The sequence below is a fragment of the Athene noctua genome, chromosome 1 (assembly GCF_965140245.1).
Source record: "Athene noctua chromosome 1, bAthNoc1.hap1.1, whole genome shotgun sequence".
NCBI lineage: Eukaryota > Metazoa > Chordata > Aves > Strigiformes > Strigidae > Athene > Athene noctua.
Window position 1 is genome coordinate 148,374,644 of NC_134037.1, and position 142,957 is coordinate 148,517,600.

At 43.1% G+C, this 142,957-nt stretch overlaps 5 protein-coding genes across 6 annotated transcripts in view; 3 read left to right on the forward strand and 2 right to left on the reverse strand.

The window, feature by feature from the left end:
* Window positions 1–13,522: 13,522 nt before the first annotated feature.
* On the reverse strand, window positions 13,523–32,654 carry GJA5 (gap junction protein alpha 5). 2 transcript variants are annotated; one of them, XM_074900935.1, is made up of 2 exons: window positions 32,370–32,654; window positions 13,523–16,391 (listed from the first exon to the last, which is right to left on the reverse strand). In XM_074900935.1, exon 2 carries the CDS (start codon window positions 16,336–16,338, stop codon window positions 15,229–15,231), a length of 1,110 nt encoding a protein of 369 aa, XP_074757036.1. In that variant the 5' UTR covers window positions 16,339–16,391; window positions 32,370–32,654; the 3' UTR covers window positions 13,523–15,228. The 2 variants fall into 2 exon arrangements, with proteins under 2 accessions (XP_074757036.1, XP_074757026.1); XM_074900925.1 differs by lacking the exon at window positions 32,370–32,654 and adding an exon at window positions 27,130–27,487.
* Window positions 32,655–67,008: 34,354 nt separating this feature from the next.
* On the forward strand, window positions 67,009–71,388 carry GJA8 (gap junction protein alpha 8). Its single transcript, XM_074928629.1, has 2 exons — window positions 67,009–67,128; window positions 70,182–71,388. The coding sequence occupies exon 2, from the start codon at window positions 70,192–70,194 to the stop codon at window positions 71,386–71,388; it is 1,197 nt and encodes a 398-aa protein (XP_074784730.1). The 5' UTR covers window positions 67,009–67,128; window positions 70,182–70,191.
* An 8,791-nt stretch (window positions 71,389–80,179) lies between these two features.
* GPR89B (G protein-coupled receptor 89B) lies at window positions 80,180–101,069 on the forward strand. The gene is made up of 14 exons (XM_074900968.1): window positions 80,180–80,289; window positions 83,747–83,806; window positions 84,680–84,783; window positions 86,353–86,459; window positions 87,380–87,481; window positions 90,585–90,705; window positions 90,948–91,028; window positions 94,315–94,424; window positions 95,750–95,838; window positions 96,228–96,320; window positions 96,671–96,766; window positions 97,327–97,416; window positions 98,056–98,121; window positions 98,281–101,069. The coding sequence occupies exons 1-14, from the start codon at window positions 80,248–80,250 to the stop codon at window positions 98,485–98,487; spliced, it is 1,368 nt and encodes a 455-aa protein (XP_074757069.1). The 5' UTR covers window positions 80,180–80,247; the 3' UTR covers window positions 98,488–101,069.
* On the reverse strand, window positions 100,172–106,852 carry PDZK1 (PDZ domain containing 1). Its single transcript, XM_074900950.1, has 8 exons — window positions 106,643–106,852; window positions 106,083–106,335; window positions 104,982–105,118; window positions 103,490–103,685; window positions 103,058–103,254; window positions 102,341–102,535; window positions 101,247–101,546; window positions 100,172–100,253 (listed from the first exon to the last, which is right to left on the reverse strand). Exons 1-8 carry the CDS (start codon window positions 106,850–106,852, stop codon window positions 100,176–100,178), a joined length of 1,566 nt encoding a protein of 521 aa, XP_074757051.1. The 3' UTR covers window positions 100,172–100,175.
* Window positions 106,853–137,826: 30,974 nt separating this feature from the next.
* Window positions 137,827–142,957, forward strand: part of LOC141971344 (cell surface glycoprotein CD200 receptor 1-B-like) — a 7,251-nt gene continuing 2,120 nt past the window's right edge. Inside the window, exons 1-4 of the mRNA XM_074928644.1 lie at window positions 137,827–137,893; window positions 138,707–139,015; window positions 140,423–140,671; window positions 141,789–141,884. Of these exons, the coding sequence (XP_074784745.1) occupies window positions 137,827–137,893; window positions 138,707–139,015; window positions 140,423–140,671; window positions 141,789–141,884 (721 nt within the window). The remainder of the gene's footprint in view (window positions 137,894–138,706; window positions 139,016–140,422; window positions 140,672–141,788; window positions 141,885–142,957) is intronic.

The window sequence follows — 142,957 nt, forward strand, 5'->3', positions numbered from 1 at the left end:
TGCTTCCTGCTGCTTTTCCTTTGGTCTGCTGCCGATGGCGCGCCGTGAGTGATGCAGAGGGCAAATGTTAGAAAGCCACCCCTAAGGCTTAACACTAGGGCTGACATCATGGTTGCTGGCCTAGCATCAGCAGCCCTTTACATCAGCAGAGACCCTTTTCAGGGGGGCATTCAGACCCCCCTGAATTCAAAATCTTAGCACCGACAGCAAGTGCTGGCAACCCATGGGCTGCCTGTGCTGTCTGGGGCCAGGTGGGACAGTGAGGATGAGAAGACAATGTCCCCATCCCCAGCATACCCTCCTATCCCATCTACCTCCCTGTTTCCTAGCTTTCCATTATTTCCACTGGAGGCACTTAAAGAAGTCCTGAAGAGAGAGACAAGATTGTTTCCCATGAGCTTGCCCCTGAAAGAAATAGGAGCTCCATGTGGATACATTTGTTACAGGTGCCCAGCTGATACCTCGGCTGGGAAAAAAGCTCAAGGCAGGCTGAACGCAGTTGCCTGTAAATGTCCACTCGGCAGATCTGGGATCTTCCGCTCCCAGGGGGACCTGCTGGAAACTCATCTGTGACCCGTCACCAGAGTGCTTCAGTGCTTGCCAGACTTCAAAGTCAAGAATCATTAAACTGTTCTGCAGTACAAATACCATATTACAGATAGAAATCTGTGAGCAAAGACAACTGAATAATTTGTCTTGTGTTGGGAGGAAGACTTGGGCATAGAAGCCAAGTCCCTTGAGTGTCCATTCTGAGAATGCCTCTGTCTCTTAGGAGCAGTAGGCAGCATTGATTCAAGCAGAGCTCACAGGACCTCTGGTTGGAGGGGTAGTGGCAGGGGGCACCAGAAGAGGCAGAGGCAGCTGGTGTGTGCAGGGAGCCGACGAAGGGATAGGAAGGAGAGGATGGTGACCTGCACAAAGGCCAGAGGAAGGAGCTGCTGCAGGTGGTGAGAGGTTGGCACAGCCACCAGGATCTGCAGATAGGGAGATCTGGTGATCTTGTGTCTCTCAAAGCACTACCGTTCTGAAAGGGTTACCTCAGTTTCCTGAGCTTAAAGCATGTGAAACACAGAGACATGGCAAGAGCAGAGAGAGAAGGAAAGAATTTTTCAGAAGCTAAGAAAATAACAAATGAGGAATTAAGCCTAAATCTTGTGTTGTGGCAGGGTGAGGGGAGAGGGAATAGGAAAATGTAGTTAAGGGGGGGAGGGAGGGAGGGAGGGAGGGAGGGAGGGAGGAAGAGAGCGAGAGGTGATGTGCTAGGAATGAGCAGAGGTGGAACAAGAAAAGAGGCTCACAGTTAATTTATTTGAATTTCCATTCAAATGTTACCCTGGAAGAAAACCCCAGTTTCTGTGAAGCTGTGAAGACTGGGGCTGCAGGGTCCCTCCTGGGGGGACTCGGCTGCTGCCAAGCAGCATTACTGTTAAGATATATTTTAGAATATACCATGCCACAGCAGGTGCATGCAATTAGAGGAGAGCTCTCCAAAATAGCAAGCGGCTGTCAATTTTTTAGCAAATGGTGCTGCCCTTTTTTTTTCTTTGTCCAACTGTGTAGAAATTTATTCTAAGATGCATCATCTTTACAGAAACATTTTCAAAGGACCTGTTATTTTTACCCTTCTGTTGCTTTTTGTGACCAGATGAGGAGCAGAAGGCTAATCCAATGGCCACTGTGGGTGAGTTTTGTTCCGCTGAGGGAAGTTAATGAACTCTAACACACAAGCAAGTTTCAGAAAACCTTCCACGCTGAAAGCAGAGTGCAAATTTCCTCCTGGCTGGAATTTAACCAAACTACAAAGATTACTACCTTTGTGAAATATTACTATTACTATCATTTGCCTCTTTATAGTGCTTCACAAATGTATCACACCTCAGTACACTCCTGTATGATAAGCTTGCATTTGCATGCTCATTTTCCTGAAGAAGAAACTGAGTCATAGTGAATTTTGTAGTTTGACGAAGCCACAGTCATTGTGTGGTTGATACGTCGATAAGGTATGCAACCAACTATCATGATTAGATTTTTGTACCATGATGTGGATTGAAATTAAATAGTGTTTTAAAAATACCCACCAAAGAAACAATTTAGCCTGATGAGTTTCAGTGTTTTATTGTTTCTTGGATTAGGTGAACACCTTCTCCCTGAACAAAGGGCTAGAGCCCTTTGTGGCGGGTGTGTGTGTTTCTGCCTGAATGGTAGGGGTCAGAAAATAGACTTATATTGCCTTGGCTTCTTTGGATCCTTCCCAAGTGCTTTTTACTCAGCAAGGGGAGCAGGCTTCTCCCACAGCTCTACGCAACACAGGCTGCAGCTGCGCTGGGAACCTGGCAGTGATGCGGGCTGCTGGAGGAGGGTGGCATAACCAGGCTGGTGTGACTGCCCAAAGTAGCCACAAGCACCTCATGCCAAATGTGATGTCTCCCTGTCCTGGTCTTGTGGGGCACATGCCTGTTTTGGGGCAGCTCAGTGAACTGCATGGAGAGCATGGAATATGTCTCAATGGCCAGGTACTTTGCTTGCCAGAACCACTTCTGGGTAGAGTATCTGCTGCTCTGCTCTAGCACAAAGTATTTATCTACCTTTCCAGATACTCCTTCCACCCTAAAATGTCCCCATGACTGGCACTCTGAGTACAGTTAAAGTGTTTTCGCTCTGCTACCTTGAAGTGGCTATGGCTACTGAGATCTCAGGTGTTATAACTGGCAGGTGTCCACTCTTGCAACATGGGCAAGAATAGATGCCCTGTTCATGTTCAGAATCGCAGGCTGCTTTACCCTGTGGCCAAAAGACCTTTTGCCATTTCCGACTGTAGAGCTAATGATGGTGTCTCTGTGTCCTGCAAGGATCGGTGACCGCAGTGTGTACATAAGCTGTATTGCATTCACAAAGAGCAGAAATTTATTTATAAATTGTTCAAGTGTGCTTTATTGCTTCCTGTAGAGCTGCATCACTCTTGTCCACTCTGATCTGACAGACTGTCATTGTGAACCTTGTAGCCAGCTGCTTTGTGACCAAGGCACCTGGGGAAATGGAAGGAATGTTTCCTCTCCTAATTTCTGTGATCCTTTGGGGTGGAATCAGCAAAAATAAACTCCTAAATGCCACCGCAGACCAAGCCCTTCCTGTGAGGCACCATTCATGGTACAGTGTACAGATCTGTATATCTCATGTCCTTTTCTTCATGCTTTCACATCAGCAGTTTACCTCTCAGCAGTGAAATGGCATGTGTTGATATTTACAGTTCATAATTTTATTTCTGAATTCCTGCGAGTTATGTGGGATAGTCCTGGATGTCAGAGTTATGGCATTTAGTGTTGGTATCACGAGGACATTTTTGGAGATTTTCTTCTGTAGATTTTTAGAATATCAGGGTATCAGACAGTCAGTTGTTTCGTGTCCTCTTTGCCTGGGAGCACGTGATTTTTCCCTCTCTTTTCCTTTTAAATTACAGGCTTGGTTGTTGTTGGTGAGGCAGCGGGAGAGCTGGAAGCTGGCTGTGTGGTGGGCAACCTACCGATTGTCTGAAGGTTCATCCCCTGCCCTGTAACCCAGCACAGAAGATGCACTCCCTGCCTTCTGTTTTTCTTTTGTTCGAACTTTGTCATCCTAAACTGGATGATGCCTACAGCCATCTGCTGCATTTGGTAGTCTGCAGCATCATGCCGACTCAATTATGCGCCTCTCTGGGATAACAGCAGGCCAGTTTTCTCTTCAACTTGAAAGACTGTTTTTCCTGTGCAAATGAAGGCTGAGATAAGTAGGAGCCTCCAGAAGCAAGCTGGATAAGCTGTTTGCAGCCGTGTCAGGTGGACTCTCCATGTCTGCATGGTGGAGCTGTCCGGATGCGGTGGGAGAGCTGCCAGTCTTTCATTGTGGCTGAGATGCTCCATCCTGAGGCTCGGTAGTCTGACACGGTGGCAGATGTGCTCCCGTGTGGCAGCGTTTAACCCTTTGGCACTTATAATCTTTACCACCTCCTTTGCTTTTTGTGAATATATATTACACCAAGTGGTTTGGGATGATAGGAAATTAAAGGAGACGTTGCAAGTGTAAATTCCAGTTGCTTCTTTCGAAGTGCCCAGGGGAGAAAGGCTACAGAGAGATCATGCTGAGCCTTACAGTGGGTTCCTGGCACTTGTTATGTTTTCGTACTCACACAGAAGTGACCGAGCAGTAGGGTTCATGTGTGTGATACAACCTGTGACCTCAGGCTTCTTCCTGTGGTGTGCTGGGAAGACATAACTGGAATCTGGGATAAAATGTTATCCTTTTATTTTGCTGCAGTCTTAGGATAAATTCTGAGACTCCAGGACTGCTTCCATTTTTTTTCTTTGCCTTCCCTGCAGGTGGTAGAGATGGGTTTCAACACGCAATCATCCAGGCTTGCTGTTTGAGTCCTTCCGGGCTGTCCATAGTGCCCTGATCATTTTTCCCCTTCAAATAATATACTTCTCTTTGTTATATGAGGATAGGGGTTAGATCCAAGTGGTGGGGAGCTAGAAGAGAGGACATAAACCTTGTCTCAGGGACCTGTTCTATTTACATTCAAGACATTTCTGGTCCCACCAGCTGTTCCATGTGTGTTATTTTCAGAAGGGCAATCATCCGCAGGAGGTCAGGAGGGTGGAATTGTGTGAATATGTTGGGTGAAGGAGATCAAGACGCTTAGAAGTCCTCAGGCCTTGTCATGACAGAGAGTCAGGATCCCAGATGATTATGGCTTGCAGACTGGGAGAATTCAAGGAGAGCTCTGAGTGTGCTGCTTGTATGGCTAGGAAAGGCTGCTTAGCTGGGTGTTTGTTAGCTGTTTTCAAGAGTCATCTGTGTTTACACTGCTGGCAGGACCACCTGTTCTTTTTTGAACAATTATATATATGTGTGTGTGTGTGTGTGTGTGTGTATTGCTGCATTTCTGCATTTATTTTTAGCCCTTTCTAAAAACCCCCGACAGGTTTGAAAGATGCTGTGGATTGTGAATGGTGCCTGGCGGCATTGCTCACATTGACGGTTGTCAGAATTTCCATGATAAATCTCTGCTTTGAAAGGCTTATAACTCATCCTTCTATTCTTGGTCCTGCAACTCTCACATTCTGGTAAAAAACTCCCTTTTTTAAAAATTGCATTTTCCCCACAGGTTTGTGAAAATCAGTTTTGTTGGCCTAAACCAGAGCTTTTTCAAAGCAGACACCGAGTCTTGTCACTTAATTTTCAGTGCCTAATTGCCAATGTGCGGCAATGTCTCTTTAATATGTTTCATATGGTCAAATGGAAAAACTATTTTGCATATCAGACTGACACAGACACTGATGGTGTAAATCAGTAGGGAGCCAACAGCAGTTAGCTCCCCACCACCAGCTATGAGGAAGCACAAAACCAGCTGAATTATGGCAGAGGCTGGTCAGTCTCCAGATGTGGTGTGATATCAGTTGCAGAATTACAGGGTGAAAGCTCCTCATATTGAGAACTAGCAGAGAAATGAGACATACCATGTTTTTTTACATTCATAAACAAAGGGCATGCATGTTGCTATTACATGCAATCAGCCAGAGAAATCCAGTACAAATCATCAGCTGATAATTTTAATGAAGAAATACAGAGTTATCCCTTATTAGCTTTATGATTCATACATCCGTAGTGTCTTCCATCCATGTAGCGCAGAACAGCTCACAGTTGTTAGTCTGTACCGTTCCCCAGTGAAGTACACACATCATTGTGATTTCTAATGCACACCCAGGAGAGACATTGTTGTGAGGAGATTTAATGATGTGCCCTGGTGATGCCATGAATCTGTGGCAAAACAGGGAACAGCACACAGGAACCCGAGTTGTGCAACAGTGCTGGAAGGACTGAGCTGCATCTCTTCTGAGAGTTTTTACAGTTTTTGAAAGCTGTTGAAACGTTAGTTGCAAATAGTACATTTGTATGCAGATGGTAGGTGCTTATTCAAAACATGAAGGTAATGAACTTGAAACTGGGTCCTGACACACAGAGAACAGTGGAGGGAGCATTGGGAGCTTGAGCTGAATCAAAGTCAGTGTAATTTCACATGCAGCGTTCAGTAGGCCATTCAAACTCAGATTATCTTTTGGCAGATGGGAATAACACTTATTCCCTGCCTCACCAGGAAGGCTGTGAGGTAGCAAAGTACATGCAAAAGGCTTTGTATATGCAAGAGCTCAGCTGTTTTTCAAACCGTATTAGTAGCTGTTTGAATGACGGATATGACCTTTCCTTCAGGTCTTGCTTGACAGCTCTGGACCCTCACAGTTACAAAAGCACTGCTATTGCAAAATAGAAATAGTCCTGTGTTGCTTTTGTGCACGTTGCATGGGTACGCACACAGCTCCATACCTGTATTTTACTGTAGCTCCAAACACAGAGTTTAAACTTTTTTGTCCTGATTTGTCTTCCTCTGGAACTGATTTTCCTGTGGACACAGAGGGGTTTTTTTGTTCTGGCTCCCCTGTCCACCTCCTGCACTGCATTCCTGTAGGATCTCAGCACCTCCTTAGCAAGGGGCAAGGGCCGCTAATTTTCCAGATGGGAATTTCAGGCAAAGAAAGGCTTGGGTGACTTGCCTGTTGTCAGACACAAAACTTACTGGTGTAGGAACCTGAGGGCACTCTCCAGAGTTTCAGGCTGGTGCGTGAGCTGCTTGTCCAGACTCAGTGTTATCTTTTGTTGCCATTCTGATCCCATCTGGCTGTCAGCTGTACCAGCCAGCACTCCGTGGGTATTTACGCTGCTGCCAGTTCTCATGTCTCAATTGGGAGTCATTTAATGCGGGTGACTGAGATTCCTTGAGAGGAAGAATTTGAAGTATCCCAGACAATGGTATGGTTAACATTGGTTTTGTCGTAAGACTGTTTTTTAGTATTTATTTTAAGGACTGTTGAGACACATGAGTTTTTCTAGGGCTTTAGTATTTGTGGTTTCAGCCATGAAAAAGGGTCAGAGGCAAAACAGTCTTGGTATTGGAGTTTAATATCCTTCCCTTGTAAAATAATAGAATAAATGGGAAGATAAATGTATGATTTAAAATCTTCAGTGATTGTGAGATCGTAAGAAAGGGACAGCACAACAGTTCTGATGATACATTTGGCATTTCTGAAGAAAGATTCCTGGTACAAGATGACTGCAAGTCAACAAAGTCAACCATTGCATAGGGAAGAGAATGGGGCATGTCTCCCTTAGTAAAAAACTTTATTACATGTTCTCTTATTCTCAGTTACTCTAAATTGAAGTGAGGAGCTAATGAATATTGCTAAATGGATTGAAACAAACATCAGCACTGCAGACAAAAAATAGTCATTATGAACTGCAGTGTATCGACCACAGTGAATTTTTCACAGATTTGTAGGTTTTAATGCTGGGGTGACTGCTCTGACTGTCTGCTTAGTACAGGGGAGAGGAGCTTAACCAATAATTTCCGAAGGGATCAGTAACTTCTATTACTACCAGTGCATACCTTTTTAAACCCCATTGCAATAATTAGAAATTAACTCATCCCTAGACTGTGCTTTCCAATTGTTAATTAAAATAATAGTTCTCATTATAAGAGTGCTTCTGTTCGAAGATCATTTGGTTGTCAGAAATGTTGTCCCCATTGCAAGTACTTGTGTATCAGGATTAAAATGCTTCTCAACTTTGTCTTGGTAAGTGGAATAGAGCAAGCTGTAGACTCCCATTGCAGGCCAGTCTGTGGTGCAAAGGTGCTGGGGGTAATGTTGGAGCTGGCATTGTGCGCAACTACAGTGCAGCCAGGCTTGGCTGTATTTGTGCTTCTGGGTCTGCGATGGTACGGTGATGTGATGCTGTGATGTGATGTATGTCTGTGTGTGCACTGCAGCCTTGCTGCTTGCTTAGAAATACACATGGGGCAGTGGCAGCCCTGATTTGAGTTGTGGGGAGGAGCACTTGGGAAAGCTGTAGCCTATTTGCACCATAGGAAGCGGGCCCCCAGATATGCACTAGGAGAGGAAAAGGGCTAAAGTATCTCAGTGTTTTTTCCTTTGACGATCTCCTCAAGCTCTTGGGTACCTCACTGTGTTGGGAGCTGCGATATGCTTGTGTGGTCAGAGATACCCATCAGGAAACAGTGAGGATTATTCTGAGTTCTCTTTGATTTAATGAATGCTTTTATTGTTGATTTAGGACTGGGTACTTTAATGAAAGTTTCAGAAAGTCCTCAAATTTGGCATTTCTCTGGAAATGCCAGAGATGAAAGGAATCTGGAAGAACTAGAAGTATGGAAAGTGTAACTGTATCCTAAGAAAATACAAGACCACAGCAGGAAAAAATAATCCAAAGCGTAATTTCAGAGGAAAAAAGGTGAGAAAAGAGCTCTCATGATCTGTAAGGGGAAAATTAATTGAGAAAAAGCCCATTTTTCACTGAAATATCAGATGCCACGTATGCTTTTGGGTTGACAGTTCATGTTACACAGTGAAGGTGACGGTAGTATCAGTTATACACGTGTACCTAAGTGCTGTCTTGAATCTGTTCTGAAGTGGAAGAAAAGCAAGGTGGGAGCTGAACATGGCTTCATTTGACTACATGATTTAGCAATAGCTAATTTTAGACTTGTTTCTGAAACGTCATGCCTGTAGCCTGGCACCCATCAAACTGGTTCTGTCAGGAGCACTTTTCAACTTCAAACTTTGTTCCCAGGCTGAAGAGCTGGCACAGCATTTACTTAAAAAACAAACCCAAACAAATAGCAGCAAGTTTCTGACCTCAGACTTGCTTCTCCCTGCTAATCTGATTCCTTTTAAGGGTAGAAGCTGGTGGCTAACATGATTTCTAGTGAAACCCCGTGTGTAGTTGAATATGAGAGTGCTGAGTTTTGCTGGGGGTGCTGTTAAGAATGTCATGTCCTACCAGCCCATATCCAGTTTCTAGAAAAATCACTCAGTGTGTCTTTTGCTTTCTTTATATTGTCATATAGCTGACCATCGCCGACATGCCTTTTTAAGGTTAGGCTCCTGTCCAATGAGAACAAGAAAATTTAACTCTTAGGTCCCTAAACAGTTCATTTTGATCTTTTGCTTGGCCCCATCTGTCTTGCCCCTTCCCATTGAAATTAACCTTACAATAACAAGAAGCTCCTGCATATGAATAGTGAGTCACAAAACCCATCTCTGAGTAATCCCTGAGCACCTTCCTGCTGTGATCCAGCCCTGAGAGATGAAGATGTCCTCTTAAAAAATAGCACTGCTCTGCAGGGGGTTTGGTCTTGCTCCTGCAAACACTGCAGCGGGTCTCTTGCCTTACTGGAGCTTGTTATGGGCCAACCAAACAGAGTTTGTAATACATAAATGAAAAAAGAAAAAAAGTGCCTAATCCACTAATAAAATGTAGCCACCTCGAGGGAGGAAAGTGGATTAGCGTAGCAGTCTGACAGGCCTCAGTCCAGAAATAATTTTAAGGGAATATGTAAATATTGCAGGTTTTCTGAGTTTTGCTTCCTGACTTGCTCTGGGGGAATACTTTTTGCCAGCAAACGTGGTATGATTGCTTTATTCACCCAGAGACCGGTGGTTTTGCATTAATAGGTAGGCTGCGAAGCCTGGCATGGCAAACTGCATTAGAGGATGGGGGAGCATGTTTTCGGCTGGTGCTGTAGTGCCTTTATGGTGCTTTTGCTACATTTGTCCTTGGGAAGGGTACAGGCTTGTGAGGGGGTGATGAAACCCTCTGCGCGAGATCACAAAGTGGTGAAAAACGTTCATGTGTAGAAGCTGCTGAAGGACTTGAACCTTCCCATGGGAACTTTGTGAGCAGCTGAGAAAGCAGGGTCTTCTGCGCCCCTTATCCACATCCATCCTTCTGTGGGATTCCTGCGTGGGCACTGAGGACTCCCAGCCATGTCTTTCAGGCCGTGCTTAGGGACTAGTGGAAGGGACCTAAAAACGTGTTTGAAGTAACCACCATTTCTACCAGCCACCATCACGGTTCTCTCCGATATTTGCTATTACTGTTCTAATACATAATTGCCTTTAAAAGATCTTTTGGTGTGTTTATTGCGTATACTCTCCTGTGGCAGTGCATTGTTTTAGTTTGTGATTGGCAGGATTGGTCATGCAATATTGTTTGTGCTTCCTGATGGCTGGAGGATCAACGCAGCTGCCTCTGGGATGGATATTGGCCCATATGAATTGAAAATTTAGTTTCAGTGACTGACATTCACTCTGAGAACTCTGTTGCCTGTCAAACTCAATTGCTCAAATGTCTGTGGGAAACCAGTGGTGGTATGTGAACATGGTATCAGCAAATCCATTTTAAAAAATATAAACCAATGTTCACTGGAGGAAAAGTGAAGCATTTCTGCATTATTTGGCCTAGAGTGAATGTTATAAGCTCATTTGATCCTCTTTCTTTTTCTGTCATCACATTTTCATGATAATGTGCTTTTTATATATGTGTGTATATATATATATATATATGGTATTACAATTCGTCTGGTCCCTAGAAAGATCTTTAATCATCTAGACCATATATGCAATAACGACTTAAGGCAAAAGCAAAGCTATTAATTTTGCACTTCAAAGTCACAGTTTTTCTGCCTAAAAAGCGTATCTTAAAAAGCTGCCACTCTGCATCCTCATTCTCAGTCCATCCATACCTCTGCAGCTGGTAACCCAATCACCGAAATGTTGCGCTTTATTCACAAATGTGCGCAAAAACGGCACTCAGCCCTGTACAGGATCCCCTCCTGTACCCCCTGCTGCGAGGAGGTGCCTAAATCCCTTGGGGCAGTTAGACACTGCTGAGCCCAGGCTCATAAAGACCCCGGCCATCCTTTTAGCCAGACTGTTGCTGAGAGCCTGCCAAGGGAGCAGCGACAGAGGGGCTCCCTTGGGGCCGGCAGTTCCCCTCCTGCCTGTGTTAGTCCCAGGCTTCCCGGGAGAGCTGCTCCTCCATGGCTCCTGCCGATGCTGGCGGTCAGCAGTGTTTGCCATTGCTGCGGGTCGGCCTCTCTGCTACGCCACGCTGACTTTCTGAATTGTGAATTTCTGCATTCTTTGTACTTTGGCCATTTGCAGTCCTGTCAAGCATTCCTATGAACACACAGTGCTTTTATTCTTTGGGGTTTGGATCTTTCTAATTCCTCAGCCTTGGTGATATTTATTTTGTGGAAAAGTGTTTGAGGGGAGATTGTGTACCCTGGAATCTTTTCACCTGTTCTCTTTTGACAGTCTGAAATGTTACCAGCTTTGAGTTTGCTTCAGTGTTGCCTTGCTCATGTATTCTGGAAGAGGAAAAAACTTGCTTGGCCCACATGCTCTAGATCAGCCATTACTTTTAAGTATCTCTTTCAAATTCTCCCTCATTTGTCTCTTAGCCTGCTCAGCTGTCCCACTGTGCTGTTTGGGGAGAGGGATTTACAGGCATGACCTTGTCTTGATTCATTGCTTTGTTAGTTTTGGCATTCTATGTATTTTTAAATATAGCTCTTCCTTTTATAGGATTAAGTATTTCTGTTTTAAGATCTTGTTGAAACACACGTTTCCCTTCTCTCCTATCTTAGGCTCAGCAGCTGATCAGCACAAGGCTGTAGATCAGAACTGACTTCTACCTCCTTCAGACACTAGTTAGAGGAGGCGATGCTGAAATGGTTTGAGGTGTGCTGACCAAGGAGATGACTGGGGCTGGTATTTCTGTTAAATGTTGGTGCCAGCTGTCACTGGAGAATTCACATCTTTGGGAGAGTTAGCAGACCCAAGCAGGTAAGACTGGAGAAAAAAAAGGGACAAGAGTAGAATGAAAAGCTGTCACATTTTCTTTTCTCCCCCCTCATAACATTGTCTTTGTAATGCTGCCATTTAAAGACTGAGTGCCTATCCAAGGGCTGAATTTAATATATAATGTTGATTTAGGTCACAACTATAAGATTGCCCATCCATCCATCTGGTACAAAGCAATAAATACAAAATTTGTCTGAGATGACAGACCAGCCTCTCTGCTTGCTGGCTGAAGTAAATGTGCTCTTATCATGGTGTGATAGCCTGGCCAGCCCTGACAGTGGATACCTAGAATCACAAGTTTATGGTCTGTCAGCCAGTGCATACAGCCATCCATCAAATATTCCCCACTTGTTATACCTAGAAGTCAGAACCAGGGAGGCGTTAAGCAATGAGTGGCAGAGGGAGATTATCTGCTTTTATACATACATTCTCTAGGCTGGGAGGCAGAAAGCTGGGACAGTTGTACTCCTGTGGTCTCAAAGATCACCAGAACACCACCTGTGAACATGCTTGGATCAGAGAGGTCTGAAATGGCATAGAGGAGATCCTTATCCTAATTTTTTGGCTATACCTTGCTCTCCAGCAGAGACTGTAGCGCTGAGTTTTTAAAGTTTGGGCTGTTCCTTGTTGTAAACCAAGAACAGTTTATTAAACAAGGCCTGGGTTAGTGCTTGAGTGTCCCTGTGAAACAGTAATATCACTAAATAGCCAGGTTTTCCAAGGGGAGTGAGAGTGATCCTGACTTACTCATTGCGTATCTCTCCCAGCAACGTGGCACCCTAAGTGACAGGCATGCTCAGGGCTGTGCACGTGCCGGTTAAAAACCTTGGGCCTGCCGGACTAATCTTGGCTTCTTGCTGCATTGTGTGTCTGTGGGTGCTCAGGTGGAATCCTCCTTTCTGGGCTGAAAACCCCCAAAGCAAGGCTCCTTGAATCTTAAAGGGTCCCTGCAGTTTCTAACACAGTTAAAGGTCCTTGTCCCAGTGTCCTCACTGAATTCCGGTTTCATTCTTTATGCCCCCTCTCAGGCTCCTTTCTGGGACCCAGTACTTTACTGGTCTCCAGCTTCCCAGCCTGCAGAGTCCCATGGGATGGGAGGTTGTGTGGAGAAAGGAAGGAAGGGCACTTCCTTTGGGTGGACAGGGCGATCCAAGGTCAGAAGTAGGGAGCCTGTGAAAGTCAGAAAGTGGGAGCAAGGGATGAATTTCAGAGGAGAGGCATCAGCTGGGGGAAGAAAGGGTTTTCTTTGGGCTGGGCAACTGCATTTTAAGAGAGCTGAGTACCCACAGGAATTCTTTGCAGAAATGGCTAACTGTGGATTCTCAATGTCTCTCAAGACCTTGCTTCTTAAAAAGCCTTTCAGAGTACTGTTACTGCATGGACAAGCAATCAGATGCTTGGGAGACAGGTTTTGCTACCCTTTTCCTGCTGAGTTGGCCTCACATCTCAGGGTGCAGAGGTGTGCTAGGGGATGCAAGGAGGGAGCGTTTCCATGGCAAGAGGATGGAAGCTCTGCTCTCTGAACAGCTCTTCCCTGTCTTCCCTGGTAATGCAGAGGCAGGCAGGGAAGCTGGAGGGGGTTTCTGTTAGACAGTCAGTCAGTCATTTCTTGATGTTTATTATTTATCCTCCTGGCCAAGCCCTCCCCTCATCCCTGCCACTCTGGGCGATGGGGATTTTTGTGATCTCTGAGCAGCAGAGGCTGGCAGGCAGCCTGATCGATGCTAGCAGCTCATTCTCAGACACGTGAGAGGAGAAACATCAACAAGGAGAGTTAGAACTTTATTAGAAGAAACCTAGACACAATTGACTAAGATCTCATGTTAAGGAGAGCACATGGGTCTTTTCAGGATTAAAAAATACACATATATAAAACACCTTACAAACAAAAAAAATGGTTTCCCCCCCTTCTGTGTGTGAATGTTTATGTATGTGTACAGGGAACTGTACCAAAGCTAACTATGTATCAGAAGCAAGGATTCACAATCCCCTTCAGTGGCCCTAAGAGAGGGAATGGCTCAGTCTCCTCATAAGCTTGTCCCCAGCCATTCGCTTATGCAGTCCAAAGTTGGGAAGCTGTGGTCCATATCTGAAAGGGCAGAGTGAAAAACAGGGAGCACCTTAGCTCTGTTTAGCAAATCTTTTTAAAAGAGGGATGTCAGCTCTGCAAACATATCTAGAGTGGGAGCTGCCTACAGATTCACCCACCAGATTCACTGTGTGGTGTTGGCTGCTCTGAGACGTTACTACGGTGGAGAGCGCTGGTCCATGGGTGGTTTCTCACACCATATGTGCTAGGAGTGGAGATGAAGGTGACCTGATGGCAGAACAGGGGCTTGCTGCAAGGACAAATATCCTGGCTTGTACTGTCCAGCAGGCTTGAGAGAGCAGCCAAGAGCTGAAAGATGTGCAGGACCTGGAGAGGACTCTTGCTCCTTGCAAAAGATGCTGAAGTGTTTTGGTTGGTTAGGGAGAAGACATAGGCCGTACCTCTTCTGCAGATAAACAGAGGATTTTTTTCTCTCAAGTTGGCGGATGGCAGCACCCTTTCAGCAGCATTCAGGTTGCTTGAAAGATAAGGTTAAAAAGAAGAAAAAACACTTTGTTTCCAAATGATAATTCCTCTTTTTTACTAGTAAGATATATGTTCTCACAGGAGAGTGTCTTTCAGTTAATGGATGTCTTGCTTGGAACTGATGACATAAGTATCTTGGGAAAATTCCTTAGTCTTCATCAACTGGTCATCTAAGTGATATCTCCAGAGCCAGTCTGCTGTGCTGATTTAGCAATGAGGAAGGGATTCCGATGTTAGATATGAGGCAGCTGTGCGTGGGGGACCATGGACATCCTTATTTATGGGAAAGTTATATACACAGTGTCAAAAAATTCAAGTAGAATTTATTGTATGGGTAAACTGGTATAAAATATGTGGGCTCATGTAGAGAAAGGGAGGGTTAAAAAGAGCGAAAATAAAGCAGATGAGAAAGTCTTTCTTTCAGAATGCCTACTGGTGTGTTTCTGATCCCTGCAGGTGAGAGAAGCTTCAGCCTGGTATAATTGACAAGCTGATGTAGCAAATGTTGAATAGACACCAAAGAAGATGCAAGAAGGCTGAGGTCCAGTCAGTCTGTGGCATACAGTGTCACAGAGGTTACCTGCTGGGCAGTCTCAGGAGTCTGCTGGCCTGTGCTCTACCAGGCTAAGGACGGTGAGTCTCCAATCCCTGTGGGTCACGTGATGAAAATATGGCCGAGAGCTTCACCTCTTGAGACTGGTGCCTCTCTTCAGTGCGTGTCTCCCAGTGGCTGCCCCTGCCTTAAGCTGTGAGAGCTGCTGTCTGCAATGACGTTCACTGAAAAGGAGCAAGAGGGTGTTAAAACAGAGAGAGGTTAGTGGCAAGAGTCTGGAGTGCACTTTGCAGAAGTTTTACGAAGTGCTGAGACGGCTTCTTCTCCTCATCTCTCCTGGAGACCGGTCACACAGACAAATCATCTGACCTTGCCTTGCTGCTGGCACGGCTGGTCTTGCTGAACCGGCGCTTCTCATTGAAGTAGTTCTCGGGGAAGGCGGGTGCTGCACATTCATTGGCCACCTCCGGACTCTCCATGTAGCTGGACTTAATGAAGGGCCCTTCACCAGCAGCATCCTCCTGGCCCTGGACCCTCTCGGTGGCAAAGTTGGCGGTGTTCTGCTGGGAGGCCGTCTTGTTGCTGAAGGGAATGATGAACTTCCCATTGGGACTTGACAAGCACTGATTAAAATCTGGTGGAGGAGTATACATCTGGGCCCTTTCTACTTGTGGGGCGGACTCCAATCTGCCAGAGGCTGTGCTGGGGCTGGGTTTGTAAGACCGGGAGCACCTCTCTTTGGCTTTCTTCCAGCCCAAGTGGTACAACTCAGCCAGACTGAGGAACAGGGAGAGCACTGCCACAGCCAGCATGAAGACGATGAACACGTTCTTCTCTGTGGGACGGGAAACGTAGCAGTTGACAGGGTGGGGGCAAGGAGACCTCTGGCAAATATACAGGGTCTCCAGGAAGATCCCGTACAAGACGTACTGTCCCACAATGAAGGCCACTTCCATGGCAGTGCGAATCAAAATGCTGTAGACATAAGTGTTCAGCAGACTGCCCCTGAGTATTATTTTGCCTCCTGATTCATCCCAGCAAGACAGCTCAGCCTTCTCTGGCACGGGACACTTCTGCTGGTAGTAAGTGTCACCGCTGTTTTTCATCTCTCGGGCCTCTATTTCTGCTTCCTTCATCTTCCTCTTCTCCTCCATGCGCACTGTGTGCATCGCGTGGCCCATGTACACCAGAGATGGGGTGGAGACAAAGATGATCTGGAGGACCCAGAAACGGACGTGGGAGATGGGGAAAGCCTTGTCGTAGCACACGTTCTCACAGCCAGGCTGCTGGGTGTCGCACATGAAGTCAGACTGCTCGTCACCCCAGGAGGACTCAGCTGCTGTACCCAGCACCAGCATCCGGAAGATGAAGAGCACGGTCAGCCAGACTTTCCCTACCACTGTGGAGTGTTTGTGGACCTCCTCGAGGAACTCTCCCAGGAAACTCCAGTCCCCCATTTCTGCTCACCAGGAGGGGTGAGAAGTCTTGAAGGGAGAATTCGACACAACCTCTGTGGGAGAAAACAGAACAGAGTGGTTCTAAAGAGGGTTAGAAAATGCCCAACCAGGAATGCATGGAGTGGAACAGTTTGTTTTGTGTTGAAGTAAATGTTTTCATTTGAGCTGAAATGGATGAGGTCTAGCTTGTTGAAAACTTTGTTTCAGATCCACTGAAAACAATGTGCTGTGTTGTTTTGGTTTTCTTTAATTCAGCTACTGAAACAAAAAATGATCTTTTTTTGCATAATCCAACTACAACCTGTTAAACAGGCTGCCAAAACTTTGGGGGTGAGCCAGGTTTATTCTTGGTTCAGAAAGTCCTTTCACTGCGGTCTGCATATTGCATCCTCTGTGGACTGTGTAGTTAAAGCAGCATTCATCTGTCTACAGATTGTGCTCTGGGGAATCCTTAATGGGCTGATCCCTTGGGAGATAAGACTGGAGTGTACAGCTTGGTCTGAGCTGTGCTTTGGCACTTTCATATGTTGAAATGCCTGCGCTGACACATGGAACAGAGCTCACCGCTCTGGGCTTCATTTCTGAGCTCGATGCCACACTGAAAGAAATGCAAAGAAAACCTTCCTGACGCCCACCTGCCCCTTGCCCATAGGTTTGCTTTGGTTTTGCAGTGTTGCCAGTTGCAAGTGTTTCATTTATAAGTTGCAAATGTTTTGGGGAGTGTAAAGACTTTGGCAAGCTGTGCCAGTCCTGTAAACCTAATCTGTTGTCACCCTGTCACACCTCTCTGAGAGGGAGCTGCTGCAAAATCTAAATGGTGGATCTTGCTTCCTCCTTTTTTCTTAAACTCAGACAAAATTCACAGTTCAAAGGACACAGACAAAGAAAAATGCCTCCTGGGAAACACCTACCAAGAACCAGCAGCTCCTGGGAAGTGCCATTTGGTGGGTGGTCCGATGAGAGGAAAGGTTTGGTGGGCTGGTAGTAAAGTTGTAAAGTGAGGATGGAGGAGAGCCTGCTTCAGTTTTGTTTCTGACTGACAGACTGTTTCTGGCCAAGTCACTTAACCTCACATATAAAAAGAGAACGATGGATTTAATCCAGCTTTTGTGGGGCTCTGTGGGAGTGCTTGAGCACTCATTTGATCCAGTAATACTCACCATACTTACCTTCTCAGGGCACTGCAAGGCTGTCCCTTGTGCATGAGTTAAGGGCTAGGTGCTATAAAGTGTGCAGTATTACCCTGGAGATAATATTCTCCCACAGTCACTCTTTTTGAAAATACCCTTTTAATAAATGCATGAAAAAATAATCATCATAATGAAATATTAAAAACACTACACAAGACAAATCCCAAAGCTGTAGGGACCAAATTGTTAACTCTCCTTCTTTATCGTCCCTTGTCTTGTCTTTAAGAGCCAATTATTTTTAGTGTGCGAAGAACATCTGTGGAGAGTAGACACTATTAAAAGCCGAAAATTTACTGTAGCAGTACTGTGTAGATATCCTGTGAGAAAAGGCTGGAGAGCACAGAGATACGCTTGTTGGGGGAACACTATCCCCTCCTCTGGTTATGTGAATGATATCATTTAATGTAGCCATGCACACGATGATTTATGCCATCACTTGTTTATATGTGGTATCCATCTGCAAGGATGGATGGGACAAAGATCAAAAGCTGAATTCTTGAACCCCTGGTGCTGCTGAGGGCTGTGTGTGGAAGGGCGAGGGTTGCCCAGGTAGGGAGACAGGGAGGTGACCACTTGCTGCCCCATCGCCTGTCAGCAGCCATGTGAGAAGGGAGAAGGGGTGTACCAGGAAGCAAAGGATGGGCTTTGGCTCTTTCTTGCTTTGGCAGGCATGCTGCAGTCGTGCTGATGTAGATCCTGGTGACTGCTTGGCATATGCAGAAGCTTTCATCTGCTGCCAGCTCAGAACTGGAGGAGCAGTAACACAGAATCAGCTACTCTTTCTGACTCCTCTTGTCTGCACTGGTAAAAAGAAGCAAATGTGTGGGTCTGTCTTACCTCCTGAAATTTCTTTAGTGCACTTACTGCATTCTGGAGAAATTAGCATATGGATTCATTCTGTGAGCATCAGGGGATTAAATACAGGCAATAAATCAGTGATGGGAAATATTTACAGACTGTTGCACTGAAATCAGTGTTTCCAATTCATTTTTTTTTTCCCCAGAGTGCAGACAAGGCAACCAGCTATCTACAGTTCAGTGTACAGGTGCATCTGACATCAATATGCCGCACAACTGTACATGTGGAATATTCCTTCTCAGACAGCATGAACAATGGTGGGTGTCCTAATTTTTTCCAGGTGAGTTTATGTTGTTTGCAAGTGCTCCTATTGCTCCTGCTGTTGTTAGCTGACAGCTGCTTTTTCTTGATTCACCTTGCTTGTTAGGGTAAAAATGAACATGGTTCTCCCTGGCTGTGCCAAGGCTGAGTTTTCCTGCCTGCCATGGGCATGTGCAATCACAAACTGAGCACCTCTTCCCATCATTTCTACCATGTGCAGGTAGTTTGGGGTTTTTCCATGGCTTGTTTTCCCTAGGGAAAACCTAGTCACTTGCAAACTGTAAAAATCAATGTGTACAGAACACAAAGTGAAGCAAATGTAAGTGAAGAGGAGTCCAGAAGTAAAAAATGTTAATGGATTTGAGAATAACACTAATTCATCTGCCTCACACATGCATAAAATTTTCCAAGAGGATGTAAATCAGAAGGATGCGAGGCTGGCAGCCATGAGGTTTAGGCCACAGATGATAGGGCCATTTCGTCTGCTCTTCCCCGCTGGCTGTTCCCCTGCCCAAGCTGTTTAAAGGAGGGGCTGCCCAGAGATGCCTCATCATCATCCTGCTACAGCCCCATAGAGAGCTGAGGTGGCTGCTGCAAGGGGGTAGGTGGCCGCAGGAGAATGGATTTTGGAAACCAAAAGAAGGAGTTTCTCTCCTAGAGTGGTGTTTTTGGCTTAGATGTTTTTTATTTATTAGCGAGGGTTTTTTTGCAATGCCAGGCCAAGGGCCTTCTAGAGCAACAGAAGAGAGCATCTAGCTCTCTGCTGCCAACAAGCAAAGAAGGATTGTGTCACCTCCTGACAGCTTTTCCTGGCTATGCAGGACGGCGTCTGACCTAGCCTTTCTCCTCAGGGCTTTACTATTCTTGGGGATTTTCCATATAGTACCCTTTCCTCATTCCCAGACTACTGCTGTCCTTGCATGCTTTGACCTCTCAGTGTGTGAGCATCTGCAGCTTTTTATATTCCTAGTTTGGACTCAATTGGACAAGTCTTGTCTCACTCTGGTGTGACTCAGCGAAAAACACCTCTGGGTATCTTTGCAGGGTCTCAGCACCTGATAGAAGACTGTCTTGACAGCAGTCATGCATATTCATGCAGAGTCCTGGGCTGTGCCACTGTCTGGCTGTGCTTTTGGCTGACAACTTTCTGCTGGATCAACAAAGGAGCTGTGCGCAGTCATAGGATCTTGGCACTGGGAAACGTGTATGTGACAAAGACCAGCGCAGCCTGGCACACACCCAGCGATGTGGCCATCCCAGCTTAATCATCACCTAGAAGGCTCCTAAAGCTGGGGAAAACCGAGTATCACACTGCAGGCCAGGCGTGGAGACCACTCAGCTCTGGGCTGCCTTGTGACTGCCAAATTCCATGATAAAAATACCCCAGCGGGGATGGCACCTGCTAGTACATGAGGCTGGCTCGCCAGCCACGGGCTGCGCTCTGCCATTCCTCTTTTGTGCTACCTTTTTCTGAAGGAGGGGAAGTGTTGCTCTCAGAGCAGTTTAGCCCATCCCCTTGGTGATGCCGCATGCTCTGAAGGACAGGCAACTGTTTCGCATCGCTGCTGCTTGCTCTGGCACTCTCCTTCTGGTCGGCCTTGCCAGGGCTTTGAGGAACAGCTAGGAAATTCATACCAGAGCGCCAGCAGGGCTGTTCCTGCGCAATCATCTTCTTTATAGGAGTTTATTTCCCCAGGGGTTGTTAGGAAGAAAGTTTTCCCCTCTTTAGAAGGCAGACGAGACTATCAGCAGCGATATAAATAGCTGAGCTCGACACTTCACGCTAACTTTTCCCACAAGGAAGGTGACAGGAGGTCGCCATCTCTGCAGGATGTTTCTAAAATAAAGTGGAGAGCCTGATTATAACACTGTTTCTGCTCTCCCTTGCTGGGCTCACCTCTTCCCCTTGGCAGGTCCCAGGGGTGTGTGGAGAGGCTCTCTGCGCTTTGTGTGAGGGAAGCGCAGTTCCTGGGGTGGGAAGAAAGCAGCAAAGTCAAAGCTGTTGTATTTTTGCCCAATCTGCTGTGTGTGATTTGCTCAACTGAATACAAATCTGATAGTTAATCAGATGTCCCAATGAACTGTGAGGCTGAGATGTTTTGAAGAGGCTCACACCCCAGACTGTGTGTGGAGGCCACTCAACAAGTCCATCCCCTCTGAGCTACCAAATGGGGAGGGAGCCATCTCCTTTAGGTACTGGGCACATAAGAAGTGACAGCCCCATGCAGTGGAGCATCCAGGCTGGCTGTGGCATGGTCAGTGCCTAGGAATTGCTTGTGGCTTTCCTTCCTCCAGCTGTGTCACCTCATACCAGGTCCAGGCCAGAGTGTGGCACAACAGCTAGCTAACTCTGCAGGGGATGCAGGCAGAGAATTTTTTCCCCTGTGTTGACAACTGCCAGTCTGCAGCCAGACCTGAGTGCTCCCTGCACTGCAAAACTTGGCCCTCACACCTGTAGTCATTTAGGAAGGACACTTTCAGCTCTGCATTGGAGGTTAGTAAATGCTGCTTTGCTATACAGCTGTACCTTCATACTGTTAGCAGTAGTCCAGCCTCACAGTATCGATAGGTTGCAAATGCTGCTGCATCTTTATCTTGCAGCTGGTGATCACTGGGGTACAGAAGGAGCAAACTGCTTGTTCAAGGTCACTGTGTCAGTGGCAGTCTGGGGACAGAGCTCAGGGGTTGTGACTTGAAAACTTGTGTCCTTTTTTTCTGTCCACTTAGACTTGCTGAGAGTGATGCAACGCTGTTTCTACAGACCATAGCCCTTCTCTCCTGTGCCCCAGGACAGTACTGTCTTGGTCACCTGAAAGAAATCCCTCTCGTGCTACCCTTCTACAGCAGGTACACCTGGCAGAACCAGAGGTTCTCTTTTGGGTGTTTTTTTGTGCTTTGCTAAGATATGAACATCTTGTTATTTCTGGCAGAGCCTGCAGCTGCTGTCAGTGCCCAAAAGGGAGAAGCAGCCTTTTCAGTGTACATATGCAGTGGTCCTTTGTTGCCAGGACCTGGTCAGGAAGCATTTTGGGGGCGCATGGCTTACAACATTAAAACATGAATGAAGTTAGAAATGTACTGTCCAGCATGGGTGTTGATGCTTTGAATTCCAGAGGCTTTTCAGAGCTTTGTGACATAGATCAATGCTAAAGCCCACCTCAGCATATACCTTTTTGTTCACTGTTTACTGACGTTGGCTCCTTCAGATGTGTATACAATAGACAAGGAGTGACTCGTTAGGCATTGTTGTCCAAGCACCATCCCTCTGGCTTCATATGTGCATGCATATGCTTATAATTAATTTCTGCCTGAAATAGGCCAGTTCTTTAGTCAAATTTGTAATTCTGATCCACGCATGGATCTGGACTAGATAGGTTTGTACTTCTTTATGCTTTATAAAAAAAACCTCTCTGACATGTTTGCATAGGTTCCTTTCTAGTTCCTTGGGTTCAAAGTCTTGTGCTGAATGAGTATCAGGGAGAGTGAGTGACTTTGACCCAGCGCTTAAATCTCATAGGAGAGGCAGAGCTCCGTGTTAAAAGCTCCTGTCCTAGAGGACAGACATCCACTGTTTCTCATCTTTCTGCTCCTCCTGAGTTCACTGCAATTTCTGGAAGGGTCATGCTGGTATCCAGACCACTGGCCCTGCTTGCAGTTGCAAACAGCTTGTTATTCCTTCATGAGGTATGCTTTCCCCCTCCTTTCCAAATGTGGAAAATCTCAGAGTTCACAAAAAACAGAGTGGGTGAGAAGATAAGGGAGTTGAATGACCTGTCACCTCCTGAACACACACCCACCCTGACGCACACAGACACACAGACAGAGGGAAATCACTCAACACCTCCAAGTGTGTACATCAGGAATGTGTTACACACATAGATGACAGTATTATGTAGAATATTTTCATCTGATGGTGGAAGCTGTAGACTCCCAGTTAGGTGAATTTTTATTATTTGTCTATCCAGGCCATCTAATGCTAATTTTTCCCCTCCTTGGCAAGGGTCAAATTGTGCTTTCATATATCCAGATATTAGGGAAAAGCTCTGCCTGATGTACATGCGGGAGACCAAGAACAGAAAAGACCTTGATCTCAGATGAATCAAGCTAAGCAATGAATTTGTCCCACTGTGTTTGAAAAGCCTGCATCAAGTAATTATGTGATAGTGGTATCCAGGCTTACATTTTGCATGCAGGGAGCGCCCTCTAATTCTCTTGTGATTATCTCTGTGCCTTAAAGAAGCATGGGTCCTTAGAGACCCCAACAAATATAACAAGACTATGTTTGGGATAAATTAAATGAAGGCTCATGTGCTTTTTGCTAGAAAAAAAACATAAATTCTCGCTGTGATGTAAATATTGCAAAGAGGCTAATGGACAATACTCAGCTTACTCTTTAACTAACAAGATGATGAGCATCCAGTTCAGGATTACAGAGCTTGGTGCTCTTTACAGTTTCTTTATCTTTCCAGGGAGAAGCTAACCTGTATGAGTTTGCAGCTGATGCTAAACTGGGCAGTGCTGTATACAGGAGAGAGGACATCCAAAGAGAGCAGAGGGAGCTCTGGAAAACAGAAACATGCCGAGAAATTTGGGGACTGCAGCAGTATAGCAGTTCTTGATCTCTGCTGAGAGAAACTGATGTTAAGCACTGCTTAGCCAGTGTAGGAGGCTGGTATAAGGAGACATCGAGCTGATGGCAGGCATCACATTGGGCCCAATAGAGCAGAAAAAAACCTGTCCATGTCATATTAGGCTGGTTCATAGACTACATGAGTTGCAGTGTTACAGTGTTGAAATAAACTGGAGAGGTAGTGGGAAAAGGAGAGGACTCTCATTCAGACATTTCCTATCTTCCTGCCTCTTCCTCCTGTGTCTCCCTGCCTATCACTTTCCTGTTGCTCTCCTACAGTCAAGCTCTCCTCCCAGAGCCCTGTCTCAGCTTTTCGGCAATTTTGGCAACTTAACTCTCTACAGCATGCAGACTGCTAACACTTTCAGCTTTAAAACCAGCAATTTTCAGTAACTATCTACTCCCCACTTAGTGCTACCTTGTCAAATCTAATTTCTTATTTCTTTCCAAAAATCCATAGGATTCTCTTTGGTACAGCCTCATTGCTGTATCCTTGCCTCAAGTATTTAATTTCTCATTCAGGGCAAAGTCTGGCTATAACTTGTGAGTGGATTATTTTATATATTCAGTGTATGTACATATATGTGCACATTCCCCCCCCCCCCCAAAAAAAAAAAAAAAACAACCAAAAAACCCCCCAAAAACCCCAAAACCAAACCAACAACCCCAAACCAATATTAAATTTGCAAAACCCAGCAGTAGGGAGTTAGGAAATGCTGGAGTTACTGTTCTCAGTCATCTTAATTCAATCTCTTTGTGCCTGTGCCTCATAGCTATGAGTCTTTAACCACATCCTCACATTGTCACCTCATTCTTTGCACAGGATGCCTGCCTTGTTCTGTGCCAGCCTGGCTGGGGCTTTCTTGAACAGCAGCTATTCAATGTTTTGTTTTCTCCTCATTGTTCAGTGGGTGGCCTGTGCCTCATTTACTGTACATTATTCAAGTCCAGTTCTAAAGACAGAATTATTAGTTTCCTCATGGGTTTTCCTATGGCTTTCATCACAAGAGTATCTGATTGCTTCACAATTATTAATTTACTTATTATCATTACCACCCGGAGGTGAGGAGATGGTGTTAGATTAGCTTTACCACTGAAGAACTAAGGCAGTGAGAGATTAAGATAAAAAATGTTTATTAATTTTGGAAGCTGTTTGGAGGTGCTGCTAATCTGTTTTTTGTTTTTTGGGTTTTTTTTAGTGTACTTAGCACTATATAACGTATGTTCAAAGCAGAGCTTTATCTGGTTAATGCTGGAGTGGGAGAGTTTATCACTTCCACCAGCTGGACCACATCTAAAAGTCAGACATCCAGAAGATGAGAGACACCACTGAGGGGCCATTTGTGAAGAAATGTGGCTTAAGTAGTTTGCCCCATCATGACAGAGAAAATTGGAGTAAGAAGGAAGAATTAACCCCGGTCCTCTTGGATAGCTTTATCTGATTTTAAACTGGAGACGCTTTTTCTCCCATCCCACTATTCCCTCCCTCTTCACCAGACATCCAAATGCAGCTGAAGACCCTGGAGCTCTGCAGCAGTCACCCTCTCCGGACTGCTTTGCTTCCTGAGTGACCCTGTGCCCTGACCAAAGCATCTGTCAGCTTTTCTGCTTCTAAGGGAGAGGAGTTTCATATGGAAATTCTCAACCATTCTCAAGGCATGTGTGTAATGATAAAGATAATGAAGAAAGACAGAAATGTAAGTGTAACCCCCTTAGTTCTTACATTAAAAACCACTGACCCCTCTTTAAAGATACACTAGAGGGACATAGAAGCATGCACCTCTATGCTCATTACTTACTCTGTGGCATGAATATTTCTTTGTTTTAGGAAAGAGCAGGCATGCTAGAGTATTGTTCATAGAGATCTCTCTGTTGCTTATCAATAGCCATAAAATTTATTTTTTTCCCTCTCTTTATGCATTCTTAGCCCAAAGATTGAAGTTTCTCTGATGCCTCTGGGAACTATGTCTAATTTTAAGCCTCTGTCCTCATGCCTCATACAATAGCACCCGAGGTGTGGAGCAGTCTCTGAAATGTGCTCCCTAATGACTTGGTATAGTGCTGAATTACTCATTCCTTCTCGTTTATTTTCAATGCTGTGAGATAAGTTAGAAAACAAGGGCAAACGTGCAGAATGTGTGAAATCCGTCTGAAGGTCAGAAAGAGAGGCTAGGGTATGAAGCTCTGTATTTTCTGGCAAGGTTTAAGTTTTTCATGTGAGAGCCTGAAATACTAAAATATTGTGATAATATATACTGTTGAGTGGAAAAAAACAACAACCCCAAATAGTTATAGTAGCAGGAATACTTAACATAGTTCCCAAGCGACCAGATCCTGATGAGTATTTTAAACCCTGAAGCCTCAGGAATTCTCCTAAACTACTGTTCTGGTCCCAAGGAGGGGAGTAAGAAAGTTAGAAATCTTCTGCGCTCTTCTCAGAGTAGATTTTGAAAAGACCAGCAAGTGCAGAATTATTTGACTTCTGGTGCATACTGAATACTGTGAGGCTTTTGAATAACAGGGGTTTTTTTAACCTGCTCCTAGCTGCACACACATATGCACACATATATTACATGCATTAAGTTCTTTAGCCTTAAAGGGAGGATCACATAGGCAGCAGTAGGAAAAACTCTCGCACATACTGCTTCACCAAGGTATTTTGACAGGTTTATTAGCATGGAGGAAGAGTTCAGCAATTAAGGGTCATTCAGCCTGTGACTTTTTTAGCTGAGGTTTGTCCAGAAATTCAGAAATTACGTGATCCTCTGATGGTTCTTACGGCATCCCACATTCGGGGATAGAGGCACTGCCTCAGTTTACCTGAGTTATTAAAATCAGAGCGCCACAAAGCTCATTAGTCATGACAAATGGTGAGTAAAATGACCCTTTAGGAAATCAAAGGAGTCACCACATATCAGAGGTGGCAATTAGCAGGCAACCTTTACACTCATTGTCATTGCTTCTTTCCAGGTAGATGTGTAGTGGTACTGTGTTTTCAAGCTGAGCTATTCTTTGAAACATGTGGTGGCAATGCTAGAAGTATTAAATTATGGAAATGTAATTGAATAATTATTCCAAGTACAAAAAGGGAAAAAAAGAAAGGCAAATAAAAAGAAGCAGCAGCTGCTAGTGGGAGAGGGTGTTTGTCCCTCTAGGTCTGTGTGCCTCTCTGCTGAGGCTGCCCTGGGCAGTGTTGGGATGGAGAAGAAAGGCATTCCCCCAGCGGCACACGCAGTACGGGTGACTGGGAGATACGAGCAAGGCACTTCTCTACATTTGAGTTACGTTCCCAGGCTCCATGTCACACACCAGCCAGGACTCAAGAAAAAGAAACTGCAACGTTTTGAAACCATCCTGCGTGCTTTGGAATATAGGCGGTTCACGCAGACACTTGATGAAGTGTTTATACCCTGAGAGCCTCTCATAGGTAAGAGTTCCCTTCACCACCCTCCCCAGAGCAGCCTGACAGCATGCTGAAATGGGATCTAACAGAAACTGCAATTTGCACATTATACTGTCTGAGGATACTTGAGGCTCTTATCCTGCTTTCCTGTACATTGAAATCTATCGGTATCCATGTTCATTGCAGGGAGGTTTCCTTGGCATTTCTGTAGCTGCCTGTGGCAAAAAGTTTAATTTTTAAAATGTCCCAAGCCCATCTTGTTACTTGGGAATGTTTTGGAGAGACATTGAAAGAAAAAGTAAATTTTTAAAGTTATTTTTGGCCATCCATTTTTTTCCTGCTTCACCAAGCCCTTCTCTCCCCTCATGTTGCTTTCCCCTTGAGTATAACAGCTTGATCTGCCATCAGTGCTTCTGCAGTTTTGTTACTTCCCCCTCATGGTTACTTACCTGTTTTCCGGTATCTTGTCTTGTGTCTCCTTTCCTTGCTTTAGCGCTTTTCCTTTCTGTAGTTGAGTTGGAGTCCTTGTTCTTCTCAGTTGCTTGGTTTTATTCCTTTAATATGGTTCTCTCTCCCTTCCTCTCTTTTTCTCCACCCCCTTTCTATGTCACTTTCTGTCTTCCCCACTGCCTCTCTGCCTTTCCCCCTCTTCTTTCTTCACCTACTTTTCTTGTCTCTCCCACCCCCTCCAGCTTAATCTTTCTATTTTCAAGCCTAGTTTCCTGTTGTTTTTCCTTTAAAGACCATAGATCTCATTCCTCCCTCTCCATTCTCAGCCTCTCCCTGTGCCACCCTCCCCATGCCGACAGGATGCACTCGCTGCCGGCTTTGCGCTGTCCCTTCCACTTGCCACTACTGCTGTTCCTCACACCTCCTCCCCCAGATAACATGCCATGGTCTAAGCCTTCCTTAAACGAAAAGAGACAGGATTGTCCCACAGTTACACCAGCCAGACCCTGGGAAGCTTTTTCCATGCAAGACATCAACGAAGGACATTTTTCTGACTCATTCAAGCTTAATCTGGCAGAGCAGAGCTCATATGGAGCAGGGTCCTCCACCTCTTCAAATAACATAGGACATATCTGCTGGCTTGGACTTGGGGGCCCAGCACAGCTGCAGCTTTGTCCCAGAGGGCACCCAATGCTTCCCAGGAGGGTTTTACAGGTCTCCTTACCGATAAACAGAATAACCTGCCTGTCACGAGAGGTGTTTTTTGACACACCACCCCATCTCCACCCCTGCACATGGTCTGATGCACAAGCATTTGGGCCTTTCTAAAAAATGCTTTTGGCACATCAAATATCCGAAGTTCTTGTATTTCATGTACGTGTCAAGTCGAGCCTCTGAGTCCTGCACATCAGGCCCCAGAGAGGCGAGTGAATCAGAGAGGCTTTCTCAAAGAACCAGTGTCAGTGAGATTTGCACAGAAGACTCTGCTACCTGGAGAACTGCGTACAAGCTTTGGCGGGTGTCCCTCCAGCAATCCTTCCTGCACTACAGATGTCTCCCTTCCAGAAAATTGCCCAGTGGTCCCTATGCAGCAGCTAGAGCAGATCATGAAGCAAAAGCAGTCCAGAGACTAAGACACAGGGCTGGCAACTCTTCTAATCTGATCATTGTTCCCCCGCTATTTGAGCGTCCCTTTTAGTCACAAGATTGAAAGCCAGCCTACAGAGGGACAGGGCTGTGCAGAAGCTACCTCTGGTGGCATGTCCTGTGTGGACACTCTCACTCTGAGGTTAAGAGTACAACTCCTTTTCAAGAGGGCTGAATCCTCACTGATGGTTAGTGCACGACACAGAGTGCACAATAAATTCCCATAGCAGCTCAGTTAACTCCTGGTATGGAGAAACTCATAGTAATTTTCCACTTTACTTCTAACTTTATTGAAAGGCCTTCTGTGACTTTAAAGAAAATGGGAATGTTTCTGGAGTTGTTTCTCACTCTCCTGCCTAGCAGTTGTATACCTGTGATAGAATTTCATGGGAAGGAGAATATCACTGTGTCCTTTTGTCTTTCTGGAGTAATTTCCACGAAGCATTAATATATAAAGTCCTGTTGATTTTATGCCAGTGGAATTATCAAGGACTTCATCATAGAAGTGTCCAAAAAAAGGTGTTAATAATACAGATCTAGCTCACAGATGGCTTTGGGATAGGCTAACTAAGGCTTGTCAAGTGTTTCTCACGTGCTATAGAGAGGCAGGTCCTATGGGTGAGCTGTCAAATATAATCCCCTCCCTGCGTGGCTGACACTTTGCTGTACACTCAGGCTGATCAGGTCTGATTCTCCCTGCTCACTCCTTTGCGTTTCCTATCCCAGTACTGTTCCTGAGTGGCATACTCATTTTTCTACAGAGTTAATCTCTGATTCCAGCTGATACAGTCTAGTTCTGCTGAATGATGAAGGAGGGGAGAAGGTTTCTGTCCAATACGTGCACGTGAGGTAACTGTTACGAGCTCTTTTTTTTGGTGGTGGTAACTATGTGAATTTTCATACACAAAAAGGAAATAGGTGAAGGCAGACAGGGAGGCAAGAGACAGAAAGGTTAGTAGAGATGTTGTATGGATACCTCAGCCAACCCGTCAATGTCTCGTCCCTTCTTTTCCCTACTGCACCCTCTTCAAGGGAAAACAGAGGTGTCATGGCAGCTTCTTCAGCTCCACAGCTAGAGAAATAGCTGTTTTGCCCACTGGTAGGCTGGGAAGAAGGATTTTTTCTCCCCTCCCTAAGAGACTGCTATGCAAAACTTGTATGACTTGAGTGAGGATAGCAAGTGGAAGAGAATGCTCCCCCAGACAGTGGGAATGAGGGGAACAGCTGACAACTTGCCATGTGCAGCTTGCAGGTCTCAGCAGTTTATGATGCTGTGGAACGGATTTTGAAGGAAATCAGAACTAAAGCCAGGAGGTAAGGGGAAAATAGGACAACATGTACCATCTTTTGATCAAAGGTAAATAGCTTTCTTGGGCTAAGATTCCTGACCCTCTAGGTAAAGGAAACATAGCAGACCTTATCTACCTGGACTTCAGTAAGGCATATGATATGGTGTCCCTGAAGAAGCAAATTAGTGGAGAAGATTCAGCGGAAGAAGACAGAGATTATCAGAGAAACCCTCAAATAGGTAAGAGACTGACAGAATTGAGACACCAGCTCCCTAATAGGTTGAAGGGAAGTTACCTCGGAGGCTTCTCAAAGATTGCTTTTAGGACTGATCTTTTTAATATGTGTTAATTACCTTGGCACTGGAAGTAGAAATGCTAATGAAATCTGCTGAAGAAACAAAGCTGGGACGTATTGTCAGGGCAGAGGTGGATTCCAGTACTAGGAGACCTGAAGGCTCTTTGTGACTGGATTGATCGAGTTGAGGTTAACTGGGAAAGAGCAAAGTCATATACTAGGAACTTGTTGCTTAGAGAGTAACAGTAATCTCTCTTAGCAATTGGGAGTTCCTAGTTGGCAGGACCAACATGGGGAAAGTCCTGGGTGACGGTCACCAGAGGAGGAGGAACCAACGATGCTATGTGGTGGTGGAAAAGGCAAATGAGCTTTCAAGACACAGCAGTATTTCCAGTTGCAGTGAGTGAGCTTAATGTCACCAAGAGGATGTGAGGCCCCACCAGAATAGTGTGTGCAGTGCTGCTCACCCACATTCAGGAAAAATATTCAGCCTGGAACAGGTGCAAAGAAAGGCAACGGGGTGATCAGAGGGACAGAGGGTGTCTCTCGGCCAAGAGTATGTTTACTTATCAGTCACAGAAGTGACTGCAGAGAGATATTTGAGCTGATTTGAAAATAGATGCAGTGCCAGTTTGAGCTTTTTTGCGTTAATTATTTTGCATTGAACTTCATGCTAGTGCAGCTACCCAAAGTAATTAAAACACGGTGTGATGTGCCTGCAGGGTGAATACTGTAAGAGAGCTTAGTTACTTAGTGTGGCAGAACAAAGGTTAAGAGAGGAGAGATTTGCTGCCTGTAAATACTTTCAGAAATTGGGGGTTGGGAAAGTAAGTGCTAGGGAGAGAGGAGAGCTACATAAGCTAAAGGACAATGTGGCACAAGAATAAATAGATATAAATTGGCCATGAATGAATTTAGGTTGGAAATCAGAAGGTTTCTAAGCAACAGAGCAGGGAAGGAGGTGCTGGAACAGCATTCTAGTAGCACAAGTGAGGGCGGAAACCTAATGAGATTTAGGACAGAGCTTAGTAAGTTTAGAAAAGGCCATTTGTTTTGTACTTGCCTGTTATTCAAAGGGATTGAACCTGATAATCCAAGAGGTCTCTTTTTTATTCTATTTCCTGTACTTGCCTTACTGCCTTATCAGAGCGGCTCCCTTTCACACAGAAGCCAGGTAAATCCTGAATAGAATTTGTGTGATGAGTTTTTCGGCATTGATCCCATGGATATTTAATGGAGGATTCATTCTGTGTTAGGGATTTAAACAAACAAAAAGAGCAAGGCAAGACAATGCATAGAGAAGGTCTGCAAATGTGCAGTAGTATAGATGAGAGCTCACATATGAAGGAGCTTCTTCACATAAAACAGATGTTTTTGGAGCATCTGGCTTTGCTGGAAGGCTGTTTCAAATGTGGATAGATGCTCTCCTGAGATTGCAGAACTTCAGGAGACTGTCTGAAGGGAAAACATCTTCTACTTTCCTGCCACTACTGAGGACTTTTGTGCTTGAGGAGGATATCAGATTTACTGCTTTGGGAAATTTCAGAAAAAACCAAAATCCAACAGTGGTTGAGATAGAAATTTCTTGTATTTCATCTTGATGCCTGGCCACAGCACTGCACTTATTCTGATTCGTCATATTGTCTCATGCTGGACAGGCACCTCTAGTACCTTCTCTAAAGCACCAATGGATGCTACCTTCCTGGTGAAATATTTTATTTAAAATCCCCATGCGTGAATATGATGGAAAAAGAAGGACGGGGAGGGAAGTTCTCTGGTATATGTTAGACCTCTGGAGACAGCTTGGAGGCATCCTCTAGCAGGAGGCAAATTCTCAAGGACAGGCTGGGCCCAAGGGAACAGAAGTAGCATGTGACAATGGGCCTCTGAATGAGGGGAACAGTTTTATAGTCCCAGTTCCTTATTTAGTAAAAAATCACAACATTCCATTATAGATGGGTGTTTTCTCCTTCCCAGCCCAGAGTACCAAACCAACCCAGAGAAAAGAGGAAACAAGAAACAGCAAGGTGTGAAATGTCACTGTGTGTCAGTGCCAGTAAAGATTTCAGCAAGAGAAACTGGAAGAGGATTTCATCTCACTGAGCAGAAATGACTATCTATCCCAAAGCAAATGCTTAGTTGTCAGCTTTATGTTATTGGAAATAAAGTATGGCACTCTCTCAGCTACTGCTTCCACTTCTCAACTCTGCAGCATCTCTGAGTAGTTGAGAAGTGCTTTGCAAATGATAATGTAATTACAGCTCCTATAAATTCTCTCCTTGCTTTACAGGTGGAGGAACCAAACCACGGAGAGCATAAAGGATTTGTTCAAAGGATTAGCAAGTCATTTCCAAGCAAGGAGTCCTCATCTACTTAGCCACCAGACATTCATCTTGTCCTGTACACTTTCAGCTAGATGAATTGCTGCTTTACAAAAATATATGTGTGTATACATATATACATATATATGTTTCCCAAAGTGAGAAGAAAAGAAAGAACAGACCTTTACCTCTTTTTGCTGAGCCTGCACAGGTAGAGGGAGGAGCAGGTGAAGTTGACTGAAGGGTGAGCTTTAGCACAGCACCTTGGTCTTGCTGGAGCCCACCTCTCTGTCAGTGTTTGGCTCCCAGAGGAGATCCGTGTCGGAAGGAGGACACTCTGGACAGGGTAAGCAAACCCCAGTCAGCTCCCAGGAGCTCAGCCTCCTGCTATGATCTGACACTGGCTCACTGGCTGGAGATTCCCTCAAGCCTGGAGGACCGATGCTGAGGAAGAGTATCTCCCGAGCTGTTCCTGACATGCACTGGCAGCTGTCTGCCTGCTATTCTTTTAAAGAGTCTTCATGGATCAGGATAAAAATGTGATCTTACGCAGGCGGCATTGTAAGCACAACTTGGCTCAAGTTCAACTCTTCCTCTGGCTCCCTGCTACTCTATTTTTATTGAAGGAATTTGGGGCTATCAGAAAGGAAGTCAAATTGTTTTAGGAAAACAATAGAAAAGCAACTTGAAGTTTATTAGCTTCCTGCCCAGGGCCTGGGACCAACTTGTCAAACTTATTAGAGCGATGGCAGAGCTATTTATTTAAAAGGGCTAGCGACAAGACTCACAATTTCATTCCTGTTTAGGCCTCGGTGAAAACAAAGGAAAGCCATAAAATAATATCTGAAGGGAGCAGATTGCTAACTGTTAAATGGTGCAAGTAAGGTTGGCCTGTGAGCCGTTTGTAGTGTTCACCAGTGCAATGGCTTTCGTGGGATTTTGTTATCAAATGAATGTCTGGGCTTGCATTTGTAGGCTAGCCCCGTCACCCCAGATTTCTTATTGTGGTTCAGATTTTCAAATGGAAGCCTCGCACCTAAGATTACAAATTTGTTTGGAAAAGGTCTTCCTTTAGAGCTACTGAAAGTAGCAAAACAATACGGCAGGTCTGCAGAAGAGCCAGGAATAGAGCCCAGGTGTCCCTGATCCTGTTGGACTGCTAGAGCCCCCCGACTGTAAAAAATATTTATATCCTTCAGAAGCAGCTGCAGTCTGCTTCCCCATTCAGCTACCCCAAAGTAGCAGTGCCATTAAGTCACTGAAAACATGCTGGCATGCGGCTGGTGAGAAGAATGGACAGCCAAACTATTAGAATCACAAGCAGAAAGTGTCTGTGCCGTCTGAGCCTTTCTAAGGAGTTTCAACATTTTCAAGGAAACAAGAAGAGAATAAAACAAGTAACTGAGAAGCATTTACAAGCTGTGCTTAATGCAAAGCCATATCCCTTTTTCAGAGGGCTGTCTGCTAACTGAGTGTTTAACCTGCTTCCAGGGAGCATATAGGAAGAACTCACCTCTCCTTTCAACGGTGCAGTAGCAGTCTTTAGAAAGTCAGGCGCTGAGAGGTACTGAGCCCGCAGAGCTATGCACGCAAGCTTTGAACAACTCGGTAACCGCTTTTGAGATGAAAGGAAGAAGAGCCCACCTCAAAAATTCTCTTCCTTCTCCTCATTAGCTTAACTAAAAGCGTGAATGCAAAGCTACAGTTTTCTCTGAGGCCTAGGGCAATAATGCATCTTGTATTGGCAAGTGGTAGAAGATCTCGGTTTATATGTTCCTTTTAATTTATCCAGGTTAGATGCTTATAAGAGGGTCAAAGTGAGTGCATGATCTCTGGAAGGGCCTTAGAAACCGGGTCTTAGACTTGGTAGTTTTAATGTAAATACAATAATCTCGCATTGATTTAAGCTATTCCTACAGCTTTTAGGTTTCTCTGATTTCTGTCCCTCTATTTCCTTGGTAAACAAATCAGCTGAAGAACCACACAGAGCAGTGCAGCATCCTAGTTCATTACATCCGTAGGCGTTTACTTAATTTTAAGTACATTCTTGAGTTGCATTGATTTCAATGAGATTTAATAGCCTGGAAGTTAAGCACCCTACATTGCCAGCCAGGCTAGCTTTGCTGGGGGAATTCCGAGACAGCAGCTAGTCTCAATCTTCTCAATTGGGAAAGATATACTTCTCAGTCGCCTCTGCTCTAAGGGATGCCACATGTAAATCACATGATGGTGTTCTGGCAATGGAAAATATTTTATATGCACTTATTTGGAATCTGTGTCATCTGGACTGGTATCACTTAATTCACACTTTGTTCTAGTAAGTAGTGTTTCAAGCCCAAATGTATGCTGTGAGAGTCTTTGTCAGTTGCTCAGAACTGTTAGACTTTCAGTAGTGTCTGAGTCTGGGATCCTGCAAAGACTTGGTCATGTGAGTAACTTGATATAGTTATGGCTTGGGGCCATTCGTGTGGGTAAAGGTCCCTCTGTGTACAAATGTCATAGACTGGAAAACGTTGTAGATTGTGAAGCTCTTGTTTTTCCTAGAAGCAGGAGCAAATACGGTTGTTCAGAAATGAAGTCCAGAGGTTACTAGCCAGCTGGACTCATCGATGCTGCCTCTCACCCCAGAAATTTGTGACATGCTGCCATGTGGTGCCAGTGCCAGCATCCAGTTCCTGGGATGTGCTATCCTTCCCATGGTGGGGTTAGGTAGCGTGCTGCTGTGAGATCTCCCAGCTCTAAAGCTTGCAGCTTTAGAAAAAGGCTGCTTAAGAAACACTGCCAGTGTGGAAAGAATCACAGTCACACATCCCATCATAGAGCAGAGCAAGCTAGCTTTGCTGTGGGGTAGAAGGACCTCAGCCTACACTATACATTCTCTGCAGGGGGAAGAGAAATCAGGACTTGAATCTTCTCTGAAGGCCAAGATCTCTAGAGCTTTCCCTGGAAGTCAGCTTCAAAGGAAGAAGCAGTAAAAGGATTTGAGGAAAAAGAGACATGTGCTTGGACAGTGGTGAGTGAAACTGAAAAGTAAACAGCCTGAGTTATGAGAGGGTTCTCAGATGGTGCTTATTGCTCCCAGCCAGCTTGTTCTCTTTTGTGATGGTCTGAAAGCATTTCAAGACATGACCTCCTGGGTAAAATTAAGAACTTAATTAATTGCACAAATTTATGAGTAATAGTTCTTCCCACCAATTTTGTGATGTGTGTTGGCTGGATTCTGAAGCCTTCTGTGAACAATGCAAATTACAGCAAATGGAGGGGGCAGAAGGACACTGCTGGCCCAAGCAGATTAGAAGGGTACATTTATAGTAGAAGACCAGATATCCATACGCTAATCACGTGTGCGCGCACACACACACACACACACACGCATGCATGTAGAATAAAATTGTATTTCTTTTGTTGGCAAGAGCTTCCAAGCTAGACTAACTGCCAGCAATGTTGTGGTGCGCAGTGTGGAGGGAAGGTGCTTGGAAAGGGTAGGGGACTTCCCCTTCCAAAGTGTGCCATGAGGTTGACTCGAGCAGTGTGAGGGAAGCAGGCAGCCCTGCTCCTTCTTGCTGCACCTTCTTGTGTGGCTGCATAAAGGCACACAGGCTCACAGGGATGCATTAGGCACCTATACTTGTCAGCCTGGTGTCCTGGGTATTTATTAGAGGAAAGCTTGGAGAAGGTTTGTATCCAGTTTTGCTTTCTGGAAGGGTGAAGGATTTGGTCAATTCAAATCTCCTTAATTGTGTTTCTGGACACCTGGATTTCCTGGTAAAACGCCGGCTGCTTGACTTTTTCTAACAGCCCCCCTGCCCAGAAGAGGTGACAGCCTGCAGAGGAAGCAGGTGTGCGCCTTAGTCACCTGCAGCCTCAAATGCAAGGAAGTGAGTGCCCTGGCTTCTCTGCAGCAGCCAGCTGAGGCTATGCAGAGAGCCACGCTGGCTTGCCAGGTGGCCCCAAGCACAGCTCATGTTTAAAGCGATGAGGAGTGGGGAGGAGGCTAGGAAATTCTCTCAGCACTGAAGACCTGCCAAGGGCCTAACGTAGGGGTCTCCCCACTTAGCTTCCCATTAAATTTCATTTAAATTCTCTCCCCTTTCTCCTATACATAGCATGCACTCTGCTCCAATCTGGGTACTGCATTCTCACTAGATACTTTGCACACTGTATCTTCTTGTTTTTAACACTAGTGGTGGCCAAGATGGCATGTGATCATGGGACACCTAGCAGAAAACTATACACAAAATTGCTAGCCTGTACTGAGATGTTTCATTTGTGGGTTGCTGTTTTTTCATCTTTCTGATTTGGTGATAGATAGATGGTATCAAAGTGGGCTTGCACTGTGCTAAGACCCCTGTATGAGCTTGTGGAGAAACCTGGAGATGAAATATGACCAGTAAGTGATGTCAGACAGTATTGTGTTTGTTTGCTGATGTTTATTGCTTTCCTTAAGATGGTGGAAAAGGAAGAGATATTTAAACTTGATTGAAACAAGTTGAAGTAGCTATAAATTCATTAGTTTTGAGCTGAATCTTGCACTTCTATACTCAAATACCGAGTCTGGCTTCTTGTAGAGAAAACTGAGATTTATTTTCCTTAAAAACTACTCCCCACCCCCAATTGAGATATGACGAAAATAGCTATTAACATAATAAGCAATTTTTTTCCTGAGCAGAGATGATGGGTTTTGGGATTCTGTGTGTGTGAGAAACAGAGATGCCTAAGCAATGCATGTTAGTAGGATAGATGGTTTTTGCATGTGATACCCACATGGTATGATGTGGGGGCTTCCTATAATTATCCTATGCCTCCTGAAGAAGAAAAGTAAATTGGTTCTTTCAGACCAAGAGGAACCCGACTGACTTTTTGACAATGCACTCAGTATTTAGGAGTGTTGTCACCAAACCAGGGACACCACAGGATGTGCCCACTGAAAGAGCACTTCAGAATGTGAATGGCAGTGGTTAAAAGCCATGCAAGATTGCTCACAAGCAGCGGAGAATAGGGAAATGAGAAGCCTTGATGTTGTCTGCTGTTCCCACACTCTTTCCCCACTTTCCTCTCAGGCCAGCTTTGTGAAGAACCACATTTGTCTCTTAGGGAAAGTAACAATTTAACACAGCAGGGAAGAAAGAGGTTTTGCGATGTGCTGCATGAAATGATGCAGTATCACTCAACTAACATCTGGTAAAATGTTCTTAAATAGCCTCATCTTCCTGCATCAGCATTTCTAATGTCAATAATTTTATTGGTAATAATCAGTGAGGTCTGAGATTTGTTGGAGCAGGATGGATGGCTGCATTTGGGGAGAAAATCTGAAGGGCTTTGAAGTATGCTGATACAAAAATGCTGAGGCAACATCACAATTACCGAGCTGAGAAATCTGCACTGATTTGCAGTTCCCAAATTGTTTGGAAAACATGAGGAACAACTGCCTTGAGAGTAGTTGCTGGTGCTTTAATGCCATCAGATTCCTAAAAGCTGGTGAACTCCCCAAGTGCCACAATCCAGGGTAAATCTAAACCTGACTTAAACGTTTCTCCTGGAGCTCCCTTGGCTGTCCATACTGGTCACAGGAGGTGCTTTCTCTTGCACTCCCTACAGCCCCATCCCAAAACCTTTGAGAGGAGTTCTCCCATTCCCATCTGATAGGTTTGGGCAAATCAAAGCCAGTCTTTGAGACATATTCTTTCCAATCTAGGTCACACAACTTTCCTTCCACCTGAGCAATCCTTCTCATTTTTCCTCCTCTGCTCAGAACTATGTGATCATCCTGGCATTAAACAAGATACCTTGAGAAATGGCTTCATATAGTTAAAAAGAATTATTTTCCACTCTGGACCACATGGAAGCTCCAGCACAGGGATGACACAAGATTATCTTTCAGCTACCAGAGTGATGTGAAATAGTAGTCTGCAGCTGTGTAAGCAAATAGACCAGCATTACAGGAATCCATGCAGAGGCCAGTGGTGATCCGTGGAGTGGTATCTAGGCTGCTTTGTGCAGGCGGTCTGCTTGGTACTGAACTGGGTGGGAACTCACATTGTGTTTCAAAGCACAACAAAGCTGTGAGATGGTTCAGCTATGAAAAAAGAAGATGGAGCTGAAGAAACTTAATGTGATGCCAACATTAATATTGTCTGGCCTTGGTAATGGCCAGAAACCTGCAAAGATGGAAGTTTCTGGGCCTCCTGCTTCCTTTAGTTGTCTGCCATTACCTCCTGTTCTAGTTGATGAACCCAGCTGGTGGTGGTCAGAAATGCCCTGCAGCATTTCTAGTTGTTGGAACAGGTGGTGACACAGTAAGTGATATAAGTAATATGGAGAAATTCATTCTGGACAGGATTGTAGGCTGCAGTGAAGGAGAATGGGGACACAGCAGAGAAAACACACCACTTCTGTACCTTAAGCCACCTTAAAGCCCTCTGAGCTCTGAGACGCTTTGAGGCTTCTTGCGTTACATAGATCAACCCCTAAGGTGCTCTGTCTGATAATAGGCTGCCCTCTGAGCTATACCACTCCTCAGCTTTGCCACAATCTGGGATAGACACCTAGTCTGTCTAGTACTGGTAGTAAAGATGAACTGCTGGGGAAACTGGTATCAAAAAGGAAGGCTGGACTTGGCTGATGAAGTTAAAGAACAAGAAGTTCAAACCTTCTGATATCCCTTCCCTCCTGAATTATGCTACGATTGTAAGTTGCTGGGAGCAGATGGTCTGTAGCAGGTCAAGGTCAGTGCAACAGCTTCTATACAGGTAAATCATATCAGTGTTCAGGATTTCTTCAGCATATCAAGAAAAGTAGTAAAAGGAGAAGTTATTCATCTTACTTCTCAAAAATTCCTCAGATGAAGCCGTTTAGGAGGTGAAGTGGCCTTGTTTGAGGAGGAAGCTTTGTCATAGATCATGAGCAAGGAAAAAGAAGGAAAGTACTGAAGTAGTCTGCCAGTCTAACACAGAAAAAAATTAATAAAAGGATGTATCCCAAAGAATATTGTGGCACAGATGCTGTTTAAAATATATAGTAGTGACCAAGATAGGGACAAAACCACTACCAAATTCACAACTAGCACAAATGTATCTATTTACCTATGTATGTATCTGGTGAATAATATTATACATTGGCACATACGCCCCGTGGCATCAATAACATTCCTAATTTGGGGGGTCAGATTGCTCACTTCTTTGTTTAATAATACACGTTATTTGCTTTTCTAGGTGCAGATCTGTCAGAGTGGCTTTTTTGTTTTTGTTGCCTGCGTTTTCTTGGTTAGAAAAGAGTATCAACACTTATTTTTATGTCTGGCTTTTCTCAACAAGAAAGACTCCTAAAAAATGGCTATCTGCATTCTGGACTTGTTTGCTTCCTCTGGAAGATTGTGCCATGATTTGGACTCCCTTGACAGAAGATACTTTATCCCCAGGTTTCACATAGACTATCCTTGCCTCTGAGTTCTCGTTCCAGTCAGGAACAACTGTTGAAGTGCTTCATAGATGGACATCTTTCTTTTCATGTGCCAGGGGATTTCTGAGGCAGTCCTTAAGAGCCATCTCTCCTCTTGCCCCAGGTCCTGTGGCGGTTCTAGCCTGGACTCATGTGATGGAGTAAAATGGCCAGAAGACAAATCACTGTGGTAGCAGGTAAAATTCATGAGAGGAGTATGAGCTGCTGCATTGGCAGAGGAAGCGTATCAATCTTTAAGTACTCCAGGCTCCCAAGTAAACTGAACTCCTCATAGAAAAAAGTTGATAGGAAACATTCTTGTGACTACCTCCCCGATAAGAGAGACATGATCACCCAAATATGAGGCTTCTTCATGCAGGCAGAGGGTCTGGGGTTTGATCAATATGGGGCAAAAAGACAATGCCTTAATACTGATGAGAGACTGCTCTGCTAGTCTTGAGAGCAAATGACATGGCACAGCTTATGTCCATTTGGTTTTCCTCTCTACCCCTCAGATCCCAAACAGAGTGCTTTTGTCCATGCTGCATTGTGGGAGCCGTTATTCATCAGACCAGGACCTGAACCATCCTGGGAGTGCTTCATTGGCCTGGAGACAAATTGCCGGGGAGAATCCTGGCCACGCTGGTGATAGTGGGATCATGTTGTAACCTGTGCTTTTCCTATTAGTGTGCGTTATAGACAGACCTTCACTGTCTGAGAGCAAACTAGGTTTGGAAGAGGAAGAAGGTCGGAAAGTAAGCAGTGAAAATATAACCACGTCACTGAGCTCAAGGAGAGAGGAGCTATACCTTAAATTGCACGCTGCTGCATTTATTGGATTGCTTTTTGGACTCTGGAGTAATGGCCAAGATGATGGATTCCTCTACTATTGACTGCCCAAATGTGTGGATAAGGACATAATTGACATCTTTGCTAAGCTCGTGAGCTGATGCAATAGTTATTTGTTTATTGCTGGATTGATGTGCAGGTTAGTGCTAGAGTAGGGTTTATTTTTGCAGAGTCAAGTAGCTCCAGCCTGTTGTGTCTGTAGTGCCAGTATCGGCAGAGTGAGCCAGGCTCTGGGCCTCAGTTTCCCAGTCTGTTGTGTGGCTTGCTCTGTGCTGGCATAGAGGCAGTATAAACAACCAGTCCTGAGAAAAAATGTCCATCATCTTTGAAAAACAATATTTGTATGCTAACGTGGTTCTTGTAGCAGGGGGGCTATCACCTATTAAAAAACATCTAAGTTTAGCTTGGTTGTCCATTTGGCACAGACTGGAGGAGGAGAATCTTGGCTGAGTCCTGACTGCTTTTAAACTTTGGGAAGGTGAAAAATGCATGGAAAGAAATGAAACTGAAGCATTAAAGCTGCAGAAAAAGTGGGTGCAGTCACACTATTACCAAACCGTGTATTCTTACACAGACATGTGAAGCCATGTTGCAGAGTGTTTCTAGATGCTGGAAGAAATACCTTGCGTCTACAGAGAGCGTGCCCTATGTCTGGAGATTCACTCTCCAGTGCACTGTGCACTTTCATTTGGGATGTCTTTGAAGTGAACTCATATGTTAATGTTTTCCAGTCAGTGCCTGAAGAAGTCTCATTTTTTAATTTTATCTTAAAGGTAAGTGAAAACAAAGACCCCCATAGGTATATGTAAGGTGGTTGCATGTTAGATTCTGTTGCAAATGAACAACAAACCTACAGAGAATATAAAATCAGGAATCAGCAGCTGTTCAGCCCTGAGAAGAACCAGAAATATTTTGACTGGCTGAAAACCTGGTTGGTGGTCACTGTTTGTCCCCCACTCAGTCAAATCAGATACGTTCAAGTACGGAAGCATGTTGTTTTTTAATGCATTGAGAATTACCAGGAAACCGAAAATTTTGCTTTATTCCTGTCTAGAGCTACCAGGAAGCTGTGTAACTGTCAGTCAGTTAATTTGGCAGGGACTTGTGTTGGCTTGTTGGTAGGCTGCAGGCACCTCTATAGTCTAAGTGGCAACGATGCACACCACCCTACAGTTGTTTGGTTCGGTTGAATAAGGAGGGGATGCCCTCGCCTACTGACATTATTGTGGTAGGTATTGCAGGCTGGAGCCCAACCTGGCTCGCAAAACCTGCTCAGGAGGAGGGATAAGGACATGGGTTGTGAGCCTATTCTCTGTGCTGTCTGTGCCACACCATTTACAGAACCCGGTCTCACTTGTTTAAAACCAGAGTGGGTATGTCTATAGGAGCAGCCACTGGGGCTCAAGGAAAAATTTAAGGATTTTTAGCAGGCAGAGATGTTTTCTTTCTGCACCTCTCTGAACTCACTGGAGCCTGAATACAACTCAGAAGAAATACTGGACTGGGGATGTGCTGCATTGCCTTGGTGTGCTTCAGAGTTGTTAGCAGGGCCTCAGGGATCTCAGAATAAGGTTCTCTGTTTGAATGCATTTCCTTGCCTATCAGATACACCATCTCTGTTTCCCAGAGACCCCTCTACTCAGTTCAGTGATAAAAGCGCTTTTTAACACCAAATCTGCTGTGTTCCCACGCCTGTTGCTGTCATGAGGGAGGCCAGTCTTAAACAATAGCAGAGGAATAAAGAATAGCCTTGCTAATCGATATCCTGCCTAGACGCTGAGTCAGGTGGCAGCTTGGGCCTCTTTAAAATTCCTGCATTGTTCCTTATTTTTCATTTGACTGGGGTAAATTTTTATCTTTATGGAAAGAAAACACACGGGACCAACTGTCTCTGCCTCCTCTCCTGTTCCCTTCCCACCCACCCCCACTCAGTTTTGTCTCTTTGTCCTGTGGTAGCCTCCAGCAGTGAGGCATATAGATTTGATTTGCTAGTTTGGTGTTTGAGTTGGGTGTGATGTGCTGTGGTAGCAGGGCTCCCTAACTCACATACCTCTGCAGGGCTTTGGAGAACGCAGTTTTTCATGTCTGCATTTCCATGTGGGCTCATATTTATGTGATTGGCTTAAAATGGTCAGAAGGCAAGGCAAGGATGCAGACACAAGTTCCCAGAAAATTTCTCTATAGATGAATGTTTGGAGCTCTGGCAGGATGCTAGGACAGTCTGTATGTGAACAGACATTTGGAAAATTGACAGAAGTAATATTTCCTTAAACAGACTGCAAGATCCTGTAGCTCAAGCTCTTGAATCCACCTCAGCTGCACTAAAAACATTTCCAGAATGAGAGGAGGCCAGGGTGCCGTTCTGTAACCTCTGAACCTCACAGGGCCTGCACGGTCCTGTGTGTGGGCTCGATTCAGCTCCTGTTGTCGTTGAGCGTCACCCCAGGGCTGCTCTCACCAGTCTGGACCCGGGGGAGGCTGTGGCTCCGCTCCTTCCCCTAGCCATGAGCCCTTCAGAGGAGAAAGGTCAGAGATGCCCCCAGGATTTTCCTCAAGGCTGGGGGGTTCCTGGGAAATCTTTGTGGCTCTTTGGCACTGCTTGCCTCCTGCTAAAAGGCCTCAGCAGAGGGGAAAAGTGTGGTCCTCACTGTGCTGCTGGCCAGGAACTCTCAGAGCTGGAAAGGGAACTGGTAAGGGTTTACATCTGCATGTGTAGATACGAGATAAGAGCTGACCTACCCTTCACCCCAAGCTGAACTCCCTGAAGCTCAAACAAGGTAAGGTGACTACTTGAGAAAATGCTGGGGGGGAGCCTGCCAGACCGGCAGACTTGCTGCTCTTGCCCAGAGCTGGGAGTGGACATTGAACGACCATCCATGAGGTACTTGCTAGGTCCATGAGGTACTTGCTAGCTTGCTAGGCTAAAATGCTTGAGGACTGGTGACAAAAGGAATCAGGAGAAGAGGGTGCCCCTCAGGAGCCAGCCATGCCCCAGGGCGGTGGGTGCTGGGGGCTGTTAAACGTGGTTCTGTGGAGGGGACACCACACAAGGCCTTTAAACCCAGTGTGGGGACACCCAGCCCAGCCACAGGGCCCACTGTAACACAGGCTGTTGGTTAAAGGAAACTTCTCCAAATTTTTTTTTTCTTCCCCCTCAGATTTTTTTTTCTTTTCCAAAAATGCTGAAGTTCTGGAAGAATTCTGTGTTTCTAGTGGCAAAGGGAGGGAGAAGGTTTGCACAGCAAAGGCTTGTTTCTCAGGCTGCGGAGCACATCAGGCCAGGGTGGAAGCCCAGCTGGTGGCAGGATTGCAGGGGGAGGGATGCTCCACTCGCTCCCATGGGCCTGCTCGTGTTTGGAGACAGGGAGAACGCAGGGCCCAGCGTTCGTGTTCCCCAGGAAGAGGGCACCACGGGAACCTGGCAGCCACCCCTGCGGCCCTGGCTTGTAGGCTAGAGCAGCTGTGGCTGCTCAGAGCTGCCAAGGAGGTGCTGGCATGTAGGCCCCTGTCTGTCCCTCCCCACATATACCAGTACACTGTGGGCCCCTCCTGCTCGTTGTTCTCCAGCACCTTTTGGTTAAGGGATTACATTTCTTTCCCTGGTTGGGGGCAGGGATGTGTTTTAAAAATAATGTAAAAGAGAAGAATCCAAAGCCGGACAAACCCCTGAGGTTCCCAGCGTGGTACTTGGCAGAGGCACAATCCTTTCTTTAGACAAAGCCTTTGTCCTCTTTGTCCTGAGGGGTGGGGGTGGAGGGAGAAATAGAAATTACAGACAATGGAGAAATCATTTAAAATTAAGTTGAAATAGCATCTAAGTATTTGAGCAGGGCCTTTACTGCACATAGCCTGTGACTGTTGCTTTCAGATATCCCTACAGAGACACACACACAGATATTGTCACAGCCTCTTCTCCCCATGCAAATACAAGCAGGGCAACCTCCACAGCTAAGTGGCCTTAGATGGAGTTCCTGTACTGGAAATGTGGTTCTTCTGGGAAAGAAATATCTCCCTTTAAAGATATCCCTGCGTCTTTAAGTCTCCTGGGAGCCTCAGATCTGTTTTGCATAACATGGGAAGTGGTGCCTGCCAGTGCAAGCATGGTATGGCTGGTGAAGGCTGGCCTGGCCCAGACACCATGTTATCAGCTCTAAACCCTAGGTGCCTGCTCTCCTGGGAGTGAGCAGGGAGCTCTGCCTGTGCTTCCTACCGCCTGCAAGGTGCGTCAGTGGGATGTGTTTTTGTATTGAATCTCAAGGAGTAAGGAGAGACTCTTCCTGCCCCTGGTGTCTTTATGAAGACTAGGAAACAGAAAGCATGGGTGTCTCAGAAGGTGTTTTCCAGCAACAACACACCAAGAAGTCACTCTCTCTTCTCTCTTTATTTCAAGATTCAAGATGCAGTTTGCCTGGTTGAATGCTTGGTGCATCTGAACTTTGTACAGGAAGGGCCTCTCAGGAGGTGAACCGGGAATTTCCTTTAGACCTGGGCTTCTGTTGGCATGAGCTGGGAAAGAGAGCAAGTTCTGACAACCACACCTGCCCCATGGGAATATAATGGAGTGCTTTATCTCGTTGCAATGGTTGGGGGGTGGGGTGTTTGCTGTGTGTCAGGGCCTGTTAGGGGTGTTCTGGTGAGTTGGTTGCTTTCCAGAGAAGTGTTGCTTGAGCCACTGAATCTCAGCTGTGGTAGCTCAGGCAGTGGGAGTATCCTTGGTGTGGATCCTTGTTATGTAGGTTGTAGAGGAGATTCCTGAGTTTCAGGTTTTGAAACACTCTGATCAGTCTGTGGCCACTTAGGATCTCTCTGCTGTTGTTATGTGAAGTTAATGGTCGCCATGGCAAGGATGGTGCCAGGATGTTTTGGGTCTAACAGCATGTATTGCCCTGTGATGTGGTTAAGCCTACAGCTTGCTGGCTGCTTGTGTGGTTCCAGCTCAGGGAGTGAAGTTGCACAAAATAAATAAATTTCTTATGAGCTGCTTCACCTGCCCCTGAAAACTTGGTGGAAAAAGACTTAGGTCCTAATCGAGCTGTTAGTCACAGCAGGTTTCCCAAGCCTTGGGGCTTGCCTGCACATCTCTGTGGGTGTATGCCAGGCATGATGCTGGGAGCTGCTCTGCTCCAGGCAGCATGTGTGAACACTTGCCTGGGAGAGCAGTCACTTCAGAGAGCAGATCTTTCCTCTCTGGGAGGGAACAGTGGGGAGGAACTGAAGCAACCGGGCTACCCCTCCATCAGTGTGCCTGAGCAACAAAAAATCTCTTTAATGCTCACTAGGGAACCTGTGGGTGTTTCATAAGAAAAGATTTGTTTCCTGTGGGCCTGATGCTGTAACAGCTTCCAGGGAAGATGAGCTGGCTGGCTAGGCAGGAGGCTGAGTACCGAAAAGAGAGGGTGAAAGGTGCCGCCTGCCAAAGCAGCAGCTGGTGAGAAGGCGACTGGACTGCACAGCATCAGCACGCACATGATCGGTGGAGAAGTGTGAGCCCAGCTTCAATCCTTGTCAGTGGCACCTCGTTGACTTTTAGCGCTTCCTTATCGTGTCTGCGCTCACCTCGTAGCGGCACCGATAAAATGCCATCACTGGTGTAATCTCCTGAGCAGCTCTGCAGAAAACGCTGCAGAGCATGGGAGGCTGAATTGCCTGCAGCTAGCAACCAGCGTGGGACCCCAGTCCAGAGCAAGGTAACAAAGAAACGACCCTAACCTGAGACAAGGCAGGGGTAGAATAATCTCCTAGATACGTGGAGCACCAGGTGTGCTGATATGACTGGCATGGCAGCACATGAGTTTTGTGTTAGAATAGGGGTTTGCAGAAGTTGAGATAGCTGTTACTTTTCAGTACCTAGTAGAGTTGGAAATGTACGGCGTCTGAAGTGATTGCAGTGTGTTAGTACCCAGAGCTATAAACAATAGACTTATGATAATGGGAAGGAATGCACAAGGGCTGTTTGTTGCCTTTCTTTTTTTCCAGAAATAACTTATTTCTCTCTCTTGGGGTATTAAGCACCTAAGTAGTTCTTGTACAAATCTTAATTATCATTAAAAAAGAGTATTTTTTTCAACGTGCAACTTCTACCTGTAGGCCCATGGCAATTTTTTGACCTGTTTTTAATTTTTTTTTTTTTACAGGCAATCAACTTTCAGTGATACACTTGGGAGGGAGAGCCCTTTATGGGTTTGAACCAAGGGCTCCTGAATACAGAACAATAAGTAACTACTGAGCAGGTATGTATTTTTTGGAACCTGTAACTGGTGCCAAACTGGTGTACAGTATTTTGCCACTAGGGGAGAACAACGAAACCTGTCATAGAACTGGCTGGAAAGAAGAGTTTCCTTCTGAGTGAGAAATTTGGATGTTTAAGAATGCCTTTTTCCTAGACTTTATGTCCTTTGTGTCCTTCTTCCTGAACTGGAGAGAAAAGTCATGATGCAAAAATTGCTTGCTGGAGAAAATGTTCTAAAGATTTTATCAAAGAACTTGGGGGTGAAGGCCTTTACTTTTTTCATGGCTGAAGATTTGATTTCAGCTTCACTGCTCCAACTATTTAAAATGATTAAAGGTGAAACAAGGGACTTCTTCAGAGGAAGGAATTATCATTAACAACAGAAACTTCCAGGGAAGTCAATTAAATGTTTCAATTTGACGCTGTTTTACTTTTCCATCTTACTCAGAAAATAGGATTTTGCAGCTCTCAGCATATTTTTTGCTTCTTGGCCTATAGCTCTGCTCTGCACTATGTTATTCATTGAATGTTATTATCCTGTATGTCTTATATCGCACTAGTCTTGTAATCATCCCTGTAATCACTTCCACATGCTGCAAACTTGCAGAATGGAACAAGCTCCTTCCTCATTCCCTGTATTCACATTATCTTTGCCAAGTTCTTCCTCTCCATCCTTGGATATCTTCAAGGTATCCTTGGATACCTTCAAGTTTATTTTCAATATGATAATCCCAAAGTTGTTCTCACAGAAATATCTACTGTTGCTTCAGCCATCTTTAGCAGTCTTTTTTTTTTTTCCACTAGCTTTGATCTTTCCTGTCCTTCTGAACTGTTCTCCTGCTCTGCTCTCTTTCTCTTGTTTCTGTCCAGCATCTTGTACTACGATCTCTTTGTTCCAGCATCTCCCCATTTCTCCATTCTTCCATCAACCCCTACCAACACCTGAAACTGAGTGTGTGGGAAACCCAGGCCTTTTCCCAAGACCATCTCTCTTCATCACACCCAGCACTTCTGCTGTTCTCCCTGACAGTGACATCCAGATTACCACACATTTTACTGTATCCAAGTCTGTCTTGCATATGGACCTATCAAATCTCACCAGTTTTCCCTCTAAAAACTTGACTTTTTGTTTACACTGTCTTAGTGAAAAGCTCAGTTGTCCTCGGTTACTGCAGTGGTGCTTGCAGTCCCCAGCCTCCTGCCTCCCAGGTCCTGCTGCCTTACCCTTGGCATTCTTCAACATCATATTCCTTCTGTGCCTTCTCCGCCAGGTTTCAGCCTCTCGATGTGGACTCTGTATGTCCCCATTTCATAGCTGTCTTCTATGCCCTCACACTTGCCACTTTCCTGAGTGGTGTTTAATCACTTACTGACTCTTTCTGCATCTGCTTGCTCACCTTTATGCCCCTTTCCAAGCCTTAAAAATTTATTTTCCTGCACTGTAACTTTTTTTTTTTTTTTTTCTTGACTCATACCAGGCAGGATCAGGAGCAGAACACCTTGAAGACAGTAAACACCTAATTCCTCTTAAAATGAATACTGATTATCTGCCCACCTAAGAGTTAGGCGACTAAATATTATTAAGGTATTTGTATACTGGTGTGCCACCTGGCACCTGCTGTTAGCTCTTGAGACCAATACTTAGATTCCAAACACTGCTGATGCCACCTCACCCTGGAAGTCTGTGCTGTCTGTCAGTAATGTCCCCAAAGTGTGCATTTGTAACAGCCTGAGGAACTTGATATCTAGTTCTTGCTTTGGTCTACTGAGATCCATAAGCAAGGTGTCCGTCTTCCCATCTCTCTGTCGGGGCCTGAACTTGTACAGATTTTCAGAGAAGGCATACCAGATCAACTGGTGCGTAATGCAGGGCTAGTGCAGAAGGCAAGTGTTGTGGCCAGTGTCTAAGACAAGGAGGTGAATGATGAGATTTAACTTCTTGGAGGATGGAAAACAGCACCTAGCCCCCTCATCTCTGAAATCTACTCTTTGTAGAGAAGGAGGCAGCTCTAATGTTGAAGTTTACTCAGTGGATCAGCAGAGCATATGAAACGAAGTGTATGTAATATTAGGCTAAGCTGTCATGGTGGTAAAAAGGTAGGACTGGGCTTTCTTTATGTCTCTCTAATAATTTGCCCATGTAAGACTAAAACTTACATTTCCACTTTATCTAGCTGTCTGGTCACTGTTCCTTGCAATTTTAAGGAGCTTCCTTGTCAGATTTGAATGAATTTCACCCTACAATGTGCTCCAGCCTGAAGGACAGAGCCATTTGCCCAAGACACTTGAGGTCAAATGGAGAAAGTGTTGATCTTCACTTTCTTTTTTTCCCCCCACATTCTAGTAAAATGTCCTAATTATTGGCCTACTGTACCCCATCACCACTAGCCTGGCTTACTATCTTTTTCTTTCTGGAGTGCTTTTTGACAAAAAAAGCCTGCATTATGTGCTTAGACCAGGAAAGACAGCAAGGTGGTGAGTCTCATTGTGAGATGGATACTCCTGCTACAGATAGGTGTGACATACCCATGTCCTCCTGAAGCCATGCCCTCTGTCAGTGTTTTGCCATGGACATCGTATGCAGTGTCTCTTAAGGGAGCTGCTATTTGCTGGTGCTCTTCTGAGGCATCCAGTGCCAGCCACCTCTGCTATGTCCAGTGTGCAGCAACGGGGAGATGTGAGCCACTAGCTGAGCTGCTCCTGCACTCAGCACTAACCAGCTCACATTTGCTGCAGACCTAGTGTAGCAGTTCACCATACCAGCAAAAAAGAAAGGAGGAGAAGATAAAGGGAGGAGAGAAAATAAAAAGCAGGACATAGAGATAATGGAAGTGGGGGAATACTTCTGATATTATAGCTCTACCAGACTTAGTTTTCTTTAGCTCCTGCTGTGCTTTGCGAAAAATGAGGTTAGTTAGCAGCAGCAGATGTGAATGTAACAACTGACAGGGGAATGAGAGAAGCTATGAGAAATCCATGTACTAAGTAGATTGTCTTACAATTTTTTTTTTTTTTGTGGAGGGCTTATAAGTAGCAGTTTTCAAACTGTGGCTTACTGGTTGCTCATGTCAAGTGATTGGGATGGTGTGGAAGGTGAGAGAAGGGTTTGGCAAGCAAGATGCATGATATGTCTTCAATTAGGAGAAGGAGAGCACTTGGGGAATGGGTTACTGGAACTGCTGAGGGATGATGGTGTAGCTGGGAGGAAAGATGTAGCTTAGGAGTAGATGCTAATGTTGCAGAAATGGGGATGAGGATTCATGTAGCTAAGAATAAATGGGTTTATGGAAAGGATACTGGTGGTTATTTGGTAACCAGAAGCTTAAATGATCAAAGAGTTTAGTAAGCCCTTCTGACTTTGTCTTGCCCTTCCAAAAATATATCACGTCTGTGTGGAAGGTCACCTCCCATCCGTTCTTAGACATCAATCACTCCCTTCAATATAGGTGGCCTATCACATTGCATAGGCTGGATAAACACTGGGATATATGATAGCACATTTGCTGAGCTGCAGGATCTAAAGGTAAGGTCGATATCTGGAAGGCCAAGATATTTGTGAGGGGAGGCAGGATTCCTGGTCTCTTCAGCTGCTTGCCCTCAAAATGGAAGGAGAAAGCATTTCAAATTCCGAAAGTCTTTACAGGCTCCAGGCTATAAACAGGCTCTTCCTGTATAAAGCAGTAAGGATCTAACAGTAATCAGAAGATGTCTGTTTTTCTGTACAGGCCTAATACTACTGGGATATGTTTTTGTGAGGGGGATGAAGCCCATCCGTCTAGGGGGACAGAAGTGCCCAGTGCTGCGGATGTGGATCAGCCAATGAGATGATATTGAAGAGAGAGTCATGGGCTAAAGGAGGAATGAAAGCCCAGTCAAGCTGAAGCAGAGACACATGGAAAGGGGAAGGAGTCAAAAACAAAAAGAAAGATGGAAAGAGAAATAAAATAGTAAGAGAAAGGTGGGAGAGGAATAAAATAATAAGGGAAAGGTGGGAGAAGTATGGACAGTGTTTTATACAATGGAGAAGTGACCCAATCATTGAATACACTCCAAAATACTGTATTTTTTCAGCTAGCTAGCCTAAGGGCTTCTGTGGGGGAAAGTACACAAATGATGGGTCCCCAAGTCCTACTGCTCTCTCCAAATTCAATGAGTGCAGAATTTGCCCCCTAGAAAATTGTCCTGAATTTGTCTGGAGGGCCTGTGGCTCTACCATGGCCTGGATCCTCTGTATCAGATCTCTGAGTAGGTTTGTATTCCCAAAGGTAATGTGAAAGAAGATATGATGAAAGGAATGAATTAGCTGTTTTACTTTGTGGATTACAGGGGAAGTGCCACATGCAGCAGTTGTGGATGCTATTTATCCCCACCTCTTGCTAGCTTGGGTGTCTGGATCCATTCTTGGCATGTAGGCTCTTTGTGCTAAAAATCTTCATGGGTCTGTCACCACAGGCCACAGCTATACCTTGGGGTGCAGAGTAAGCAGTGTGCTTGGAAGTGATTGTAAGACTCTGCGCTGTATTTCCCGGTCCTAGTTGAGAGACTAAAGTGAAGGTTACTAAAAGTTTAATATCTAGTAGCACATTGCAAGGGTCGGTGTTTCCTGACAGCAGTGACTACTGTTTCACCCTCTAACCACATCTCTGCTCCCAATCAGAAACACCAAACCTGAGAACCCTGGAGTGTGCCAGCTTCCTCTCTGGTGTGTGGTCTGACAGGAATGGGCAAACCACTTGGATGATGCAGGAAACCAAAGTGTCCCTCACAGCTAAAGTGAAATCTTCTAGGAGGTAGGGTGTTATCACATGAGTCAGCTGTGACAGCGGGGGAAAGTGCCTCTCCAGAAAGGATCTGTGCCACTCGGACCCTTTGTTTACACTGAGCAAAGCCACTGGATTTCATACCTTCTCTTACAGTGATCCTACAATAAAATGGGGAAGATGAGACATTCCTGTAGGTACAGACTCTATCCCAGATGGGAAATCTGCACAGTGAGATGCCAGACCCATGAGCCCTTCTCTTCCCTTGGTATGGAATAACCCACCTTTTTTCATCATGAATCTTACCAACCAAGGGTGTTGCCTCACCTCACTTCATTAGCCAGCCAGTGTCGGTATAATTAGGGGTTATGTAGTTAATCTTCAAAAATCCCTTGGAAGTCAGGGAATCCATATATTTGCTTATTTGTAATTTGTGTACGGCCCCTGAGGCAACCAGGCATGGGAATGCAATCCCAAATTTGTGTATTTAACAACTGAAAAGAAGATGTGAGAAGAGGTTTGTATTTGCAGCGGTATAAAGAAAAGCTTTGACTGTCTAACCTCCTGTTTTACCTTCCCTGTTGCATGCTATGCATCTTCCTGGTGCCTAGTCCTGCAAAAACAGAAAGCCTGTATTTTAGTGTGCGTTGAGACTAGCTCCTCTGGCACAGGATGAAGTTAAGCATGTGCATAAGCTTGCTTTTATCCCAGCCAGAGAGGAAGACTACCATTTTTTAATTAGGGGCTTATTTGTGGTAGGCCCTTACAGAAACATGTATCAAATGGTAATTTTCCCTTAAAGCACTTACAATCAAATTACACAAGGTAGACTGAGTCAGGAATAGGTAGTGCTAGTATAGTGCTTTTAGAGATTTTTGTTGATGCTTTTTCTTGCAACACGGACGTTAGAACTTTACAGGAAACATGTCGGTCCTCCAAATGGATGGAGATGTGTAATTGTAAGGGGGAATAAGTACTGTAAAGCTGGTCATTTGTGGCTGTATACTGTTGAACTCTACTATCAATGACCTGAAAGACAGCAAAATAGTAATTGATCAGTAGGAATGACTCAAAAATCAGTAAGCTAGCAAAAAAATACATTACTGCAACAGTCTGGATGACTCAGAAAGATGGGGCCAAGCGTAACATTAGCTGCTGTAAGTCACATGTCAAAGAATAAGGAACACAGGCTATGCTTATCAGCTGGCAAGTTTGTCTTGGAAAGCAGTGACAGGGAAGAAGTGGGGGCTGGTGCAGCTCACTGGCTGATGACAAAATTCCGGGATGATGCTGTAGCTGGGGGAACTCATGCAGCTTTCGGTAAATAAGTTCAAGATGAATAGCTCTAGGAGAGGCCGAGCATGTGTGTCATTTAGCACTAACATGGTCACTTCCCATGTACTCTATTTAGTGCTTTTGTTGGTGGTTCCTGGATGGGAGAGGCTTCAGGGACAATGCCTAAGGGTGTTGAAGAATTGGAATCCTGCCTTCCAGTGAAACAGGTTGGATAGTTGAAGGGAAATGGAAAGCTGAAGGTTAACTTTTTTCAGTGTCTGTATATACTTACATGGGGAACAAACTTTCTATGTCTAGCAGACTGAAGTGTAATGAAATCCAAAAAACAGAATTTGAAATGGGGGGGGGGAAATGTCATATGAGAAAAAGCACTTTTTTTTTTAAACATTGTTTGTAATTAACCACTAGAAAAACTCTCTGAGTGTTGTGGAGGATCCTCCACAGGAGGCTTTTAAATTGTGACTGGGTTCTTGTTAGAAAGTAGACCTTTGCAGAGATGGAGAGGATTTCTGCCAAGTCTTCTGACCCAAGTTTTCAAAGGTGTGCGTCTAGATGATCACAGCAGTTCTTTCTGTCATTACAGTCAGAGGTTGGCTCACTGTTGGCAGCTGTGGGGTTGAGAACTGGAACCTCAGGGCAGGGGCAGAAGGCATCCCCTCTGAAACCAAGGCATTACTCCTTTTCACCCTGCTCTGTGCCAACAGCCTGCAAACAGGCAAACCATATCACTCTTCCTCTTTTAACTTTCAAATGCTATTGCTCGAGTAAGCAGCATTGCTGCCCCTTCATTTCTGTTTCCATGTAACCATCTACCCCATTCCCACTCCATGACATTGGTAAACACCTCCACCCCCGAAAGACCACTGAAGATGGTGGAGGTGACCATCAACATTTCAATGAGGAGCTGTCACCACCCCCACCCTGCCACCAGCCCCTCATCCCCCTGTTCCACTGTCTGTGGTGGCACCCATGGGTCTGGCTGTCTGGTTGTACAGGGTGGAAGTCAGTCCCCAGCAGGAACGACCACACACCATCTTCACTGGGAGGAGAGGGCATGGGCTAGATGCAGGCCTCCCAACTGAACTCACAGTGTTTGATTCACCTTTTTATTGGATTATGCTGCGGTGATATCCCAAAGTAAATGAGGCTTCATTAGTGTCCACTGACATGCTCAGTGATAAGAGGTATTAATTTAAAAGCATTGCTTTAATTTTCCACCATCCAAGCCAATGCATTCCTTTGCTATGTCTTTGGCTTTGTCTTAAATTTCAGACTTTAAACCTTGAACAGTTATTCTCCTATATTTCTGAGCCAAACGAGTCCTCCCCCCCCCCCCCCGACATTTTTTTTTTTTTTTGTGGAAAAACTCTATTCCATGATGTCAGGGCTTTGCTTCATTTCTTACCTTATTCCCCACAGATTTAAAGTTTGGCAGAGGCCAAGAGTGTGCCTGTGGAAGAGTTGGTGGTGCAACGTACCATTAGAAACTTCTGAGAACAGCACTAGACAGATGAGCGCTGATGCAGATGGAGGTTGGAGCAATATCAGTAGGCGCCAGCAGAGGCTCTGAGCCTTTGCACACAGCCAGTATGAGCCGGTACTTGCTGTAACTGTACTTCCTAGGAAACACAATGGCCACTTGTGAACCGGGTCTTCCCCAACACAAGTGCAAGAAAGCCAGGCAGGGCAGCGTGTTCCCTGTGGTGCAGGAGGGCTAGCTGGGTGGAGCATGGCGAGGATGGTAAGCGGGCAAGGAGCTGTGAATGTCACTGCGGAGGCTGTGCAGGGTGGGAAGCTCTTCCTCCTGTGACTTCACCTGGATTGCGTGCCAACCTCAGCACACAATGTTATCACTGCAAGCCAGCACACGTTTGGGATGGCTGTGCTCACACAGTTGGGCCCCAGGAGACTTTCTCCAGTCCTTATGGCTTTTGGCTTAGATGGCTCTCACCAGAAACATACCATCACCCTGTTCCCTAGGTTTGTTTCCAATGGTACCAGGACTGCCTCTGCTCATGGATGACCTGTGCCACAGAGGTGGATATCTAGTTGTGGGGAGTAAAAGTGAAAGGTTTTGTCAGGAACTGAAGCAGAGACCTCTGCTCTACCCCACCCCTCCCTGGCAATCTGCATTGCTCTTGGCTGTTTCCTTATCTAGGGTTTATTGCTGTGCAAAACAGCAGAGTTAATGACTTAAAAAAGAACGCCGTCCCTGCTGCATGAAGACTGCTGCTTGGACAGAAATTCTTCCCAAGAAGGCCGATTCCCTTTCTGTTTCTACAGCTGTTGAAACCATGAATATTCCTGGATAAACACAGTCCTTAGGGGCTCAGACCCAGTCTGGGGCAGTGGTTTCCATGGGTCAGGGATGTGTTGTCTATGTACAACCCTCTTTAATTTTGTCACTGTTAAATATCTTGCCTAAAAGGGAGAGTCAAGCCTGGATCATCAGAAGCACTTGGTATTTTCACAGATCTTCTTCCATGGCAGGCTACAAAAGTTTTATCTGCTCTCTAAGGGACGCAAGCTAGATTAAATGCTGCCTCTAGAAGTCCCAGCCTGAGCCTGTCCTATTTTCTGCACTAGCAAAAAGCCTATGTTATTTTGTTCTGTTATTTCATGAATACGACTTTTATTGCCCCTTGTTTGCCTTTTTGCCCAAGCAAGCCCAGGCATCCTTTCTTGAAACGAAGAAATCAATACCCTTTCCTTAATTCTTTGGCAGTCTTTGCTTTTCCCAGGACAGATGTTTTCTAGGACAGTTCCAGGTTTTCCATGCTTTGGCAGGATAGTCAATACATTCAACGAGTGTAACACCATTGGCCTAGTTTGCAGGAAATGAAATAGTTCCAACTTTTGACACCTGAAATTCAGCAGTGACTAAAGTCTTTGCCATCATGGAGATCTGTTAATGCAAGTGTCAATTTCCAGATAAATTAAAATTATTCACAGGACAGTGACATGGCTTTCGACAGGCATGACAATGTATACAGTAAATAGCATATAAGAGAATTTGTAGGAGTCCCTGTATTTTTTGGAGTCTGTTCCAGGTACGTGATTGGTGGCTGGTTGCTCATAAGTCTTTATAGGTTCACTGACACCTCACCAGGACTGGTGTTTGTACGCCAATAAAGAGTTGAAACAGTACAGTAACATGCAGGAGGTGGCCAGCACCCTCATGCTGGACAGATAGGAGTCTGCTATAGGCAGCTCAAGTGCTGATGTGTGATACCCTTTGATACAAATGCACTTAGGTGCCTTGTGAGTATTGTCTGTATTAAGCTTGAAAGAGGCAGGATCTATGTTCAAGTTGTCTGTGAGCTGTCCTTTGGCACATGTGGACTCTGCTCTGGCAGTGTCTTTATTGCTTTGTTTTCTGCTGAGTGTTCTTTGCTATTCTCATTCTGCGTTGCAGTAATTCTAGTCTTCTCGCTTCACATTTGCTTCTCCCATGGTCTTGCCAGTGTCCTTCGAACTACTTCCCTTACATGGGTAGCAAAGATAGGCGCTATCTTTCCAGGACTGAGGGATGAGACACTCACAGACAGGACCAGCTTTTGAAATGCATGACCAAGAATCCTCAGGATGATGCTGTACATTGCCACTTGTGACACTGCTTTCTGGCCTACTTCACAGATCCTAATTATTTTTGGGAGATGGACTAAAGATGAGCAGATTTAAGCCCTTAAAATTACATACTAGCAGCCCATGTGTAGATCCAAGATCTGATATGATCAGTACAAAGTGAGAAGACAGTCCTGGGGGTACCTTCTTCATTCAAACTGGCAGGTAGTCATTAAAACAAGCTGACTTTTGAACCAGAAAATAAGCACTCTTTTCTAATTGGCTGAATTAGGGGTCATGGAGAACACATAATGGTGAGATTTTGACAGCAGATGACTATCATGAAGATTGGAGAAAAACCAGGCAGGAGTGAGATGCTATATGTACACACCTGGCCTCTACGTGTACATCCAAGGATCATGTTAGCCCTATCAAGCACTGTGAGCTCATATGCAGCTCCTCAGCTACCCTAAGATCAGAGTCCTCTGCAGAGTCACTGCTTCCCAGGACAGAGTTCCCCACAGCAGAGCTACAGCTGATCTCCTTGCCATCAGGAGTGATCTAGATCAGCAGTCCTTTTTCATGATTCGTCCCTCTCCTGGACTTAGTGACATTTACAAAACGTTTGATGTTTTCTTCAGGTTACTGACTAAAAATATCTTGATGCCAAACACCCTCCAGGATCTTGGTACAAACATGCTATAAACAAAGCAATCACTTATAGTTCTCAATTGCATTTTGGGACCAGTCTGATAGGTCATTTATAGTCTGTTTAATGACCACTATCTTATTTTTATGTCAAGCAAGTTCTTTAATCAAATTGCCATGTGATAGAAGGGAAACTGCCTTCCAGGATCTTAAGTATGTTGTAGCAGCTTTGCTATATTTAACAAGTGTATGTGCAATTTCCTCAGAGTAAAGTATTAACACAGTTCAATGGAGTGAATTTTCTATAAACCTGTGTTGATTGCACCTAGCTATATCTCCCTCCTTTTGTTCCTTGTGTTCTGTGCTAGCCACTTCATCATTTAGTTCAGTACTGAGATCCTATCACAGGTCTGTAGTTACCTGTGAGTAATTACAGTTATAAGATAATTATAAAATAATTATGCCCTTCTACATAGTCTTTACAAAATCCCAGACTATGGGTTTTCTTCTCCTCCTGGGCTTACTCACTGCACCAAGTACAGAAAACCAACATAAATAGTGCAGAAACATCCTGTGTAACTTATTTAAAAAAAAAAAAAAAAAAAAAAGTTTCAGTGCAAGATATCCAATCCTGCTGACTTAAAATGCCTGATTTTAGTAGGTGGTATTTAATTCCTGTGAGATACTACAGGAATAGACATGTCATCAACAATGTCTTCATCGTCTACTTTCTTTTTTCCCAGCAATAGGATAGAAGTATTTATTGATTGCATTTTCTTGTCTGCATTATTATTGAATAATCTAACATTTCCATCTGATAACAGATCAATACCATGATTAGGACTCATTTTGTTCTTAATTTACTTTTTAAAAAATGGCTTTGTCAGTCTTTTTTCCCCTTTCACTTCCATCATCATTTTTTTATAATTCCTATCTTCTAATTTATATTCAGCTTCTCCTCTCTTACTATTTGTTGTATGTGTTTTACTTACTTAAAGCCACCTCCATTTCAATTTTAAATCTGGCTGTGTTTTTTCAATTACACTATTCTTTCTTTACTGGGGAGCTATGGTGCCTAGTAAAAATTTTAAAGCAGTTTTCAATGATTGTATTTTCTTAATTAAATAATTACTTTTTGTGTTGATTTAGCCCAGAATTCTACTCAGAACTGGGAAACAGGAGTTTTTAAAGCGCCATGTATCTCAAAGCATTGCATTACCACTTTAGACCTCCTTCTGCTTTCATGTAACAGTGCAGTTAACTGCAGATCAGTAAACCTGCTACCAGTCTCACATTTCTACCATCACTTTACCCATCCAGATGAGCTGTGAAATACAGGTTTTGTTCATTTTGGATTTAATGTTTGCAAAATGAAGAAGATATCTAGAACATTTAAAAATCCCCAAGGCTGTTTTTGAGTCAGCAACATCAACATGTGTTAAACTAAGCAACAACTTATGGGTTGGTTTTTTTTGGTTAGTGCTCGAATAACCAGTGCTCCCATATTCCAGTGCTGCTTGATTATCTGTTGCAGACCCAAGTCATCAATCCAGTTACTAGAACACTGACTCACAAATACTGAATATTGTTAATTAGGAAATCATGATTCAAAATCACAAACAAGTGAGCAGGTAATACTTTTTCTCTTTATCCCAATTCTACCCACTCAGTCTTTCTTAGAGCTACAGCCAGTGATTTTAACATTCAGTCATAGAAACCATCCCAGCATCTTTTCCGATGTCTTATAGCTGTAGTCCCCTGGGCAGGCAAAGCCTTGATGAATACAAAATGGAGAGGGATGCCACAATTGTATACAGCTAAGGAGGATGTATTAGAATGGGGTTGACTCCTGTATTGTGCTTCTGCAATGGAGAGCACATTTTTGAAAGGAAGAGCCAGGGCTGCAGCAGAATGCACCCAGCACTGGTCAATGGAGCTGATATACAGGAGTGGGATTAGAAGCCCACCAAACCTGTTGCACCCTGTGGCAAAGCAGGGTGGCCAACAGAAATATTAAGAGTTCATGTCCTTGCTCTAGAGCTTCAAGGACTGGAGAGAAACAGGCCATTAAAATACATACCTGTGTTTTGTAGTAACTGCATTTATAATTAAGGTGTTTTCAATCAGACAAGAACGGGGCCTTGTAGCACAGGACATGTGGAAAAGTAATCGACAGTTGCTACACCAAGGTGGGACTTGCCGTAGGAATAGCTGCTGAAAGTTTTGCCAGGTCTAATGCAGGACAGGGGATCCTCAAAGATTCTTAATGCTTCTCTTAAAAGGATTCTGATAATGCTTTAAACCATATTGCTGTTAAAAAGGTCATATTCACTGAGCAGTAACAGGACTTCAAGGGATTGAAGTTTGCTGGAAATAATGAAGAAAAAAACCCCAACAGGCCTCTCCAAACTGGAAGTCCTTCAGCCCTACCACCTATGTTTCCTGGCACGTCTGTACATAGATAATCCCTGTCTCCCTCCACCCGGCTGTTTATTAGCTTGAGGCCAGGTTGTCTCAGGGAATGCTGAAGACCTTTGGATGGATGTTTTATCTATGGACAAGTTATCTTCTTGATCAGGAAAAGACAATGACTGCCTCAACAGCTTCCAAGTTCAATAACCTCTTTTTCTTCTTAATAAATTGCTGAGGCATGAGAGGCTTCCGTTCCTTACTGGCATCTTTTACACTGTGCCCAAAGAAACAATCGTATCAGGCTCAGGAAGGCAAATGATTGAAAGGGCAGGGAAACAGGAACCGTCCCCACGGATGTCCTCTCCAGAGAGGCTGGGAACGTGCTCTGCTGTGGGAAATGGGAAGCTGAGGTCAGCCAAAGTGCGCGGCAGGTACGCACATCTCTCGGGACTGGAAGAACAGATAATGGCCTGTTTTGCTGTCCCCACTGCTCCCCTGTCCTGCTTATGAGCTCTCCCAGGCCACCTCCACACCTCATGTGCGCAGTGCACCTCCACCGTGTCATTCCACACCTTAGTGTGGAAATGAAGGCAGGGAGATAAAGGTGGAGAGTAGGTGGTGACAACACTCCTGAGAGCCCTGAGCCTACCACTCAACAAGGCAGGCCCTGGTGGTGTTAGAAGAGCCCAGAAGAAAGGAGAAAGGAGTCGGGAGTGAGCCCCCATCAGAAACTGGAAGGCAATAAACCTCATGGACAGTGAAGTAACAGAGGACATTTCTAGACGTACCCACTTGTTCGGATCTTTCAGATGCTTTGCCCTTTCCTGATCCTTCTGCCTGAGGATATTAAGAGATTGTACAAAAAGTCTTGATAAAACAAACATATGGAGATCCCCTCAAGAGGCGGGAAGATATTATTAGCCCCTCTTTTACTGGCAGGCTTGGAACAATTAATTATTACCAGAAGTATTATCAGGTGCTTGTCACTGCTTTCCCTGGATCCACTTTACATAGTCCAGATTGGCTGTAAGCAGTATGTTCCCAAACTGGTCTGATACCTCACAACTCCTGATAGCAGTTAATCCATTTCTCTGAGGAAGATCTCAATAGTAGTGGAAGTGCCATAATCTAGAATATATGCAAAGAGAAATTTGTGTCTATAGACCACCTAAGTATGCAGCATGCCTATATTCTCAGATTTTCTCACTGATGTCCTCCAGCTGATGTGCTCCACCTCCATGTCAGACCAGGAGGTAGGTTCTAGGCAGAGGACAGAGAAAGGGACAGGTAAGAGGAGGGTATATGGGGACCTAGGAAAGGCATATTGTATATGATGGCTCCATAATGCATGTGCTACTCCTTGCCTGCAAGATCTGGGCCCTTTCCCAGTGCACCTCTTCAGAAATAGCATCTGCATTGGCACGAGAACTTAGCATTTCTAACCAGGACACTGTTGTAAAGATCTGCATTTCTAGAAATAGTCTGGTCACGTTTTAAGTGAAATCATGCCAATCCATGAAATCATGTGTCTAAAAGAGTCATCTTCTCTTCCTAGCCCTGTTTGTGCTGCTGCTGCAGTACCATAGCACCCACCTTTGACACATGAGAGTTCATCTCCTTTGCTTTACACTTTTTCTGTAAGTTTAGTGCAGTTTTTGTTATTAACCATGCTGTTATTAAAGGGAGAATCATGCAGGTCAGCTGGTATACATGAGAAATATTTGCTGGAAAAGGGATCCAGATTCAAGTGAAAATACAGATTATGCTAGCGAAAAGAGTGTGCTTTGTCAACAAAGTTTACACTGAGTCTATATGTAAAATCAGTGACATAAGTGATCTTTTTCAGTTTAACTCCATCTATTTAATCATTGTTAAATGGTTCAATAAATAGCCATTGTACTATAAAAAAACTACTGCATCACTGCAACTTTCCTGTGTTTGCTTTACCTTAGTTTTGTATCTGCAGAAAAAGTTTAAGAAATGAGGGATGAGAAGAGAAAGGTAGGGTTCAGAAACAACGTTAAAGGGGACACTGTGCCGCCTTCTTTCTCATTCATAGCATCCCTCGGTCTCCCTGGTGCTGTGCAGTGCATGAATGAGAAAACACCGCCCGCTAGTGGTTTAGGCTGCTGGAGCCCGAGACACCGCTTGGCAGAGGCTGCTCCCTGTTTCTGCTTTGCTGATGCTATTGCAGCAACGGTACTGGGACAAGGTGGGTGGCTCCCATTCCTCCTGCCCTCAAACGAAATCAGCATCTCTGGAAAAGGTCAGTGCTGAACTGAGCAAGAAGAGAGGTTCTTACTGGAAGTGCCATGGGTGGCTCACACCCTGTTTCTCCTGTTTAGTGCCAATGACCAGATGGAACACTCTAAATAAGCTATGGCATTTAATCTTACAGTTGCCACAGTAAGAGAACTAATTGGTTGAAATGTGGTAATGATGAGCAAACACCTCTAAATCCGCAGTGTGTTCAGAGTCACCACTGAAGTCAAAAAACAAAGCAGTGACCCTCCCGAAGGGTCCCTGAAGACAGCTCTCCTTGCAGGGCGGTGTGGAGATACCTCTGGTAGCCTGGTGTGAGCTAGCACCAGCATGGGAAGCAGCATAGCACCACTGTGCTTCACACTGCCTCCGCTAATTAGTCCCACTCCAGAGGAGATAATTAACTCAAGTGGAATGCTTTGCTGACAGCCAACCTGCTCCCCGACCTGAGCTGGTATCTCCCTAGCTCAGCATTGCACCGGGTGGTGTAGACAACCCGGGATGTCCAGGCTGAGTTTTTAGGGTTGGTGGCAAGACACCTTTTTTTAAAAAAAAACACCCTGAAAATATTTCTCTGACATTTATCTAGGTCTTTGGCCCTACATAAAACTGTAGAGCCAAAGACATCAGAAAGCCTCCCTCTCCCCCATGACTGTTTTCCTGCTTATGAGGTAAGATCATCCTTAACAGATGTTTGTTTACCTCTTCATAAAAACCTCCTGTGATTCTACAGCCTCCCCAAGCAGTGTGCTGCAGTGCTTTGCTATTCTTACAGTTGCAAAGTGTTTTTCTAATGTTTAGCTATATCATTTTTATTGCAAATTAAGCTGATTATTTCTTCTTCTACTTCTGGTGAATGTAGAGGACAACTGCTTAGTCTCTCCACCCATTATAACAAATGTTTATGTGCTGGAAGACTGTTATCACGCCTCCCCCCCCGTTGTTCTTTTCCTAGAGAAAACAAACTCAGTTATTTTATCCATTCCTTATAAGTCATGGTTTTTTGCATCTCTTATCATTTTGTTGTTCTTTTTTGGACCCTCTCCAATTTGTCTACATCTCCTGTAAAATGTAGTGCCTGGAACCGGACACACTGTTCCTGCTGAGAGCTCAGCAGTATTGAGTAAATGCACAAAATAATTGCTTCCTTTGCCTTATACACAAAACTCCCCTTAAAGCATCTCAGAATGAGATCTGTCTTTTTCTGCGGAAATCTCACTTAATAGACTCATCTTCTGTCTCACCCCAGCTCTTTCTTTGCTGCACTGCTGCCAAAATGTTTACAGTCTAGTTTGGACCAGCATTTTTGGTGCTGGGCAGTCCTCTTTCCTGAACTGTATCTTGGTGCAGTCACCTCTGCAGAGGGCATTCCAGCTCTCCAGTGTCTCATGTTCCTTTCAAATTCTGATCACCCCAGCCCCCCTGCCTTCAGGAGGGATTGCCGCCCCCCAGCCCAGCTGTCATCCTTCTGGTTTTGTCCTCTAGTCTGCTGTCCAAAGCATGCAAAGAAATACTGAGCAGCCCTGGAGGCAGAACTTCAGGGACGTGGTCCTCCCAGCTGGAAAAGTGAAGCCATGATAATTACCTTTGATTATGGTACTTCAACCTGTGTAGCCTCTGCATGGTGACTTTGCTTGCTGCTCTGGGAGCCTGCGATCTAGATATTTTCTAAATGATCACTAAAGTCAAGGTATTTTATATCTACCATTTCCTCCTCATATACCAGGCCTGTTAGTCAAAGAAGGAAATTGGCCTGATTTGACAGGATTTGTTCTTCAAAATTCCCTGCTGATTGCTTCTTATCACCTTATTGTCCTTTAGCTACTTATAAATTGATTGTTTTATAATTGGTTCCAGTATCTCTCTAGGTATCACAGCTAGGCTGACTGGCCTGTAATTCCCCAGGTCCTCTTATAACAGTAATTCTCAGAGAAGAACTGCATTTAAGTTAAATAGATATTGAAAGGCATTCCACTTCTGCCCTGCTTATCTTTATTCATTGTCTAGTTTTGTTCCATACCTTAAATTAAAAACATGTTTCCCATAAGTATTTATCCTCGACTTGAGGCTCAGCACAATTCAACCCTGCCTTCAACTCTTCTTCTGTGTTCTTGCCCAAACTTTCCTGTTACTTACATCCTTCCCAAATTTCCCTCCTTCTTGATGCTTTTATCTTTCTCTCTTTCTTTTCTTTATGGTTTGTTTGCAGTTCCCTAGCAAAATATATTCCCCAGCAATTTCTATCCCCCAGTGCCTGGAGGGCTCTGAAGAGAGTCCTGGAAAAGTCTGAGAGCTCTGCCGTTAAAATGTGGACAGTGACATTTACCAGTCTTGTAGGAACATGGCAAGTTCTGCCTAAAGATTTGCCCGGGGCTAGCTACATTTAAATGATTTCTGAGACCAGTAGGTGGCAGAGAGAAGATGAAATCTGGGAGACTCTGGTCCTAGTGATCAGACCGATAAATGGCTTTGGCTCCAGGATGGACAAAGACATGTGTTACTAGAAAGCAGGTGTCTGCTAAGTTGGGTAGCATCTAGCAAACAAGAGTGTTGGGTAAAGCTCCCAGCTTCTTGCAGGGAGGCTGAATATATCTAGTGTTCAGCTTCAGCCATGAGCATAAGGTTTGTGTGTTCAGCAGAAGAACAGGAAGCATGTGCCACTTTCTAGCTAAGCAGATCAGGAGAAGATAACTTTGTTTGAGGGAGAGGTATCGTTATCCAGGGTTGTGCGCTATATAATTGCACAATCTGCTATCATGCATGAACAGAGCTGTTCAATAGCATGGCCCTGCCTTGTCCTGACATCATGTCTGTGCTGGAAATCCATTTGGAATGAAAAATCCCATATTCCCCAAGTGACCTCGTAGTCTCTGAGCAAAAGGCTGAGTTGCAGCGGAGACTTCACAGTTTCAGTGGTGCCAGAGATGGGAACTCAGTCACCAGCCTCAAAACAGCTAGGGGATGAGAAGTCAGCAATGAAGCAACATTCTTTCCAAAGAAAATAACATTTAAAAAATGCAGGAGATATCCATGGTTCTTTGAAGGCAAGAAAAGTCCCCAAGGCAAGAAAAAGTCACTGTGAGTAACAGTGCTACTCTCATTAGCCACCACAATTTCTAGCGCTGTATTTTGGAGATGGAAGTACTCAGCACTTCCACAGGTTGCCTAATGAGAGCATAAATGCTGGGCCAGGTACACAGGTTGGAAGTGTTGGCCGTTATCAGTCTGGCACTGTCAATGTTGCAGTTCTTTTGCAGACTCAGTGAATGTCACATGCTGTGTGTGAGATCCAGTCTTCTAGACCTCTGGTTTTATGGTCTCTACTTCTTTCTATCACAGCCATTGCTTTCATATTACAAAGGCAGCTCTGACTTTCCTGATGCCTGAGAGAATCAAGTCCCCTTCTTGCTCTTCTCCTGCTCTGCCCTGTTCACTTCATCCTCATCTCAAACAGCACTCCCCTGTGTAGCCCCAGTATAAGAGAAATTCCTCACTGGCCATCTTCATCTTCATTTAGGCCATTTTCTGTGGCCATTTTCTTCAGGGGGAAGAGGCCCTAGTTAGCTGGAGAACCTGACCCAGAGCTCAGTGGTGCCTTTTAAAAAGGCATCCAGTTGAAGGGACTGTGTGGTTTTCCCCAAACTGGAAATGTCCAGCAAAATCAGTGTGCCCCATGTTAAAGGCTCTGCACACTAGTGATAGCAAAGAAGTCACCCTGATCATTCAGATGAAGGTAACATATACCAATGATCAGTCACTTGAATATAATTTCTGTATCAGCTGCATCTTCCAAGCTGTTCTGCAACTTGCCAGACAGTGTTTGATATTTGGATAGTGTTTGCAAATGGCAGATAGAAGGTTAATGGGAAATGCCTCTGACAGTAGCTGGATGTAATTTAGAGATGGACTACAGCCATGTAGTTATATACCAGATTTGGGGTTTGGCTCGTTATATTGGAGAGATAAGGCCCAGAAAGGGATATGCACATTGAGTCAGAGCTGAGTTTTCCAAAAAGACAGTTTCAGTCTGAAAAGGGATGGGCAGTTTAACATCTGAACCATCTGGCCTCTGTGATGCACCAGCTTGCAGGCACTCTTTAAAGATATTAGCTGCTGGTGGTATCATTTAGTCCTCCCCCTCTCTCATTTAGCCCTCCTTCCCTCAGAGGACAATGAGGGTGGCAGTGATGACCAGTCACTCATCTATTAATCCTAATTCATCTCAGTAGCATATAGCAAAACAAAGCAACAAAGGTATTCCTTAATCTTATTTACTCCTTTTGTTGATCAAACTGCCTTTTCTTATTCACTTCATGTTCTTGGGACTTGTGCCTTCTCCTCTGTGTGTCCTCTCTCCAGGAAGAGTATTCCCATGCTTTATGTAGCACAGGCTGAAAAATGTCATGTATAGACCTCTACTACTTCTCTATTAAGAGACTGATTTATTAAGGTGTTCAGAATATGACCTTCATTCCAGCTGCATGCCTAGAGATTGATTTTTCTTTTGTGTCTCCAAACTGGTCCCTCTTGCAAAATATGATTCTTTTCCACCTCTCGCTTACCCTTTAGCTCTTTGGAAATCCAGTTTGAAAAACATCATCTCTGCCTCCAGTTGTGCTTTGGACTCTGTGGCTATGCAACTCATTTTAAAAGCTGTTTGGGAAGACAACTGCTGAAATGAGGCCCTCAATTTAGATGGGCACAAATTCCCAGAAACACTGAAGAGAGGCAAATTTTGTGGGCCTCCTATTAAAATATTTCATTCAAATGCCAGGTTTTCTAGAGACGAGCATCTCCCAATGCCATTCTGGGGAATTAAATTCAGTGTTGAGTCTGCATAAAGACAGAGGAGAGCTACTTGCTGCTTCATCACTTTATGAACTTGGTATCTGTACCATTGCTTAGCAGATCTTGCTTCCAGTAATCCTTTCTTTCTTCCAAGCTGAGCATCAAGAGCACATTCTGAGCAATTCATACAGAAAGACTACAAAAATAACACCTCAGAATAGAGTTACATCCTCTGGCTTATAATCAAAACTCACGTGGCAGTTAGCTGTACTTGTGGATGCATTACTGAGCCTGTGATTTTTCTCTTCTGTGGGCTCTCCAGCATTTTTGCAGATGGCTGGGGGGAGGTGAGTGCGCCTGGGGTAACATTCCTGTTTGCTGGGCTGCTGGAATTCGGCTACACTCCTTAAAAAAACAGTTTGTTTTAGGCATTTTTTGATGCATGTGTATGTGCACGATGCTTTTGGAGGAAAAACTAAACAGAACTAAGACACTGAAAGGCGAGGTTGTAAAATTGGTATTTCTCAGCTTTGATTAATAATGACTGATGATCTCATTCTCCCATACTGCTTCTTTTTCCAGGTAAAAGGTATTAAAGAGCAGTTCAAAGTATCTGACAATGCCAAATACAGACCCGGTACCTCAGTGACTGCCTGTGCTGGAAATCAACAATGTGACCTGGCTGTCAGAGCTGGATGTAGGGTAACAAATTAATTCAGTTAGTTCTGCCACTATCAGAGATGTTGGCACTCCCTTTTTACCTGTCAAACCACAACACCTAAAGACTAGTGAGTAGGGACACATGCCGAGCTGTGCTGAACCACAGCAGAATTGCAGAGATGGTTCGGTCCTTGCTTAACTGTGCAAACTCCCATTTATGCATGTATTAGGTTTTCACTGCCTGGCGCCTGTTCCTCTCCCCCCTCTGCTTTTTCATGTTCAGTGGATTCTCCTCTCTGTGCCTCTGCCTCTCTTTCTCTATTTTTTTCTCCCTATTGTTCCCCACGTCACTAACTGTCACTCACTTCATAAAGCCGTCTGGCTCGGAGCTTAAATATTGCAGGGCAACTAAAACCCACCATCAGAGCCAATTCAGTCATATCTGCTCAGTCGTGCGACAAGATTGGGACTTTTAGGGTAGGGAAGAAGAGAGACAAAAGTTCACTCTTCCCTGCAGAGTGCCAAGAGAGGAGGGGGACACATTTCTTCGGTGGAGCCTTTCACAGCGGCAAGTTGCTTGGTCAACGTCCTTAACCTATACAGTCTTTTTTGCTGGCAGTGTGCTCAGGTTGTAACATTCGGAAGCGCAGGGTGGGGGTTTGCAACAAGCCCATGTGAGTTAAGAACACGAGTCTGTTGACTCTGAGTGGGCTTAGACAGTCTCCTGCTCTTTCCTCATGTCAGGCAATTTAGGGGACAAGGTGACTGCCTAAATTCATCGCTTGCACCTTTTTGGAGGTTTGAGGGGCTGACTGCTTACAGGTGAAATCCTAGACATTTAAACTGGTTGTGCCACTCATCTTCAGTCCACTCAGAATTGCTCCTTGCAGTTGAACTGACCGAGAAACCTCCAACCACTTCACTTGCAGAAAATAGGATGGTCATGGCAGAGTTTTAAAAAACATGACTAGTTGGGAAGTGATCTCAGGAGGAGTTCAGCCAAATGTAGCAAGCTGCAAGTGAGACATTTGATGGAGTTAGACAGGAAACATTTTTCCTTCTCTTGTACAGTGAGTTTTCCGTATGATAAGGTTTATCACATCTAGAATGTCGCTCTTGCGTGCTGCAGTGGAAATGTTCAAATGGTAGCTCTGGATATCAGCGTGACTCACAAAGAAAGAAAGGGATAGAGTTAACTGCGGTGCCTGGGGGACAATGAAGTTTATATTGTGTGTAGTCATGTTTTTTACAGAGTTGCACATGATTGGTAACTGTCGGGTATACTTTGCTCTGTGAATTTGCAGAAAGAGAATGTTTAAATCAGTTTAGATAATGTATGTAAACAGCATAATCTTCTGCTAGACTTGTTAATGTAAGTGCTGACATTAACACACTCTTTTACACAACTTTAATGACTGAGAAAGTAGCAATTTTCTTCGGTGATTAAATTATATGTTTGCCGCTTACGCATGCAAGGTGTTTGTGCAAGCTGAGGGACTGCGTTCTGTTCTTTGTTTTCTAACATGGGTGTCTGGGGTTAAAGTTTTACAGTGTTTGAAGGCAAGGAAAATGAGTCCATCTTGTTTTAGAAAAATGACATCAGAAGGGTTTTTTTGGTTGAAAATTTGTGAAATTCCCCACAGCCATAGAACTCTCAATATTTTGTGTGTTTGTCTATGTGTGAATATGTACACACAGTAGTTGAAACAGACTGGTATGCGTTGGTGTGTCATAACATATGGCATTACAAATATATCCCAGTGGTATCTGAAGGAGGAGGGAAGTTTAGATACTCAGATTTCCATGGTGTTGACTGTACCTTCTTTTTCCCAGTACTTGTGTATGTGTGTCTGCATTTTATAGATGGAGGTAGTATCTAAGAGATGAACTTCTGGATCAATGTGAGCAGCTATTTTATGTGTAATGCTCCCTGTTTCACTTGTCATGGTCAACAAGTCAGTCTTCCTGGATCACTCTAATATTCTGCATTCTTCAGAGACTTCAGCCCATCCCAAACAAGTTACCTCTTTATTTCCCTCATTCATAGATTTTCCCTTGCCTAAAACGATATAATGGGAAGTTTAGGAGATGCAGGATGAAGTCTTGCCCTAGGAATAATTTCTTATCATGCAAAAATAATGACAGATGTAGAGTTTGTCTTGCATTCCTTGAAAATGGACCAGTTTCTTAGCTTTCCAAAAGAGTATCAACAGCTGGCTTCCAGCTCTGTGTTAGCCTGAGATAGCAGCACTGAGATTTTAGAGGGAGAAAATAGTACTTCAGGTCCCAGTTATAGACCTTTGTGTCTTTCTCCAGGTTGGTTCCAATGTCAGTGTAGCAACTGACTTCAGAAGAGGATACTAAGAGTAGCCCCAATAACACCAATTGATGATATTGTATATAATATAATATGATGATATTGTATATAATGCATACTATATAGCGAAACTAGTATATATAGTAGTTATTAAGCTTATGTTATTACTAACATAGTAATGGTGTTGTAATTGCTATTCTTATCTAACAGAGTGTTTGCCAATGTAGAATTAGTATGTGCAACCTAGAGAGAATTCAGGTTTGTGTAGGTGAAAGATGGGCACCAGATCTGTTTGACCTGTATGTAGTTCTGGTGCAGGTGAGCTTGGGTGCTGGAAAGCTGGAAAGCTGGAAAGCTTCACTCTCTTTCCTAACCACTGTAGCTGCATGCTGATAAATCTGTCCTACTGTACTGCTGGTGAGTGTTTGTACTTGTACAAAATCTGAGCAGGCTCATGCAACTGAGCCTACAAGGCACCACAGAAGACTTACCTGGAAAAGGAGTTAAATATACTCCCTGGCTTAAAAGTAATTGCCCATTTAGAGCCAGGGAAAAAAGAATTTAGCAAGCAGTTTGCTCTGGCTTCCCAGCCCTTCTCCTGCTAAGAAATCATTGTGATCAGGCAAATATGCAAGCAAGTAACCTTCCTTCTGTTCTCAAAGCGTAGTAGGGAAATACTTGCTGGTTGAAAGCAACAAAAGACATCAGTGGGAAAACCTGAAATCTTTTAAATTTAGCATAATTTGTGGTCATTCTCTTTCTTTTTTTCTTTCCTTAGACAGTAAGAAATGGGTGACTGGAGTTTCTTGGGGAACATATTAGAGCAGGTGAATGAGCAATCCACTGTCATCGGGAGAGTTTGGCTCACAGTGCTCTTCATTTTCCGCATCCTGATCCTGGGAACAGCTGCTGAACTAGTGTGGGGAGACGAACAGTCAGACTTTGTGTGCAACACCCAGCAACCTGGTTGCGAGAACGTCTGCTATGATGAGGCCTTCCCCATCTCCCACATCCGGCTCTGGGTCCTGCAGATCATTTTTGTATCCACGCCTTCGCTAATGTACTTTGGCCATGCAGTGCACCATGTTCGTATGGAAGAGAAGAGGAGAGAGAGGGAGGAAGCTGAGAGGCGTCAGCAAGCTGAGGTGGATGAAGAGAAGCTGCCCCTGACTCCAAATCAAAACAAAGGCAACAACCCTGATGGGACCAAGAAGTTTCGCCTGGAGGGTACCCTCCTGAGAACCTACATCTTCCACATAATTTTTAAAACCCTCTTTGAGGTGGGATTCATAGTAGGTCAGTACTTCCTGTATGGCTTCCGAATTCTCCCCCTTTACCGCTGTGGGCGGTGGCCCTGTCCCAATCTTGTGGACTGTTTTGTCTCCAGGCCCACAGAGAAGACCATCTTTATTATGTTCATGCTGGTGGTGGCTTCCGTGTCCCTCTTCCTCAACCTGGTGGAGATCAGTCACTTGATCCTGAAAAGGATCCGGAGGGCTCTGAGAAGACCCGCAGAGGAACAGCTGGGGGAAGTCCCGGAGAAGCCCCTCCATGCCATCGCAGTCCCCTCCATCCCAAAGACCAAAGGCTACAAGCTGCTGGAAGAAGAGAAGCCGGTTTCCCATTATTTTCCTCTCACAGAAGTAGGGGTTGAGCCCACTCCCCTTCCATCAGCCTTCAATGAGTTTGAGGAGAAGATTGGGATGAGACCACTGGAAGATCTCTCCAGGGCATTTGATGAGAGGTTACCATCATATGCACAAGCAAAGGAACCAGAAGAGGAGAAGGTAAGAGTAGAGGAGGAACAAGAAGAAGAGCAGAAGGGACCTCAGAAAGAGCCAGGGGTGAAGAAAGCAGAGGAGGAGGTGATAACCGATGAAGTGGAAGGGCCTTCAGCACCTGCTGAACTCACCACTGATATGAGACCCCTCAGCAGGCTAAGTAAAGCCAGCAGCCGGGCCAGGTCAGATGATTTGACTGTATGAAGGTGCAGGATATGGGGAACACATGAAAAGGAAAAGGTTGAAGAGAAAAGGAGAGATAGAGAAAGAATCAAAAGATATTTTTAAGCAAAGTGCTAAAATGGCCATTTGAATATTATTTCCTCTTGAGATTCTCAACTGGAAAGGTACTATCATGGTAACTGTGCCTTATTTGCCCTGTATGTCCATTTGAAAAGGAACATTTTCCCTGTATCCACATGCCAGCTCACTCCTTACAGTAAGATCTCCACTGTACACATAACTGATGTCTTTTAAAACCTAATGTGGCATTGAAGCCCAAATGTCACCACTGTGAACTTATTTACTGTGTTCCACTTTCCTCTAGGAACGTGGGGAGGATCGGTCTCTTCAGCCAGCAAGGGGAAGACTGATCAACTGTATCTAGTATTTCTTTTTCTGTTTCCACCTATGGCATGCTTAGCAGACCTCCCCTTCACAGTTGGCATGGAATTGCAGTTATTTAATTCACAAAGTGAATTCTGTGCTTAGCATCAACACACTAAAATAGTAGGCACTATTTCCCCTCTCTATTCAGAAAGTAAGGGCTAAAATGTCCCAAATTTCTCTGTGAATGCAAATCCGAGTTAGGTAAAAATATTTTCCTTTTGTCAAAAATATTTCTGCTCTTTAAGTGACATTGACAGTGGGCAAGGTTAACAGTAGCTCTCTACTAGGATTTAGCAGATGCCCACAGATGGATTATTTGTTCCCAAGAGGGTCATCCTGCCCCGAGCCTATTTCAGAGCACTGGAAAGAATAAATTCAAGTGATATTTTTCACTTGTAGTCTTGTGACTTAAGGATCTGAAACTTGATTTAGCAAAGCAAGCGTGGGAAGGCTTCTGTAAAAGGAGGAAACAGCTACAGCACCCAGAGCGTGAAACCAAATATAAGCCTTCACAGCATGATCCTGACATGTGCTCAGTTCCTGGAGCTCCCAGACTTACAGGCACTCAGCAAATCTCAGGTAGGGTTGTGAACCTAAACCAGGGGTCTCAGTAACTATGTGATATTTAAACCTCTAAGTACAAAAGTGGTTGTTCAAGTTTGAAAAGTCTGACATGATAATAGTCTTCTGACATCCTTTGTTTTTAATTTGACAGACGGGAGCCATCCAGTGGTCTACTTCTCTATTAAATGCCAAAGTCTCGAGTAAAACAAGGCCTTTCAAAAGATGATTTAGACCTTTTGTGCCAACAGGTCTGTACAGAACTCTCAGAGCCTCAGCAAAATCTTTTTTACAAAAGGCAGAAAAGTATGTGCTTGCAAATGTTTAAATGTCTGTGGATTTCTAATTTTAGGACTACAGCAGCACCTTTTGGCTGGGACAGTGCAGCAATGCGTTCAAAAGCTTCAGGTTAATAGTTATGTCCCCCCCAAAAATGAGCCTCATGCCAGAAAAGTGCAGGTATGCACTCTGATCTGCTCTGCTCTGCAAACCTCAGACCCTGCCAACTCAGCAAATTCTTTCTGCTGGGCTGCAGCCCATCCCATTGTTCCCAGGGCAGGCTCTAATCCAGGTCAGGAAAAAAAAGGTCTTTGGCACAATGCATAAAACTCATCCCGCTGTTAGCTAGAAAAGACCCCCTGCGGTCTCCCATTGTAGCAGGGATGACTCAAAGCCCATGAAAGTCAAATGGATGTCTGAGTGAGCTCTGGGTAGGTTTGGGATCACACCTCCAGTCCTGCTGTCCCATGTCCCAGCCCAGGCAGCCACCAGTACAGTCAGTTCTGTCACTTGCTGATCTAACCTGTTTGGTGGAGTTCCCCTGCCTTGTTACACAGCTGCCCTATACGAGCACAAAGGTGGCTGGACTTCACTGCCGAGTGAAGCTGTACATATGTAGAAAGTTTGTAGGGTGCATTGGGATTCTTCAGCACCATAGTGGTGCCACTTTTTTTTTTAAACTACACTATTAATCCTTTTGCTCCTCTTGGGCCTGTGTATTTTCCCAAGGTTTTCAGCCTGAGGTCAAAATCTTTTCTCCCTGGACAAAGGCTGTTAGGTTGTCCTTCCTTGTGAAGGAAGACTGGAAGGTACCTCCTCAGTTTTGGGAAGGAATATGACAAAGCAACACATGTGAAGGAACATGCAGAGAGAGAATCTGGAGGCTACCATTTATCCCCTCTCTTAATACCAACACAGGAGAAGAGTTAGCACAAATGAAAGGCAATTGATGAAAGATAATGTTTTTTTAGCAGGAAGAGTCCACTGTGTCCAATTCAATATACTAGAATTCAAGAAAGGGCAAAGATTTAAATGAACAGCAAAATCACCACACTTATACTAGATGGGATCTATTAATTTTCTTCACAGGAAGAAGTAAGAGAGTTCTAATGGCTCTAAACCTAAAACAGCCCACCTGTTGAAGGGGGGGTGGAAAAACACTTTCCTGTAGGTAAAAAAAATGTATCTGTAATGGTTCAGTATGAGGTTATCTTCCACCTTCTTCAGAGCATCTGACCCTTCCAGATACCAATGGACTAGATGAATCACCCCTACCCTTGTTTACTTCTAATTACTTGACAAGTCCTTTTACATAGAAAATATTTTAATAACCATCCCTGTTCCTGACCTCTGACATGCATACCTTCATTATCTCACTGGACTAATTAAGATGAGTGCTTATTCACCAGAGGTATATGGTCACAACATGGCTGTCGGGTGGTCCAGTCTTTAATAACCAGATGTTGAGTATGTCATTCTTTTTCACTGGAGTGCCTCAGTTAAAATGGACTATATGCAGCGTGCTCAATGGACACGCTGTAGTTCTTTCACAGCTGCTGCAGGAAAGCTCGTTTCTTCCCCTGGGTCATGACAGCACAATGAAACAAGCCAGCATTTTCCTCCTGCATCCAGTCAACTGCTTGCTGATTTTTTTCCAAGCCAGTTTTCCAGGACCCTGCCAGACTGCTAGCAAATCTGTAGCCACCAAGTACGAGCCACGGCATCAAATCAGCGCTTCTCGGCAAACTGGGCAGGGAACTAACAGTCTGGTCTGCTGGCATTCAGCCTCATCTCTGCAATGAAATCACCATGGGACTGTCAGCAAGTCATTCTTCCTTCTTGTACAATTGGGAATAATTTTCTACCTCACAAAGACAATGTGAGGCTCGATATATTATGTTAGTAATAGAATGGGAGGTCCTTGGATGGAAGGCCCTACAGATGAGCAAAGGATTATTGCTATTTCGGGATGTGATAACATACAAATGTGTTTTATTCCCTCTCAATGAGACAAATTTAAACATTTATTCAAGAAATTCCTAGTGAAGTTGCATAACAGCTGCAGAGCTGTGGATTCAGTGTATGATTATTTGACAAATAATTAAGCAAAACCTAATGTAAAGAACAGGGAAAATTATCTTCTTGGGAAGGGGGAAGTCACTGGACAATTAGAGCCGTGCCTGGATCATTTAAAGGTGTGTGTACCCCCTTGGCTCCCTGTGCAAATAAATTACTAACTGGCTCTCTGCAAGGAGCATAAGATGCAAGTGTCAAAATCACCAAAGAAGGTGAAAGTAGAAGAGAAAGGTAGTGTCTTAGCTTACAATAGCATGTGGGAGTTGGTGTTCTCTAGTGTCTAGAGCAGTGGACCTAGGATAATAATCTTAGATTTATTTCCAGCTCTGCTTCTGACTTGCTGTGATAATCACTTTACCTCTCAGTGCCTGTTATCTCCACCTGTAAAATGGGTGTAAGAATTTCCACCTACCTCACAGGGATGTTGTGAGGCTTCCTTAATTCTGTTTGTAAAGTAAGTAGGAATGATCTGATGAAAAGCACTGCTGAAATGCATGGTATCCTTGTTATTTCCTGGCAAAACTGCTAACTTGGTTAATACATGACTCCTTGATCAGAAGGGTGGTAGTTTGAAAACGTGAACACTGCATTGCACTCACAACATCAACACAGATGTGGATTTGCCATGAGTGAAAAAGACTGTATTGATCCCCCACCCCTCTCCCACCTTAGCCTTGGCCTGGCCGTTTAAAGCGGCAGTGACAGTGTGGTTACATGGACCCCTCTTCTCCATCCCCAGCATCCAATCTGGGGCAGCATTTATGCTTAAATAAGACAGTTCCTGGAGAGGAATGCAGGTTGGTGGAGCTCTAACAATTTTCAGGGCCTTGCAAGGCATGCAGAAGAGGGTTGTATAATGCACAATATTGCTGTGCTTCTGTTTTAAACCAGTTAGTGCAAACTCCAAGTCAATTTTCTAGAGCCTACATAGAAGAGTTTACAATTGCTTATGGCACACAGAAAAAAACCCACCCTTCATGAATGCAGACCCACTAATTATCATGTTATACTGAGTCTTTCCTCTAAGTGAGATAGATACCAATGATCTCTCAGCACTGAAACACAATGAAGTACAGATTCCTTCTCCTGTAGGAGGGGAGATGGGAGGGGATCTCTGCTCCCTAGGTCTGTGTGGGCATGAAATCTACTTACTGAGGGAGGAAAGTCCAGTCTCCTGCCACTCAGTAACTCACTGACTGTGCAGTTTTACATTTAAAGAGCAGCTGTGTCACACAATGCTGAAAAAAAAGTGGCAGTTTGCTGTTTTGTATAGAAAATGGCTTTTCAGGCTGACAACTGAAAGTAATCCTAGCCTAGGCGTAGTTTTGTTTAGTAAAGACAGGAACATCCATGAGAACTAGACTAAAGCCTTCCTATAAGCCCGAGACAGTTGTGATAAAACGGTATATGGTGCCAGATTTCCTGAGGGCCAGGGCTGGATAAGCGTGCCAAAATCAGGGGACTTGTCGAAGTATTAGAATTTTTTTTTTTTTCCCCAACAGAATGACACTACCATTTCTTAGGCTCTGTGTGTGCTACACCTTTTGACATGGCTCAGGAAAGGCTTTTTGCCAACACCAAATGTGCTTACACAGTTGAGTAGTAACCATGACAAATAAATGTGTGTTGGCTTGCCAAGATGTAGCCTGGCACACAATCCTTTCCTTGCAGCTAACTTGGCATGCACCTATTTCAATAGTATAGGCAAGACTCGTGTCTCTGTCAACAATTTGAGTTTTTCTCTCAGCAGCTTGATGTGGAAAGAGACATTGAAGATTTTTTCAGCCTAGAGAGGAGACGGCTAAGGGTTTGGGGAGCCCTAATTGCTGTCTGCAGCTACCTAATGGGGAGTTACAGGGAAGATGGAGATAGACTGTGAATGGAAGCATGCAGCAAAAGATCAGAGGCAATGATCTCAATGAGTAGCAAAGAAAATTTTGACTAAAAAATTCTGACATGGAAAACAGTTGTTCAAATGGAGAGTGGTTCAGCACTAAAGTTGGTGCCCAGATACACGGTGGGATCTCCATCTTTGGGGGATGAAGCCTGGGGAAAGCATTGAGCATCCTGGTCTGACTCTGCATGGAGCTGAAGGTTGGGCCAGCTGGTCCCTTCCAGCCTGAACCATCTGCCCCATGGCAGGCTGAACACTTGGTGCAGCCACTGCGTGGTAGAACAACAGGTGTGGGGCACTTTCTGCCTCTCTGGGGTGTTCTGGTAGAGCTTGTTTAGACTGTCCCAGCAGGCAATACCAACTAACCGGGCATCGCAGCAGAGGCCGATGCACAAACACAGGCAACTGATGTTTGGTAGCTAGAAAAGCTGCTTGAGGCCAGAACCATGTGTTGTGTAACTGGTTTGCAAAGAGCATTACAAATAAAATAATTAAAAAAAAAAAAAAAGAGTATGCTTGTCAACAGAGAAAATCATGGAAATCTAAGGGGCTTAGGTCTTTCCAGCTCCCTTTAATTTCAGCGTCAAGTATGCCTTTAAATCCATCTGAAAGTGCAGAGGACTGCATTTTAATGTTCTGTCAACAAAACCCTGTGTATTTTAAAGCTTGCTGATCTGGGATGAAGCAGAACTGAATAGAAATGGTGATTACAGAGCTACTGACAGAACATTTTGACAAAAAACAAAGACTGTTGGCCTTCGCCTTGCTAGATCCAGCCTGGCACTGTAAAAGCAAAACAAGCTATATATTGGTTTCCGAGGAAGAAAGGCTGTATTGCTTGGAAAAGTCACGGAGCAGCCTACTGAAAACCTTTCAAGTCAACACAACACAGAATCTGTGGTGAAACATTAGAGTTGGCTCCTATGGTGTTTCCCTGAAGCTCAGGGGACAGTTGGATTGAAGGGTGATTGTAATATGGAAACCCAGTTACAAATGAGCGTATCAAAAAATCCTGGATTACAAGCAGTTGCGGGGCAGAGGCTGTGCAGGAGGGCAGCAGGGAGTCCCAGGTACCGGCTCAGCACTCCAGCCGACAGGCAGGCTGCAGGCAAAGGCCGAAGCAAAGAAACCTGCAAGCTCATTGGCCAAGTACCCCATTGTAAGGATAAGGCAAGCCAACCTGAGACATGAATTAAACCCAGCCTGTTACCAAATCTGGTATTTCTGTATTTTAAGAAGGTCAGCAACTGTAAAATAATTTAATTGAACTTTTACATGCTGGTTCCTCTATTTACTTGGTAGAGTCATGAACCAGAACTAGCATGGGCAAGGCTTTTTTTCCCAATCCTTCTACCTACGTATATGAAGAATTACTGAATTACTAGGACAAAAATGTTCAGGTAAGTTTCTCAATACATATATGTTAGTTCAAAGAAAAGTCATAGACAACCCCATAAAGGAATTCATCTATTGCCAGTGAACATCGTCATCTGAGCTCACCACAAATAAATTAAAAAGAAATTCAGAAATCAGAATTATGTCGGATTACTCCCAGCTTCAGAGCTCTTGTTTATGAAAACCGCTGGAGAGAAGAGAAAAAGAAATGGCTGGCTGGCTGCCAGCTAAACCTATTTGTCATGAATATGCCCCGTAGCAGCTTCTGGAAACCTGTGCTATTTCTAAATACACTCTTGGCCAACAAACTGCTTTAATTCAATATTCTCCACCTTTCTGCTTTATTTAAAAGACTTTAGTTCCCTCTACAAACTGAACATAAAATAGCCACATTCACACTTTAATACGTGGAAGAACGAAATACGGAACTGAGCGGAAACCTGCCAATGTACTGACCAGCCCTTCTTCCTCATGCCCTGCCTCTCCTCTCTGGGCACCTCCGTCTATATTCTGTTTAATGAAACTACCAGCCTCTCACAACTCAGAAGTTGCCTTTGTACCTGTGGAGTACCATTGACCCTTCTCCCTACATGTGCACACCAGTGGCTATCTAAGGAATAACAACATGGAATAAATTTCCCATTTTCTTTTTACATTTTGTCTTCACTGAAGAAGAAGTGAAGATTCTGATTTTTTTCCAGTAGGAATTATCTTCTTCCCTGTGTGTTTCTCCCAAGGCTCAGGGATCAGTAATTTACAGCAGAAGCGTGTTTCAAGCCTACGTATAAACACATACAAAGAAGAAAGTTTAAGGACCTATGACCAAACTCTGCCTTGTTTTTTAACCTTGTGTGGAAGTGAGTGGTGATGCCAAGGTGTAAACAAGAGCAGAATTTGGCTTTGTGTAATTTACTTTTTAAAGGATTTCCTGTTAACTTCCGTGTTTAAAAAGCAACCAACAAGTAACCTTGCCCGACAACCCACCAATACAGAACAAAACAACTGTAAATCCCTCCAAACTCAACAATCTCATCACTTTAGGAAAGATCAGTTTCTAAGCAGCAGATACAGAAAGGAAGGACAGGGAAGTCCTGATTTCAGCTCTGCATTAATTGGCAGCAATACCAGAAGCTGTAAAAAAAAAAAAAAGCCTCACATGAAATACCATAATCTGCTCCCTCAGTTCATTTCCCCATGAAAGCTGAATGTTTTTTTCTCTTTGCAATGCTGTAGACAAGGAGACAAATTTCAAACCAAGATGACTGACAGCAAGACAGAAAGCCAAAAACAATCAAAGAGACTGTGGGACTCATCTAGTGACTCGGCACAACCAAACGTAGATTCGTTTTCCTAGTGAAATGAGTTGGAATGAATAAAGGTTCCTGATTTTCAATCAGCAGGGGCTCTGTGCTTTGTTAAAACTCCCAGCTAACCCCCCTCGATTCTTTCTCTTCCTGTATGATTTATTATTCCAGATATAGAGTGTTTTAAGTGGCAAAGGTTAGGTGTGTTTTTAAGAGGAAAAGATACCAGACGCCATTAAGTTCAAGTGGGGACATGATTGTGACATGAAGCATTGGATCTCACACCGATAAGCATCAGGAAATTCCCTGTTTGAACTTTTACTTCCCTTCTGGCCCCATTCCTTGATGAATTATAATTGCAAGGCCCGAAAGGCATCCCCAGCCCGGTTCTCGGCGCAGAGGGTGGGTGGAAAGGGCCCCATGTGGGAGACGATCTCCCCTTCGGCGGGAAGATGGCCTGGAGCGGCCGTGCTGTGCTCCACCGCCAACGCCACCACTGCACAGGACTCAAAGCGGTGGTAAAACGGCGGCGCGGTGTTTGCTCCTCCAGCCGGCCGCCTCTTCCCCCGCGGGTCCCCTCCCCAGGGCTTCCCCCGGCGGCCAGCGGGGCACCACCGGCCCGAGACTCGACAGCGGGCAGGAAAAAGGGTCTGGTCTCCTCCTGCGCCCTCGCTCAGCAGCCTCCCGCGGCAGCAAACCCCACCCACCGGGCCCACTCGTGTTCCCCCGGCGGGGTGAGGGCCCCCCCAGCAGCCGGCGGCGGGAAGGGGCCGCGGCCGGTCCCCGTGCGGGGCGGAGCCTGCCCCAGCCCGGCCCCGCGCCTAACCCGGCCCCGCCGGCGGGGGGCGGGGCGCCAGCCTCAGGGAGGCGCCCGCGCGCCTGCGCGCCGCAGCCGCCGGCGCCAGCTCGGGACCGGAAGCGGGGCGGGCGGCGGCGGGCGCCGCCATGAGCTTCCTCATCGACTCCAGCATCATGGTCACCTCCCAGGTACGACGCCGCTGCCGCCGCGCCGCGCTGCGCTGCCAGGCCCGGCCCGGCCCGGTCCCCTCGCCCTGGAGGGGCGAGGGCGGGGGGTGCCCGCCGCGGCCTGTCGCGCCGCCCCGCCGTCCGTCCGGCAGCGGCCGGGGGCAGTGCGCGGGGGCGGTGCTTGCGGGCGCGCACGCGCGCCTCCGGGGCGGTGGGAGCGAGGGGCGGCCTCAGCGGCACCGGCCTGGCCTCGGGCCTGGCCCGGCCCCTCCGCGGGAACGGCTCCGCGCCTGAACCGTCCGTTCGGCGTTTCCCGCCCGCTGCCCAGCAGCAAAAGTGGAAAAAAAAAAAAACCTTCGTCGCTGCAAGTTCAGGGGGAGTTCGGCTGTTAGTTTGTCACCTTATGGCTGCCTGCCCTTTCCCGTCGCCGGAGCTCCTGTTGCGGGAGTAGATAAGCTGAATGCGTCTTCGGACCGCTTCCTTAGGCGTCACCGTGACCCTTGCTCTCCTCCAATTGCCAAGTCAGGGTGTAATGCATAAAAATGTTCAATAAATAATGTTGTAGGGAATGAAGTTTTTCTTGTAATGCAGCATCACTTTAAAAATTTAAATTTTCTTAGTTGGAACAGACAGGGAAACTCATCTTGCTATTCTCTGTTTAGTACTTACTTTGTTTCTGATATTCTTTAAGAAGGCAGTTGGACCAGGTGATCACTGTAGGTCCCTTGCAGCTGAAATATTCCGATTCCTATTTCTATTCCTATTTTCTATTTCTATTCCTAGTTCTAGTCTATCCTAGTCTTCTATCCCTGGTTTGCCCCTGAGGAATTTGCTCGTTTACAACTTTGGAAGATTTTTCATGATCTGCTTTAAAGAATTAAAAAAGCGACCACTATTTGGTCTTAAATACCACCTCCATTGATCCATCAGCACTTTCTTCAGCTTTTTCTTTCTGCTACCATCCAAGTCGTCTTTCAATGGGTCTTTGTTTTACACCAGCTGAATTCACCTAGGAGCCCTTTAAACCTTTTCATGTCATCCTATCTTTATCATTATGAAGTGGCTTATGGTCTTAACATACTTGCAACTGCCCTATTGTTTTGTGGGAGGAAATACTGCCTCCTTCTTCATTATCCTCCTTTGCTAATGATTTATCTTGTCGTTGTGTTCTCTCTGACCTTCCTCTCCTCCTTGCTACCCTGCTCCCTCCTCAGTAAGCATCTAAATACACTTGCTTCCTCTCTGGCAACTGAAGTGGTCCAACTGTCTGCTTCTGCCAAAAGTGGAAGGTTCTACTCCTTCAATTCTGCTTCGCAACACAGTCATACTGTCTTACTTGAGCTCTCTTCAGTATCTGGTTAAATGAGTTTAACTGGATCACAGATAAGCTTCTGAGTGAGCTGGGATGAAATTTGGTTCTTCGGTGAGGAGGGATGAGCTGAGGCAAGAGAACCTTTCACCTCTCAGCTGCAGTTGGTTGCCTTATGTAGACTTCAGTGCATAACTCCTTAGTTTTTCTGACAGTTTTTAGTTCAGCTTTTGGCTATTTCTTGGAAGTACTGTGCCCTCCTACTTGTTAATGCTTTGATTTTTTTCTCCTAACATGCTTTTTTCATTGTCAGTGGCTTGAGTGTAGCTTTGATACTGTTAGTAATTCACCTAGAACAAAAATTTGCCTGTTATTTGCTTTGCATTCTAAGATCTAACTTATCTAATTGCTTTCTTTTCATTTGTAATGTCAGCTTTGCATCTTCTCATCATCTTCAAAAGTATCAAGTTTTTAAATATTAATATTTAAATTGCTGCATGTAATTATCAGATGCTCAAGAATTTTCTGACTTAACGTGTCACATTTGCCTGCGGTGTCTTAGAGTGTGGACTGTTACGATGATGTCTTTCTATGCTTTTGTACATTCCCTAACACAAGGGAAATCTAATCTTCATATATAATTTCCTCTTATTATTGTACCTGATCATCTCCTCATCTCTTTCTTTTACTTTATTTACTTCTTTTTGAAGAGTTTGTCTCTACCTTTTTCCTCCTTCCCACTGTTAAATGTGGGGTTAGTTTATGTAAATATCACTTGCTTATCATACTTATTTAACTTATGACCTGCAGATATGAGGCTAATGCAATACCTTACCCTTTTTGCTATTAATTACTTTAATGTCTAAAGTCCCTCTCAGACAAGTTTTGCCAGGTGTTACCAATCAGTGGACCTCATTACTGTTTCAGTTCTTTCAAGGCAAATATATTTGATCTCTCTTGCCCAATGTTCTGGGTATTCCATGTCTGGAAGTCATGTTAGTCTGTTACCTTTGCCACTGCTGAGATACAGTTACTCCTGATGCACAGCGATTCACAATGATTCTTGCATTTTTGTCTTTGAAAATTTCCCACCTCCACAGGGGTACAGAATGCTTTGGCCTTTTCCACGTATTCTGAGAAGAAATACTATCCCTGTCCAGTGCTTTCTGACATACACTGGTTTTTCTTTTTGCTTTGGTCAACGTTACCTTATATATATATATATATATATATATATATATATATATATATAAAAATAATCTTCTGAATTCTCTTTTTACTTGGTTTCTTTTAAATCTTTACACTTGTTTTCAGTCTTCTGAGGAATAGATGGGGCTACCCATGTAAGGCCTGAACACACAGTCTCCTTTTACTGTCTGAAGATGGGTAATTACAATTTTGACCACAATGCTTAATTTGTATTTGTTTCATTTAAGTCATCTGCAAAATGTGATATTAAGTTTGCCTCTTCAGGTGTGTGTTGAAACTTCACTAGATTTTGTAAAGTGCTCTGAGAGCCATCGAAATGCAAAGCATTATTGGCTTGTCTTGCTTCACCTTCCTTGTCCGTGTGGCTTTCTGCAACTCCAGACTGTGGTTTGAGGCATTCAGCACTGCCTTTTCCATACCTTAGAGATGCTTTTAACACCTGTCACCCACACTGTGTCAGTGTGTAAGCAGATTTAGTGGAAAGACCTCTCCAGAAGAACCAAATGCACTTCTAGGCTTAAACAAACACCAGGTATTGTTATAAATTTTACTCATCCCTAGAAGATGTGTATCTTGTGGACACTCAGGTGGTTACTTGGCCTCCACTACCGTGTTTCCTGGAAAAACTATAAGCTGTAGTTCCATAGATTGGAAGAGTGAAACAGGAACAGTGCCAAAGGATACTGGCAGGCCAGGAACTGAGGTATTCTGAGAGCTTGGGAATACAGATCTGGGCTGTCTTGACTGGATCTTCTGTAAGGGCATAGTCTTCTGTGTCTGCTACTCTTGAATATTTAAAATATTCTTCTCTTCGTGGTATTGTGGCAAGTTTTAATCTTTTGTGGATCTTGGGTACTTTGGCCCAGCTCTTTTCCTTCCATTTGTTTCATTTACAGTCAGTAGCGATTGTATTTTGCAAGTTGCTGGATACAAATATTAAGTGCTTCATCTCTTCTGCAGGTGCTGTTTTTTGGATTTGGGTGGCTATTCTTCATGCGTAAGCTCTTCAAGGATTATGAGGTGAGAAGGGAGCTTTCATTACAAGTCTGTATCTTAAAAGTTGCTCCCAATTATAGAAATATTTTTAAAACTGTATTTGGCCTTTTTCCTCTTTTTAAGTCCTCTTGTCTTCTTTTTAATTGTCTCTACAGTTACTTTAATTTTCTCTTGTGCTTCTATTTGAAAGACTCCAAGATAATTGAGGAAATGGGTTCTTCTGGGACCAGTAGAAGTTTTCATACTGGACACTGTTAAATAAATAAAATAAATGTGGAGGAGGTGCAGGGGTAATAGGAAAGTGTTTTGCCTTTTGCTTGAATAAGCTTGCCTTATGTAATTATAACATTTTTGAGAAAAAAATCTAATTCAGTGGTTAAATTTAAACTCAGTGAGGTGTGTTTATTGTGGCTGAATTGTTTTTGAGGATTGGATGGGATAAAACTGCCTCATTCTCTTATCCCTAGAGTAGTATGAGAGAATATAATCTGGGTCAGAGATGGCTTAAGTGTGAGCCAAAATCAGACCCCGAAAGCTTTTCTGATCTTATTTTTAAATCTGAGGTTAAGACCAAAGAGCTCTGTTAGCAATGGTTTATCATGAGTCAAGTTGACTTAGAGCATTGTGTGCTTGACATCCCTTCTGTGTAAGGCATCTCTGTTACATGTGCCAATAGCTGTGATGGGTGTAATACAGAACAGCTTACATTTTTGCCCTCTGATTTCTAACAGGCTGTTGGTTTCTTCCTATTTAAATAAAGGGCAAGGTGCCTTGAAGCAAGAGACCCAGTTGTGTGCCATCGTACCTTGTGATTGTTTTTTGTTACCTCAGGGATATCAGGATGCTGTTCTAGGAATGGAAATGCCTGATGTCTCTGGCTTGTTCTCTCCGTTGCAGGTGCGACAGTATGTGGTCCAGGTGATCTTCTCTGTGACTTTTGCCTTCTCTTGTACCATGTTTGAACTCATCATCTTTGAGATTTTGGGTGTACTGAACAGCAGGTGAGTCTGGATGCTCAGTCAAGGACTAGCCTGCCTTGTGTTCTTGCAGCATCTTCACTCCAACTTGTAAATTAATGGATTAGTCTTGGATTGGGGAGATCAAGTGAGAAAATTGTCAACAACTCAATGAAGACGTTTGAGCAGCAACATTTGCTTATTTGACAGGACATGAGACTAGAAGCCATAAGCTCCCGATTTCCATGCAATTGCTATTAGTGTGGTCTAGGTCCTTAGGGCAAGGCTTTAGTCTTTGACTTTCTCCGTTTGTGGAGTTAAAAGAAATGATTTCTTTTATGGGAGTATTGTAAAGCTTCAGATCATGCTGAAGAGCACTTTTCAGATGTTAAGGACTATAGAAACTATAAGCATTAGTTTTTCTGTGGTGGTCAGAACAGTGAATAAGATGTGAAGCTAATTGTGGAGTGAAAACTACTTCTGTAATAATATAGTATTTGTGAATCAAAGGCGCATCCTCCCTTGACATAGGGTGGGGACTTCTACAAAAAGGACATGTTAAAAACTGTCTACTTCAGAAGTCAGTAGGAAAGAGAAGATAGAACAGTAACATGTAGAGACTAGCTGGGTTTCCTATTTATTCTCTCTCATCATACTAGTATAAGAGAGCAGTCAGAGGAGTTGAAAGGCAAGAAGTACAAAACTGATAAAAGGTAAGGTTAGTTCTGACTGCATGTTATTAATCTGTAGAACTTGCAGCCAGAGAGATCACTGAGAATGCTTTTTATAAGCTTCAGTAAAGGGCTGGACATCAATCTAGATGAAAATGTTTGCCTCTGAATTAGCTAGGAAAAAGTGGCAAGGATCCTCATAATTTCTCGTTCCCTGAGGCATAAAGAGGGTACGAGTTAATACTGGGAACGGGACATGTATTTTTCTATTCAAACTAAGTGAATCAGTTCAGCCAAGATGATTCTTATTTCCATTTCTGATCAGGGGAGTATTGATCATTTTGAGATATATATATATATATATATAGATATATAGATATAGATATATATATGTCCGTGTTTGTATTTTTAAATTCTTGCTCTGCAATGTCTTGCAGATGAGACAACTCACTCTGAAGTGAAATGTTGAATTATGAACATTAAATATTTTTAATCTTTTCAATGTGAATTAGCTCCTCTTTGACTCAACCACTCATTACAAAATTAATTACTGCTTATACTTAGTTTTGATTTACTGTTCAACTAGATGAGTAGTAAATCAAATGAATCATATTGCAATTGGCATTAGTCACTGTAGAACATACAGTATTTGATAAAACAGCCCAGTGTGTTTTTTGGGATAGTTGTTAGTTTTGAAATACATTATTGAGCTCTGTATTAAAAACCAAGAAACCAAGTGAAAAAAACAAAACAAACAAGCCCAGCCCCCCCCCCCCCCCCCCCGGCAACTCAAACAACAAAATCCAGAATATGCTATATGATAGGACAGTATTATTACCTAATGTTTGATGTAGTTGAGAGAATTGCATTGACAGGCAATTGGTTTTGAGAAATTCGTTGTATTATGATAGCATGCTAATCAGTATTTTTGGCTTAATTTCAGCTCTCGATATTTTCACTGGAAGCTGAACCTGTGTGTCATTTTGCTCATCCTAGTCTTCATGGTACCCTTCTACATTGGTTACTTTGTTGTGAGCAATATCAGATTATGTGAGTACTTGGTTTATGGCAGTGGGGCTGCTAACCTCAAACTGCGCATACAGATGAGAAATAACTTCTGAGAGATGTGCTGGTCACTATCCCTGTAGCTCCCTCCTTCCTCTGGCTTTGTTCTGGCTAGATTTTTTTCTCTTTGGAACTTAATGCTTTAGTATGAACTAAAGTATGTTTTAAAGTAATGCTTTAGTATGTTTGTTGAGCAGTTAGGAGATACCTGACCCCCACAAATGTAGTTTTTCTGTATGAGTTTTGACAAAGTTGAGCACTTCAGAGTAACATTACTGGAATTTGTTCCTGTTCTGTTTTAAGCTTGCAGCCAAACCCTGGAACCCTTGGCTCTGTTGTTCTGCTAGGAAGTAAAAGAAATGAGGCAGAGAAGCTCAATAAATCATTCTTGAGGCAGAAAAGCTCAATAAATTACTTTCGCTTTTTTTTTTTTTGCATACTACTGTCTGGATGAGGCTTCTTCCATGCGCTAATGGACATTTACCCTTGAGCTGTTGATGTTCGTTGCTCTTTTGTATTAAGCTTAGACATGTAGGTTGGGAGTATTAAATGTGTGGTTTTGGCACAAAGATGTTTTCAAGTTTCATGTTCAGGATTGGACAAGAAAGATGCAGCTAAGTGACCCCTGGTTCACAGCGCAGCCCTCTTCATAGGGTTCATAGGGCCGTGGGGGCAGGAAGCTGAAGCTGTGCATCACTGCATTAGCTCTTGCAAGCAGTCTATCAAATAGCTGGTCCTGTAGGAAGTGAAGGGGTGCATACTGCTCATTGTAGCTTTGTCAGTTGACACCTGTTTTGGCCACCTGTGCTCAAAGCAGCCTTTGGACCAATGTAGCAATTTTGCAAGCTCGAAAAAGCCCTAAAGGAAGAATGTCTTTAAAATACTGTTTTTTTCCTCTCTGTTAGTGCACAGACAGAAACTGCTTTTTGCCTGTGTTTTGTGGTTGACGTTTATGTATTTCTTCTGGAAGTTGGGGGATCCATTTCCTATCCTCAGCCCAAAACATGGTGAGTTTCATATTCTTGCTGATTCTTTCCCTCCTGAAAATAGGCTTTGTTATCTAACTTTTATCTTGGAGCTTTTATTATCACAGCTCTACAGTTGGGACTGTAGAAAGTAGTTCTTGCAACTGAGAGTCTACTCTGCTTTGAAATCTGCATTCTGAAGGTTGTCAGACTGACAGAAATGGGTGGATGCATCTGTAAAAATTTATTTGCATTAGTTTTCTTCCAGTACCACAGAAAAACTCTAGGAAAGTGAATGAATCTTAACTGAACTTAAACTGTGTAAGAACACTGTACTTTTTGAGGACACAAAAACTTCATCTCCACTCGATCACAATTTTTATTCACTTGTTTCTTTTTTTGTGGACACTAAAGCTAATTTATTTAAGAAGAGAATTGACAACCAATCCATCGTGTGACTTTTTTTCAGTCAGGTTATTGTTTCTTGTGGCCGAAATCAGATCAGTTTAGCATAGATGGCTGTCCAGTTGACAAAACGCGGCGAAGTGCCTAAACACCAGAGCCATGCAGAATGTAGCCAGCAACACGTCTGGCAGTGCGTGCTAGCTTCGGTACAGCTTCGTGCACTGCCTGAGCCCAGAGGCAGTACAGTTGCGTGGTACTAGAATGGTATGTCCTGCTGGATGCCAGAGCTATTTATGTGCAGAATTAGCTTGGGTATTTCTGCATTGCAGTCATGGAACCAAGACTATTTATAGTATGAAGATACTGCGTGTGCACTTGGGCTGGTTTGGTTCCAGCAGAGCTTGTTGGCATGTGCTTCACTGTGCTGTAAAGGATTCTTCAGGCACCTAAGTGTGCTGAAGGGTTGTAAACTGTGACTGTTTGTCACCTGGGTTCCCTTATCCCCTGCACTGGAAAATTGTTTCTGTATTGTTCTCAACAGGTGAAATTCAGTCAGTTTCACTCAAATTGGTGAATATGTCTGTCTGCAGAGGTAATGGTCAGCTTAATCTTTCTGTTCTCTAGAAAGCTACTTTAGCCTGTACCTAAGAGAAAAATTAAAGGATACCAACTGCTGTAGGGTTCGCTCACCCTTTCATCTGTGATCCTAAAACTTTCCTAAGAGAAAGTGTGTATCTGTGTTTTGTAATTGTGTCTTTTATCACTGAAATACAACAATTAGTACATAGTGCAGATCCCTCTGCCCAGTGTTTCATTGCCAAGAAAAACGTATCCACTTTGAGATGCAGAAGGTGCTTGAGTTGACAGAATATAACAACCCAGTGGGACCTTAGTCATGGGTTTTAAAAGGTAACCCTCTTCAGATCACTGAAGATGTTCTGTGAAGCTGTGTAACAACTGCAGATTTCCAAAACTGGTAGTGAGGTGTTCTCTATTTTTAACCTCTGCTTTACAGGATGATACCTCCGCTTAAGAGTTGTACAGTGCCTTATCCTGCCAGGTGTAGACATAAGGTTAAAACAAAGGATTCTATTTTTTTTTCCCCTGCTGTACTGCTGGGTCGCTGTCGTCCTCTATGTACAGACAGGGCTGCTGCATGGCTTTGTCATGTGGCAGTGGCCCAATTCAGACAGGTGGGATCCTACTGTGGAGGGAAGCGTGACAGGAGGCCGTGCTTAATGAGCCCCACACTGTAGTTCATTACCTGTGGTGTCTTTCTCAGTGTGCCCCACCCTGCTTGCCTGCATGATGGCAGTGTGCGGCAGCCGGGGAAGTTGTGTGTACCAGGGAGCCCTTTCAGGTGCCTGCACTGGCACCCTGTGTCAGGGGTGCCTTGCCTGGGGATGGTGATGGCGGTGTGCTGCAGCGGGGAAATACACCACCAGTCAGCAGCCCTGGTTGATCTGCAGCTTGTTTAATCGACCTGAGTTTGGGAGCTCCTAGCAGAAGGAAGGTTGTGCTTTACTCAATTACATTCTAGTATTCTAATAAAGCTCCTGTCTTTATCTGAGTTGATAAAACATTCGTTTTATCTGACCTGATCACAAGAGCGGGGTTGCTGTGAGTGTTGTTGGGAAGCATTGCTTTAACCAGTGGAATGTCATGTCATTTTGAAGGCACCTCTGTTTTAACTGCTGCTGTCTGACAGAGTGTGGGGCAAAAGGCCAGTGTATTGTAGCACATTCTGTAGCTCGTGTAAATCTCTATGCAGCTGCACATGACTGGGTGTCTCAGTCTCCCTTTGTGAAGTCTTTTTGCCTTGTTTTCATCATTTATTCCCCTTCTCTGAAGCATGAAATGTGGCTTGGCACTTGGCCATCTCAGCTTTGCAATCGTGTAAGCTCCAAATGTGCTGTGTGTGGCAGCTGCTCTGTAACTACCTCCCTAAAAAGTGAGTGATACACATGGCACTGTGTCCTGAGAAGACATGTTGAGGTCTGTGTTTGATGACTGAAATGAATAAATGCAACTTCAGTGCTTGATGTTGGTTACAGCACAGGCTGTATTATGTGAATATATGCTTTAGAGTCCTCTTGGCGCTGAGGTGGAATGCCTTGTTGTTGGTCACCTCAGCAATGTGTGTGTGTCCACAAGATGAATACTGAACAGCCAAGAGCAGCATAAGCTTCCCATGCTGTCTTAACTCCACTGTCCTACAGGCACAAATTACACCTGATGTGGAGGGCTCACTTCTAATAACAGTTGACAGGACAGGGCTCCTCTCTATGGTTCAGACATTTTTGGGCCAGTTTGCCGGGACAACTGGTTTGGTAACTCTAATTTTGGTTATTGCAGAAGTGGATTTGTGGAAGAGATGACTCCTTTATTAGTGTCTGGTGGCTGATCTCTGTTCCCACCTCAGCAAAGTGCAGTCACGGGTGTTTTATTAGTTTAGAACCAAAATATTGACTGTTAGGCCTCTCCTGATCTGTCTTAAGCTTTTACATAGCTAGAGTTTCCCATCTCTGTTTCTAAGCATGGTAACGTGCTTTCTGCGGGAGGCTTTCTACCTATTTCTTTTCACCGTCCCTGTCTGTACTTCATATTACCTCGGTCACTGCAGTGGGAAGGCAGTCGGCTTCATTAAGCAGCTCTGTATGTGTGTTATGTTGTGAAGGGACCAAGTGTGGAGCAGAGTGAAGAGAGCAGGATTACTAATGCTGCGTTTTTCCTCTCTCAGGAATCCTGTCTATAGAACAGCTCATCAGCCGCGTGGGTGTGATTGGGGTGACGCTCATGGCTTTGCTGTCAGGATTTGGGGCTGTCAACTGTCCATACACTTACATGTCCTACTTTCTCAGGTAACTGCAGCTTGTAAAATATTTTGCCCACCTTTTTGAGATTATTCTTCTACTTTTCCTATGGCATTGATTCAAGTTTTTTTTTTTCTGAATGTGGCTATGGCCATGTCTACATGCTAGAACAGTTTCCATTGCTGAAGCATATTCTTCTTATGCAGGCTTCTCTCTTCTTTGTTTCATGGGCATGTGAATATTTCCTCTGAAATGGGGTAGCAGGCCTAACTGGGTGTCTTCATTTTCAGGAATGTGACAGATGCAGATATTCTGGCTCTGGAGCGACGACTCCTTCAGACTATGGACATGATTGTTAGCAAGAAAAAAAGGTGAGACGGTAGCAGTAGCATGAAATGGTTTATTTCAATGATTTCAGTCAGTATGGTATAAGATGGTTCTTGAAATTACCAAAATTATTAGTCCTGTGGAGGGTACGTGTTCCAGTGAAGCAGGTGGCTGAATTGAGTTGAGCTGTGTGGTGTTTCATTCTGGCCTGAAACACAACTTCGTTTTCTCCCCAGACGTGCACTAAATTGTGCCCTTTCTTACTGCAGTGGCACGGATTAGGCTTTCAAGAGAAATTGTAACTCTCTGATGGCAATTTGACTAGTCTGTAAGATGGGCACGTTTCTCTCCTGATGAGGAAGTGACTTAAGCCACCGCAGCTGGCTCTTACTGGTGGTTTCAGTACTGAAATCAGTTCACACATGCTGAGCGCTCTCCTGCTCTGTGGATCTGGTGTTCCCTGGTCAAAGCTGAAGCAGGCTAGTGAGCTGGTATGGACACAGCTATATTCTTGCAAATGGCAAGGCTCACATTAGTCAAGTTTTGCAGAATTGCAAAACATTGCTAATGTGAATGTAGGGTAGTGCACAAGCATGCCATCAGAATTCTGCTTTTGGTGGCTTAGCTTATTCCATGTACCCTAAACGACAATGTAATTTCATTTACACTGAAAAGATTTTGTCTGCTGTTACAAATTACGTATTGCATGCCTTACTAATTGTGCAGAATAAAGACAATTATCATAGTCACTTCAAAGGTTTGACTGACACTGAATTCTCATAGCAGTCCCCCAGGCTTTTGTTTGGCACACTACTGTTTTAATGGAACTTTTAAATGTATGACCAGGGATCTTGTAGGTGGTCTAACCTTGCTGAATTAGTCACCAGCATGTGTATCTACTGATCAGTATTAGCATATGGAAGTGGAGTTAAAGCATAACTTTTTTTTTCCCCCTTGAAGATGTTAGCTGGTGAACAGATGTTACCTTGGTATTTGTGTGAGATGGTAAGTAGTGAGAGAATTTAATTACTCAGGTTTAATTGATTCAGTTGACTAGGAGCATGTTAAAATACTGGCTTTGGAGTTAAAAGATACTGTGCAGTGCTGCTTCTGACTCTGTGCTCTTCAGTTTTGTACAGTGGTTTTGGACTTCTGGTTCAGGGAGAGTGATGCTGGGGTAAAAGTAAGGATGTCTGGGACTTGGAACTGACCAATGCTTTCTTGCCTTCCTGTGGCCAGGGAATCTTCAGAATGTAGCAACTTTTTAACCATTATGAAGAGCCACGTAAAATGTGTTAATTGCTTGGGAGTTATAATGAAGTTCATGTGTTTGTGTTTAAAACCAACCAAAAAAAATAACCAAAAAATGCCCCCAAACTGTAGTCTCAGAAATGTGCAAGAAATAGCAGAAGCTTGAGTTCTGTAGATTTTGTTCTCTTTTTGCTTTGACAGGGAACAGTGGCTTGCATGATTGGACTATTTGCTCATGTAAAGCAGAGCTTAGAAAGTTAGATTTGTATCAGTCCAAATGCAATCCGAATCATTTGGCAGAACAAGTGGGAATAGCAGTACTTCACAGCATAGGGTAAATGCTATAGTTCCGTAAATTGTCAGTTACTTGCTGGCCACCTTTTCAGCACTACTGATAACTCAGAACTTATCAATGCACATAAGGGTTATAAGGCAATAGAACATAAAGCTTTTTTGTTTTGTCTGCTGATCTTGACATTTCTTATCATACCAACCCTTATTCATACTGGCTTCCTTGTCAGTAGGGAATAGTTGTTGAAAGTTGTTTTCCCTGATGTTTTTTGTACAGGAATTATTGTTCTCTCCTTCCTGTGTGTAATCGAGTAAAGCCTTATGTAAACGCACCTCCAAGGTTGGCAGGCTCTTTATATTCAGTGTTGCAAATATGACGTAACTAAGCCTCAGGTTTGAAATGCCTAGAGTCTGTGACACCATTGCTTCATTTTGCTTCATGTTAGAGTCAAATCAGGCTATCTGACATAGATGTATCACATATCAACGTAGGCAAAGTGTGTGGTTTCTGCCAGTGTATCTTTTCTATGAGGTCTCCAGAACTCCTGACTACTCTGTGGGTACAGAGATCTTTGCCACCTCTCAAAAGAAGAAATTTGCGTTTGTGTACTTAGAGCTTTGAGCTTCGCCTTGACATAGCTGCATTTTTGCTGCAGTGCTGTGGATCATTTGGGATGGAATGTGTGAATCCGGTACTGGAAAGAAAGCAAGGATTAAAAATGAAATTCTTTTATTTGGTAGCTATCAGGATGAATTGAATCGTTCTAGGATCTCTGTTATTTGTAGTCTGTGGCCGTATGTGCTTTTATGTGTGTTATGTGGGGTGCCCCAAGGGTGTTTCTTTCCCTGGATGTGAAGGAGGAGTGATTTTTTTTAATTTTTTTTTTTTTTTTTATTACACTGCTTATCAACAACCTTGAAAAGGGCTCGGTGCCAAATGTAGCAGTACGGGCTGCAGCTACAAGAAAGGACCTGAACATTGTCGAATCATGGATCGCCTTGGCAATCCTATGAATAGTGTTCGGCTTAGGAGTGGATAACCGTCTCACAAATTTCAATGGGGAGAAATGTGAGGGAATGAGACCAGAAGCCAGCACTGCTCGTGGGGATTATGCTGTGGTGCACATGGGAGTGTGAGGGACAATATGCAGCTGCTGCTGTAGTGTTGGAATTAGCTTTAGGAGTCACGTTCAGATTGCCTGAAGCATCCAGTGGTTCAGTCCAATAATGGATTTCTGTGTTTCTGCTTCATAACAGCTTGTCATGCAGCCCAGTAGTGAGTGACAGCATATCAGGGAGTGCTGCTGCATACCATCCAGCTCTCACAGTCCTGTGGAGGAGGCGGATGTGCAGCGATAAAGAAGAGGTGTTCCAGGGGAGAGAGGAGCATGAGAAGTCTTCCGATTCCTGAACTTGAGATAGCACAGTCATGTGTTTGAGGAAAGGAAGGCGACTAATCATATGACTGAGAAATCCATTTGAATTTTTATTTTTAATTGAGTTTAAATCCCTTTAAGGATTGAAGCAGGATCCTGAATGGAAATCTTGGGAAGTGTCTTCTTGAATCTTGCTTGATTAGATCTGGGCTCTACTCCAGAGCTAATCAAGATAATGTTATGAAGCAAGATTGGTGCTAAGGGAAAAAAAACAGGGGCATCTGTTTGCAGTGAATTTAGTTTAACAGTGCCTTCTAAGGAACTGGTTTTAGGGTGTTTTTGGTTATTTTTTTTGTTTTAATTTTTTTATTAAAATACTTTATTCCTAAGGACTTGTTTTCTGTTCTTTCAGGATAGCAGTGGCTCATAGGACAATGTTCCAGAGAGGAGAAGTGCATAACAAACCCACTGGCTTCTGGGGAATGATAAAAAGTGTTACAACATCTGTTGCAGGCAGTGAAAGTATCCTTCATCTGCATGCTGGCACCTGCCTTGGGAGGTGGCTCCAGCTTTCTTCTGTTTTAAAAGGAAGAGTGTTAGTTGGGCCAGTTACAAAGCATTCGTGTTTCAACACATTTCAGCAGTCTGAGCAAAAGGCTTAATGTCTCATGGGAAGTTTGCTCTTTGGTACTGTACTGCCTGACCTTTTGCCCAGGGGTTGGATGCATAGATTTACTGTGACACAGTTGGGAGTTGTATGCTGCTGCCCTGCCCTGCCCTGCCCTGTAAATGTGCTGTTGCATCACCATGGTTGAGGTGTACAGCAGATCTCAGGACAGGTGTGCACACTTACAGTGTCACGTTGCAGATGGCTACCCCCTCACATCACTGATGTGGGAGGCAACTTTCTATTCTGGTGTATCCTATGCTTATATGACTGACCTGCATGTGTATTTTTCTTGTAATCTGAAATATGCTCTTCTGGGTTGGGGAACCCATGATGTACATGAGCAAAACAATGGGGTTGGCTGAGGTGCTGGAACAATTCACCTAGCCTATACTTAGTTGGCTTTCTGGCCATGTTGGAAAGCTGTGACAAAAAGAGGGGCAGGAAGCAACTTGTTGATGAAATAAATCGTTCTCGTGGTACAGGCTAGCTGCTGGTACTATAGTGGTGTGACAAAAGGGTGGATAGGAACAGGTGAACAGAACTTGCTCTGCCCATATGAAAGCTGTAGAAGGAATCTGTTGGGAGTTACAAAGGTCTGTATTTCTCTAACTTACCGTTGCCTACCAGCAATTTCTGCCAGACGACCTAAATAGTGCAGTTTGCATATTTAAGGCTGAGGACTCTTCTTCCTCTCCTTTCCCACTAGCTGTTAAAATCAGAATTTGGCTATTTGACAAGACCCTTCATAATAATCACTAATCTCTTGGAGCAGTTACTCAGCAGTTTTGTTTATGAAGATAGTATGAGAGTGACATATTGTGAGATGCACTTCAGTGACAAGGGAAACTGATCAAAGTGGAGCAGCAGTTTTCCAAGAGCTGTGGTTCTATTCTGTGGTGCGTTGCCCAGGCAGAGAAATTAAGAGCTTGTTGCATGACTGCCTAAATACTGTGGACTGCCTACCTTCTTAAAATGGAGTAGTGTGCAATACATGTATCCTTGAGATTTCTTTGAGTGCAGGATTAACAAGGAGCATTAAGACAGAATCAGAAAACTGATCTGGATCAAGAAAGTGGTCAGAACATTAGGTGTGGTGCTTGGGCTGAAGGTGGGGAATGTTTTGGTTTTAATGAAGAATTTGTGACGTATTCTAGACTTGACTATGCTGGTTTGCCAGATCTGTCCCTTATCCAGCAAGAAGTGGATGCCCTAGAAGAGCTGAGTCGGCAGCTTTTTCTGGAAACTGCTGACTTGCATGCGACAAAGGTACACAGCAAAGTAACTGCCCAGATGGGTGTTGAGAGGCCAGAGTAGTTCAAAAGAGAATGTATGTTACAAGAAATTGAATGCTGTTCAGCAGGTAAATGTTGAAATGTGATGTGGTGGAGTGAGGGTCTGCTTTAATTTTGGGTCTAGATGGCAGTTTCTTTCCAGTTCAGGTACATACCGGAGTATGCCTCATGTCCCTAAAGCCATTCAGAAACTTTTGAATAAAAAATTTTGAGTTCAGAAACACTTAAATTAAGAGGTGTAGAAGGATAAAGCTGTGTTTGCTACTATTGGTGCTCCATTTAAATTTTGTGTTATGGGTAATCGTGGAAATTATATTTTTTGTGTGTGTGTTCTGTTCCCCTTCCCTCTTTCTGTATTTCCAGGAGAGAATAGAGTACTCCAAAACTTTCCAGGGAAAATACTTCAATTTTTTGGGTTATTTTTTCTCCATTTACTGTGTCTGGAAAATCTTCATGGTATGTAAATGTTTTAATGTGTTTTATGTGGACATATGCAAATGTCACACCCTGCATAGATTATGCTATGTGTGCAGTTCATCAAGTAATGCTCTGGTTTCCTTAAAATCCTGCTTCTGGAAGTTCTGGAAGAAGCTGGCTCTTGATTGAAATAAAGCTTTGGATCTTGTCTTTTTGTACAGAGCATTAGACGAGCAATTCTTACATGCTTCATTTTGCACCTTCTTAGACAGTCCGACCTCCCCCTGTCCCTTTGTTTGGGGATAGAGAGTCCTGCATGTGTCTCACATGTAACAGTGAGGTATGCTTTTATACTCTTATTTAAATGTAAATCCATCTCTCTCTTGCAGGCAACCATCAATATTGTATTTGATCGTGTGGGGAAGACTGATCCAGTCACAAGAGGAATTGAGATCACTGTAAATTATCTGGGAATCCAGTTTGATGTGAGACTTTATTAATTCTTATAGCCTTTTCAGCAGTTCTTATCTTACCTAAATAAAATCATACTGCTGATAAGGAGAGCGTGGTAGAGCCCTGAGAATGTGACTTTGACTTCTGATTTATTGAGGAGGAAGGGAAGATGCACCATGAATTTTGCTTTCACACTGATTTTATGCTGGGTTGGTAATACGGTCTTGCCAGAGAGGCAGTGATTTGCTTATTTGTTTTGGGCAAATGGAAACACGTTAGTCAACTTGCTTAGATTAATACATTTACTGCAGAGTAATTATGTTTGTTTGTGCACATAGGTGTTCTGTCATTTACACTTTTTAAATATATCCCTGTGAATACAGGGTTCTTTGTGACTGGTGTAAGCTAAATCTTTTTATCATGTGTTTGGGGAAAATAATTGCTAATATATTTGTGAAAAGGTCTTGTATAAACCTGTCTACAATGGATATCTCTACAATTAGGAAATAAACACTCAAGAATTGGCAGCTATATGATGTGTGTAAATGGGGTTAGCGTTAGAGATTTAACTGTATTCTTCTTATTGATACAGGTGAAATTCTGGTCTCAGCACATTTCCTTTATTCTTGTTGGAATAATTATTGTTACCTCTATCAGAGGATTGTTAATCACACTTACAAAGGTAAGAGCCAGGACTCTTATGTGGTTTTGGACCAGGAAAGCTGTTGTCAGATCTTTAACTTTAGAAGGGACAAATACTCTATAAACTTTCAATACGCATTTTTGTTTTACATACTGGAATATAAACACTTGCAGAGGGAGGAAGGGAGGAAAATTACCTTCTGCAGTATATTTCCCCACTCAGTCTCTGTTGCTGAAGAGATGTAATTGTTGAATGAGATGTTAAATGTAAGCAAGTGTTCAGAATGATGCTGTAGCAAGAGCTGATTAGCAAGATTGATGAGATGGTGATTAAAAGAATTTAGATTGCTTAATTTGAGCTGCTGGTAGCACTGGAAAGGCATTAACTTGAGGCATGGGACTCAGTGTCTTGACCTGGCTTTTGGTACCTAAGCTTAAACTTCAATCTATATCGTTATATGACTTTTACCACAGGGCGCCAGTGGCTTAGGGAGATTCATGTTTAAGACTAAGACTGCAAGTCTCTGAAAGCAGGGTACATTAACTCCTCCAGAATATGCTTTTTTATTGTTTTTTTTAAATGAAAACATACCAAATGGTATATACCTTTCATGTTTACATAAGGCACATCAGACTTATCTGATTGCTTATTTCCAGTGCTTCTTTTTGTGTTTTCTAGTTCTTCTATGCCATTTCCAGCAGCAAGTCCTCCAATGTTATTGTTCTGCTTTTAGCACAGATAATGGTGAGTATGTAGAACCATGGGCACGCCTACAAACATTTATGCATGCATAATATTTGTGTGTGTGTACATATACACATAATAAAATCTTTGTGTGCTGACCCATATTAGCCAGATAGCCCACTGTGCAACAACAACTGCTTTGTCTTTTTTAATTTGCAGGGTATGTACTTTGTGTCATCAGTGCTCTTGATCCGGATGAGCATGCCTCTAGAGTATCGCACTATTATTACAGAAGTCCTGGGAGAGCTCCAGTTCAACTTTTATCATCGCTGGTTTGATGTGATATTCCTAGTTAGTGCACTGTCCAGTATCCTCTTTCTCTATTTAGCGCACAAACAAGCCCCAGAGAAGCATATGGCCCTCTAAGTGTGGACTGCAGTCACGCACTGCTCCCTGTCCTTTCAGCTGCACTGCTGCAACTCCTGTGGACTGCAAAACTTGGAGAGCCAGGATTATTCTGAGTGCTCCAGCAGTAACTGGCTCTTTGAACTTCCACACATGTCATCATCAAGCTCTGTGGTTCATTTTCTTAAGGTGCCGCAGCTTGAAGCAAAGGGGATGCACATATTGAATGTGAGATAATTCGCTGCCAAGGACTAAGGGCACTCCTCTTACTGTTAGAAGAACATCTTTACAGAAGGCACGAAGGAAATGTGATTTTTGTTTTGAAAATCATTTCATAATTGGGATTCAGAGGATGGCAATTCTGGTGTTGAATGTTTGAATCTGGAATTAAATAAGCTTTTGTAATATCTTATGCACGCATCACAGTTGTATTTTGTCAGCCCCACAGATTTGTCTGGAAGTGAGCTAGAAATTTGCTGTCTGGCAGAAGTGAAGTTGAGAGAATTTCACTGTATTTCTGTAGGGAGTGTATGCTAGTGTGTATCGCTAGTACCTACTGTCCTTAGGAGGTGGAGATTAGCTTTCTGTTGCTGAGTCTCACCTTTGTTTTGTCTCCCTGCATAAATGTAACTGAGGATTCTTCTTTGCTAGAGTTCAGTGTGAAGTCAAAGACCACAGTTATGCTTTGTTTACCTTACATGTTACAAATTCATTTACCTTATATAATGTAAATTTGGTGTTCCCCACAACCTGTGTATACTTTTACAGTCGCCCTTCTTGATGTAATTCAAGGCATAAAAGTAAATTTTATTCACGTGACTTAAGCTCATAGCTTTCCATAGCCACTCTCCTATGCTTTGTTTATTTTAAAATTGTTCTGGAACATAAACCATAGGTGGTAAGAGTATGACCCTAGGGGGAGAAAAATAGCCACTCTAAACAGTTTAGTTCTGTGTTGCCTTTGGTGTATAGCAAGGAGGTAAAGTATAAGGCAGCAGTATTACAGAGCCATTCACGTCACGTTCAAGACAACATGTTGTTGACTTGGAGTTAGACAAACCTGCGTGGCTGAATTATGTATGCTATTCTAATTACTGTGATCCACAGCTGTATGCAGACAAGAGAGAATAGTGCTTAAATGTCTTGAGCAGTGAAGTTAGCTTAATATCTGAGAGAAATTTCTGCAATGTTTTCAGGAGAAAGGAGCGTAATGCGCAAGATACATTGGCTTAAGCCATTTCATGCAGTTGTAGTGCTGCAAGTGTAGCATAGAAGAGTCGCCACAGAGATTGAGTTGACTTGGATCAGGGGGAGAACTGCCTTCCTGGGAGATGGGGAGAAATCAGTTGCTCTTTATTAAGAGCTTATCCTTAAAATGCTAAGATGCTTATGAATCTATAAAATGCTTCCACCTTCTGATGCAATATACTTAATTATATACTTGTTATTTAAGCCTTTACAGAAGTAAGTGACTAAGTGCCGCTTTACAAGGCAGAAAGCAAATGAAGTACAATTGCAGTGTGTCAAATGAATGCAAGTTACACTGAAGTGTTTATTTCGGGCAGCTGCATTTCAGCAAGAGATTGCAGTCCTTTACATGTATGGCACTCCTAGGAATGGTCAAGTTCTGGGAGGTGTAGTAGCAAAGAATGATTGATGAAAGAGGATTTGGAAGGTTTCTTTTTTTGTTCTTGGCATAGTTTGTCTCCTCACAACTTCGTGTCATCATTGTTGTCCCTGTCTCCTCTTGTAGAGGCAGCTGATTGTGAAGAGGAGGATGAGCTTGCCTGCAGAAGAGTAACAAATACGTTCTGATTATTTTTAGTTAGTAAACAAGCTTGGTAGCCTGCAATGTTAGGAAGGACTCCTGTTTTCATCTGTACTAATAATGTCCTTCTTTGGATGGCAGAATGAACCAACGAATGTGATTTTTGTTGTTGAAGTGCTTTCTGGTTAAGTACATTTAGAGAGAAATTTGTTCAATGGAGGTTTCCTATTGTTTAATTCCCATACCTGCTGAATTTACACACAAAAGTGGTGCTGACCTCAGATCTGCAAAATGCAGCTTGGTGACTAAGAAACTTGAAAAAAACTTGCAGCTGGACATTTGCAGACAAGAGTAATGAAAATTTAACGTGAGACAGTATTGGTCTTATTATTGTCTGTCTTTTGCATGATCAGAAAAGGAACATTTAAATATTTAAGGCTGACCACAAAGGATTCAACACGACTGATTAAAGAAGAAATACCCTCCTGCTTTTCTGACTTCTGTCATGCTTCAGATTCTTTCTAATGGTGTAAAGTGAGTTAAATAATTTCGAACAGCACATTTCTTAGAAACTGTCATCATAATCTATCAATTGCTCTTTCTTCTACAAAATGATCTGTTTTGAAATATTTCACCTGATTTCCCCAAAAGTGATTGATGCTTTTTGATGTATTTAAGCACTTCTTTCCCTGCACTTCAGGATTGTATTGTCTGTTTCCCATCATCATTAAGGATTACCATATTTGGATTATCTCGTGCCATAAAATGTCTTGTATGTGCATCCTTTCTGTGATTTAATGTTGCATTAAAGATACCTGTATTATGTGTGGGGAAAGGAAGAGTTGTTTTATGATAATCAGACAACAGCTTCCCATTTAATAACATAGACTGACTTGTAAAAATCCAGGCTCAAGTTAAAAATCATAGCTCAGGAATACATACTAGCTGAAAAAAGTTCTTTTTCTATCCCCTAGATGATCCCTCAACATGTGCTTAATGCAGTATTACTCACCCGTTCCCTTGGTTCAGGTGAGTTTCTTTCTGGCTCTGACGGGTGGTTTTCTGTATAAGCAGGAGGTTCAGAAGTGTTATGGACTGGATCTGCCATAGAAGCTGTGATGGGCATGTTCTGGTCCTGGAAATACTTGTAAGCATCTTTGCTGCACACCAGTAGTGTTAGTCTGTCACCACTGTCTTGGATTCTTGACACCACTTTGTCATAGGATTCATTAATCACATTCACCCCATTCACTTCCACCAAAAAGTCATTATTTTCAACACCTGCTGTGTCAGCTGGCCCCTGGTTTTGTACCTGCAAAGGCAAGTTCAAACTGTGGTATTGGCATAAAACTGGGAAAGATACATTAACAACTGATGGTTAGCTAGATTATTGTGTTACTGCTTTGCTTACATGATGGCAAAATAAGCATGGGGAAGGGGGAATTGTTGTGTCAGAAGTGAATTGGGAAAGGCAATAGGCCTAGGCGTAATAAACATGGAACCCATCAGTTTGAGATTTAAGATGTCTTGATTTTGATAGATTTTTGTTCTAGAAATATGGCATGGCAGAATCATGAAAGCAGGTGCAAATCCAATTTTCTGATTATTTTCAGTTCCCTGTCCAGAAACTTTAAAGTTTACTACATTTCTCAGATTCCTTAGTACTTAGTAATGAGTGGAACCCCTCTTCTCAGGAAAGCTGAAGGCAGACATAATTTGAAATAGCAGAGGTCTGACTTTCGCCAGCTGTGGAATTCAGAGAAGGGGGGTAGACTGGGATGAAGGTGTCTCACATTTAGGGTGTTCTACACTCAAAAAAATTTCTTATTTACTAATTTTAGCATGCCAGCTTAATGAATAAAAGAAAAAAATCATGCAAAAGCTGGATTCCCCTTCCCTTTAGACATCAAATAGAATGAGGAGTGTTTTCTGGTGCTTATTTTTACGGTGTCAGTCTGACTTTAACAATTGCAGCTCTTATCTGAGAGCACTGGAGAAGAGACTTGTCTTTTGTGGCTTTTGTTGAATATATTTGCAGGACAGAAGGGAGGAAGCTGTCCAGCAGACTGCTTCAGCTTTTCCTTATTCCTCATTCTACATTAGTACCTCATTGACGAATAGTCCAGGCTTGTTCTTGATCATGTTTAAACTGAAGCCAAATCCACTAGGCCCCTTCACCATCTTGCAGATTCTTGGCTTGTGGTTCACTTTCTGCTCAGTGTGCAACTCCACTCTTTCCTGCATTTTAGCTGGGGTTGGATCTTTTGCTTTGTAGTGATATGAGAAGGGAGAAATTTGAGCCTGAAAAAAGTGAAAAAACTTTTTAAACATAAAGACTTCTGTTGTGAAATCTGTATCAGGTTTTCATGCTCAACATGGTTTGTGTGAAACCTTTTTAATGACTCAGACTTGAGCTGTGATAAAAAAAATGCTATTAATTTTTGAGTGGAAAACTACGGTGTTGGATCTATGTGAGAAGGGAATTTTGTTATTTTCTTTCATAAATGATTACACAGCCATGTAAGCTCTGAATTTGCTGTCTTAAACTTCTAACCTTTCTTGTGATGTTTTTAAATTTAGAATTGTTTTTAAATTTAGAATTGTTCCAATAGTGTCTATAAAATACTGCATGAGGCCAAAAGTTTGGGTGTTTAGTCATTTGCTGTACAAGTGCAAGGAGAGTTGCTGAAATATTGGTGTATCTTAGAGATTTCCTGCAAGTTGAAGAAATGTCTGTCAGAGCAGACTGGCTGTTTTGTTGCTGCATATGTATCTTCATAATGATAAATTATCAATTCTTAGCAGTAGTTTGCATTTTCTTACCAGTTTATACATGGTGTCAGTCTCCTTATCCACTACCAACAGTGTGGTTTTTGCCTCAGACTGCTTAATTATTCCCACTACAGTTTCATGATCCAGACCATCCACTGGCTCGCCGTTGACAGCTACTAAGATGTCATTGTCTTTGAGACCTGCCTTGGCTGCTGGGCTCTCAGAATCAACATCCTTGATTACATGATCTAAGATCAGAAGGGGGAAAAGATTGATGTGAAGGCATATGCTTAGTATGTTTAAAGACATTAAAATGCATCACAAAGGCTGATTGTCAGAATTGAGACTATTTCCCTGATGTAGCCTTCTTTCCAACATGTCTGTGGAGTACTTCTCCCAGATGACCAGCAAGAAGTCAAAGAGAATGATGTCTGCAAACCTTATACAGGAGGAAACAGTATAGTGATTGTCACTGGTTCTTACCACCAGTATTTTGTTCCAACCGTAGATAAAAGCCATAACCGTTTTTTCCTTTGTGGATCTCCATAAGTCGTGGTTTGAGGGGAAGCAGTCTTAGGTTGGCGCTCTCTTTGCTCAGTACCATCTTCTGGCTTGTGTAATAGTGGTCTGTTTCTTCATTTGAAAGTAGAAATATAACATGATTTTCAGACTTCTTTACCTGTGACGGTACACGTACAGTCTCAGATGGTAACCTTTCAACAACATGTGGGAATTTTAGATACTTTGGTAACTGGTGTACTGGTACATAGTGGTGTATGGGTGCTGTTGGTGAATGAGCCATAAGTTGCTGGCTGTGCTACTCTACTGTGCTACTCTTGATTTTTTTTTTTTTTTCTTCCAGTCAGATATTTGGACCATGACAAGATCTTGGGCATGTAAGATCCAGCATATATATATGTGAGGAAATTTTCTGTATTTCATACTGTGTTCCTGACCTCTAGGGAATTAGCTGCAGAGTGTCATGAGGGTGGCATACAGTGCCAGTAGAATCCAGTGAGCCTCAGTAGAAAGTGCTTGGCTTATCTAGATGTGGAACTCTACAGTATGAACAGATCATGCCATCTATACCACTATTTCAGATTACAGTGACAAAGAGTCAAGTTTCTGTCCCTCTTGGTCCTCTTCCATCTCCCTGTATTCTTGTATTACTAATTCTGAGGTTTGGGGTTTTTGTGTGTCTGTTCAACATCCCCGAGTCCATCCTTCTCTCATTCCTTTCTAGTTTAGTGGGTGCCCTCTTTACTCTTCTTAACCAATGTCACTCTGCTGATGATGTTATAACAGCTCAACACAACACGTGTGTGTTGCGCAGGTCCATAGTTAGTAGTGTGCGCTGAATTGTGATGCTGGAATGCCAGAGCATGTACTGCCTGTCTCATGCTGCTCTGAAGTCTCTTCAGCTCCAGCTGTTTCAGTACTGCAAATAGTGGAAAGCTGGAAGCCTCCTTAACAGTGTTCTTTGCAGCTGAGGCCAGGTAGTGAAATTACTTGTGCAGTAATTTTCCTTAGTTTTGGACTTATTAACAGGAGAAAGGAACTACTGTCTAAAATCATGAATTTTCCCTGTTCCATGCTAACTGTATCATCAGAGAGTTCCCCATCTTCCTGCCCTGAAAACCACATCTGGTGACTTGCCCTTTTACCATTAGGAGTATTTCCAGGACTTCTAGGAACAGAGCATGATTTATTTAAAAGGGTTCCTGGCAGCAGTATACTTCTGTTATTTAAAATTCTTTGGCTTGTCTTGGTGGCAGTGTTCATTCAGTTCAAGAGGCTGCTTGACAACAGAGCCAAAGCAGAGGGGTACTTTGCTGTGCTGATGATACACGAACAGTCGCTTCCAGCGTTTACTGTGAAGCATTCAAATCAGCCAGACCTGACTCCTCAGTAACCCTGATAACTTGTTGTGAAAGTGGGCCAGGAACAAAAGATGAATCAGTATACAAACAAATACCTTTTCCACCACTTCCTTGTGTGTGTCATTTTCCACGTTTTTTCCATTGATTTCAATCAGGCGATCGTTATTTTGGACACCAGCCTTTGCAGCTGCTCCTTGTGGTGAAAGCTCTACTATGAACAACCCCTTCTGTCCTAAAATAAATGAAAACTCATTACACAGGGTAAGTCACTGAAATATGCCATAATTTAATGGTTAAGGAACTCAGCACTGATGTCCTTAGAGACTCTTATGTGCACATTACAGTGGCATCACAAACCTTCCACATAGACACACCTCTATCTCTTATTCTGTCCCGGCAAAATCACTTCAGGCCAGGGGGGAGGCGTTCATTCATCTGCAGCTCAAACAATCTTTTATTTCTCTTCCAAGGGTGCCAAAGGGCCTGATTCAGATAGTTGAAAGGGATTTGATTCCTGCCCCCTCCCCCTGCAGTTTGAAGTGAGAGCTGCTTTTATTCTTGTTTTATACATTTCATAATTTCCTGTGTTTGGAATACTTCTACGTTTGGTCTTGCAGTTCTACTGCATTCCGGAATACTCGTCAGAGGTGATACTTTCCAGGAGGCTTCCCTATGCTGTTGACTGGCCTCGGAAGAAAGGCATATGTGGAAGAGGTTCAGAATCCCTTGCTTTCTAAATGAAATAGCTTACAGATCAGAAAAGTGTTTATTACAGCTGTCCAGAACCTTGTGTGCTGATTCCTGAGGTGATTTGGAACAGGACTTAATGTAGCATCTTGAGTGTATATCTGGTATTTGAGCAGGGACTGCAAATTTGGTTTTGGTAAGTGGGCTTAAATAACAAGCAGATAATAGCCGATTCTTTTTATCTCTTTTTCATCTTTTCTCCACTGTATAAGAAATGTGGTCCTTAGAAAACCATGCATTGCATATTCTGTAGAGAAATGGACTAGAGATTGATCTGAACTTACCTTGCTGCTTCTTACTTTCCTTCTGTTAAGAGTAGTTTGTGTGTCCTCATTAGCTCCCATTTATAAATTGTGATTGCCTCTATCCCTGCTGCCATATATATATATATATATATATATATATATACACACCCCCACCCCCCCCATCTTTTCTTCTCAGGCTCTCACCTTCCGTGGTTTTCAGAGAGAAGCCATAGCCTTTCTCCTCCTTTACTAGGTAGCAGAGCCGGGGTTGTGGAACTGCAGTGATTGCTCCATTGGCCATGGGTGATAGAGACTGCTGCTCCTGCTGCTGTCCTGTTGACACCTTTTGACCCAGCTCTTCCAAGTTCACTCCCTCCTTTTCTGCCTTTTGATAGGATGCATCATCCAGAACAAGAAGTACAACAGAATTCCCACTGTTTTTGACAATCTCTACCACCTGTAGTGGACAAGGTGAAATGACAACCAGGTGCTAGAGTGACTGACCTAAATACTCTCCCCAGGGAAGGGTTGCACTGTCTACTGTTTTTGTTGTCTCTGCTTATGCACTATGGAGGCACCTCAAAGACATTCCATGCCATGGTGGGTAATGAATGATGCAGGGAGATACTCAGAGCAGCTGATTCAGCTCTTGGATTTTCTAGACAAAGCTGCCATGAAAACTGGAAGAGAAAGCTTCACATCGTGGCAGTGGGTCTGGGTAATGAGAGAGTGGTAGGGATCCCAGGCTAAACAGACATATATACCTGTGCATGTTCCTCCTTGTCTACAAACACACCATTAACCCTGAGGACTCTGTCTCCATCCTTCAAGCCAGCCTTCTCAGCTGGACTGTTCTTTTCCACATTCCGGATGAGGTGCCCTGCTGTGTCTTTCTCAATACGCAGGTAGAATCCATAGCTCTGTTGGGGCTTTTTGGTCACTTTGCATTCTCGGGGCTGGAGAACAGAAGTCATCTCTACCAAAAAGGATGGAAAAGATATGTGTGAGTAAAACCAGTAAACTTACCTAGATAAGTTTCCTCTAAATACATCTTGAGACAGTTTGCTTCAGAATTCTTGGGTTTTTGTTTCCTAGGAAATCCAGCTGTGCAAAGCTGAAGCCAGTTAACAAGGCTAGGGCGAAGAGGCCAATGCTTTTTCCCTCCTCACTTTTCTTGTTTCCCTATCTCAAATGAAGTTAAGCAAGATGTAGAACTGGAAGAAAGAAATTGTGTGCCCTTGATAAAATAGTGAAAATTGAGGTGAGGATTTAATATCAGAATTGAGTCTTACAGAGGAAAAATAATGGCAGCACAAAAATACTGGAACACTATGGGAAAGTTACGTGACAAAATGAGATTTCACAGAATTACAGATGGTCAAGGTTGGAAGGGACCTTTTGGTCGTCATGTGGTCCAACATCCCAGCTCAGGCAGGGCCACCTAGAGCCAGTTCCCCAGCACCAAGTCCAGACAGCTTCTGAGTATCTCCAAGGAGGGAGGCTCTGTTACCTCTCTGGGCAATCTATGCCAGTGCTCAGTCACCCTCATGGTAAAAAAGTATCCTTACATTCAGATGGAGCTTCCTGTGTTTCGATCTGTGCCCATTCCCTCTTAGCCCGTCACTGGGTACTACTGTAAAGCTTCTTCACATCCTCCCTTCACATATTTTTATGCACTGGTAATTTTCCCCTGAGCCTTCACTTTTCCATGTTGACCTGTCCCAGCTCGCAGCCTTTTGAATATCTCCAGGGATGGAGACTCTACAACTTCTCTGGGCAACCTGTGCAGATGCACGAGCAGGTGGGATCAAGATAGGATCTCGTTGTCTCAACCAGGCTTTTCTGTTCTTAGTTATTTTAACTAAACAAAATTAAGTTTCAGGAAAAGACATTGTAACTGGAGTATTACTGTTAATGAGTGCAGGATTTGCATTGGAGGGTGGAAAGCAGGGACTATAAAGGAATGAGGAAGATCCTTGTCTCCACTTACAAAGCTTTTTTCTTCTAGCTGGGTTTGATATCTCTACATCTCAGTTTTCACACAGAATGGTGCACTTGCTTTACTTCTGTGTCCTTTAGAAGTTACTGGTAGAGTCAAAGGTCTTGGAGCTGTCCATGTTTTCCTCTGCCTCTGAATCCTAATTAAACACTTTTTGATTCTGTTAAGACTAACAGAGCTATTTCACTTTGGTGGATCATTATATATGTGAGACTTGGGTAAGATATGAATGCAGGTATTATGAGGTCTAACGGAAGTGTGGAGTATTCAGGCATACACCTACTGACAATGTGAATGTGCCTTCAGGTAATCACTTGCAGGAGAGGCAATTTAATACTACCTGATCTGTATGGAGCACAGCAGAGGAGATGAGACAGTATCCTTATCTTGCAGTTCTCACAGGAATCCTGAAATCATCATAAAGCCTCAATTTGCTGCCTAAGTAAAACTTTATCTCCAATCCTGATGACTTTAACAATGACATGAGATGTAATCAATATAAATATGTGATGTTGTGTGAGAAAGGAAAGAAATAAAATTTGGTTTAGAAATGACAGGCTGCTGAAGTAACTGCAGTAGTTTGATTCAAATGATTTCTCAGTGAATTTGTGACAATTGGAGCAGAATTTCCAGTCAGTGTCTCCAGGGTGCTGTGTTACTTCCCCAGAGAATTTGAGGTGAGCTGGTTAAAAAGTATACTAGATGTTGAGGATTGCTACCAGATTGCTATTAGGCAGTGACTTTTGTCCTCTGGAGGTTTTGAAGTAAATTCTTCTAGAAGCTGTGTCAAGGCACATATGCCAAGGACAGGAAGGTGTTTGGGATCAGACAGTATAGATTTACTGATTTTTATGATACCTGATGAACCCGATAACTTTACATGATGAGTGGAAACTTTACATGATGAGTGGACTGTCTCTGTGATGAGTAGAGAGCAGTGGATGCTGTTCACCTCAACTTTCGCAATGACTTTGATACAGTATCTAGTACAATCAAAGTAGCCAATTTGGTGACCTATGTACTGGATAAGCAGACTCCTAGATGATGCAGAAAACTGTCTGGGCCACTAGGTTCAGAGGGGTTTGATCAGTGGTATACAATCCAGCTGTTGGCTGGTTATTAGTGGCATTCTTTAGAGTCGGTACTGGGGCTGATACCATTTAACATCTTTATGATTTGGACAGTGAGACAGAATACATCCTCAACAAGCTGATCGATGATACCCAACTGAGGGAGAGCAGTCAATAGGCTGGAGGTTAGGGCTGCTATTTAGAGGGACCTCAGCAGGCTGGAGAAATGGACTGACAGGAACCTTATGAAGACCAGTGAAGAAAAGTGAAAAAAATAATCTCTATCTAGACCATGAACAACAGTACAAGCTGACTGCTGCCTGGCCAGAAGGCAGCGCTGCTGGACAGCACTTTAGTGGCCAAGTTGAACGTGAGTCAGTGGTGTATGTTCGCAGTGAAGAAGGTCAACTCTATACTGGGTGGTATCAGAATGTAACCAGCAGGTCAGTGGAAGGGATTGTTTCACTCTCTTTGGCACTTGTGAGACCACATGTGAGTACTGTCTCCAGTTTTGAGCTCCCCAAATAATTGACATGTTGGAGCTAGTCCACTGAGGCGATTTAGGTTTTGGAACATATGATGTTTAAGGAGGCTGGGAGAGCTAGATTAGTTCAGTCTTGGGAAAAGAAAGTAAAGGGAGGATCTTACTGACATCTTCAACTGCCTAACTGGATTGTGTAGAGAACACAGAGCCAGAATCTTCTTGGAAGTTAATAGTGGTAGGATGAGAGGCAACAAACACAGGCTGCAGCAAGTGGAATTCCAATCAGACAGCCATAAGGACAGCTTTTCATCTTGGGGGCTGTCAGATACCAGAACAGGTGCCCAGAGAGGCTGTGGAACCTCCATCCTTAGAGATACTGAGCTGGATGGGCCCCTGAGGAACCTGATCTAAACTGGCCCTGTTTTGTATGGAGTATTGGACCAGATGACCTCCAGAGGTCCCTTCCAACCTAAACTATGGTTTTATGATGTAATGGAACTCTGGTTTGGGTGGTGCATATCATTAGCAGGAATACTACCTACTGAAAGTAAGCAATAGTTGTGACTGGGAAAAAACTCCAAAGATAGTTGTTTTAGGAACTCCTGCCAAAGATCCATGATGACAGAGGAACCAAGATGAATGAAGGCAACTTTCCCCAGTTGGGAAGTCTGGGTAATTAACAAACTTGATTTATATTTTACTGGAAAGATTGTTTTTCTGCCTCTACTGACAGAAGTCTGTCAAAACACCAAAGTTGTGTTGCAGACATTAGCCGTTAATCACAGACTAATTAATACTAAGAAAATTCATCAGTTTGCATGTAAAGATTTCTTTGCAACTCTGTGGTTTTTCTTCTCTTCATATCACCTGTGTGACTAATGTATGTGGGAACTGACCTTATTTTCTTTTCCTTTTTTAGAAGTAGCTGGCAGTCAAATCCTTCCATGATAGCAGCCTACTGCAGAGCCACCTCTGTGGCTACCCATGCCACACACTGTTTGCTACTGAAGCCGCAAGTGCATTGTTGAGGTTAGCTGGGCAGCATATAGAACAGTATGAATGTGTGGTGGTTTGGCACAGAGGTCACTGAAGCTGGAGAATATGAGGAATTTCAGCATGGAGGGGTAGGAAGCCTGCAGATCATGATTCACTTGTTCCCCTTGGTCAGGTGCCTTGTGCTTTTCCTGAGTCTCTGTGTAGTTGCACTGGGACTGTATAGAGATGGACTGCCCTATTATTTGAACATTGTTTGGAACACATCAGACTGTATTGATCGCAACTACAACTCAAAGCAGTTTTTCTTGACAAACACTGGGAATCTGCTAATTCCTGAAGTTAACATGCAAAAACAGTGGTACACAAAGCTGAAGAAACAGTAGACTTTTATGGGAAAGATTATTTCTTCATATTTAGAAATGGACGGAAGGTTACAGTGTGCTACTCCTTTTAATCCATGAAAGCTTTACATGCAAAATTATTTGGATTGTAAAAAGCAATTTTCTAAGGGAAGAGAGATTGGCAAAAAGGCATTTCTTACCTGTATGTGTGGAGCAGCCTTCACAGGAATTCTCTTTTGCTGTCTGTCCTGTGGCTGTACCTATAAGTAAGGCTGGACTTTGATTGGGCAAAGGTTGATTTAAAAGATGATTTATTTAACCAAGTTTCACTGAATATGTTCAACACCTTGATAGGCTGCCTTGTCCGTGCCTGCAGAAGTGCTAATCACATGCATTTCTCAGTGGCATTGAATTTTGTTCTGCTGATAACTGTACTCAAAAACTCAGCCAAGGAGGTCATCTGAGACAAGTCTGATCTTTGCTCTGGGCAAGAGCCTTCTCCAGCTATAAGAAATGTCTTAAAGGAAGCAGGTTTGGGTTGTGGTGGATTGACCTGGTCCAGCAGCATTTGACTGCAGATCAAGAAGTTACTGATTCAAATCTGTGTGCCCCATGCTGGATGCCAATAAAAAGGACTGTGATGAGTTAACCTTGGCCCACAGCCAGATGCCCACCAAGCTGCTTTCAGTACTCGCCTCTACAGGACGGGGGAGAAGATAGGATAAAAAAGCTTGAAGAATTCAAGGAGAGTAACTGGGAGAGAGACAATGGAAAAATGGGCTCATGATTGAGGGGTGGCCCTGACTGTTGAAGCCATCACACATGTGAAATATGCACTGCAATCAGGTGGCCCATGTGAGTAAAATCTCCCTGGAATAGTGAGAGAGCAGTGGCTGGGATATCAATATGGTGAGGCTGGTAAATTGGCTAAACTAGACCACTGCTCTGAATCTGCCAAGGCAAGTGCTGTGTGTTTACCATGGTGGAAGCATCTGCTGGGTGACTGGAGACATACCCTGTAAATCATGCCATTGCTTGAAATGCCATCCTGAGCCTTGAAAATCATGTTCTGTGTCATGGTACCCCAGAAGGAGACAAGTCATACAGTGCAACTCCTTTCTGAGATAACCTTGTGTACTCCTGGGCCAAGGAACATGGCATTGGTTTGGTATATCATGTACCCTATCACCCACAAACCTTGGAAAAGATTGAATGATAAAATGGACTGTTAAAGACTATGCTGAGAACATAGGGCACTGCGGAATGGCATGTAAATTTAGCAGAAGCCACTTAACACCAAATGATCACACTGCCCAGGTTTTGCCCAAGCAAAGCCCCTACATACTGTGGGAGGAGATGAGGTCCCCATAGTACATATAAGTGGCTGGGAAAGGCAGTGGGGTTGCTCTCCCTTGGGAAAAGGAAAGCCCATTTGTTGGCTTGTCTTCGCTCAAGGACCCAGATACACTTAGTGGGTAGTGTAGAAGGAAGTGAAAATCTGGTATGTACCTCAAGGAGTTTTTTCCCTGAGGGAAAATAATGCATGATTTAACTTGTATGATATAGGAAGTAATACAGCAGGAATCACCGGAATCAACAGAGAATGAAACTCATGAGGAACCATGTGAATGCAATGCTGACCCAGCCCAAGTGGTCTTGGTGGTCAACAATCCGATATACTGCTTTTCCTGTCCTGAGTGATCTTCTTGACATATAGGACCAAAGTCATTGACTGTTCCTATGGACATTTGGGGGAGGGGAAGCATAGAATAGGGGGATAATATCTGCATATATGTCAAGGGACGAGGTATAGTGGTTAATGAGGATGTATAAACCCGACTATCAGATGTAAAGATGGTTTAAGTACGAAGTAGAAATTGTAAGAGTTGGTAAGAAGGAATTTCAGGAATGAGAAATAGATAGAATGAAAGGGATTGAGCAGAGGATAGAAATTAAACAATGTCTGGATGGGGCAGACGATACTTAGATGTATCAGAAAATGTGTGACCTAAGTGTGATGTGAAAGGTATGGAATAAGGGGTTGAGATTGTACTGGGTCTAGAAGAGATGGAGTTAACTTTCTTCATGGCAGCCCACATTGTGCTGTGCTTTGCATTTTTTTGGTTGTTGTTGAGCACTCTTTGCTTTCTCTCAAGGCTTTCTCTCCCCCATGCCCTCCCAAGTGAGTAGACTAGGGATGAGCAAGAGGTTGAGAGGGGACAGAGCTGAAACAACTGACCCAAACTGACCAAAGTGATATTCCATACCATTTGATGATGTGCTCAGCATTAACAGCTTGGTGAAAGGAGGAGGAAGAACAGATATTTGAGGTTATGGCAATCTTCCCAAGAAACTGTTGTGCATGTTGGGGTGCTGCTTCCTATGAAGTAGCTAAAGATCTGCCTGCTGATGGGAAGTAGTGAATGAACTGCTGCTTTTCTTTGCTTGCATATGCAGCATTCATTTCCATATCAAACTCTCATTATTTCAATCCATGAGTCTTCCTGCCTTCCTTTTATTTTTTTCCCCATCCTGCAGGAGAGAACTGAGAGGGAGTCAAGGGTGGGTATTTGGCTGCTGGTTGGGGTCAACCCACTGTAAGAGCATATCTTATCTACTGGCCACAAGCATGTGCAGGGTATGCTTATAGACACGAACTGAACTGATAGTGTTTCTAATGAAGGGGGAAGCCTCCAAATCTGAGATCTTGGTATGCCATGATACTTAATTAATTGACTGCGTGAAGTTCCTGTTAAAAAATCTTATTCAGTTTTAGAAAGCTTTAAAATTACTTATTTCCCTTATTAACCTGCTGTGGAATTGGATTATTAGAAATAATACCTGTGTTTTCTTTGGCTATCTGCTCCAACTGTTTAATTCAAAGGAAAGAAAATAGAAATAAGCATAACCTAAATGTGCTGCAACAGAACAGTCATCAATGTTGTAAAAGCCTTACTGTAATCCACTTACTCTAAGTGGATTTGCAAGCCTGTTGTTCCTCTTCGTCTAATGTACAGTCTAAAAACTTAAGTAAGTGAGGCCCAACGTTGTAAGCACCAGAGAAGTCAGACCCTGCCCTGTCCTCTGCTTGCAATCTTTCACACAAGACAAAGACTGGATGAGGAGGGACGTAGGGAAGGGGAATCACAGTGGCTCATAGTTTTGCAGCTAAGCACAGTGTGGATGGGAACGCATACAAGGATCTTGGGTCAGCATACAAGGAAACAACTCAGCATTTGAAGCAAATTTTTATTGTAGTGCCACTGTAATAGTCACTTGAGGTTGTTTTGGGTCCAGACAAGATTTTTCAAGAATAAGGTGCTACACCAATGTAAAATGTTAGAGAAACATAGAAACATTCTGTGTTTCTAGAAGGGAAAGTATGGTCATGTTCCAAATGGGAAGGAGATGGAAGCTGTGCAGCAGTTTCAAAAGGCTTTGAAAAGAAAGTTGAGGGAGAAAGGTCTAGCAGTCAGCGGACTATTTAAGCTTCTGGTGTGGTGAATTATGAAACATTAATAAATACAAATGGTGAGGGGAAAGTTCTTTGAGCTGAGGCTAGGTGAAGGTTTTACTAATTAATCCAATGCTGATAAGCCCTTGAAGCCAAAATTTCAAGAATTATCATATTCTTCCACCAGTAGAATGAAAATTATTTAAGAATGGATTATAGTAAAGGCAGCTTGCAATATCTCCTCTCCTGGTTTATAAGCCTCTTGGAAGAGTGTTCTGAAGCATATTCATACAGCTCAAAAATGAGGAACCTAACTGAAAAAAAAAGAAAAGAAATAAAGAGATTTTACCTTTTAACACTTTGGGAAAAGCGATAAAATTTGGGAAAACCTGTGAATTCACAGTATTTTTATATTGCAGGAGTTTGCCACAGTGACTTAAGTGATGTGGTTCTCTTAGCACAGGGACTGGACTTAGTGGGGTATGCTTTCTCCAAAGTATGTCTCTTTTCACCTGTAACCTGGCTGTAATAATATATGGACCTTTGTTCCTATCCTCATTGCGTTCTCCTGATTTAACCTTTACAGAATATTTTCATTCTTTTTGCCAAAGCTTTTCTGATGTTCAGTTTGAAGAAATTCTGTGATACTTACCTGTGTTACGAAAAATTAGCAGAAAAAAAGCATTTTCTAGTAGTTTTAAGTGATCACGTGGTTTCCTTCGCATGTTGAGAGAAGGTATGAGATATAAGGTAAATGGAGAGAAGCACCTGTGTTCTTAACTTTGGTACTTGCTAGGATCTCTGGCTTTAGTAAATTCACAGGTTTTGGTGAGTCCTAGCCTCCTTCCGTCAAAGCAAAAGCTCACCTTCCAGTGCTTTCAGCAGGTCACCTGGGATAATAACATGCACTGTAGAGATGTTTTGATATTGTCTCTCTGAGGCACCTTATTTTGATTCTCTGGAAGGCTTTCACGGAAGTTGACCTGAGAACACAGCCTCAGCATCCTTGTCCACACATTCTTCATAACAACCTGAAGAGCTGCCAGACTTCAAGGAAGGGTGAATTGTTCTGCTGAAAAATGGGCAATGGTGACAGCAAAGGTAATCGTATTTTTCCTACTTAGCATTTGAAATAAGATGAGAGCTGTGCTGCATGTGTTCGAGTAGCCTGAAATGGGGGGTACATGTGGTGTGTTCCCAAGTCTCTCAGCAGTGGCAGAGTGTTGAAGAGTGAAGAGAGCCAAACCTGGCACAGCTGGTATTAAGCCATGGCTTAGTTTCAGTAGGTGCTATTTACCAAAGTCTTACTCTTTGCCAGGAAGTATGTATGTGGCCCAGGTCACTTCCTGGCCCTGTTTTGGATGCAGACCTGAGGAGAGTGTGTGCCCATTGCTGCCAGGATGATGACCCTTATTTAACTTATTCACACCTGAAGGGTTTATACATATCTATGTCTGAGTTTAAAAAAAAAAAAAAAAAAAAAAGTAGCTAGCCTCTGGATCACTTCTATTTTTCTTGGAAGTGGTTCTGTTTTTTTTTTTTTAAATTGTGATGCACCAAAGTTGTGTTAAGGGTTAGTGAAGAAACTGCTTTCATGTCCATTCCACTGGATGAGAAGAATAGAAAACAGAGCTGTTAATGAAAGATTGGTGAAGTAGATCTTTAATGTTTATAATTACAAGCGTAAAGTTACAAAGGTCAGTCGACTGAAAGGTGCCTTTTGTTATTAACACAGTTGTACATGGAGTCCAACCCTAAATTCGAATTAAGTTCATCTATTTGAATATAGTTCATATGTTTTGTTCTGAAAATAAAGTTGTGCTCAAATGATATGTATAATTGCCAGCATTGTTCTATTGATAAAAAGTTTATGTGGATATTTTGCTGTAAAATTGCTCCCTCTCTTAAATCTTTATGATGGTGACTATACTGATTACAGCTGAACTTTCTTGCCTGGGAGAAATCTAAATATCTATCTAATGAGGACTTCCAAAGAGTGCTTGTTTATGTGTGTTGCTTACTGTATACTTGCTGATCACAAGCACACTAGTCTCCTTGCAGTGCCATCCTTTTCTTGGATTCATAACAAACTAGTTAATGAAAATTCATCTTTCTGATGCAGCATATTGGGAGAACACAGGCTTATTTGTGTCCTCTACTGACTCCATCTAGGACAATAGTAAAGCTGTCCCTGACTCCCTGCAGAAAATGATGCCCCTGCACTGAGTTCCAGAAAGGTGGTATGCTTGGGCTAAGCCACAGCAACCCAATGTCTAGAGGCAACATCGTTTTCAATTTATATTAATATGCAAGGCTGTGAACTGCAATGGCTGAAGGCTGTGATTCACAACCTCTGTCAGATAGAGATATGCTCCCTGAAGAAGTTGCTGTTGCCATCCGAGGGGGCAGTGGCCTCTTTAGCTAAGTCTTTCCTTTCACAGCTCAGTCTGACAGGGATTGGGACTTGGAGCCTGGGACTGTTTTAAGGTCTCCTTCAGTAGAGTAATACAAAGGCATATTTTATTTGTTCTTGTATTTAAGCTGTTCAAAATCAGTACAGCCCTTTCCCTTTGCCCCTTATTTTTCCAGTGATGGCTTTTCCACTCTAGTTTGGCAAGTATGATATAAAGAACCATGTGATTTGTAATAGGAATATTTGGTTCACTGAAGTCCTCCTTAATCATGAGGCAAAGTCCATTTGAGCTACCAAATGAATATTCATCAGTCATCCTGCACATAGCCAAGTGGTAATTAATTCTTTCTCTTCTGGTGACTACATGCTCCTGATATGGTAAAGAGAGTCAGGGAAAAAAGATAGGAATGACATTGCAATCCTGCTGGTTTGCAGGCTTGTAGACGAAGAGGAGAATACACTTCCTTCTAGTGTTTTGGGCTTATGTCTTCCTAAAAAATGGGGAGGAAAAAAAAATCGTTTGCTGTCCCTGTGTTTGCAGCAAAGAAAGGTATTCTGTTATCCCCTGGACCTGTCAGTAAGGAATTACAGTGGCAGTCCTCTTCTCCCGGGCTTTCCTCTTTGTCCTTTAAATATTGAATTGTCTTCCCTAGTGACCTTTTTACTGGAGAATATAAACTATAGACAATGCTTTCATCTTTAGCTGTTCAACAAATATTCTGTATTGATCATGAATTTGGGCTTTTAGGTGCAGAATTTTATTGACTTAACTGTGAGGTGTGTCTGTACAGCTTCTTTTGCTACCATGCCAGGCAGAAATCAATGTTAAAAACTGTAAATTTCTGTTGAAGCAAAAATTTGAAAGTCTTAAAAATGAGGAATTAAGTGAGCTAAGTAGACTTCTCCGTGGAGCTCTATGTGTGTTCACAGTAAATGGCTGTAGGCATGTATGTATATATTGACATGTATGCACAGCAATCAGGCTGTCTGCAGAACTGTTTGGGTAACACCAACTGAAGTTGGTTTGATTAATGCTACTCAAACGGCAATGCCTTTGGAATTGTCAACTTCCCTTTGGCACTCGTAACATGTGGGAAGGCTTTTCTTTTAAGATCCTTCTGTTGGGCATTTTCTGGACATGTATTTCTTCGGTTCTGCTTTTTAATTGCTGTATCATTCAGTAATCTTTGGATATGCAAGATGCTGAGACCTACAAAATAATGTTACAAATCTACTAGTCTGGATTTTTCCATTCAGCACATGGACCTTGCTTTTTCCTGGGGTGTGTACTCTTCTAAAACTCTTTTCTTCTGATCTATGAAAGAACGGAGTAAGTTACTTATATCTCAGTTGCACGGGCATTTCTTGCCCTCTGGAGATGGATTTCTGAATTTGACAGTAGACCGTATTCCTTTTCTTTTAAGCTTTTGAAATGTATAAATAATAAGTTCTATGTCTACTTTGCTATTTTCTTCAAGGAGCATGAGGAAGAGATGTTTATACAGTCACTAGAGTAAGCATATACCCTTCCATCAAAAATACAGATCTGTGAGACGGGAAGTATCCAGGCCTAAAGCTCTGACAGCAGCAAGCGTGAATCTCGCTCTCTTCCCATCTTCCATTGTTCTTTCTGTTGCCTGTGTCCCATCTCATCCTGTCCTGTGTCCGTGTTCCCACCCCGGGCTGTAATCATCCAGGAAATGTCTCTAATTTCTGTATTAACCTTAACCTCAGTATTATTGAGTATTTAATTTCACTTTGCCAGTAAAGATAATATTCTGACATTTCATTACCCCAGGCTGAAACTGATGTTTGAAGGGATAAGGTGCATTAGCCACAGCAAATATAATTGATGTTGCTTCATGGAATCCAGGAGAATTATTTTGGCTCTCTTCTGTATGTCACGGACCTAACTTTTGCTTCAAATTTCTTACTGGGTGCATCCACTCTCGCTACAAGAAGGATTTAAATTGGAATAGCCCTCATCTACTTCTCTTTTTGAGATCAGTGATCATAATGGAAAGTCTGAATGTAGCCTTGAAGGCAAAGAGAAATACAAACTTCCTTTAGAAGTTTCCATCTTCTCGGTCACTGTATATTTGCTTTTGTGTTGGGGGAGCCATTGTGTTCTGCTCTGATGAGGCTTATATGATGCTTACAGAACTGTTAATAGAAATGTGGCGGCGGATAATGCCTGCTCTTTATTAATTCTTGTCACTTTGTGGCTTTGAAAGGCTTGTTATCTGTTATCAGGAAAAGGAAATGGCTACTGCTATGCAGAAATGCAGAATGCAGCCCTTTCCTTGTGTAACTATTGAAAACCATTATTATAAGCTTTGAGAGGAATATAAATTTAGACACTTGGGTTGTTTGAACTCAAGATTACTCTAATGTGAGAAACAAAAATAGTATAAAAATAAATTATTTTAATATGATGTAAAAGCCAGTAGAGTTGGTTATGAGGTTATATTTATTCATTTAAAATTCCCTCCAAACAAGCAACAGATCCTACCAGAAATTCATGCCTAAGTACTAAGGACAGTATAAATCTCCATAAAATGCATACATGGAAATAAGGTTGGCTTGGTTGTAAGAGTAAAACTGGTTTTGGTGACAGCAGAGCTTGTGTTCCTGGTTTCAGCTGGAAAATGACACTAAAACCTTCTAGGAAATACCCACCTATATCTTAGTTTATTGTCTGTCTTGAAGATCGTCCTGAGTGACGTGACTATATCTGAGCTTAAAAAAACGAAGTGATCCTGAAATGCTGAACCAGGTTCAGAGCTGAAGCAAGTGGGACATGCCTTCTCACAAAATAAGGACCAGAGAAGGAAAAATAAAAATTCTGTTATCCACAGAGATAGCTGAAGTTACATTAAGCTGTTTCCTTGGGCATGTCATTCAGAGGAGGAAGAATTTAAAGATTTATGTCACTGGGGAAGCCAGCATAAGCCAGAATGAAACTTGTGCATGTGGCAGTAATCTCCACGGTATTTGAGTCCATACAGCCGATGACAAGATCCCAAGAAGTTAAGCAGAAGTATTCTGTTTTCTTGTGTGTTTTGTTTCACCTTTGTGGGGGGAAGTTGTACCTGTTATCTCTTGGTTTCATTTGTCTGTGCACATGAGAGATTCCCAACAGAGTCCTTTAACGATTTCTTAAATTTAAACCACAACCTGTCACTGAGTCAGATTCTCTTGTGTTAATAGTTGTATTTGAAGCTGCTGCTCTGTGATTTAACTGCCATACCTTCTTTAAAGCCCACTGTGTCCTTTTGACGAAGAGGATGATGGAATAACAGCCCTTTGTGATTGTGTTTAGTGACAGTAATAGGTAAGGAAAAAGTAACTAATAGACACTTAAATCAGGTAGGCATTTATATTCAGGGAATTGAAACTGAAGGATGTTGTCATTGTCTTAATTTCTCCTAGGGTTAACTTTGCGAGTGGAGATAATCTTTTAAAATATATTAGTTTGAGGGTTTGATCACTTGACTGTTAGTCAGTTGATTCACTGTAATGCTGTGAAGTTACATATTTAGTCAGCACAGATAGCAGTGGTGCATTGATTTATCAAGGTTTGCTTGCTTTTGTGTTATTTGATTGATGTTGTTCAATTTATTATTTTGATTTTTAAAAAACAAAAAAAGAAGGTGCATCTTTTTACTAATTGGTACCTGGACCTATTCTTTTTGCAGTTACAGAATATGTATATCTTGAGGTACAAAATTTGTGAGCTCTTTCTGTTCTCTTGAAAATTAGTTCCAAATTGCTTCACAGCGTGATTAGTAAAAATAGCGATCACTATGGAAAAAAGTCTGATGTTTTAATTCAATATAGAACTCTTGGGTTTTTATGGGTATTTTTTTGTTTTTTCTTTTATTATTCTAGATATAAGCAAGTAAAAATGGCAGCCCATTTGTCATTTATAGAAGCTGATGTATAAAATGTATAATGAAGAAGTAGTATTCTACAAAAGCAAACCCAGCAAACTCAGGTAAAGTGGGAGGGTAAAAGGGTGCCTTTTAGTCATCACTGAACAATGCATCCAAAATGCAGTACGGCCATATGAACAAGGCAGAGACAAGTATCTAGTAGAGATTACAAACAGGATTATTTGAAATCCAGAACATCTGTTGCACAGCTGTGTCATGCCTGTTCCTGGTGCCCTTGTGTCCAAAGTGGTGAAAGAGCAGTTCCAGACCACATAGAGGATACATCCTTCTTCACAGATTTGATGAGGACCAGGTTTTCCCACCATCTCACTCACAGAGCTGAAAGCTGGAGCAGGAGCTGTCAGGATTCAGTTCTAGAAAAACTCGGTAGCTCCTCTGAAATGCATTTTTGGAACCTCTGTTGCAAATACAGATGGGGTTATGTAGTTAATAGATCAGTTGCTGTGAACTGTTTAATCTCACTTGCTTATCTTCTGTGTATGTTCTTCCTCATGACTATACTGGTTTTCATTTGTAACAGATGATTTAGGTGAAACTGAACTTGATTTTGCTCTCTTGCTCTCTGAATATGATTTACATACCACTAAGACAAATCCTGGAATTTGCCTTATTTGAAATTTTTCTTTCATTATTATGGGTATGTATATGTGAAGGTGACAGTCCAAAGCAGCCTCAGAACACATTCTTTTAGGGTATGTATTTCTCCCATGTTGCCTTTTTTTTTAGTTAAACAAAGTGGGATGAAAATATCAGGATTTCATTAGCTAAAATCTATTGCTGGTTTATCTTTTGGTTTAATATAAACACACACGAGCTGAAAGCATCTTCTTTATTTTTCCTTTCATGAGGAGATAGGTTCCTCAAGCAGGAAATACACAGGATACATGGGGACAATGGAGAATATATTCTCTGATCTTGTGATCTGTTTTTCCTAGACCTGACATATCCTTGCCTTGAAATCTTGTAATGAAAATTTGTTAATTGTTGTATTGAATCTGATGGATTTACTAACACTGAGACATCTGAAAAAATCTCATTTGCCTTAAAACAGATGGGCACCTATTCAGATTTACTTAGGAAGTAGAATTTTGCTACTTGATTTTTTTGTTTGTTTGTTTGTTTTCTATTTTATGGTTGAAATACAGGGTTTTTTCCTCTTTTAAGCCCTGTTTAAATTAACACAGTGTGTGTGCTAGGAGGTGTTCCCTTGCACCCTCAGTATTTTCCTGTGTTACCCAGATCCTATGCCTGCTGAGAATATAGGCACAACTCACAGTGCTGGCTTAGAGCCTCCTTGGGCCTTTCTCAGATAAAAAGACTGTTCACTGCCCTATTTCTGAGGAGAAACCTCAGAGACATGCTCATTCTTGTTTGCTCCACAGGCTCCACCATGAAGGCTGAGTAACTGGGATTATGTTCCACTGACAGACCTGATGCTGAATGGACTTCAAAGAACACGTTGCTTGCTCTGCAGAAGAAACAATTGCTTTGGGATTGGCCTGAGATATGAGAGGAAGTGGAAGAAGAATTTAAAAAAAAAAAAAATTGCTTTGCTCTCTGAATCACGCATGCTTTGTGCATGACGGATGCTTCTGTCTGAGCTCTCAAGTCAGTACCTTTCACAGATGTGGTGTCTTCTTAAGGAAGTTTGGAAGCAACTCTAGAAACTAATGGCTTTGCTGCACAGAGAGTGTACATTTTCAGTAAACGTGTCTGTGACACTGAACTACTTTCTGCTAATAGCAAGAATTTTGATTGCTTTAATGAGTTGCAGAGGCTGTAAACTGGCAGCTCTGATTATTCCCCTTACATTAACCACTGTGCTCTATGCATCTGAAAAGCTGTTAAAAGAGCAACTGAACTCATGCTTCTTGTCTGCACTCTGAAAATGAAACATCTTCTGAATCTTTTAAGTGTCTGAAAATTACTGGGTCATCTGAGAGAGGAAATGTTAGCTAAGCTGGCCTTAGCTTGTAAAAGCCAATAAAATCTCCTGGTCCTGGGTAGCAGACCCATAACTGAAAGCTTAACACCAGAATGTATGGGGACCCTTTTAGGAAGCCAATACAGAGCTGAAAGACAAGTGAAGAATAGACATTGTAGTTAAAATAACACAGAAACCAACCAGGCATTCAAATTCTTGCAAGTACAGCATACAAAGGAATTTCTTTGCAGTATAGAAAAGTGCAGATAAATGCTTGGTTGTCATTTCACACATGCCATTTTGCTGTCCTCCCCTACAAACATGAAGATCAGAACATACCCAAAAGAACTGATTTAACTCACACAAGTACACTGATTGCAAGCACTGGACAATGTAGAACAACCAGAAGTCCTGCCATGGCTTTCTTTCATGTCTTGGTCTAAGCTGGTAAGTGAGAAGAGAAAAAAAACAAACCACAAGCAAACAAAACTAAAGCTTTTGATTTTTGGCTATTTATTTAACCTCAGAATCTTTCAAGCCATCTACCCATTTGGAAGATGGAGACCAAGCAAACCACTCTCGTTCTTTTCTTTCCCAGCAGCATGCTGAGCTCCACTTGCTGGTCTGGCACTTACAGACATTTCTAAAAGACAGGTTTGTTTTTACAGGGAGAAGGAAAATCTATATTCTGAGGTAAAGAAAGAAGCTCTCCTGACTCTTAAGACCAGTCTGAAACACTTTGTGGTAAGCATTATTTTCTTCAGAATTTCTCTGTTTTTTTCCTGGTGCCCACACCAAAATTATTCCACTCAGAGTACAAATACAGTAACATTAGTGACAAGACTTGATTTTTTTTTTTTTCCCCATCATTGAAAAAGAGATGCCAGTAGCCTGTTGTTCTGTACATTCATTTTAATGTCCTGAGAAAGTTTGCTGGGAGCCAGACATTTTGATGCAGGTGCTCTCTTGAGGAAGAGAAGTAATTACAAAGGAATTTTACTAGCTTTTAGGAATTTATTGACAGTTGTTCAATTCACTGTAGACTGCAGCAATAATTGCGTGACTGTAGTCTAAATGCAGAGGGTTACTTTGTCATTTATAAGCTCATCACTTTAGGGGAAGGTCTGTGCACTTTTGACTGCTCTGTAAGTGCTAGGACAGGCTTGCAGTACCAAACTAAGTGATAATAGCTCTTTTCTCTACCATGAGAAGAACTGACAGATAACTGCCTATGATTTTTTTCTTCTCTTTCCTTTTTTTAGTGCAGAAGATGACTCTGATCACAGGATTCCTCACTGGGGCTGGAGGCAGCAGCCCTGTTCTGATGTTACAAATGACAGCTCTGGCATTGCTGGTATGAGGTAAGGAGGAGCCCTGCCAAGAAAAAACATCCTGTTGGCATTTTTTTAATCCTGTTTTGGAGTTACTTGGTGTGGCTGAGATGCTGCCTGGGTTATGGGAAAGAAAGAATATCTATTGCAATAAGCTTCCAGTGGAGCATGCACTACATGATTTTTTTCAGCCTTTTTTTTCCATGCTCAGTTTTGTCCAGGAAGCTAAGAAGTGAAATCTGATCCCGAAAGAGCAGTGTTTTGAGACAATTGGTATTTTTATATTATCTTTCCGTGGAATTTTTTATGAAACAATAGCAAAAACCTTCAAGATGAAGAGAAAAAAGCCAAACAGCCCCCACAAATATCCTTCTCCCCTGATGCTTTTGCTTTATTTTTTGAAGAAAGGACAGTCTTCTCATCTCTCATTTTTATGAAAGCAGCAAAGCTTATAGAGAATATTCTGTTCACATAATGCCTTTGCTGCAAGATCTGCGATAGGAAACAGATTTTTCTTCCTCTCACATGAGGGAAAAAATATTGTTTTCATTGTGGTACCTGTTATCCTGGGTGCTCTGTGCACATCTGGAGTGTAAGATAGCCCATGCTTTCACAGTGCATAAACAAATGGAGAAGTATGGTGAGAGAGGGGGAGTTGGCCTGGCACAAAGGTCAGTTCAGTTAATGTCTGCTGTACCACAGAACACAGTATGCTGGAAAATCATTTATGCATCTACGATGAAATACCTGGAAGAAGAAGAAACCCTGAACTTGAATTGCCTCATCAGGCATCAGAAGAATCAGTCATCACAAATGGAGGCTCACTGGTATGAAAAGACAAAAAAGCAAAATTAGTCTGGGTTTGGGAAGGAGATAGTAAGCTTGCACCCCTCATGAAACTAAGACCCCAAGGCAAAAGTCACGTCCTCTCTGCTTCTTAAAATTCAGGAAGTCAACCAGTCCGACAGTGGCCGTTACCAATGCAGGGCCAAAGTAAACAACAGTGTCCTAACTGCTGTGAGCCACTTTATTAGAGTGAATGCAACAGGTAAGCTCTGTGTGACCAGGGGCTTTCTTGAAGAGGGCGTTGGGACATCACATGTTGTCTCTGAAGTGAAATTTCTACATGATAAAAACTGTGTTCACAAAGATGTGTCCTCTTCTCCTAGGGTGTGAAACTAAAAATGATTGCTGCCACACTGTGCCATGTGGATTAAGTTTCATACTCCTCTGTCTCTCTGTCTACGCATGCTAAATGCAAGACTTGGAAAATGTTGGGGATTTGCTTTAGATTGGCTGTGGATCTCTCCGAGCTAATGGGGATAGTTTCCCATGGGATTGCTACTCTGAGCACCATTACCAGAGCTGAAAGGAATTGGGTGGAAAAAGCAGTGTGGGAAAATGTATGTTAGCCTTGGGTTAGATGCAGGACTGTCCCACTTCACCTAGCATCTGTTCTGGGTTTATAGCCACGGCTACATTCACAGGCAGTAAAGTTATTTTCTCTAAAACAGAAATCTATGCATTTTCTTAAATAGAGACCTTTGTGTATGCAAGCAGCCTAGCCTTATCACCTCTTGAATTCACTGTAGCATATGTAGACCTCAGGGAGGATTGGTGCTTAGAGGGCGTGGGACTCAAGATACAGCAGCCACCACTGTGAATTATTTTGTTCTTATTGAGGTTATTTTTCTTTCTCTTGGTTCTTTACTTAGAAGAGAAAAAATACTGTGCAGGAAGACTGAGGGGGCTGAAACACACAGTGGCACTGCCCCTGTGCAATCATTTCTAGACAGGTCTTAACTGGTTGTATACTATGGTGTCCTTTACTTGTGCCAAGTGACTTCAGTTCCAAGCCTCCAGCAGAAGGGAATATCTATTTGGCCTAACTAGCTGAGGTTCTCTTCTGGTGGTTGTAGTGGTGGTGGTGAGCTACTAGAGCTTTGTAGGTTGGCTCTATCAGAGGCAGGCTGAGAAACCAGCTCATATTCCTTCCAAGCTGTTCTCCCAGCTTTGTTAAAATGTAGGGATTATATTCATCTTTTGCCTTCTTAAAGTTTTCTCCAATATATATTTTTTACTAAAAATTAAATAAAAATTATACCTTCAGTCACCTTTGTGCCACTAAGTTTTAGGTAAGGAAAGATGCAGTTCTGTAGATTTTAATTTGCATGTTGGTCATTGTTGCATCAGATGTGAGCATTGTCAACACCACAGAGAGGACAGAGGGTGACCTGGAACAGAAAAAAGCTCTGAGGTTGGATTCTGAGCTGGAGAAGATGTGGGTGGTGGTCATGATATCCTGAATAACTGTCTATGTCAAAGATAGATAGATAGATAGATAGATAGATAAGCTTATGATTGAATTTATAAAATCCCAAGTCTCACAGGTAGATTTCTGTCACGGCCCTTGTATATAACAACTCCCCCCTTTCCCACTGTAGTAATTCCATAGAGGTTAGTGGTCTAAAACTCCCCAGACAGGAAGGTGAAATGATCCCAACTAACTTGCACTGGTTTTGGTTTTGAGTGATTTTGCAGAAGGTGCAGCTGAGCTGTTCTCCTGCCAACATCCACAGAAGTCACCTGGCTCAGTGTCCAGTTCCTGGTCGTGCCAAAACAGAGTGCACTGAATGAGCACAAGACCATTGTTTTATGGATTTCAGATACCTCCTGTATGGCCTTTGGGGAATATGTAGTTATGTGCTAATGTGACATAAGGTATTTTGTAAATTAAATACTGAGCCTGAGCTCAGGCAGTTGATTTATATGTGTGAAAGTCTCTTCTTGGCTAGATGACCCCTCAATGTAACCTCCAAGATGTGGTCTTGCATTAGTCACTTTTTGAATAAGTTTGTGTTTTATTAATTTGGATTGGCACATTTTGTTCCTGATAGATTTTTTTAAATTTTTTGTGTGTTTTGTGTATATTTTCATCTTTTTTTTTTCCACCCAAGGACTCACACCATGAAGACCATTTGTGAAGTCTGAGCTGCTTTGCTTAAGCAAGATAATATTCCTGAGATGCTGTAAGAAAAACTTCATTTTATTGCACATGATGAATGTCTGGAATTCACATTGTGTTTCATGGCACACTTCAAGGTTTCGGGGGACTTATTTCTGAACTTCCTGGTGCTGGTTCACTGGGGTTATTCACTTTACCTGTTAACCCTATCTACCTCCTAGACCGAGAAGAATAATTTCTTCATGCCCTTTCTAGTCCTAGAACTGAAATTCTCTCACATCTAATGTCAGTTCTTCCAGGTTTTGCCTTCATTGTGGCAACAGATTTCTCATTGTTGTGCTCTTTGAAATGAAGAGATGGTTTCTTTCCAGTTGTACTTTTCTAGGACCTGCTTCCTATGCAGAGAAAGCTTTCTGAGAAAGCTTGAGGCCCTTATTCAACTCTCAGCAGCATAAGCTCAAGTGGGGTGGATGCACAAGAAGCAGAAATGAAGTCAGTGTCAAATTCAGTGTTCTGCAGACAGAAACAAAACCCAGGCACAACGTTTTACACTAACTGGGATGTTTTGAAAGGCTATTTTGTCTACAGACTTTTAACAGTGTCCCTCTCCTATTTTCCAGGTATTTATGTAGATTTGCCTTTTGTGTAAAGTATTCTCTCATGGGACTTAAAATTTGGTACCAAATGACAAAGGAAAGATGGTTACATCTGTATCTGTTTCTGTGGTTACTAAAGCTTCTGACCTCTGTTGTGTTCTTCATACTTGGGCATGTGTGTAATGTTTCTGAATGTCAAGCAGTCACATCTTCTAAATACATAAGTCAAATGATCATTTATCTCCTCATCACTTTGCCAGGTATCTGATTTTTTTTATCAGCTCTGTAAGGACTGCAATTGTTGCTGCTTTGTGAGCCTTTCCATCAAAGGCAGCCTGATTTTGGATTCTTGTTGAAATAAACATGTATGTCACATCTGACAGAACCAGCTGCTTAAAGGGCATCCTTGATGCTGAGAAGCAGTAACAAGCAGTATAGATGTCTTGCTAGCTGGGGGAAGCGGGAGGTGGAGCGGCCCAGGAAGAGCATTGTGTGATCCTATGTTTTGGGCTCCACTGAGCCAGTTCAGACTGCAGACATTTTTAGCACTACTCTTCAGCAGGCAGCATTCTGTACAACTACACATCAGCATGATGCTTCTCCTCTAGGTTGGTGTAGCTATGTTTCCACCTCCTGGCAACTATAAGGAATAGCTGAAAAGAGACTAAGGAGAATTATGTTTTTATTTTTGCAAGGCACTAGAAGATGAAGTAGGAATTTTAAAGAGGCACTTTTCTTGAGCTCAAAGAGATTTTTAACTCTTCAAAGTTCAGTATCTATGCTATGTATAAGCACAGAAGCTCTTTCCAAATGGTTTGCTTTCTAACTACCGTGAAAGTGAGTGCTTGAGCTGAAAGGTCATAAATACAAGGTGCTTGCAGCAGGACTGTAAGTAATAAGACATGAGACAGACATTTTACATTGAGGAAGGCAGCATGAGTGTATATCCATGGTAACTGGGGACAGGAACACACTTAGTGAAACTCCAGTCTCTAAAACACCTATACATTCTGCCTATTAAGGACAATTGTTGTAGAGGTACCCACTGTTACAGAGGACATGTATTCAAGATTGTTGGCATTCTGTGAGAAGTGCCCTTCAGTAATAAGAAAATGTTAATTTTGCCAAATAAAAATCTCTTTCACAAGTCAGGATGACCTCTCCCTGTCATTGACAATAGTGTAGCCAGAGCTGGGTTTTCTTTCAGGACGTAATCAGAAACCTATAGTGACTGTTTCTTATTCTTTGCCAGGTCAATGCCATCTGCCTATTTCACAGGAAAGACCAAAAGTCCATTTGGTAGCCAACTCACAACTGCTGTGTGTGAACAGGAAAAAGACAAGTTTGAGTAGATAATGAAATACATCTTTCTAGAACTGATAAAGACTGCTAGTCCAAAACTTCCAGATGAAAATGGCTTTTCCAGTGGAAACTGATTTTCAAGCTAACTGTTCAAGTATGCATTCAGCCAGGATCCCTTACGGGCATAATGAGATCACTGTTTTTTATGCTCTTGTTAACTGCGTTTGGGGAAGTTTTGTAGTGCATGTTCATAAGCCTGGTTGAGTAGAGGTGCTGATCTCTATAAGGTTGTTTTCTTTGTTGTTCAGTTGCAGGGACTCCCATGCAAGATGCAGTCAGTGTCCACAGCTTACATTCCTCTATATGACGCATTGCTTTACTCAGAAAAATCATCCTGTTCAAAGGGGCTTGTTGGAAGCCTATATAGTTCAAAGGTACCTCCAGTGTATCCCTTTGGATGAATTTTTAATTCTTTTAGCCAGAGGCTATCTATCATTACAGAAGACATAAACTAGCTCTGACAATGAACCATGTAGAAGCAATGTGCAACCCAGATTTTTAGTAGTGGAGACTTTGCAAACAGGCCAAATACATTTTCCTGCTGTGGAGGAGGGCTGTGAGGTACGCAGCTCTTGGCACTCCAAGCAGGGAGCTGAGGAGGAAGAGGTGAGGAAAACTGGTGAGGGAGCACTGCCAGCACCATTTTGCTCTCCTATCTCCATTTTGAAGATAGCTGCTTGCCTTTGGGCCTCAGGGCTGGAGGCATCCCCTCATTGAAAGGGGAGGAAGGCAATGTGGGCGCTGAGCCTGGGCCACACTATGAGCCTGGATGCCCTGCTGTGGGGTGGGTTTTAATGGCTGCCTGATGCTGTATGTGGCTGAGGGAGTGCTGTGTTTGCCTGCACAAACTGGACTTTCTGGGAGTGGCATCCCTGGCAGCTGCTCAACTGAAAGGGTCCACTTTAATAAGAGACTTATACGGAAAGAGGTATGTAATCAGTGATACAGCCTCATTAGCTGAGCATCTCTAGATACCTTGCCACTTAAAGTGCAACAGCTCTAAACGTGTGTGCATAATGGTGTATCTCTGTATATTGATTTTTATAAATACACATATATGCAGCAACATGCACATGTAGACACAGCCACAGCACAGACGCTTTTAGCAAATTAAGATGTTTTATGTGTATTTAAGTGGATCCATAGCTGTGCACCATGGCATGGGCTGTACAGCCCTGGCATGGAAAAAGGCATGAATGCATGCAGCAAAGGCCTTGTGCTGGGGAGGGGGAGGCTTCCCGAGTATGCTTCTGATGCTTCTGCACACTCCGTGCTAGCTGAATTTTTTTTCATCGTATTTCCCTCTCTTTTGCTTGTTTTATAGTGCCTTGTCTCAACTTTTCACACAGCACCTTAGGACATTGATTAAGGAACAAAAAGTCCTGATATGCATGTTCTCCCAGCCTGGAGCAGGCATTGCTCTGCCACCTAGTCCTCAGGAGCTTCCCCTCTGGGCTCTATTTTAAACCACTCTGGGAAGATGAGAAAATGCAGAGCTTTTACTGGCAATGACCACAATCCCATGACAGCATCAACGTCTGTGCGAGCTGACCTGACTTCATTTTACCAGCAATGACCACAATCCCATGATAACATCAACGTCTGTGGGAGCTGACCTGACTTCATGTCAGATTTTTCACCTGCAGACCACTGGTCTACAAATGGGCCGGCAGTTCAGGCAGCACAAACCAGAATAAGGACATCCTGTAGGACTGGGCTTCCCCTGGCTGCTCTACTCTTCTGCATCATACTCCCTTGCATTGAGCATAAAATCTGCCAGAAGTGCTGCTAACCAGCTGCAACACAGGAAAGAAATGTGGTGAGAAGTTTGACCGAAAACCATTGTGGAGAATTTTTCTAAACTTCTAAGTGACGCAGAGCTATAGGTGTTAAGCTGGCTCACCAGAAAGGGAGTTTATAACAGCAAAGAAGCCTAGTGAGGAAGGAAACAGGTAAAGCAGAAGCATCACCTTTAGTTTATTATACTGCACTAGAAGATTGTAGAGAGTGATAAATGCCATTCTGACACTGGTGTCACAATTTTGGTTTGCATTCGAGAGGTGAGATGTGTAGTTTTTTCCAATATAGATATGAGTTTCTATTTCAGGTGGGCTTTGTAATACAGTTGATTTGTTCCACTTGATGTAAAAATCACAGAAATGGAAGCCACTGAAAGAAAACTATTGAGACTTCTTTGCTATGTGATAATAGTATGGATTTCATATTTAGAAGTGTTGATCTAGCTGGTCTATAAACACAGAAGAGGAGACAAGGTTTTCCCTTCCTACCCCCCCCCCCCCCCAAAAAAAAAAATAAAAAAAATAAATCTACTTCTATGTGATCAGTCTGAGGTGGGCTGAGTATGGAGCTCCTTGAAACTGGAGTAGCTGACTCCCATCTGAGTCTGTCAGGGGTTCCTGGGACTTCTTTCAGGATGCTCACCGCTTTTCAGGGGAGGAAGAAGTTGTCACTTTCAAAGAAAATTAACTTCCCTGGGGTGTGAAGGAGGAGGAGCAGTGAACAGCTGAAGGAGAGAGGCCTGGTAGTCCTGTGTCTCTACCTCTGCTTGGCACTGCCTAAACTATGGTTAGTGATGCTACATGTAAGATTGACTGATGGGTGAGGAAGGACCACCTGGTGTTTTATTTCTGCTTTGCACCAGTTCTTCTGCTATTCCTGTTCTTTTTAAAGTGGGAATTATTTGAGGTTTGCAGCTTCTTTACATGCAGTTTGGTATGTGTGATGCAATTCCATCACATTTGGGTGTAGAGTGGGAGGCCAATAACTTTGGCTAAAAGGTAGGGAGGAAACTTTCATCTGGGGAGTCCGAGATATGCACTGATTCTTACCAAAGTGTTTTGGCAGTTAAGAGTCCACCTATAAACCGTTCCTTTTCTGTTCATCTTTGAATACTTGTATGGGATGCTTTTTATTGGATCATCCACAGCTCTGAAGGCAGTAAATGTACTTGCGGGTTGTTGGTTCCCACGTTCTTCCTGGGCAACCAGGTGCAGTAGATCCACAAGAGGCAGGAATTAAAGTAGTCAAGGTCACAAACATCTCTGTTGTAGACAGATTTCATTGCTTGAGGTTTGGGAATGAGTGAGAAACCCCTGAGGTTAATGACCAACGAAGTGGTCTGTAGTGGGATTCTGTAGGGCCAGGAGCAGAAGTTGCTTAGCACAGCTATGCTGGTCCAGTGACTGTGCAATTGAGGGAAAACTAGCTACGGTTAAAAAAGAAATCCTTTTTCTTGGCCTCTGGAAATTGCAATATACTTGCCTCTGGATAGTTAACCTGGAAGTGTCATATGTTTGCTGACATTGGATAGAACTGCAGATGGTTTATACCTGGGAAGGTCAAGCTGTTAGGTACATGCACTAGGTTTTTCTCCCATACAATGGAAAATGCAAAGCAAACATCTTCTCTCTTTCTGAAAAGAAGAGAACAGGCTACTGGGGGTGGTGTTCGTCTCATTCATTCTTTGCTCCTACTCTCTGTTCCTGACACTAGGTTACAGTGCTTTCAGAAGAGGCTGGCTGCAAGGCAGCTACAGATACGCGGTGTACAACTTGTCTCATGTAATAACTTCATGGGACTAAGCTATTTTCTAGATGGGCTGGCATTAAGAAGGTAAATATTTCTGAGAGAAGATGTCCACTTGCTTTCTTGAATTACAGCTATTAATGATGAAAAAAAAAAAACCAGACAAAATACTCATCTGCTGCATGTCTTTTTTCTCCCCCCTCCCCCCGAGGAAAAAACCCACTTTATTGTAATGTTACCATTAGTATTATTCTAAATATTTATATCTTGATGGATTCAACACACAGACATCACAAACATATGCCCTGCTCTGGAGGAAGCTTCAAACCTATTTACCTTCAGGTATATGTTACCAAAACACTGTAATTTTATAGTTGTTTAGGATAACTTGTTCATAATTGTTTTGAGAGCTCCTTCTATTATTCTAGTTCTCTCTTTCTTTCAGAAAGCCATCTACCCTCTATTTCCCAGTCTCAAGAGAAAGCTTTAGAGTTTTATGTATTTGGAACTGAATGAAACTAGCTCATGAACTGATGGGTTGAATTTCGCAGCTACAAACCATCTAACCATCTGTGGCTTCCACTGATGCCAGCAAGTATATGACAAATAGGGAGCCTGGGAAGAAAATGCACTATGAAGGTACAGCTTCTCCAGTCGCTAACAGTGCTAACAACCTTCTGCTGTGCTAGTACAGGGATTCATGTATGCATTTTCAGGGCCAGGGTATCTTTCAGAGAATAAAAATGCCAGGAGACTATAAAGTCAAAACAAAAGTCCATTAGCCCAGCAGCATTTGCAGCAGCCAGCTGCAGATGGTTAAGGAAGAAGGCTAAGAATATAGCAAAACCACAACCTCTCCTTTCCCCAAAAAACTTTTCAGTTTCTGACAATGAACAGTTCCACTGCTGTTGCCCTTTTTGATATGTCTTTCTCCCAGGACATTCAAAGTCTGCCTATATTTTGTAACTTCATTTCCAGTGGAGGGACTTGAGGAATTCCCGGGAGGGGACCATTGCTTGAGCAGCAGTCAAGCCAAATCTGTCCCCTGAGCACGGACTGCAGGCTGCTCTGGTGCAAAACTCTTCACAAATAGTGAACAGGCTGCACAAAAATCGCCCATGGCTTGGCCCTTGAGGTGCACAGGGAATGAGGAGCCACAGACACATTTGCTGCTACATTTCTTCAGATGTCCTTACAACTCAGATGCCTGGCAGCTCATGTCAAATCTTTGAAGAGAAATGGGAGACCTTCTTAAATTGCCATTTGAACTGCTCCAGTTATTTATTACAAGTGTGGTACCAGTGATATCCCCAGCTTCCAATTTCCCATGCTTGAAAGGACAGCTAAAAGTGGAGGCTGACCTGGCCATGTTGAAAATACGGCATAACCAGCATCTTCAGAAAAAGTGCTGGCTGCCTGCAGGCTTCTGAGTCGGTTGCTGTGTGGTTGGCATCACAGTGTAAGGTTCCTGGCCCCCTGAGATGACAGGCAACCCTGTGTAGGGTACAAGGACTCGTACCTGCAGAAACCCTGCCTGTCTCTCAGAGCTGAGTGACAGAGGAGCATGGCTTTGAGGGGCCTTGGTGATGAGGTGGAAACATCGAATGCCTTGTAGTGGATGCTGCTGCATGAAAGATTTGATGGCTAAAAGTGTCGGTTTGGATTTTAAATAATGTAGCTTTGCTTTGCATAGTAGTTACCTATCCTTGTACAAGAAGTTGGGAGAGCTGACACAGCTGCATGCAGCTGTTTCCTCCTCTTGTCCCTCCCTGCCCAAAGACACCAGGGGTTATAGAGAACATGCTTTTGAGGCAGGGTCTTCTCTACCCTTTAAAATGTGCTTCTGCTGCAAAGCAGAGCCATATTTTGCTGAGTTAACAATGGGAATGGCTGTGACATATCAGTTATTCTTTAAAAAGTTGAGGTGACGACTGATGCACTGATTGATACCTGGTTCTTTATGATCTGCACCTTTTCCTCCTTCAGACTGTGATAACGTGTATTTTCATTATGTTAGACTTTGCTCTTATTTATCTGATTTTAAGTTGGTGCTTTGTATAGCTCAAGGCCTGTAGGTTCTGTTTGATGTGTAACAGCAGACAACTTAAGGTTGTGGTTTGTTCTTCATGTCAAAAGCAGTTTGTGTCACATCCTTTTCAGAGGAGTGTGCAACCAGATGGTTTGTTTTCACTCAGTTCTTTTGCAGGGGGTAGAGGCTATGTCTGTCTGTGAGACAAATCAGCTGCATATTAAGATCTCAGAAGCATCAATGAAAAGAAATTAATGAACTAAACAGCTGAAAAGAGGGACTATCTGGGATGGACAGTCCTAAACTGAGATAGTTCTCACCTCTGCAACTATATCCGGTCCTCTCCTGAGGACAGAGAGGGAGGGGATCTCCAGATACATCTCTGCAGTTCCCTGGTGCGCAGGAGCCACCTCGTAAGCAGCCACCGGGACCGGCATCCACGTTGGAGTGGCTGTGTGTGCTCATATCTCTCTCCTCATCCCCAGCCAGGACTGTGAGTATCGGAAGACCAAGAGCACGCCGCCGACACTGCTGCTGTTCATCTCCTGTGCTCCTCTGGCCGAAGGGCTCCTCTCCAGGCTGACAGCCGGGTGGGGAACTTTCCTCCAGCCTCAGCATCCACTGGGATGAATCCGAGCGTGAGCGGTGCCGTTCCCCAGCTGGAAGGCTGAGGCTAATAGAAGAGTGACGCACATATCGCATGGTCTTGTGCCAGCCGCTGCTGTCAAGGTTGAGTAAAAATTTTAATTTATTTTAATGTAGTTATTCAGACATTTTAATTCCATCAAAGGAAATAACACAAGACGATCTACAAATATTCATTTGCTACTTCTAAATTAATTTGATTCAGTTGTGCTTGGTTCCTCCTTTTTGGGTTTTACTTTGAGACTTCTCACAGGCACAAGTATTTAAGGACTGTGAGCCTTAAAAATTGCAGTCTAAATTCTGAGTTTTGTACATGAATATTAAACAGAGTAATATACTGTTCTTTCTGTAAAGCCCCATTTTTAATTATTAACACCTGTTCTTTTGAGCAAATAAACCCCATATATATGAGACTTGTATGCATTTAAAAAAAAAAGAGAGTTCTCTGGGACAAGTTCCAATATGACAGTATTCTGTATATGAATATTTATAGATCCATCAAAACTGGTGAATACTGAATTTGCTGACAAACGTTGTGGAGGATTTTTTTTTTACTTTTCTTTTGAAAGAGACTGAAAAATTATTTGCAAATGGGGTCAAATTCAATATATAATTTTAGCCAAAACCCATATTTTTTATTTTTTGGTTAAAAAAAATTTCAAATACTTTTTGATTGAAAGCAACTTTTCCATGCATAATTTATCCAAATTGCAAAAAACCTCAAAGCCTTTCAACAGTAGTGAATAAAATGAAGCAAAATATTTCATTTGTGGCAAAGATTTTAAGTGAGCAAAAATTACGTTTAGGAGTTTCATAGTGTAAAATATATGTTGCCTGTTGTGTGTTAGTAGAATATTGATCGATGTGGTTGCACTGGCATTGTTTTCAGGTTGCAATGAAAGCTTTTCCTCCAGATGCATTGATGTTTTGTTAGAACTGTGCAGAAAATCATCAAGCTGTTGTCTTCATGTGCGTATGTATCACATTATGTTTAAGAAAATACTATTGCTTCTTGCACTCAGCTCACAAATGTGGCAGCATTTGTTCTTTCTGTGCCACAAGTACGGCTGTGTTCTGCGTTTTTGCTGTGTCCCACATGTCCTCACTTGATATATTTTACCTTGAAAATGTTATTTTTAATGCTGCATAATTGAAGCCTGTTACTTCTTCAGCAATTGATACCAGATGAGGATTTAGGCTTCTGTGTGCAGTGAATCCTGGCTGCCTTTCCACCTTCTCCCAGCACTTATTGAGAAGCATCTTGTATATAAATATGGGTGTGAACAGTGCATGATTTAAACAGAGCAGAATAAAAGTCCTGTTGCAAAACACACACCATTTCTGAATCAACAACCGCACAAAGTCTGGTGTGTATTGGCTTTTGACTTGGGAATGAAAACAATGGATTAGTATTTCCCATGAGATGGAAACACCATTTTCCAGTCACCTCTAGCTGCGGGTGACTGTGTCGGAAAGTAAATGATTAAAGAGATACAAATGACTGCATAAAGGAGAGAATGACTAAAGGGCTACTGAGAAGACAATTTGGAGGAATGCAGAGGCGAGGGATGGAAAATGAGATAGCATTATGGGCAGGCTCCAGGGAGCCTTAAGACAAAAGTGTGGCCACTGATGTGTGATGGTAACATCAGAAAACTGTGGTCAGTATATGGCTACTCTAGTGTTGTGGAAACAGGCATACACTCTGAGACCTTGGGGCTTTATCCCCCAGCTGCCTGGGAGCACAGCAGTGCATTGGTTGTGAACCTTTCTGCTGTGACAGAATCAGTATGAGTCCACCATCAACTGCAGTCCTTGAGACCTGAACAGAAGAGGTTGGGAGTTTGCCTGTGGAATGCATATGTATATTGTTCAGTACAGTGTAGTGCAAGTATGCCATGCCAAATTTGGGTTATTTATATATGATATCTAACCCTAGAAAAGTATCAATGATGTTCTTGGTCAAATCTATGTTCAAGCAACAGCTGAACAGGTTTTCATCAAAATTCTCTGCTGAGAACCTCTTATATTTTAATTGGAAATCCCTTGGATAGCATGGAGTTCTGCTCTTTTGTGTGAACCAGGAAACAACATGTTGGGATGACAGCACTGTCTCAATCTTACTGATGAACCGCTGTCCTTTTGCCAAAAGGGAGCTAGCAATTTTTAAGATATGGCTTGTTAAAAAGTATATATAGTTGTAGAATAGTGCAAGTTACTAGATGCCTCTTTAGTTCACTGTGTCTATGAAAGCAGGAAACCAACGCACATGTTTTTGATCTCTTGCAGTAAGACAGTTGCCCTTTTTATTCTACTGCAGAAGTGGAGTTACCATTCAAGAAATTAAAAGCATGCAAGGGTTAGGAATTATTTCTTTGTCAAATAGTTGATGAAGTCTAGGTCCTAAACTTTCCTATACATGCTGTTACCTTGATTTTTCAGAAAGAGTTGTAATGTATGTATGTTTGCTCTTGCAAAACCTTTTTTCCCTCTCCTGCAGGTAAGCATGAAGCAGCAGTAAGAGGTCTGTGGCTATCTTTGTGCTAGCTAGCTTGGCATGAACAGTGAGCAGCTAGAAATGCCTATAAAATGGTATCAGAGATCCTGGATTGTTAAAACTTGTTTGTAAGCAGTAGTCTTATTTTCAAAAGCCTTTTTGCTTTAGTTTCTTGAGCACAAGAATGATACTTGACATGGGGTCTTGTTTAGAACTTCTGTTTTCAAAGGAAACAGGTTTTACTACATGTTCTCTTTGATGGGACTCGCACAACAATTTGTGACTACATGCTATTTTCTTTGCCTTCACTTTCTGCAGTGCTGATTCCTTTCTGCTAAAGATGGCTCAGACATGGGCAATTCTGGCTGCACTCCTTTTCCTGCTAATCAACCTGATTGAAGGGTCAGGTATGTGTGAAAGATCCCAAACTACGTGCAGCACTTTTTGTCACTCTGTATTTCCAGCTCACCTGTGTGCGGAAACTTTGCAGTTCACCTGGGGAGATCTTGCTTATTGTTTAATGTGAACGAAAAAAGTGATGTCACATTAGTTGACAAAATAATCCTGTACCCTGGAGAGTGGCACAGAATTATACATCTGATGGGAACCCAACACAGATCATCTGAAGATCCATCTCCAGTTCAACTGAGACAATTATCAGGACAGCTATGATTTCTGGCAGAAAAAAGATCTACATATGCCTCATACTTCATATGCCTCGTGAACTATGGCACCAAGTGATCTTGGGTTTTCACCTTGTTACAGGTCTGTGTTCCACTGCTATCCCTGTTTTTACTTGCACTTTAACCACAGCACCTAATTCAATAACACAATATTTATTTTTGGAAAGTAGTTTCCCTTAAGGGTGAATCTTGCCCCTCTCCATCAGTTTTTCAAAGCTCATAATAAAGTGAGAGAAATCTGTTGCCTACAAAACAGATGGAGGACTTGTAGCTCACCAGCCTGTATCATGTACCTGGACAATGTCCACAGCGAAAAGGCACCATCTCCATCACATTTTCAGACTTCAAAGAATGATAGCAGGAAACTGGACCTGGAAATTGAATGCTATTTATATGTGTCTGCACAGAGGCATGTGTCCCCAGGGCTACCAGTACAGTAAGGAAGTAGAAATTTTTAAGTGTGATGAAGCCAAGAGTTTCCTATGCTTTGACAGTTGTTATAGCATCATTTTTAATGTCTGTTCTCTTCTTATGTAGCTTACAACCTGGTGAGTGTTGAGGCTGGTGATGAGGCTGTGTTGAGTTGCCCTTATGTCTCCAAGGTGTCTTTGCTAATGGTGACATGGAAGAAGAAATGCAGCACTTGTTGCTTGTTGGCCTATAGACGTGATCACAATGAGACAAGGAAGTTAAAATGCAGTGAGAGGGTGATGTGGAAATATTCACCTGACAGTGATCCTGCTCTCCGTATTTACCCTGTGAACCTTGGTGATGAGGGAAATTACACCTGTGAAGTTGTCAGCAGTGCAGGGAATTTTCTTTTTTGCTCTTATCTGACTGTGATAGGTAAGACACACCTTGTCTTTTGTCTTTTTTTTTTTTTTTTTGGTGTGTGCATGTGGAGAGAAAAATTATTTGATTTAATTGATTTGGTGGTAAAAGACCAAATTCATTTTGGGTGCATGCTGAAATTGAAAATAAAGAGGTCAACTGATTTAGTCCGGCTGTTTGGAGAAGGGGAAAAAAAGGCATGAGGGGTTATGTAATAGGACTGGGCTGGTCTGCGAAGAAATAATCTGGGGAGTTTATGTTTGTGTTTTTTAACTTCTGATTCATGAACATGGGAGGCTTTAAAATGGACCATATCCAACAGTCTGCACCGTTTCTGAGAGACCACTTTAGGTTTAGCATATGAATGTTCACATAACCAGGAGTATCCACTCTTGGTTAAGTTAATGCAAACAGAAGGTAGCAGATAAATATTGCTGCTATAAACTGAGAAAGAGGATGCTAAACCAAAATTCACATTGAGGTCAATGTGTGTCTTGTCTGGGTAAGAGCTAAATAGGAAGGAAGAAAAGTTTTCACAACACTATCTGGAAATACTGCACTCTTCCAAAAATACTGAAAGCTGTCTATAAGACTATCACTAAAATAAAAATTAAATTAGCCTATTTTCAACCTATGGGAACAAAAGAATATTAGGAAACATAAACAATACATCATCTTTTTCAGATAGTCGAGTAAACTATCTCTAGGTTTCCATAAATTAAAAAAGAACAACACCACGGGAGAAGATTTTTGTGTTCTGGTCATACTGGTTAATTTTTAGTGATGCTCAGAAGGCTTGTGAGAAGTTAATTTTGGAACTCTATAACTTCTATTATTAGTTTTTGTCTTTTTTTTTTTTTTTTTTTTTTTTTTTTTAATGTTCTTCCTTGTAAGGTCTTGCCTTTCTGAAATGCCTTAGGTATTGTCCGAGCTTTTGCCTGTTTTGTCAAATGCAGAATATGAGTTGTTGGACTTTAGGTAGAACAGTTTTGTCTGATTCCTCCTTTATTTCTCTGCTGTCAAATTCTTGATTCTGCCTACCTAATCTCCTAAATATTTTAAATGGAGCTTCAATAAGCTGTGTTTTCTTCAGTGTGTGCACTGCTGTATTTATAAATCTTCATTTAATCCACACCTACCTGTCATCCCATCTTATCCTCTTACAATGGTAGTCACCTTTTGGAAGGCATGAGGAAGCAATACTTCTAAATGCCGCTAGCTAGTTTTGGAGATATTCACCTTGGACTTATTGACGTATTTTTTTCCCTAAAGATTGTTGGTGCTAGTATTCCAAAATATTCTAAAAACTCTTGCACCAGTCAGGCAAACTGAAAGATACCACTTATTTTTCTGTTGCTCAGTTGGTGATTTTATACTACATTAGAAATCATGGTTGTGGTCTTTTTTTATCTTCTTCTCTAGTCCAACCTACAGTGACTCTGACCTACGACAAGAGCAGGGTGGCTGTCTGTCAAGCATCTGCTGGAAAGCCAGCTGCTGAAATCTCCTGGATCCCTGCAAGTAATCACAGCACTGAGGAAGAAGTCCACCACCCCAATGGAACAGTGACCAGAGTGAGCTACTTAGGCTGGGTCAACAGCACGCTTCCTAATGTCACCTGCCTGGTTACCCACCCAGCTACAAACCAGATTATGTCCCTAGACCTGTCATGTAAATAACACTGTTCTGTAATTGCTCTTCTTCATGCTCTTGCGCTTCCCTGTGCTGTTCTGTGCAGCTCTTCCCACTGAATATCAGGGCTCTGCAGATTGTTTAGTGGGGTGATAGGCCAAAGTTCTAGTGAATGTTGACAGAGAAATTAATACTCCAGAGTTATTCAGTTGAAACAAATGTTTTGTGGCATTGTATGGGGAAGCTTTCAGTGCATGCTTTTTTCTATCCCTGTTCATTTTTACAAGAGATCCTCATTCTATTTTGGTAGGTTGACCTTGGCTGGCTGCCAGATGCCCACCAAGCATGCATGAGCAATACATGCTCTATCGCTCCCTTTCCTCAAAAAGATGGGAAGAGAAAAATATGATGGAAAGCTCATGGGTTGAGACAAGGACAGGGAAATTACTCACCAATTACTGTCATGGGCAAAACAGACTCAACTTGGAGAAATTAATTTAATTTATTGCCAATCAAATCAGAGTAGGATAGTGAGAAATAAGAATGAATCCAAAATCACTGTGATACGGCTAATTTTTGATGTGAAGCTTTGAATGCCTGGATTTGATTTTTGTCCAGCTTCCCACAGTGGTGGTGGTCCTGGGAGAATGTCTGTCTGTGACTTTCAGGTGATCTTTCCAAGGGCCAAAGGTAGTAAAGGGTAAAATTCAGCTTCTCAGCCAGCTGTGCTGGACCTGTTAGAAGTCTTATGCCAAGAGGATTTGTAAAACCAGCTGAATAAGTGCTCATATCACCAAAATATCTCAGTAGAGGCATGAAGGACAGAATTCAGCATAGACCGGTCATTGAGAACAGTATTTTGCAGGGATGGCAGGTCAGTTCTGTTGTTGCAGCACTAATATAATTTGAAGAAAGGGAAACTGTGCAGACAGATGAGTTGAAAATGAAAGTGTGTTTGTACACACAAATGCCTGGGTGTGTGAGGCAGCTTTCTATTGCTGGTTGACATCCAGACATCTCATCTGTGTCTCAGCTCATTTGAGCTGTGGGAGTAGAGGATCAGCTTTCTCCTCTGGTTAAGATAGGTAGTAACATCATATAGTCAGTGGATACTGATGCCTAGCTCTGAAACGAACTTTCTTTTCTCATCTCTCAGACACCTCCCACAGGCTTCTCTATCTTCTGATAGGAGGATCTGCAGGTGTTGCTGCTGTCAGTGGTGTGACTTTATGCTTGATTTTCCAGTGCAGAGGTAAGTGATTTGATGAGCCTGAAATGCTGACTATGCATAGGTATAAGGACATGCACTTTATTGCTGAGAGTGGGGTGGGAGGTAAGGATTGAGGAAAATGTCCGTATATGATGCATTGTCCTTTTGGAAAACTAATTAAATATGGGGCAGATCTTTAAAACAAGTTTGGGGTTTTGTAAGAGGCATAGTTATTATGCTATTAATGCATTATATACATATGGCAGACAGTCATCCAGGATGAAAAGGATTATTTCTGAGACTAGGGTAGGTTCTGATTTTTTAGCATTATTTTGATCATTCTGCATTTTCTAACATAAAATTCTGTACATAAAAATGATAGTTCACAAACTAGTGACTCTAGTCCAATGAATAGAGACAAACAACCCACCTGGTTCCATTAGCAATCATAAATTTTTCCTTGAGTAAGTGTAAGAAGAGGCCAAATGTACCTACTGTCCTCTGGTATACTAGCAGTTTTTTTCAGGCTGTGTAGGTTTCATTGGCACTGGGTCAGGCTCATACTGAATAATTTGATACTGACATCTCAAATGATGGTTTGCTACTCTTGGAGCCGATGGCTGTGATGGGGTATGAAGGGATTGGAAGCCCTAGTGGAGGCTTAAAATGTGAGGAAGAGAGAATAGTAGGCTGAAGGCAAGAGTGTTTTCATGAGAACAGGAGATGAAGCACTGGGAGAAGGAAACGTAGAGGTGTGGAACTGTAAGTGGAGAGAACTTAACAGAGAATCAGAGTGACTGATTCACTCCCCTTCATTTCTCTAGTTCTTCTCTAGCTTTACTGCTTGTCTGGGTTTCTTCTTCTTTCATATGGGTTCCATGGTCCAGCATGTCCCCACAGAACTGAGGAAAAGTGCATCTAACTGACACAATTCAGTCATGGCTCCCAGGGTGATCAAAAATTTCAGTGAAGGGAAAAATAAAACAATAGCACATTCAAGAGCAGGACATAAAAAATAAGAAATTAAACTATGAGTGTAACTGACAAAAGTCTTTCAACAGCTGAGGGCAGCTAGAGAACTCTAGACATAACAGCTGTGCACCTTGCCCCATGAA

Bases quoted from the DNA above. Each gene is read 5' to 3' on its own strand.
- GJA8 (XM_074928629.1), top strand. From the start codon at position 70,192: ATGGGTGACTGGAGTTTCTTGGGGAACATATTAGAGCAGGTGAATGAG.
- GPR89B (XM_074900968.1), top strand. From the start codon at position 80,248: ATGAGCTTCCTCATCGACTCCAGCATCATGGTCACCTCCCAG. The intron at 96,321-96,670 runs GTATGTAAATGT...TCTCTCTTGCAG, and splicing joins GTGTCTGGAAAATCTTCATG to GCAACCATCAATATTGTATT. The intron at 98,122-98,280 runs GTGAGTATGTAG...TTTAATTTGCAG, and splicing joins TGCTTTTAGCACAGATAATG to GGTATGTACTTTGTGTCATC.
- PDZK1 (XM_074900950.1), bottom strand. From the start codon at position 106,852: ATGACTTCTGTTCTCCAGCCCCGAGAATGCAAAGTGACCAAAAAGCCC. The intron at 103,686-104,981 runs GTATTTGTTTGT...GTACCGTCACAG, and splicing joins ACAAGGAAGTGGTGGAAAAG to GTAAAGAAGTCTGAAAATCA. The intron at 101,547-102,340 runs GTACTAATGTAG...TTGCCTTTGCAG, and splicing joins CTGGACTATTCGTCAATGAG to GTACAAAACCAGGGGCCAGC.
- GJA5 (XM_074900935.1), bottom strand. From the start codon at position 16,338: ATGGGGGACTGGAGTTTCCTGGGAGAGTTCCTCGAGGAGGTCCACAAA.